The sequence below is a fragment of the Ambystoma mexicanum genome, chromosome 5q (genome assembly GCF_040938575.1).
Source record: "Ambystoma mexicanum isolate Mex_15411 chromosome 5q, UKY_AmexF1_1, whole genome shotgun sequence".
Taxonomy (NCBI): Eukaryota; Metazoa; Chordata; class Amphibia; order Caudata; family Ambystomatidae; genus Ambystoma; species Ambystoma mexicanum.
In genome coordinates, this window is record NC_090933.1 from 1246799377 (window position 1) to 1246943555 (window position 144179).

The window sequence follows — 144179 nt, forward strand, 5'->3', positions numbered from 1 at the left end:
GCGCAACACTAGCATGGATCGTGGAAAAGTATACAAAGTTTCTCGTGCCGCTGCACGAAACTATCATGCATCGCAAAAGACCCGCCTGAAGTTTCTCATGCGGCTGCACGAAACTAGTACGGATGGAAAAAGGACCTGGTCAAAGTTTCTCGTGTGGTGAACCTAGCATGGATCGATAAAAGACTTGCACAAAGTTTCTTGTGTTGCTGCGCGAACCGCTCTGTAAGCAGAAAACCATGCAAATTCTTGTGTCCCTGCACAAAACTAGTATGGAACGAAAAAAAAGACATGTGCGAAGTTTCACATTGCACTACATGAAACTAACAATGGAACGAAAACACCATGCTTGCTCCGTGCGAAATCGCACAAAACTGGTGACATTTCAGTGGCAGCGGAAAAGTAATGCTGATTCACAGATTGGGAGAAAGCGAAATCCAGTTCGTATTCCGCACTATTCACTTTGCAAGCGAAAATGATGCTCACCCCAACGTACTAGGGATCAACATGCATGCACGAGTGCCCAGAGAGAGCATTGATTTGTTTTGTCTTATGTGTCTGTCCCTGCGCTCTTATGCCTACAGGCTTTGTCGATGCGCATTACAAATAAAATAAATAAATAAATACAAAAGGTGATCAGTGGATGTGGGTTTAAATATTATTAGTGAAATCTTTGGGTTTATTGCCCTAATAAAATAGGTATCAGAGTCTGGTCTTGTACTACCATCAGCCTTTTCTGTTGATATCTAAACACCTCAAGGCTGAGGCACCACAATGCACAACCGTGTTGGCTTACCTAGGAAGTGGCCCCATCGGTACACTGCCAGTACATGCATGGTGTGTCAGGTCCCCCCCTCCAGCTGCTTTTCTGTCTTTTGTTGTTGCATGTAAGCAACCCCACGCCCCTAACACTCCAGTTATTGGAAAATAATCTTAAACTCACTCCCTATTTTGGAACCAATCATTCTTTCGCGGCTGTAGTTTCACTTTCAGCCACTTCATCTAGCCCTTAACTAGAAAACCACTGCTGCCACCACCTACCTTTCCGGGACCCCTGGTTCAACCTGCAGCTGCTGCTACACTGGCATACATGCTGGAATCCGGACAGTGCTTGACATGTCCTGTCAAAAACCCTATGCTGTTTTTCACAGTGTCAGTGGTAAACAGCCCAGAATGTCCAGATGACTTTGCAGTCATCTTCATTACTCCAAGCCCTCATCTTCATCGTCACAGTCCTTTTTTCGAAATGAGGACATTATGCTCCTGACGCACTCACTTACTGACACAAATAAACAACATAAAGGAGGGACTAACTGCCTTAAACAGGATTTAGTCACTCTTGGCTGGTTCCCATTTTATTTATACTTCTTGTATCAAAGGGAAGTAGTCAGTACCCTCATTCTTTGATAGTTATACCTCATCATTACAGCAGTGACAGGAGGGTTAGTAGGACTGTGAGGAGGAGAACTCGGACTTTGAGTAATAAGGATTTCTAGTAAGTAATCAGAGTATTACCCCCCCATCCATCTTCCTCCTTACAGTCCTTATGAAATGAGGATGTACCAAGCCAATGCGTCATAACGAATAATGCAACAGACAATGTCAATGAGAGGACACCCAGAGAACCTTTTATCATATTTGGAGACCAAATATCGGATAAGAAGGGTGTGTTCTCTTATTTGGCCCTTGCTACCTTTGCGGTGCTGTTATTCTGGGTTATGCGACTTTTTGTCTGGTGCGCTACACCATCAAGGCTGCCCAGGTGAGTGATCCAGCAACAAAGACCCTCTTGCAACTTTCTTAAACAAAATTTGGGCTCCCCCAGGCCGAGAGCCTTGTAACTCGCCCAGACCCTCCCTAGCACCCAATCCACAAACCCTCCCGCCCTCCCGCTTTCCGGACCACCTTCCTCTTCCCTGATTGGCCCAGCCCTCGTCTGTGTGGGGCTCTGGTGTCCGGCACTGCCTGCGAGCGCCTTCTTCCACCAAGGCTGTCCAGGTGAGTGATCCGGCAACAAGGACGCCCTTGGGCCTGGTTTGCAACTTTTTAAAACAAAATTCGGGCTCCCCCAAGCCCCCAAGCCTTGTAACTCACCCAGACCCTCCCTAGCTCCAAATCCACAAACCCTCCCATCCTCCCACCTTCCGGACCGCTTTCCTCTTCCCTGATTGGCCCAGCCCTCGTCTGTGTGGGGCTCTGGTGTTCGGCACTGCCTGTGAGCACCTTCTTCCACCAAGGCCACCCAGGTGAGTGATTCAGAGTGTTGCCCCTGTCTGCGGCTGCCATCTGGTATATTATTTTGTGTATTTGGCGAAGGCCCAAGGCCCCTAGTAAACCATCTCCCAAGCCCTGTTCCTGCTTCTCCTTCCCTCCCTGCCTCCCGACCCACCCCCCCCTTCTCCCATTGGCACTCTTAGCCCTCAAAACTGCTCCTCCCAGGGCAGACATCTGCCCGTGCAGCCCTGCGGCTAAGGGCCCTAAGGTCAAGGGCAGCTCCAACAGAGGCAGCTCCAAGAGGTGTCATCAGGTGTCCGCAGGGGAAGCAGTGACCAGCCGTCAACTATCAACTACAAGGACCAATAAGGTAGGAGTGGCCGGGGTCAGGAGTAAGGACAACCACCATACGCCAGATTCCGACCCACTTACCAAACCCATAATAAATAAGGTGATTACTTCCCACTGCATCCCTCTCACACTCAACTTAGAGAAAATGTTATCATTACTCAAAACTGTACCAATCTGACCAGCCAGGCACAGACCCCCCCACCTCAATATAGACCTTACAGGTCTCTCAAACCCAACAGGGCCTCTGCGTTCAAATTGCATTGTGTATTAGCTAGATTGCATTGCTAGGCCTCTCTCCCACTATACAGGTCTCTCAAATCTAGTAGGGGTTCTATTTCCAAATTGCATTGGGTGATAGCTAAATTGCATTGATTGACCTCTCTCCCACTATACAGTTCTCTCAAATTTAGCAGGGGTCTCTGTGTCCAAATTGCATTGTGTGACATCTAAATTGCATTGATAGGCCTCTCTCCCACTATACAGGTCTCTCAAATCTAGTAGGGGTTCTATTTCCCAATTGAACTGTATGTTATCTAAATTGTATTGATAGGCCTCTCTCCCACTATACAGTTCTCTCAAATTAAGCAGGGGACTATGTGTCCAAATTGCATTGTGTGATAGCTATCTTGCATTAATAGGCCTCTCTTCCACTATACAGGTCTCTCAAACTTAGCAGGGCTCTCTGTATCCAAATTGCATTGTGCATTGTGTGATATCTAGAACGCATTGACAGGCCTCTCTCTCAAATCCAACACGGCCTCTGTGTCCAAATTTGCACTGTATGATATCTAGTTTGCATTGATAGGCCTCGCTCCCACTATACAGGTCTCTCATATTTAGCAGGGGTCTCTGCATCCAAATTGCATTGTGTGATAGCTAGATTGCACTGATATGCCTCTATCCCACTATACAGGTCTCTCAAATTTAGCAGGGCACTCTGCGTCCAAATTGCATTGTGTGATAGCTAGATTGCACTGATAGGCCTCTCTCCCACTATACAGGTCTCTCATATTTAGCAGGGCACTCTGCGTCCAAATTGCACTGTATGATAGCTAGATTGCATTGATTGACCGCTCTCCCACTATACAGGTCTCTCAAATTTAGTAGGGGTCTCTCAGTCCAAATTTCATTGTGTGACATCTAGATTGCATTGATAGGCCTCTCTCCCACTATACAGGTCTCTCAAATCTAGTAGGGGTTCTATTTCCACATTGCACTGTCTGATAGCTAGATTGCATTGATAGGCCTCTCTCCCACTATACAGGTCTCTCATATTTAGCAGGGGTCTCTGCATCCAAATTGCATTGTGTGATAGCTAGATTGCACTGATAGGCCTCTCTCCCACTATACAGGTCTCTCAAATTTAGCAGGGCACTCTGCGTCCAAATTGCATTGTGTGATATCTAGATTGCATCGATAGGCCTCTCTCCCACTATACAGGTCTCTCAAATTTAGTAAGGGTTCTAGTTACAAATTGCATTGTGTGACATCTAGATTGCATTGATAGGCCTCTCTCCCACTATACAGGTATCTCAAATTTAGCAGGGCTCTCTGTGTCCAAATTGCATTGTGAATTGTGTGATATCTAGAACGCATTGACAGGCCTCTCTCTCAAATCCAACAGGGCCTATGGTCCAAATTTGCACTGTATGATATCTATATTGCATTGATAGGCCTCTCTCCCACTATACAGGTCTCTCAAATTTAGCAGGGGTCTCTGTGTCCAAATTGCATTGTGTGACATCTAGATTGCACTGATAGGCCTCTCTCCCACTATACACGTCTCTCAAATCTAGTAGGGGTTCTATTTCCAAATTGCACTGTATGATAGCTAGATTGCATTGATAGGCCTCTCTCCCACTATACAGGTCTCTAAAATCTAGTAGGGGTTCTATTTCCACATTGCACTGTATGATAGCTAGATTGCATTGATAGGCCTCTCTCCCACTACACAGGTCTCTCCAATTTAGCACAGGTCTCTGTGTCAAAATTGCATTGTGTGACATCTAGATTGCATTGATAGGCCTCTCTCCCACTATACAGATCTCTCAAATTTAGCAGGGGTCTCTGTGTACAAATTGCATTGTGTAATAGCTAGATTGCACTGATAGGCCTCTCTCCCACTATACAGGTCTCTGAAATTTAGCAGGGCATGCTGCGTCCAAATTGCATTGTGTGATAGCTAGATTGCTTTGATAGGCCTCTCTCCCACTATACAGGTCTCTCAAATTTAGCAGGACTCTGTGTCCAAATTCGATTATGTGGTATATAGATAGCATTGATAAGTTTCTCTCCGACTATACAGGTCTCTCAAGCTTAGTAAGGGTTCCAGTTCTAGATTGCATAGTACGATATTCAGATATCATTGACAGATCCTTAGACAGGTCTCCCAAACCCTGTTGATCAACTCACCCCAAAAGGGAAACAGAACCCCCCAGTGAATTACTGTGTTGTGACACCCTGATTAGAGGCTAACACTCATAAGGCATATATCCTAGCTACTCCACTCCAAATAACCCTTCAACTAGTAGAAATGCTCCCGAATCCCTCACTGCTTACTCACTTCAGTGAACCACCTATACGGAGACGGACACTAAAGAGAGCCACTGAGAACACCTAACGATATAAATCCTAATCCACCTCTCCTACCCCTCTCTAGACAGCAACTGAATGAGCCGACAACATCAGCCGGAAATACCACCCACAGACAGAGACCTAACTGTTAGCAGACAGCCCTCCACGCACATTATAACACCATAAAACAACCAGACCAAAGCAGAACCAACTGGACATCAGCAAACAAATAAAGACTAAACAACCTCTTACAATGCCGTGCAAATGACCCATCCTGAGAGAAAGAAAAATAGAAGAAGCAACAAACACTCCAGAACAGCAACAAAGATGCACAACTACAGAACACACCCCCAAAGTCAGGAACAAGAATAGAACCAACATTGAGAGAAGAGACAAATCCCTCTACTTAACTCCTTACCTCAACGACCACAGGTCACCATAGCAAACCTTCCCAACGCTAGAAGCCGCAACATCAAACTACCCCACACAATCGCACAGAAGAAGGATGAATAACACAAGTAACAACAAACATACCTCTGATGCGATAACATCTTTCATCACCAAAGCAAGAAGAACTTCCAATCGACAACCACAACTCATGAAAGACGAACCTGATGAAAACATATACCCAAGACAGAACATAGAAGAACTTTTCAAAGACCCCGACAGCCCAAAACCCACACCTCAGCAAGAGTTTGACGAGGAAGGAAACCCCAACACTGATCAGCAGACAACCACAACAAGAAAGTCCAACCCAAACAACACCCCCAAACTCCACTGCAATCTTATAAACGCAAGATCCATGTCAAAACACTCAACAGAGATCTTCGACCTACTCGATGACAACGGCATTGACATCCTGTTCATCACAGAAACATGGCTGGACAACAATTACAAAATCACACTCCAAAGCTGCCTTCCAACCAACTTCAAACGCCTCCAAATAAACAGGACAATCAAAAAAGGAGGAGGCATTGCAATAGCATTCAAAGGACACCTGAAAATAAAAACAGATGAACTGCTCAACATCCCCAACTGTGAAACCATGGTAATACACCTAACAGCAAGCCCAAAAACCAACGTCAAATTCATCCTGTTTTACAGATCACCGACATATGATGCAACTTTCGTCGACAACTTCATAGAAGCCACCACCAACAAAGCCATCAACCACGAACACCTAATCATCCTGGGGGACTTCAACATCTGGTTTGAAGACAGTCACGCCAACTCCCTAAACTCACTGACTGAACAACTCACTACCATGAAACTACGACAACTAGTCAAAGGGGCAACACACTCAGCAGGACACACCCTTGACACAATTTTCGCAGAGGAAAAATACTATGGAGCGACCATCTCATCATCCCATTCGTGATTACTCTGCCTACCCAAGTCTGCATCCAACCCCCTAAACTCACAACCACCACAAAAAGAAACTGGAAACATGTCAAAGAAAGCAACCTATTCGAACAACTTGAGCTATCCAAACCGTCAACTACAGAACTAGAGCTAACTGACCTAGACAGAAAAGCGGAGCTACTACACAAATGGATCGCAGATGCAATCGAAAAGATCGCCCCAGAAAAACCATTCACCCCATCAAAAAAAAGAGCAATGGCAAAATGGTTCAACCCACTATTAAGCACCATGAAAAAAGAAAACAAAAAAATTGAACTGGAATGGAGAAAAGAGTACAACCCGGACAAAAAAAACACTGTTCCAGAGACAAATCTGCGCATACAAGAAGGAAATTCAAAAGGCGAAGAGAAGGCATTATGATGACAGAATCACCAATGCCGCCAACACACAAAAAGAAATGTTTTACATCATTAAAGAGATGAGAAACCCACCAGGCTGCGACAACACCCCAACCCCCTCAGAGAAACTAGGCAACGACCTGGCAGACCGCTTAAAAAAAAAAAATCAACGACATGCGACAATCCATACCAAACATACCAACCGACCACAACATACTACAAAGCGAACCCATCACAGAACCTCAGCACAAACTCAAAAACCTTCCTGAAATATCAGCAGAGGCATTTGCATTGCTGGTAAAACACAGCGAGAAAGCTGGATCACCCATGGATCCCCGTCCCCCAGACATCTACAAATCAATCCTCGCACAAGGAACGCCAGCAGAATATTACAGAAACTTTATGAACCTTTCTCTAGCAACAGGAACTGTACCAAAGACCTTCAAATCGGCATATATCAAACCACTTCTTAAAAAGTGGTGACACAGAAGACCTCTCCAACTACAGGCCAATTTCAAACATTTCCTACCCGGCTAAACTCCTGGAAACCTACGTATATAAACTAACCCAAGAATACGTAGAAAAACACCACCTGCTGGACCAAACTCAGGTCGGTTTCAGACCCGCAAGAGGAACGGAAACAGCTCTACTATCCATCTGGGATGACCTAAAAACCAACGCAGACTCCAACACAACCTCAGCCCTCATTTTGCTCGACCTCTCCGCAGCCTTCGACATGGTTCGTCATGACACCCTAACCAAAAGACTAGAAGCCATAGGCATAACAGACACAGCACTACTCTGGACTAAATAATTCATAGCAGACAGAACAGAAACCGTATGGAGTAAACCCTTCAAATCCGCTCCAAAAGTTAACAACTGTGGAGTGCCACAAGGATCCTCACTATCACCACTGTACTTCAACATCTACCAAACTCTGGTTATCCAAATCTTCAAAAAGTACAACATTACATGCTACAACTATGCAGATGATACCCAAATCATCTACAAAATCAATGACACCCAAGCTGATCATTCAACCCTAATCAAGTGTCTAAAAGAAGTCTTCAACTGGATGGCTGCCAACAACCTGAAAATCAGTCCAGGAAAGACAGAAATCATGTTCATATCCAAAGACCAAGAGAATGAAATCACCATCCCATGGCCAAGGGAAATGGGAACCGCACCATCACCATCTAAGGTAGTAAAAAATCTGGGAGTCTTGATGGACAACACCCTAACCTTAGAACCACAAGTAAACGCAAAAGTCAAGAATAGTTTTTTCCTCCTCCAAACGGCAAGAAGAATCCTACCTTTCCTCTCCTTCACGCACAAAACCGTCACGATCGTCACCCCCATCATGTCAAGTATTGACTATGCAAACAGCCTCTACCTCGGAATTCCAGAATACCTCCTGAAGAAACTACAACGGATACAAAATGCAGCAGCCAGACTACTCCTCAAACTATCAAGAAGAGAACATATCATCCCTGCCCTAAAAACACTAAACTGGCTCCCAGTAAAATATTGCATCACCTTCAAAACAATGTGCATAACGCACAGGGCAATCAGTGGACAGGGAGCAGAATTCCTACAAAAGAAAATAACAATCTACAAGCCAACAAGACCCCTCAGGTCAAGCAACAAAATCCGCCTGGAACCTAAACCATACCTCAAGATGAGACTGGGAGGCACCTCCTAGCCGCAAAAACCTGGAACAACATCCCAAAAGACATACGAAACACCATAAATCACCTAAAATTTAGAAAATTACTAAAAACCTGGCTCTTCAACACCACAGACTCAAACTGAAAACCAAATCGGAAATGAAAGGGATGAATGAACTGGACTCGGACCATCTCCAGTACAGACTGTTGACATCTCCCTATGTGAAGAGGCTCCCACAGCACCTGGACGAAGGATGCCGGTTAGAGGGGAACACAGGCGACAGCCAAACTGAGACTGAATCAACTCCCCACCCAACAACTGCACTCGTCCGTAAGTTACACCCAGGTACCAAAGTATAGTGGAATTATCGGGATATTAGCAATCACCACAGTATATGAGCTGCAGACTTGGGCTGGTGCGCTAGCCGTATGGATGGGAAGAGAAGACTGGGGGAGGAGGGGGCCAGATGTGAAAGGGACCTCGAAGGCCGGACGGACCAAGATCTAGACAGAGGCGCAGGGGCGCTCCCGAACCCCACCTGGGGAAATTACAGAAGCCCAGAGCCTCAATTCAGGATAAAGATGCCAACTAACCAATTGCACTAACAATTTCCCCCTCTGCATACACCTCTCAAACTCCAAACCAAACACAACCAAAGACCTACAGCACAACAAACCACAAAAACTTCACTACATTGCAACAACAAAACAAAAAACACACACAGATTCGCACAACAGTACACAACGACTACCGGCCACAAAACACCCCAGGCCCAGCCAACAGACCCAGGGGGCTGGGGCCGCCAACAGCACATCACTGCTCTCTTGCACTTTTCCAGCTACTTCCCACTAACCACCCTTCCATTCCTCTTTCAGAGCCGCCAGTGCACCAGGGGACCACTCCGGTGGTGATAGTGCGTGGTACAAATGTCCTTTAACGTTAACATTAACATGCAAGGTGTTTGCTATGCAGCTGTGTGCTAGCCTATGCTTTCTTCTCTACGCTATGCTATGCCTTGAACATGCTGTACTTTCGTGGGCTTGGTATACTATGGCATGTTACGTCATCTTCCGCCATGTGATGTTCAACTGCTGGGACATGTTGTACAAAGTTGGTTCTGTCATGGCCTAAGTGGTTTGTTCCCAAATGCATCTTTGCCGGAAATGTTATCATGAAATAGATTTTAAAAAAGGTGATGTACACCTTCCTTTTGCTTTTGTGTGGTTTTCCCCAATGTAGCCCCTTAGTCTTTCAGAGAGTTTGCTTCAAATACTGCACCTAACTGTTGCAGGTGCCCTTATTCAATCGTTATTGGCCCTTGGTCTATGGTAAAAGTCAGAGGCTGCCTCGTTACTGGTGCCATCAGGTTGGGTCCTATGTCATATATTTCCATAAAGTTGCGCTTGTAGGGGGTGTTTCCCTGATAGGCGAGTCTCCATCTCCCTGCCGTAAGCGTTGCCATACCCAGGACTCCATTGAGCTCCCGGCATGCTTACAGTTTGTTATGGACACAGGCCATTCAGCTTTATTGTGTCTTGTGAGATTGCCGCAATTTTGGAGTCAGATTCTTGCACACTACGAGTGGATTTGCCACACAATCCTCCTCATGACTTAGGAATTGTACTTACCACAACCATGGGAGCCTGCCTCAAAGTTGCTTCCGCTGCCATACAATAAGCAAGAAAAAACCCTGCTTGGTCAAAACCATCCAGGCTTGCCCGGCAATGTTATGTACGCGTCACGACACCGTGCACGCGGGACGTGACATGCTATTAATAGAGAGACCCGGAAGCTCATCAGTTCCAGGCTACCCACCATACAGAGTGGACGTGTCTTACTTGCATGCCCCCCGTCCCCGTGCCTACTCATGGCAAACCGGAGCTACCTCCCCTCAAAGGGAGCACCAGATGAGATCTAACACTGGCGACAAGGGCACGATACGAATCACACGCACACAATCATTTTCTTTCTTTATGTAGAAAAAAAAGAAGAGCAATGTATAAAGCCACGCTGTGTCATGCAGCGTCAAGCAACACAGGAACATCCAGACCCAGGAGGACTCTACATGGGCCCAGTTATGCAGCGCACATCTAACAGAAATCACTGAAAGCTGTTGCTTAGCAGGTAAGAGGGATTTGTCCCAACCACCACCCAGTCGCACTGCAACAGGGAATAGAAATAAAGAGGAACATGCCAGAGGGCACTTGCACACCCAGGCCAGCCACCACAGCAAGAAAGTCGGCTTCTCTCACTTCTCCAGCACTGGGCCCATTCGACCTATATACAGACCCCTCATCAGTTGGGCCTAGATGGATGGTCTGGACAAAACTATTTGAGATGGCAATGGACTGGATGTAACAACACAGAGAAAAATGAGGTGTTACCTGCTACTGAATGTGGGGGATGACGTAATGCATATTTTCAACTCCTTAGTCGTACGAGATGGCACAGATGTATACCATTCTTCAAAGTGCACACTAACAGCACATTTAATGCCACAGTTGAATCCAGACTACGAGACATTTAACTTCTGCACCACAGCCCAAACAAAGGATGAGCCCCTTGATACGTACCACACTAGACTCCGGCGATTGACCCTATCCTTTGAGTTTGAGGACATGGAAAAAGAGATCTGATGCCAGATGGCATGAACTCTGAAAAGTAATGATGGATAGTTCTGAGTGAGAAAGGCATCCCCCTCGCAAGAACACTGGAGTACGGACGCCAGAGGGAACTAGCGCACGTCAGAGCAGCTCACACTGGCACTGCAATGCAAAAGTTACAACTCATCCCAAGGACCACAGTGGAAAAAATCAGAAACCGTCCAGTGGCAACAGAGGAGAACAGCGAACCTCACACAGCCGCAAGGTGGCAACCAAGAACTCCTGGGCTGAATGAATGTGGGTGGTGTGGAGGTGCGTGCCATGGGAAGATAAACTGCCAGCCCAGGGCACCGTATGCAGTGCATGCGGGTGACAGGATTACTACGCACGAGTATGATGTTCATCGGGTCCACCCACAACTAAACCAAATTCAACCGCCAAAAACATGAACCAGGAAGAAAAAACAGGCAGACACACGCCTTGTTGTGACTGGGAACAACTGTTCCAAGGATGAATCCCGGGATGAACACAACCGGGTGGCAGCGGCAGTTGAGTCAGGATGAACCAGGAGAAAGGAAAAAATCCACCTCATCTCGGCCCTGGAACAAGGTAACAGAACACCAAAGAAAATGAGGAGAACCAGGTGTGATACTGGAAATGCATTGGAGGGACAGGGCCTCAGTACCCTTGTACTTTACTGCTTTTTATCGTGTGTTCTGTTGTGTTTTCCGCGCAGGAGTTCATGTGGGACTCCTGGCGGTGCATCTCTCTCTTTTGGTTTTGGTGAACAGACCCATGGGATACTCTTATGGCACCCCGGGTAGGGGTACAACCCTGTGCCCTAGTGTATGTTTTTGGGCACCTGTGTGTGACCCACAGAAAAGGGTACAGGCTGGTGGCAGCTCCGTGCTAAATTGACTGGTGCCCTGAGCGTCCTCCATTTTGGGATGCCCAGGCTCTGTCATTGGAATCAGTAGATTCCTGATGGAGACAAGATGGCCCCAGTGGCCTCTTGCCTTCCATCGCCTGTTACCTTGATCTTCCCGAAGTCCCGGGAAGCCCTGACTCTGTCCCTTCCCCCTGACTGGCTGTTGGGTGGAAGTTCCATATATGGTAGTGTGGGGAAGTGCTGACCAGACTGGCTGGAGCCTTCCCAACGACCGTATGTTGTGGGTACGCCTGTGGGTGGGACCTGGGTGAATGAAGTGTGTGATGAATACGCATTCTGTGTTGTGGGTGTCTAGTATCTGGTGGTTGACACAATGACTGAGACAGCCCTGCCAGAAACCGGTATGGATGCAGTGTGGAGTGTTGAATGGCTGGGTACTTGTCCCAATACACATAACTTGTTGTGAGTGTCTGGAGAGAAGTGAATGGCCTGAATGCACTGGGTGCCTGATTGTCTGCCTACCTGCATGAATGCCCTTCATCGTGATTGGATGCTTGAATATGACCCAGCGGAATGAATGGGAGATCAACAGTATATCTGGGGACCTCTCACTGCTAGAAATCGTGTTCAGAAACTGAAGTCCACTACGACGAGTAACTGGAGTGAATCTTGACCTTGAAGCCCTACTGGACGAGAAGAATTGCTGTTGCTCTCCTTCACAATCTGAAAGCTGCTGTGCCTCCAAGGACTGACCCAGAGAGGACCTGGTAAGGCGCCCTCTTCTCGAGCTATGAGGGTCCATCGTGCACCAGCTGATCTTTGCCAAAGCTCCCTGGTAGACAGACCTTCGACAGGCTGCCGACCCGAGAGGGGGACTGCTGCAGAATCCCAAAGAGAAGTGCCCGGACTGTTGTCCGCCACTGTCAACGACCGCCGTCGCCGACCGGAGCCGCCGTGCTCCTGTTTGCCTAAGAACTTTCAAATCCAAGGACGCTCTCATCCGCATCGTCGCCGCTGTATCCTGCTGGAGAAGGCCTGACCGTCGATGCGCCGAGGAGCATCCGCCAGTAGGTTTCCCGCCACCCAAAGACCACAGAGACGCCGACGACTTGACGCCCTTGCTGGGCGACAGTTCTTCAAACTCTTTGCGATCCAGAACTATGGACCCCGAGGTGCCCCGCATGCCTCTTCCTTTTAGGACGTTTAGGCTTCCCCGTCAACGAGCACCGCTAGGAAAGAAGCTGCCACTTCACCGTCGTAGCTCACCCTGTTCTCCGTCGGACGTTCGACGACCCGTGACTCCTGCCTTAAAGGGAGGGCATTCAAGAAGGGCCGTCGATTCCCCGACGAGGAACGCTACAACGCCAGGTACTTTGGAGTTGCAGATCAATTGGGAAGTCTCTTGTGAACAATATATGGACTGGGCTTGTATCTTTATTCTACAGGTTGCCCAGGTGGGGGGATCTCCACACAGAGCTGTGTTTAATGGTAGTGACCAGTATTTCTGCCAATTGTTCTTATCAACTGCTTTCCTCTTTTCTCTACTGTTGGTTTCCTTTATGACTTTATTTTTGTGCCATGTTAACCGTACAGTTGATGCATTTTTAAGAGATCTAATAGTAATTGTGGTACCACGTAGAACTGTATATTTGCCATTATAGATAACCGAGTACAAAGTGAGTTATCGTGATATTGTATATAACCTTGAATATTAATTATATAAAGACTGTGTTTTAACCAATACAGTGTGCGTACATTCCTTTGTGGGTGCTTGGGGACTCCCCTGTACTTAAGAACCAGCCCTCATCACCTCCTGAGAAGCTAGGCATTGATTGCTCGTCCATTGCTATCACAATAGAGAATCTTGGCTGGGGTCCTCTGTGCCTCTCCTCTACCATATAGAGAGAAGAAGTACAGACACCCCCTTCCAGTCTTTACACCAGGTGCCTCATACACATGCAAGGACAAGAAACTGTTACGATGGTTGACACAGGAGCCTCCGTAAACGTCATGCCAGTCGAAAGATTCAAGCAGATGCAACCCCAGCCAGAACTAAAACACACAGACACCCTGCTGTTGGTGTATGGCTGCAAAACGCCACTACCGGTCATGGGACGGTTCTGGATGACCCTCAGCATGGAAGAGATCAGATCCAAAGTATATGTCGTCAGCGTGGGCATAGAATGCCTACTAAGTTGGGAGTCTGCAGAAGATTTGAGACTGATAAAGTATCTGTTATTTTACAGACTCAAATGAAATCAGTGATCTACTAACGAACCGCCCCTGCCTCCTACAGGGTATGCCGGAAAGGAAAGCTAGTCAAACTACACATTGGCCCAACAGTACAAACCAGAATGGTGCGACACAGAAGGACGCTGTTCCACATGCGGGAGCTAGCCGCTGAGGAGCTACGTGAACTTGAAAAATCAGACAACATAGAACCAGCGTCAGGCCCAACACCATGGGTATCCTCTATGGTTACAAAAAACCAAAACAACCAGGGAAGGTGCGGATCTGCATCGACATGGGCCTGCCGAATGCAGCCATAAGAGAATGGCATATCACCCCGACCCTGGATGAGCTTGTAACAGACCTCACAGGTTCGCGGTTCTTCTCCAAACTGGATCTCAATGCTGGATACCACCAGTTGAAAATGCAGCGTGACTCGAGAAATATCACAACATTCTCAACGCATCTTGGCCTCAGAAGAAATAAAAGGCTGAGCTTCGGAATATCCTCAGCAGTGGAAGCATTTCAGCAAGCAATCCAGCAAGTCACTCAGGGCATATCAGGGGTGCTAAATGTCAGTGACGCCATGCTTGTAAATGCCAGCAGCAATGAAGAACACCTACGCAGACTGGAAATGGTACTAGATAGGTTAGACTCACTGTTCACAGAGAAAAGTGTGCATTCCTGAAGGAGAAAATATCTTTCTTTGGCTACGTGTTCAACAACAAAGGAGTGGCGGCTGACCCTCTCAAAGTCGCAGATGTCAAGGGAGGAACACCACCCACTACGCCCATTGAGGTGCACAGCTTCCTAGGTATGCCGGCCTACTGTGGCATATTTATTCCAAACCTGGCTACCATATCGGAATCCCAGAGGGAGTTGACCAAATCGAGCACCAAGTGGGATTAAAATACCCGCTGCCAAGAAGCCTTCGAACAAATTGAAGGATCACAATCAGTGGATACCACCATGGCATATTAAGACGCCACATTACAGATGGAACTATAGGTGGACGCCAGCCCTGTCAGACTGGGAGGAATCCTAGTACAACCGTTGCACACTGGAGAAGTAAAGCCAATTGCTTATGCGTCACGTGCTATGACAGCTACAGACAGCGATATCCGGACATAGAAAAGGAGACGATCGCAGTCCTATGGGGTTGTAGACATTTCCACCTCTACCTCTATGGGCGGATGTTTAAGGCATACACTGACTACAAGCCACTACTGCCAATATTCACAGGATCATCGCTTCACCCACCAGCCAGAATTGATAAATGACTCCTGAACCTCCAACAGTATTATTTTGACCTGGTATACCGAGCGGGAGCAGACAACAAGGCGTATTTCCTGTCCAGGCACCCGAAAGCTGCAAAACCAGTAGAGGTCAAGAAATCGAGAGAGACAGAAGAACAGATTTGCCAAATTGTCAGCTCAATGAAACCCAAAGCCTTTAGCATCACTGACATTCTGGAAGCAACCCACGCTGACAGGTGCTGTGACATAGTAAAAAATGCAATACTTGCAGGCAAATGGAACTCATTCCTCCGAAACATCCACAATCGCATAGAGGCTGAGAGGAACGTCTTTACAGGGACATTTGCGTTTTGCCAGCACCTCTCCATTACAAGCGAGGGGTTGATTCTAAGAGGCACATGCATCCTCATCCCCACCAGCCTACAGGACTGAATCATTACCTTGGCGGATGAGGGACATCAGGGGATGGTGAAAACCAAGACCATGATACGACACAGGGTGTGGTTTCCCCAAATAGACGCAAAAGTAGAAAGTGTCATATCATTGTGCCACCCCTGCCAAGTGACTTGCGCACCCCAAGGCCGGAGCCAATACAATCCGCAAAAAGGGGTTCAGCACAGTGGGAGGTGATCAGTGTCGACTCCCTGTCAGGTTTCCTTCCCCTATTCAGGCTTCATCTTTTTCCTCATTTAAGTTTCCTTCTCCTTATTTCACCTTAATTATCCTTTTCAGATTGGCCTTGTGTGGGTGGGAAGTTTTCTATTATAGTTGGTTTGGCCTTAACTTGCTGACTCAGAATCCTGGTTCTGACCCAAAGCAAAATGGAGTCTCACAGTGTCAGCTCTGATTGGTTGGAAGACAATGCAGAACAACAATGAACATTCTAAACTGTCACTCTGTGCCTTTCATCATCAAAACCCCATCTGAGAGGACGTGTTTTGTGGCTGCTCCTGCTTTAGACTTGGGCCTGGTGGATTTTATCCTTCAGGTGTTAGCAGTTGAGAGGCTACTTTCTTGGGGGTTCCGGGAGAAGACATCAGTTGACAGGAATTCGTTTTTTAAGACAGGAGACTCAGAAGATCTTTATGAATTCGCTCAGGAGATAAGTGACTTTATTTGTACAGTAACTCTGTTCTTCCCCAATGACATTTTCCTTGAAAACATTTGAGAAAAGTTATTTTTCGTACTAGTACTATTGAACTTTTAAAGTTCGCGTGTGTTTTCCAGCGCGGTAGCGAGAGAATCTGTTTGTCGCGTGCGACTTCAAGTGCACGTGTGTTTCCCAGCGTGGAAGCTCGAAAATCTGTTGGTCGCGTTCGACTTCAAGTGCGCGTGTGTTTCCCAGCGCAGTAGCGTGAGAATCTGTCTGTCGCGTGCGACTTCAAGTGCGCGTGTGTTTTTCCAGCACAGGAGTTCCGTAGCGCGAGGATCTAAGAATCGCGTGCGTATTCAAGTGCGCGTGTGTTTTTCCAGCGCGGGTGTTCTGTAGCGCGTGGATCTGAGAATCGCGTGCGTATTCAAGTGCGCGTGTGTTTTTCCAGCGCGGGTATTCAGTAGCGCATGGATTTGAGAATCGCGTGCGTTTTTATGTGCGCGTGTTTTCTATTGCGCTTGTGCTTCTATGCGAGAAAACTTTTTGTCGCGTGTGAACTAAAGAGCGCGTGTGTTTTCTGACGCGTTAATCTAAGAACCGCGTGAGATTATTGTCGCGCGTGTGGTTTCTAGCGCATGTCCTTTTTTTCCGCGTGTATTCGTTCGTGGGTGAACTTTTTGCGCGCGTTCTTCAATCCAGGAGGATTTCAACGAGAAGCTCATCTGTATGGACATAATTCTCACGTGTATTCTTCAAGGATTAAAAAACTCAACAGAAGTGTAAATAGTTTGAACAGCTTTGAGAGAAAATAAGAAAGAATCTATATAAGACAATCTAACTGGAGATCAGTGCATTTTGGAAAAGAGACAACGAACTAAGCTTTCCAGAATGGCTTCAAGTAAGAAGTTGCTATAAACTTCATGAGTCTCAAGTAAAAGATTTTCAGCTTCTTACAAACTTCTCTAAGAAATTTCCAGAGAAGAACCAGGTATGAGTCTTAATTATTAGTTAAGGATTTAATGTTTTCCCATTCATAAGGTTAGTAAGTAAATAAAGGAATTGTATTTGCTTTTCTTATATCCTCTGCAGGTTCAGCTCTGATTAGCCTTGACGCAGTCTGCCTGGTGTTGTTTTGTTATCCACTTCCCCCTTTCCCTTTGGGGTGTAGTTAACAGAGCTGAATTAAAATCTAGTTCTGGGAATTACATTTCAGGGGGATTGTCGGGGGTTCAGCAGCTTCTGCGGACACAGGACCTCTCAGCCTGACAGAATGAAAGGCCAATAATTTAGTCCGCCCGAGCTGTCATGAACCCCGACGAATCCATGGAGATGTTAGGATCTTTGATCAGGGAGTTACGGGAGGAGTTGAAAATATCTCGGGATGAAAATGCATTACTTAGTCAAAAGGTGGATGACTTGAGTGTTAAAGTTACACAAATTCAACAGAGGGGAGTAAGGAGAGAGGATGAGGTTTCAGGGGGCGCTGGTTCTCCACCAGAGTTAGAAAGGGAAGATGAAGATCATTTACCACCAATACAACGGGCGCCTCCAGTGACAGAAGGGGTAAGGAGTTTAATTATGCCAGTTCCTTTGGCGCCTCCAGAACGTTATCATGGGGATCATAAGAGGTTTAGGGTGTTTTTGACACAATGTGAATTACATTTTATGAGCAGACCAGAATTATTTCCATCGGATGCTTCTAAGATAACTTTTATGTTGTCCTATCTTTCTGGGGAGGCATCTGCTTGGGCTGGGTTGTTGGTGAGTCAAAAGAGTGCGGTTTTAGGAAACTACACTAGTTTTTTAGAGACTTTCCGAAAGATGTTTGATAGAAGACAGTTATCTCTGGAAGTGGATGGTGAACTTTTAGAACTAAAGCAAGGAAATAGAGACTTGGTTGCTTATATAACACAATTTAAGTCCCTTGTGTTAGAAAGCAAGTGGCCAGAGGTTAAACAGGCTTCGTTGTTTTATCGGGGCCTTAGAGATGAGTTAAAAGATGCATTGTCTGGAGTAGTTGAGCGCCCTTCTACTTGTGAAGGTCTGATTGATTTGGTTATTCAATTGGACTTTCGTTTGAGTGAAAGGAAGGCAGAGAGGCGTCATTGTGGGAGTGATGTCAAGTCTCTAGTTAGAGTAGATAAACCTAAAGTAGAGAGTAGATCCAAAGGTAATAATCCATCTTCTAGAATCAGAGGTCCTTTAACAGTGGAAGAAAAGACTAGGAGGAGAGAAAACAATCTGTGTTTATATTGTGGAAGAGGTGGGCACTTTTTAGGAAACTGTCCATACACCCCCAAGAAGACTTCTTCCTCAGCAGTCAAGGTACAACAGATCGCCAATACGGTGCAGACAGCGGTTCCTCATATAACCGTAAATGTATCCTTATTTTTTGAGTTGGAATGTAAGGGAAATGGTCCCGTAATAATTGATTCTGGTGCCACTGGAAATTTTATGGATTGGGGGTTGGCAAAATCTTTGGGAATTCCAATTATTCAGAAGGAGGTTGTAGAGCAGGCTAGGGCTGTTGATGGTACGTATCCATCTTCGGGGCCAATTACTCATAGGACTGGTTCTTTAACTTTGGAGTTATCAGGAGGTCACAAAGAGATAATTTTGTTTGAGTTAATTGATGCTCCTTTGTTGAAGATCATCTTGGGTATGCCTTGGCTTACTCTCCATAATCCCCTGATTGATTGGAGTGCTAGAACAATTGACATGCAGTCAGAGTTTTGTAGGGAGAATTGCTTTGCAGGAAGTCTCTTAGGGGAAGATGTAAAACAAAGTAATTCTGTGTCAAGTTTTCTGGCTGAGACTGGAATTGGATGTCATGATGTGGGAGCTGTAGTGGGTCAACTTCCCCAGTGTTACAAAGATTTTTGGGACGTATTTGATGAGAAAGTGGCAGGAGAATTACCACCTCATAGGCCCTTTGATTGTAAAATTGAACTGGAGCCAGGAACAATTTTGCCTAGTAGTAGGGTATATGCTCTTACTGAGAAAGAGAAAGATTATTTAAAAGAATATTTGTCGGAAAATTTGGCCAAAGGGTTTATTCGTCATTCTAAGTCACCGGCGGCCTCTCCTTTATTTTTCGTACCAAAACCGGATGGCACGCTTCGGACTTGCATAGATTATAGAGCAGTTAACAAAGTCACTATTAAGAACCGGTATCCTCTTCCTCTCATCTCGGAAATGCTTAATCAAATACAAGGAGCAAATATTTTCTCTAAATTAGATTTGAGAGGAGCTTATCATCTTGTACGTGTGCAGGAGGGGGACGAATGGAAAACAGCGTTTAAGACCATGTTTGGGCTGTTTGAATATCAAGTTATGCCATTCGGTCTATGTAATGCTCCAGCGGCTTTCCAATTTTTCATTGATGAAGTTTTTAGAGAATACCTGGATATTTTTGTTGTGGTGTATATCGATGATATTTTGATTTTCTCTTCTGACCTGGATCAACATCAGAAACATGTACGCTTAGTCTTACAAAAGCTGCGAGAAAACCATTTGTTTGCCAAATTGGAAAAAAGTCAATTCCATACAGATTCTGTGGAGTTTTTAGGTTTTATAATTTCACCTAAGGGTTTAGAAATGAATCCTAAAAAGGTGCAAGCAATTCTTGAATGGCCCTCTCCTACTAAGGTTAAAGAAATACAAAGTTTTTTAGGGTTTGCCAATTTTTATAGGAGATTTATAGAAAGTTTTTCTCGGCTGGTTGCTCCTATAACGAGACTTTTGAAAAAAGGAGTGAAATTTGACTGGGACCTTGAAGCAGAAAAAGCTTTTCAAGAGTTAAAACAAAGATTTACTTCTAGTCCAATTCTAATTCATCCAGATCTCTCTAAACCTTTTTTTGTGGAGGCGGACGCTTCAAATTTGGCGTTGGGGGCGGTGCTTTCTCAAAGGAATGAAACTACTGGTCAAATACATCCAGTTGCTTTTTTTTCTAGGAAGTTTTCTGCTGCTGAAGTGAACTACACAATTGCTGATCGTGAACTATTAGCCATAAAGTCCGCTTTTGAAGAATGGAGACATTTTCTAAAAGGAGCAAGACATACAGTAACAGTCCTTACTGATCATCGAAATGTATTGTTTTTAAAATCTGCAAGAACTTTGTCTCCACGACAACTTCGTTGGTCCTTATTCTTTGCCGATTATGATTTCATTGTGACTTTTAAACCCGGAAGTCAGAACAAAAAGGCTGATGCCTTATCCCGCCAATTTCCTGGAAGTGAGGAGAGAGAGATTCTAGAACCAGAACCTATAATTGCTCCAGAACGTTTTTTGTTAGCTGGAGCCATTAAAGAAATGGATTTCTTGAATGAAGTTCGTCAGAATATGTCTTTGCAGAAGATGGAGGAGTGGGTGAGACTGGATCCAGCCAGAAGTTTGAAAGACGATCTACCTTATTTTGATAACAAGCTTTATGTACCTACTGAAAAGTTAAGAGAAAAGGTTTTGAGAAATTGTCATGAATCCATTTTATCTGGACATCCTGGTTTCAGAAAAACTCTGGAATTGGTTCGAAGAAATTTTTGGTGGGAAAAAATTTGCCAAGACACTTTGAACTTTGTAAAAACTTGTGTAGTCTGTGCACAAGCAAAAAGTCAAGTTGGGAAGCCGCATGGTTTATTGGAGCCGTTGCCTGTTCCTCCTCGTCCTTGGCACACTATTTCTATGGATTTCATAGTTGATCTCCCTCAAGATAAAGGTTGTACTACCATTCTTGTTGTGGTCGATCTTCTTACGAAAGAAGCACATTTTTTACCAATGGAGGGAGAGGTTACCGCGGAAAAACTGGCTCATAGTTTTTTGCAAGGTATAGTTAGACTACATGGACTTCCAAGTCAAGTTATCTCTGACAGGGGATCTCAATTTATTTCAAAATTCTGGAGGGCTTTCTGTAAGAAACTTGGAGTGGAAGTTAGTTTGACTTCTGGGTATCATCCGGAGAGTAATGGACAAGTGGAGAGAGTAAATCAAGAATTGGAGAAGTTTTTAAGGTGTTATTTACAAGCTAGAGAGGAATGGGTGGATTTGGTGTGGTTGGCCGAATTCTCTTACAACAATTGTGGTAAAGATGCTACTTCTATGTCCCCTTTCTTTTTGGGTCGGGGGTTTCATCCTCGCTTTCTGAGTTTTGAGGTGTTGGAGGATTCAGGGAATCCTAGAGTGGAAGATCGTTTGTTGTTAATGAAAAATAACTTGGATAGAGCAAAAAAGGTGCTGGGAGAAAACAAGTTGAAATATAAAAGGTGTGCAGATTTGAGAAGGAAGGCTGGTCCTGAATATAAGGTGGGAGACTTAGTTTGGCTTTCTACACGATACATGAAAATTAAGGGAAAGAATAAGTTCAGTCCACGATTTGTAGGCCCTTTTGAAGTAGAGAGAATCATCAACCCTGTGGCAGTACGATTGAAATTACCCAAGCAATTGAAGGTACATCCTACTTTCCATGTTAGTCTTCTTAAACCAGTTTGTTCAGGAACTAGATTTAGAACACCACCTTCCCCTGTGATTTTGGAGGATTCAACTGAGGAATGTGTGGTTAAACAAATTTTGGATTCCAGGAAAGTGAGGGGAAGGTTGCAGTATTTAATTGATTGGGAGGGATATGGACCTGAGGAACGATCATGGGAAGATTCAGTTGATGTACATGCCCCCCGTTTAGTTGCTAAGTTTCACGCAAAAAATCCACATAAGATAGGCCCAGAGACTGGGCATTAGGAGGGGGGTACTGTCAGGTTTCCTTCCCCTATTCAGGCTATCTTTTTCCTCATTTAAGTTTCCTTCTCCTTATTTCACCTTAATTATCCTTTTCAGATTGGCCTTGTGTGGGTGGGAAGTTTTCTATTATAGTTGGTTTGGCCTTAACTTGCTGACTCAGAATCCTGGTTCTGACCCAAAGCAAAATGGAGTCTCACAGTGTCAGCTCTGATTGGTTGGAAGACAATGCAGAACAACAATGAACATTCTAAACTGTCACTCTGTGCCTTTCATCATCAAAACCCCATCTGAGAGGACGTGTTTTGTGGCTGCTCCTGCTTTAGACTTGGGCCTGGTGGATTTTATCCTTCAGGTGTTAGCAGTTGAGCGGCTACTTTCTTGGGGGTTCCGGGAGAAGACATCAGTTGACAGGAATTCGTTTTTGAAGACAGGAGACTCAGAAGATCTTTATGAATTCGCTCAGGAGATTAGTGACTTTATTTGTACAGTAACTCTGTTCTTCCCCAATGACATTTTCCTTGAAAACATTTGAGAAAAGTTATTTTTTGTACTAGTACTATTGAACTTTTAAAGTTCGCGTGTGTTTTCCAGCGCGGTAGCGAGAGAATCTGTTTGTCGCGTGCGACTTCAAGTGCGCGTGTGTTTCCCAGCGCGGAAGCTCGAAAATCTGTTGGTCGCGTTCGACTTCAAGTGCGCGTGTGTTTCCCAGCGCAGTAGCGTGAGAATCTGTCTGTCGTGTGCGACTTCAAGTGCGCGTGTGTTTTTCCAGCGCAGGAGTTCCGTAGCGCGAGGATCTAAGAATCGCGTGCGTATTCAAGTGCGCGTGTGTTTTTCCAGCGCGGGTGTTCTGTAGCGCGTGGATCTGAGAATCGCGTGCGTATTCAAGTGCGCGTGTGTTTTTCCAGCGCGGGTATTCAGTAGCGCATGGATTTGAGAATCGCGTGCGTTTTTATGTGCGCGTGTTTTCTATTGCGCTTGTGCTTCTATGCGAGAAATCTTTTTGTCGCGTGTGAACTAAAGAGCGCGTGTGTTTTCTGACGCGTTAATCTAAGAACCGCGTGAGATTATTGTCGCGCGTGTGGTTTCTAGCGCGTGTCCTTTTTTTCCGCGTGTATTCGTTCGTGGGTGAACTTTTTGCGCGCGTTCTTCAATCCAGGAGGATTTCAACGAGAAGCTCATCTGTATGGACATAATTCTCACGTGTATTCTTCAAGGATTAAAAAACTCAACAGAAGTGTAAATAGTTTGAACAGCTTTGAGAGAAAATAAGAAAGAATCTATATAAGACAATCTAACTGGAGATCAGTGCATTTTGGAAAAGAGACAACGAACTAAGCTTTCCAGAATGGCTTCAAGTAAGAAGTTGCTATAAACTTCATGAGTCTCAAGTAAGAGAGATTTTCAGCTTCTTACAAACTTCTCTAAGAAATTTCCAGAGAAGAACCAGGTATGAGTCTTAATTATTAGTTAAGGATTTAATGTTTTCCCATTCATAAGGTTAGTAAGTAAATAAAGGAATTGTATTTGCTTTTCTTATATCCTCTGCAGGTTCAGCTCTGATTAGCCTTGACGCAGTCTGCCTGGTGTTGTTTTGTTATCCACTTCACCCTTTCCCTTTGGGGTGTAGTTAACAGAGCTGAATTAAAATCTAGTTCTGGGAATTACATTTCAGGGGGATTGTCGGGGGTTCAGCAGCTTCTGCGGACACAGGACCTCTCAGCCTGACACTCCCACACGGTCCAGGATGGAATATACCTTTTGGTTGCCATAGACAATTACTCCCGATACCCCGAAGTGGAATTATACAATCGACAGTGGCAGAAGCTGTGATCCCAGCTTTGGAAAACCACATATGGATTGCCGAAATACATCAAAAGTGAAACAACAGACATGCAGATCTAATGTACGGAACCATTCTCAACTCATCGATACCGCACCAACCGAGCTGCTTGGTGAAGAAACTAAACAAGCAGCGCACTCACTCCAAGCGAGTGACAGCCGATGAGCACCAAGCGACGTGCAAGAGAATCAAAACACAAGGTGGAGGACCAGGTACTGGTGCTGAGAAATGCAACGAAGTCCAAGCTATCAACCCGCTATGACCTTACACCGTGAAGGGTGATCCGGAGAGAAGGGACAATGATAACAGCCAGCCGTGGACAGGAGACCATCATGAGGAGTGCATCGTGGTTCAAGCGTGTCCCAGAAGACATGTGAACGGAAGTACAGAACCAGCCAGATGTGGACATTGAAGATGCACCAACCTCCCTGATGCGACACCGCAAGGGGGGAAGCAGATCGGGGCGCTGAGCCCATTGAGGAGGAGATACCCCCCCAGCCCGGAGGGCGAGCGTGACGATGATGAAAATGCAGATACTGCACCTCGCCAACACCACAGTGGGTACAACCAGAGGGTGGCGCTGCAGCCCCCGGGTAAACTGAGGTCCTATGTGTGCTAATATGAACTAGAGTTTAACAGAGGTGTAAACCTTGTAAGATCTGTGAGTGTTTAAGTATTTTCGTTATTATGGAAAAAGAGGGATGTTCTGTACGCGTCATGTCACCGGGCACGCAGGACGTGACGCACGATTAATAAAGAGCCAGAAGCTCATCAGTTCTGGGCTATCCATGATACAGAGACAACGTGTCTCATATGCATGCGCCCCAGCCCCGCGGCCTACTCATGGTGCACCAGAGCTCCCACCCCTCACGGGAGCTCCAGAGGAGAGCTGACAAGCAGTAGCAGCAGTGATATAACACTTTCATGCACACATAAAAGCAGTGGAGGAATGCTTGCCCATCACGCGCATATACCACAATACTCGCTTTTAAAATCATATAGTTATGTGGTAACAAATAATCATATATACGTTCCGACCTCTGTTGAAGATCAATGGCCAACAAACACATCGATTTCCAGACAGACAAAAAAGAAAGACGAGGGTTATGACGACTTCCCATTTATACAGGAAGTGAAAAGAAAATAACAACCAGCAAAGAAAGACTAAACAATGGTTAAGACTTTGGGACCTGCTTTCATTTTGTTTATGGTTGTCAGTCAGTGCCTGTGTCAGGGACAGATGCTCTTCATCGTGTAAGGAATGTGTCTAATGCACTGCTTCTACTGGCTACATCTGACAGAACCACTATTTTATTATTTTACCAGTTGCTTGTGGGCAGCCTATGTAGCCTGCCTGCTGAAAGCTTAGTGGTCACTTTCGAATCGAGGATCCTGTAATTCTGTATAACAGGTGACCTGACATGCAGTCATTTCGTTAGGGCCAGTTTAGGGTCGCTCAGACGGTGCAGCCACACAAGGGCACCCTCATAGGACAGGGCGCCTTGCCTCCAGCCCAGTGTCATGTAAACAGCGCCTATTAAAGAATCACGGCGTGACTCTTTAAGAGGTGATGTTTGCATGCCACTGAGCGCTAGGCAAGGCGCCCTTAAACACACTTTACAAGAACCACAGGGGGCTCAGTTCTGTTGTTCGGCTGATATTATCAGTCAAACAACAGAACTGAGCCCGCTGCTGTTCTGCTTTTGTGGCAGGCAAGGCAGGGGCGCACATATCTCGCACAGGGTGCTGGCAGGCATGGGGCTGGCACTGCATGGTGTGCACATTTTATTAGCCAGCCTTTGTGCAATAATCCCTCTGAGGTTTGTTGGGTACATGTATGTTATACGTTAGGTACGCTAAAACATTGAAAGCTACACATGCCAACATTATCCATTCTGTGAGGAATCCGCATGGTGGGGGTGGGCTTGCCTGGACTTTTTTGAAATTTTGTAATAAATGGATGATGGTAGACCTATCTCAGGAAAATGTGTGGGGCTAATCCACATACATTTTCATATGCTCACACCAAACGCATAGAGCTGTGTACTCCGGGGTGGACACCGCCTGCAGGGACGGTCTGCCACTGTCACATTTAGTTGGAATGTGACAGCAGAGGAGGGCACAATGTCATTGGCAGGAGGGGGAGCGCACATCTCCCAGTGCCATAGACAGCCTGATTAACTGACAAAGGCTCCATGGAACTGCCCTGCTTTTTCGTTAGGCCCCGAGCTGGTGGCAGCGAATAACATACCAATAGAGGGTTCTTCAAACAGGACCCCAGGAGAACTGGCTGCAGAGGATAACAAAGGGGACAGGAAACCCAGGAACATTTCATATGCACCCTCAGTATCAATGACAGTGAACTGACAGGGGCTGGGTCTATTGTTGCAGTAGGCCACCCTGCTAGGCGGACCCCATTCATAAGATACAAGAATGTGGTTTGCATAAGCCAGGGAGTCTGGTCTTTCAGCATCATCAAGGGAGACCTGCCACTTTAAAAAGAGGGGCCACACAATGAGAACCATTAACCAGAGAGACTCTTTGATTGCAGCAGACAAACGGTGGGTGGAACCTATTATCATAAGGGCGGGAGCCCAGAGCTCTTTCTGTTGAGAGGAGGGTTCCGCCATATTCGTTCTGGGAAAGCCGTTGTTCCTGTTTCACTCCTTTATCTTTTCCTGTTGCAATGCACTCTGGTTATAACCTCACACATCCTGACAATTGTTGGTAGGGACCCCGGGATTGGATTACTATGGTAGGCTCAGCCTACAACAATCACTGTAGCCCACTTGGCTTTAAAAGAGGGCTGGAGCCCCTCTTTAATCTGAACATCTGAAGAATTTCCAAGAAGCAGAAAGATCTCATCTTTACCCCGGCTGAAGGTACAGTCTGCCTTACAGCTTCCACCAGTGAAGGAAGGTCAGGAGCATCCAAAGAGGGAAGCAAGATCCCTCCACTTCACTTCTCCCAGGGAAAAGAGGGAGAAAAGACCTCAGAGGACCATCCAGCCACTACAGAACCAGTACCCAGCCAGCACACAGCATAACCTGCAAGGCTCTGCAGAAAGCTCCCTGAACAGGGAGTGCCAGAAGGTCTCTGAACCTGAAACCAAGGACAAGGCAGCTACCTGCAACATTCTCCCTAGCTCTGGGTAGTCCACCTTAAAGGACAATGCAAGCCTATTGAAGAAGCTGGGGTGAGTGCAACGAAAAGCACCTACTGCTGTTGACCTTAAAGGACATTCTCAAGCCAGTCCAGTTCCTCGATCCACAACCAACTGCAACGCTGAACGCTGTCAATCCTCGAGCTACAGCTGTTAAGCCGCAGTTGCTAAAATAAACCAGAGATGTCTCGATCAGTGCTTCAGAACCACAGATCAGCACTGAGACAAAGATTCTTGACCCTGAGTCGCCCTGAAGGACAGCCTGCAGGCGTTCGTCAAGCTACGCTCAATGAACCGTCTTGCCGCCTGATACCCGCCAAAAGTCTGCAAAGTGCCCTGAAGCTGACCCAACACTGTTGAGCATCAAGAACAACTACAGCAAAAGGTGCATTGTGGTTCTGTCCCCCTGCTCCTTCCCAGAAGGCCCCTATGGACATTTTAAGACCCTTTCTCCTTTTTTGCTGAAGTTAAGAAACTGTTTAAAAACTATTGTGGTTATTAGCCATACCAACTACCCTCCTGTCAATATCCAGAGTGAATCACTTTTCCTTCTTCGAAACTGTCTATCCTCTGCATTCCTTTACAGGTTGGTTTGTATTCTGCAGTGTTATTAGACTGCCTGTTGTGATAATAATAAAGTAGATATTTTCATACAACCATGACTGGACACTCCTTTTATCATTGGGTAATAATTGTATTTTCGCTGTGTTGCAAATATTCAACGGTCCATGACCTTTAGAGGAGATAAGCCTGCTGTTCCGTCCCTGTTACCAAAATTGGACAAGGAGGTTTATAATTTTAATTGTACACTTGTTTAATACAATATTTTCAGATCCATTTTGGTTTATTAGATGTTTGGGTCTGATTGATGGCTTGGAAACTGATATTCATCCCTGGACCACTTGGACCCCGGAATTTGATTTAGCACACATTCCATTCGGGAGACCTAGTCCAGTCCTGGTTTTCACTTCGCAATGTGGGACTTTTAGTACTGGGCTTATAATGCAGACATTCAGGAGTACAAGTCTGAGAAAGCAAAATTAAAACCAGGTCTGCACTAATGTCTCCCAAATGGAATGGATAATGTTGGCACCTAAGGACAAAATCATAGACTGCTAGAATGATTTGCCAAGAACATTCTTTCTTTCCTAGTATGAGAGCCAGAGTTATTATGTACACTTCTTGGCTTGATAGTTGACAACTTAGCTTCAACGCCACTCCATCACTCATTCCTGGATCCAGTTCTGGATCAATCAACTTTCAGAATTCTCTCCATTTCCCTGGAGCTGGGGTACCCGTAAGGCAGGCTTCTGTGTGTCACTATAGCTGCTCAACAATGGGACCTCATTACGAGTTTGGTGGTAAATTTGTGGCAAATCTGCTGATTAGCGGCCAAATAGAGTATCATTACTGCCATTTGGTTGCATGCACTGCAGTGTTAATATCCATTTCCTGGAGTCCATAGGACCCAATGGGGATTTTTGTCAAATGTACCATGAGCGGTAATTTAGCTGGGAATTCAAATGATTTTTAGCGGTAACTTGGGTGATTTACATGCACCGTACTGCCAAAACTCAGAGTGCTGAGCTGCAGTAATGTGGCTGCAAAGCAGCGGAAACAGAATGACCACCACTTTACGACCACTTTTTGCTGCATCGCCAAACTCATAATGAGTCCTCTGTCATGAGGCATATGACGCTAGTACAATACTGCAACCATTTTTTTTCTCGGCATTGGATGCCATGGGTGTCATCTACACAAACTTTGCAGATGACACTCAGATCCTCATACCAATTACAGGAGACTATGTCGAGGATACGCTGACCATCAATAAGATATATGCCAGTCTCTGTCTCAACAATGAGATTCTCATCGTGGGCTCCCAATCCAAAATCAGTGCCCTCCACCTAGATTACATATCTATCAATATAGATGGTAGCTTGATTCCAGTATCAAAACAGGTAAAAATCTTAGGAGTGTACTTAGACGCCAATCTAGCTATGACCGAACAGGTTGGCGCCTTATCGTCTTCCACCTCGTACACGTACAAACTAATTTCCCTTAGTCCCCAGTTCCTTACACCAAATAAATTGCATCACCCTAGCTAGAGCATTCATTTTATCGAAGCTGGATTACTGTAATATACTACTACTAGGGACTTCTAAAACCAATTTAACGAAATTACAACTAATGCAAAACAAAGGGTTACGAGCAGCTCTAGGAATTAAGATGTCTGACCATATCTCCAATATCAGAAGGGAGACCCATTGTCTTTCCATCAAGGCAAGAATCATCTTTAAAGCTTTATGTGTAACACACAAATGCCTCGCCACAAAAGCACGTATCTACCTAAATAATTCCATAAGCAGAAAACAGCCCAGTAGAATGCTTTGATCCAACAAAGACTTGCTCCTTTCGGTCCCACGCTATAAAAGCTCCAGAGCAGGGGTAGTAGCTTTCCAGTCATAGCCCCTAAACACTGGAATGCCCTGCTGCTTAATATCAATAATGAAGACACCTTCTTTCACTTCAAAAACTTACTAAAAACTTGGTTATTTTACCAATTTTAACTAGCTCATTCAGTACTAATCCCTCCTAGCTCTCGCTGACTTAGGTCGAGACTCACCTAAACAGACTTTCATCAGAATGTAATAATCAACCTAATCCTGTAATGTATCAAACTATGTATTCTAAATGTAACTATCAAAATGTAACGTTGTGCTTTAATGCTGTCTATATATATGTGTACTTGTATGCCCAATTTTTAACCAATTATAAGATGTCTGTAACAACGCTGTGGTACCTCAGGGTTTGGGCGTTTAACAAATGTAATAAATAAAAATAAGTAATCGGGATGGTTTGATTTCAAACCATTTGCCACGCGTCCCTGTGGCCTGCTTGGCTTTCACAGAATAAGTGCCCCTCGTTTATTTCTGGACTCCGCGACCCTCTGGACGCGATCGCCAATGGCTCCCTGGGAAAAAATAAAACCTCCACGGTTCAATATGTCTATATTTTCAGTTGAGGGAAGTAATGTAAAGTTGTCTCGCATAGCGCACTTCTGCAATTTAGGAAGCCTCTTGGCGCATAATTCAGCTGGTTTAAGAGTCGGCAGCCGAGTTTATGGATGCAATGCAATCAGACTTATTATGGGAAGAGGAAGCGGGGTCGTGATGTGGGGTTACGCTACTCTCAGGTGCTCCCAATGGGGTTCAATATACATGCACATCAATTCAGTGTCATTGGGCCTCATTACACGGATGGCGGTGGACCAAGGTGCTATTAGGAACTGTCAGGACTCGGGGCTAGCTAGCCTTTTAGTTGTAGCCCATGAGCTTCTATCCGGGGCTACAACCAAAAGACCCAGGGCTATGTCCCCTTCAGCTCCCCCCTAGCAAAGCCTCTGCCCTAAACCCTTTACACAAACCCCACTTTTTCCAAGTCCAGGTGAATAAATACATCTCCTTTTTAGTCTACATCATAAAGGTTGTTAGAATTCCAAAATGTTCAGATCTCTGGGCTGTGAATCAAAGTCACACTCATGCTGGTGAGTGGATATGTGGGAGCAGCTGCACTGATGAGCCTTCCGTGGTGTGTAATGGTTAAACATGATTGAGATGCCTGAGCTCTTTGCCTAGTTCAGTTGTAGGTTCAATTTTCCGGGTGCTGCAAGCCTCATCTACTCCACTGGTTATAGGCATATATGCCAGTAGCATGTGCAAGGAACACCTGCAAGGAGCATGTGGCGCAAATATGTGTAGGATCAGAAAGTTAAGGAAGTTAGTACAGATAAAAGGGTGTCAACATGTAGCCAGGACCATGCGAGATGTATAGCACTTATCTTTAGCTTTGAATGTAGGCTTAGAACAGGATTCTTGGATTTCAAGGTAACGTCTAAAAATGTGACGAGGAACTCCTAGCACTCTCATGTTAAAGCTAGTACACCACTGGGGAGGTGTCCAGTCAAAGGATCGATTACAAAAGGCTTGAATGCAAAAGGTGAGAGTCAATATGGTCGAAAACCAAAGGTTCGAAAAAATAATTGTATTTATGTATTTATTTTTGGGTTTCCGTGTAGGTAAAAAAAAGTGTTTACCACAAAAACAGGGGTTGGGGGGGACCCCCTCCAAAAAAAAAATATTACAAAAAAGAAATGTTTTCGAACCTTTTGTTTTCGAGACTATTGACTCAAACCTTTTGTCATTTGACCTTTTGCAGTCGATCCTTTGACCTATAACCCACTCGGAACCATGGAACAGGTACTCATTACAAACACATGAAGGGATAAGGGTACACTGGAACAGTGAGATGGGCATTTGCCACAGGGTGTGGCACAGGCAGTCTTCAGCCTGAGGGAGGGGCCCATCATGTCTCCCCATGGCCCAGCTTGCCACATCACATGTAGTGGAGTGGCTGAGGGTGGAGGGAGCAGTTGATGCTGTTCATGAGTTTAAAGGACTACTCGTCACAGTGTGCAGTTTAATTGACACAATTGCAAGGGCCATGCACACGGTCTCATGGAAGAGCAGACAGTGCAGTAGGGACATAAACACCCAGAGTCCCATCAGTCCCTTGACTCTCTCTTCAGATCGTTCTCTTCCATTACCATGATCCAACCTGTTTCTGCGCCTTCTCTAGGTGGACACGGAGCATGGATACAGGATTAAACATACATATTGTTAGATAGTATTTGTCTTTTCTGACTGCAAGCAGCTAGAGGTGTGTTCTACAATGTACAGAGCAGAGGCCATCCTCGTTTAAAGCTTTGTCACACATGACACCCTATAAAGGAAAGCACCGGGAGCCTCTGTAGTAAGACCCCGCTGTGTATATAACACAAATAATGGCCAATATTGTCTATGACTATTCCCGCCTCAGGACCAAGCAGGAGGCTCCGATGGGCATCTGTTTTAGGGGCATCAGCAGATTTAATTGGTGATTAATAATTGTTGTGCATAGTATCAAGATACTTGCATTTGTCAAACAATGACTACAGACAGTTGACTATCACAGAGGCACTCCTGAAAGCTATACAACTAGTGCATAGTTTAGTGAGCTCTTTAGTTGTGCCATACCCTAATAATGTCATGCTGGAGTGCTCCACAGAAACAGAGCACCCGAACCTTGTTCAATAGGCCCTGGCTTTTATGTTCACATATTTCATACTGTTACAAGTAGATCTACATGCATGTTATGCACACGAAGAGAGCATGACATGTCCTACAAATGCAATGTCTTGAGGAACATGATTTGAGCGTTCTTTTTAAGCATATGTTTAAAAAATAGGAATGAACCTGAAGTAATTATGATAGGGGAGAAAAGGGGATAGAGTGTTTTTTGCAAACGTTTACTTTTACACGTGTTTAGCTGCAGACCGTTGCCCTTGCGGAACGTGACTGTGCTCTTCTTGTTGGCCCATGTGTTGCCATCCATGCTTAGTCACTGGGGATCCACCAAACAGTGAGATTTTCTCGTTAGATACACAATAATATTTATTTATTTATTTATTTTGAAATGTGTATAGCGCACCTAACCCGGAGGCATCTGGTAATAATAGTGTTATAAAGTCTATTGGTGGGTCCAGCTCGCACATTTTCAAAGTGTTCTTCCAGACCGAATGCGAATGGGCTGTGACTGTACACAACCACCAGTGTCTGCTCTCCATTAGCTTTGCCAACTGTCATGAGCCCGTAAGTGCCCGGAGCGTTTGGGACAGGATTTTACACTGCCCCCGGCACTCGTATATTTGAAGAGTGTAGCGCCTCATGGCCTTTCTAGGGATACGCAAGTGAGTTTTATCCTGAATAACTTTGCTAGCTGAACCCTGAGCGGAGGCCTAGGACTACTTGGAGATTTTCTGAATTGAAAATTGATCTGGCCCACCTGTTGAACACACATGAATTTGCTAACTACGCAAGTCTGTCTGGCACATCCCTGGCCTCAGTCCCCTACCACAGGCGTTTGTTTATTTATTTATTTATTTAGCCATTTGTAGAGGCATCTGGGCGCTGTTCTTAAAAATAAAAAAACACAGTGGTTACATGGTTGCATATATACAAAGGCATACATTGTACAGGAAGCTGGGCAAAGAAGTCATCTTAAATTGCATTGATCCTAATTGAGGATATCGTGCTGATTGCTGATCGTGACTTAGTTTAGTCGTTTCTGTGTGAAGAGCCAGGTTTTCAGGTGTTTATGGTACAGTTGTGGCCACTGTTCTCTACCATGCCTTCAATATCTGACCCCAACATAACCTAAACTTTGCTGGCTATGTGATGTATTATTCCGTTGCCGGATAGAATGTGCGCAGACCCAAACTACAATCGATGCTTAGAATAGCAGTATTTGGTCATTATGTCAGAATCTCGTGAGTTGGTAAACTTGGCCAATTAAGTGAAACGGTGTGATAAATGGACACAAACATCTCCCGTTTGTTGTGAAAAACACATTGGTGAGGCTTAGTCTCTTTTTGAAATGTGATGGGTGTGCTTGGTGATAAAGGTAGCCCGTCGATTACGCTCAAAGAATACCAACATCCTAGATCTTGGTAGCCTGCCTGCCACGCCTTTAGATGTACTAACACATCCTGTCTTCGTGCCTAGAAGACCTGCAGGTAGCCTCTCCATAATGCCTAGAAAAATCTTCGAGGGTAGCTGGCTTCCCCCCCACCCACAGAAAATCCAATGGCACAGCCACATCAAAGATATGCTCCATCCTAGCTCTAGGTTTGTATAAACGCACCACTTTGTGGGACACCTGCCGCAGGCATGGCGATCTGTCCACACACATTAGAATGCAGCAACGACTTACGGCAAAATCCGGTCTAGCTGGACACTTTGCGTCTTTAAGCCTACTTTGGTCAAACCTGACTCAACACCTCTGCCATTGGGATACAGCGACATCCCACGACATCAATCTGGATAGTGTTGACGCATATTGAGTCTGCATTTGTACGCATTCCTGACCTCCCCCAGCACCTTCCCATGTGCCTGACCTCTTGGGTTGCTTACAGGAGCCCAGCCAGCCCACCTAACTCCTTATGTTGGCCAAAATGCACACACACATTCTAAACCTCAGTATGAATTTCCCACACTCTGGACTGCGGTCCCCGAGAGTTTTCCCGCCGCCACAAGCGCATTGAGACTATGATAATGGTCAAAAGCGCTTTACAAATGGCAGCTACAATACAATAAAAAAGAACTGTTAAACCTTTCTCAAGGTTTGTGAATTAAAGTAGTGCACTTTGGCAAAGGTTTGAGGCTAAATTCATGCAGGTGGGAAAACACTCTGAAGTAATTACTCTGCTGCATTTGTAGGTCTCTTGTCGCTGAACCTATAGGTGAGAGAGGTATAGGTGTGGACACGTGTTTCAGCAAAGAGAGGCTTTCTTCAAGGAGTACTATGAAACCTCTGATTTGGGCAGATGTGAGAACAGTCCCCTAGAACGTTTTAATAGACCAAAAACTATTAGTCCTTGATAGTTACACATTATTGGTAGGATGCCATCAAATAACCCTTCTGAAATCAGTAATGTCCCCCAGCTGTCAAAGCAATATTCGTGCGTACTTTTTTCACAGGTGTTCAAACAATATTAATGTGGACAAAAGACAGGAGATCTGCTTCGCAATGTTGTCAGGTGTGTTTTAGTCAAAACTGCCAACAGGTGCTTCACAAGAATGTCCTCTGACAAGTTTACTAATAACTGCAGAGAATATGTGTTTCTGAAATAGTATGCTGTAAAAATGATGCTAGAGCAATTGGCAGTTGAAATGCATTCAAAGTTTTGCATCCATTAATTCTGGTTGCCATTGTTGACAGTTGCCATCTGTCTAAATCTCTTTTAGGCACCTCATTAAATTCTACAGACACCCTACCAAACTCACTTGGTTAATGTTATTCCTCGTTTTGAGTTAGTAATTCAAATGTGCTTTAGGGTTTGGCTACCTACAAACATAGCCATGGTTTGGGTTTAACCTGCATGAGGACTTTGTGGATCCCTGTGTCAGTGTCTTACTAAAGAATGTGTCCCTGGTTGCTGTGGAAGGGATTGTCACACAGTTCCCTAGAGACACCCAAGATCTGTACATACCTACAACGTATGCAGCACCGTTGACTTGGTACAGGCTGCTGCCTTCTCCTGTATGTGCTTCTCCAATGAAATGTGGCAGCAGACACTGAGCAGACACTGACACCCTGCCCTAAGACTTCTCACAAGTATCCTATCTGAGGTGCACCACCACGAGGATATCAGCCAAGCCACACAATATCACTTACTGCTATCCACACTCACATTCTATGCTCCAATACACAATATGCATAACAACTAAGTCAGCCACACATGGCAATTGAGCACCCCTCCCAGCAGATATCAAACATCACGCCAATTTGTATATCCTACCCTCAACCACCCCACCCTCAGACGGGCAGCTTATGAGACTCCACTCTGGGCACAACAACCGGGGTACTGCGGAACTGCATGCATCAACACAACAGCAAAGCGAACTTGCATTTTCTCTTTTTCCCCATTAAGCAAACCCAGCCCCCATCTCTTTCGGAATTCGCTCGAGTGCCAAGCAATCTTGCAAATGGCGGCAGAGGACAGTATACAAATAAATCATGTAACAGCCGGCAAGAAAATGTTTTTGCAGTAGCATGCTGGCATATATTGGGCTCAGCCAGCGTGAAAATGGTTTACAGTGGCACTACTGGCACAGAGTATGGATATCAGCATGAAAGTTGTTACAGATGGGGCACTTCAGTGGCAGTGCTGGCACATATTGTAGGCTTGATATCACAAACATGTTTTATTGTGGAAATGCTGGGCACATTTTGTGGGCACAATGATCATGAAATTGCTATGTAAAATGTTTCTAATGGGAAGATGGCATATATTGGATGTTTTCATGTGTTACCCTACAGAAACATGTGGCCTTTTGCCTAACTTTTCACAGAAATTGTAATGTACAATTTCAACCCATTATGTTCTAAACTGTGTCAAGGAGGAAGTCCCCGAAGTCCCTAGCAAGGTCCCACCTCACTCACTAGGGTAGGTTGTTTGCACTCATTCATGGGTAAATATTCCTGTAGTTCCACAGGTGGGGTAGGGAGGGGTGGTTTGGGAACACAATCCACCACTGATCTTGTGCCATTTCAAATGGAGGTGCTCCCTTATGAGCTCCCCACCCCCTTCGCTCCCCCCACCCTCGGGATCCAAAAACTGCCTCAGCCACTGATGTGCCTATAACTGGTTGAATTGGGATCTATATGATTTTACCAACCATAGTTACTGAGTGGTAAAGCTCATTGATTGTGGACAAAATATCGAAAAACGCAGAATTTCTTCTTTCTTTTTAATTTGGGGGGTCACCCCAAACCCCCTGTTTTTAACCCTTATAGCGCCACCCCAACCCCATCCCGACACCCATGTTAACCCCTTTACCTCACTGCCCTTTATTTTTTTTAATTAATGTTTGCTGGGTTTTTCGGTTTTGGTCCACTCTGAAATGTACCACTCTGTAATCTTTTAGATATATTGACCGCGTGCCGTTGAATTGTATTTTACTGTTTTGTCGAGGTGATATTGCTAACTATTTTAACGGACAGAATTGATTTTATTGAAATATCATCAGTGATGTGATCTTGTAATTTTTTTTTTAGTAAATCATTTTTTGTGAATGACCTTATTGTGTATTTCTGAAAGGTTTGAATCAGAGCCATAACATAATTACAAAAAACTAAACACCCTCTCTTTTGAAACTGTTTAGTTTAGTTCCAAAATGTCTGCCTGTTAGACATGCAAAACTGCTTTGCTTTTCCTAGTGCACTTCAAATGTTTTGCCATTTGGAAAACAATAGAAAGCTGCAAGCTCTTGTCAAATAATGGCTCCAAGCCGGTGCCCTTATCACACAGTTTCCTTTTGTGTGTCTTGGAAATAATAAAATGCATAAAATAATTCTTTGGATTCACACCAGTTTGCATTCTGTTGCAATGGAAAGGGGCATTTAGTTGGAGTATGTCTGTGAACCATATAGTTAAACATTCACAATAGTATATATTCATTTCAATATTGTGATCTAGTAAATTAATGTGCTTGCTTCCGGCAATTATTTGTCAAAGATTGATTAATGTATCTGTGCTATCATGTCCCCGGAAGTGCCTCTTAAACTTAAACTAAACCTAATACAATGTGCTGATGCTCATTTTGATTATTAACAATGTCTTGCAACAAGACTCTCTTGTGATTCATGTAAATATTTACACAAATGAAGTCTAGCTAGAACGTCTCTGCAACAGCGGCGACGCGGCTACCATAGCGCGGAACAAGAACGCAATGGCACGGAACTAAGCATTGCAACTGGACAGGCCAAAGAAGCCTCCACAAAATCCTGCCTTATATCCGATCACTAACAAGGGGACCGAAGACTTAAGATTGAGATCATTCAGAGAAACAGCTTCAAAAGCAAAGGTCTGGAGGACACATCAAGTTATCAGGGGCTACAGCCAATTCAGTTGGAGGTGTGTCTAAACATCTAGTATTTAGAATACATACATGTACATTTAAATCGCGTGTGGCCCTGAAGAAGCACAAGTGTGCGAAAAACATGTTGGCCAATTTTTAGATATTGATGAGATCCGGGGGCCAACAGATCTCTTGGATGAGGGATACATTTTCATAATGTGTGAAAAATGTTTTAAAGGTGTTAAACATATTTTTGCTTTCACATTAATCCAAAAAGAGTCATTTTGAATAAAGTCTGAATAATAATTTGTGAAATGAGGGAAGGATGATATGGTGTGAGAGATACGTGTCTAACATACTTAACCAGTGTTGACAGATGATGCTAAGTGACAAATACAGATGAAGGGGACGGAGGAGAGATCATTGGAAATGCATCAATGAAAGCCTCTTTCCAGAGTGGGCTCTATGACGTCACACAGTGCACCCAGCGTGTTCATGATACCTTCACATAGCAGAACCGGCTTAACAGGAAACTGTGCACGACGCTCTGATTCCTGGGCTTGGACTTCCGAAAACAAGCGTGTTTTATTAGTGTAGTGCTTGCAAAGTTATAGTGGTCTGTCTCCACTGATATAACTTCTAGGTGCTATATCACTCTATCCATTTAGCACAATCCTTCTCTCTTTTACGCAGGGTCCTAGAGAAGCTGCTTCGTCAATGTCCCCTACACCCTAAACCTGGGTTTCACATCCATGCACTCATGACAGGTGGCATCCGGCAGGCATGTGTTCGGCTGTGATCCGTGCATTCCTGAGTATTGTGACAATGTGTGTTTGTGCATGTGTGTAATTCATGTTGGCTTACAAGACGTGTGCCTAATAGAAGTTTGCAACTGTATTTCGCTTGCATGTTGTGCTTTCTGCGCTGGTATTTAGGTTGTTCAGATGCTCGTGTTTGAGATGTGGGTGTTTGTAGCTTTGTGGTCTGTGTTGCATCCTTTAATTTTCTTCTTTTCTCTTGTTTTATACAGTTATATTTGTAATTTAATACATACTGCTATTTTAGTTCTAATTTTGTGAAAAGTCGAGTTCTTTGACTAAAACACAATAAATAAATGAATAAATAAATAAATAAATAAATAAAGCAAAGACCCCAAGATGTCCCCTGTCCCCCCCAGATTTTCTGTGTCTCCTACGCCCCTGGTTCTGTGGGATCTTTCTGCTTTCAAACTTTGGATGCAGTGACTGTAAGTGTGCTTGGGATCTTTTTGTGTGCCCCCATGCCAGAGGAGAAATTTGAAGGAAAAGAGTGGGGCAGGTGAAGAAAGGGGTGGAGTGAAGGAAGGGGGTGGGGGAAAGAAACTCTGGAATAAAGTGGATTTTCAAGTCAACGTTTATGGATGACACTTAAATCCTGGCACACGTCAAATGAAAACAAAGTAGATGTCGAGCCTTGTAAAGCTGCCAGCAAGTTAACTCTCCACCCAGGAGATCTGTGTTTAGCCTGCATGAGGCTAGTTCCAATCTTGACAGGGATGACTCATCCCTTCATCATCCCAGGCTTGATGAACCATTAAAGTGAATAATAATACAAATTGTGAATCCAATGCTTAGAAGCAGGAAGAAACAGGCATGAGGCACTACATACAATTGTTATGTTATAAACCTAGCAGCACAGTCACTCCTTGCAGATGACGACTCGAGGTCTGTTCAGCCAGGCGCTTCCTGTCCCCACATCACTAATCATGTACATGCTTGCAATATTTCGTGCCCTTCCTGCAAAGAAAATACATTTGCTGTAGGGAAAAATGTCCAGCTCTGAATCCATGTTGGTACTGATCTGAAAGAGTGAAACGCTGTTTTATAACTTGCTCTGTCGGGGGGGGAAATTCTGCCAGGGTCGGCCGGGCCGTCCGCAGACCTCTGGGCAGGGAGGCCCCAACTCCTCCCGTATATCCCAAAAGAGATAGAGTATGAGACACACGCAAGAAGCAAGGTGACTCTGCTGTTTATTAGACAAAAACGGCAGGGATGGGTCAAGGAGCGTACGCGTCCGTCCTGACACACACACAATCATAGGGCTTGCAGGCCCTTTTTACCTTGGTATGACGCGCTACTTGCGTCACCTTGGAAAGTTAGCAAAAAACCTATCACCACTCTTAATTGGTTGCTCGAGTGGTAGGGTTAGTATAGCATACGTATAGAGAACAATATTAGTGGACAAGGGTTAGTTAGGTGATATATCTGGGTTGTCCCTACAATTAGATACATGAGAATTGTTACATGAAGACCCCTGATGATTGGTTAATGTTAATGGCGTCAGTGATAGGAGCCCCATGTTCTGATTGGTGCGCCCGCGAGCTTCCCAGCCTGGGACCATCGCTGTTCCCAGCTCTCGGTGTACCTGTCATTTGCAACAATGTTTCACTATGAGTACGTGCAGACAATGTGAGGACTTATTCATAAGCTGGAAGGCCGACTACTCCCACTGTCGCAGATGTCCATTGAGCCTTTTAATTGTATCTGCCTATGGCTTGTAACGAGGGATCCAGACGCCTTCTTCCTCCAGGGCTTGGCATCCTGTCAGGTTCGGCTTGGTCACGTGAGGTGGGACCGTGTTTGAGGCAAAATTCTGCACAATTAATATTGTTTTTCCACTGTGTGCCTGGTTTAATTTGCAGGTGTGACTTTAAAGTTGGTGTGCGGCGTGCGAGGTTGCAACATCGTGCCCTTGATGGTCTGCTTTCGGAATGTGGGTTTGCAACATTGCGACCTTGGCTGTTTGCTTTCGCCGGGCTCATTCTGCAGGATCAGCAACCTGACTCTTGTTCTTTTAACGTCCATGGAAGCTCTTGCTTGCGGCCTACTTAGGCCTGGTGTATAGGTGGAACCGTTTGGTGCACAGGCGCTTTAGGTTATAGTACCATATTGCCTTATGACCAGTATCGTGTCTTCGTTATATTTCTCATTATGGCACCTGGGTTTAGGAGAAGCGTAAGCAAGCTCTTTAGATGAGTTCATGATGCATCTTGCGTTTCTGCATTTTGAGAGCCTATGTGGAAAATAATAAAGATGCACGTCCGTGAGTATGTCTGTCGCCTACGTCATAGCACTGAGTATATTCTTCGTGTAGATTGGTGCAGGAGTGTCCAGTGTGTATATTTGTACAGGTGTGCTGACCGTTGGCTAGGTCGTCATGGCATCTCTAACGACGTGTAGGCTTTAGTCTAGTTGATCCGCGCCACAGGTGTCGGCATGGGCAGGGCGGGCTGCTGGGCAGGCAGATGGACACATCCGTATGTTCCTGTACCAGGGTATTTGGTCGTCTGGTAGGTGGGCAAACTCTTCTCGTGGCGGGTGCCTGGTCCGTGACCCTTTAGGCCAAGCGCGAGAGGTGAAGGACGGGAGCCTGGTCTTCCATTCTCCCACTTCAGCTCCATGACAGACTCGGCCCTCTGAGCGCAGGACAGGAATCGAACCCGTGCTGCTCGAAGTTGTCTTCTTTCCAAGGCAAGCACATCGCCCCTGTGCTATCTTCCCTTCCGTGGCAGAAAAGAGAATCTTATATCTTGAGCAAATGAAACATTTCCCTGTGACAATCGTTGAATCGACCAATCATAATCTCACAGCACCGGTTTATGTACAGCTCTGTTCCACAATGAATACTCCAGATATGGGAGACATTCTGGTGCCAGACATGTTGGCACCGCTCACTGATGAGGGAGGTGTAGCCATCTAACCTAAAGGAAGAACCGACAAGGACCAGACTCTTCGATTGTAACTTCAACAGAGCAGACTCAGGCCTCGCCAAGAGCTCGCGCCAATATCTGTCCTTTACGCCCTCCCTGGGCGGGGGTGTTTGCTACTCGCACCCCGGGGTTAGTCCAGGGTGAGAATAGATGGTTTATTCTTTTTCGCAGACAGGCTCATTGCAGTTTGAAGAAGTGACGATCAAGAAGGGTGACAAAAAGTGGGAAAGATAGCTCGCAATACGAGGAAGGGATGGCTGACAAGAGGGAGAGATGGCTGACAATGAGAGGAAGAGATGACTGACAATGAGAGGGAGAGATGGCTGGCAATTAGAGGAAGATATGACATACAATGAGAGGGAGAGATGGCTGACAATGAGAGGGAGAGATGTCAGACAATGAGAGGAAGATATGACTGACAATGAGAGGGAGAGATGGCTGGCAATTAGAGGACGATATGACTGACAATGAGAGGGAGAGATGGCAGACAATGAGAGGAAGATATGACTGACAATGAGAGGGAGAGATGGCTGGCAATTAGAGGAAGATATGACTGACAATGAGAGAGAGCGAAAGATGGCTGGCAAAGAGAGGAAGAGATGACTGACAATGAGAGGGAGAGATGGCTGGCAATGAGAGGAAGAGATGACTGACAATGAGAGGGAAAGATGGCTGGCACTGAGAGTGAGAGATGACTGACAAGGAGAGGGGCAGATGGCTAGCAATGAGTGGGAGAGATGGCTGGCAATGAATGGAAGAGATTGCTGGCAATGTGTGGGAGAGAATGCTGACAATTAGAGGGAGAGATGACTGAGAATGAGTGGAAGAGATGGCTGGCAATGACGGAGAGATGGCTGGCAATGAGCAGGAGTGATGGCTGAGAGTGAGTGGAAAAGATGGCCGAGAATGAGAGGGAGAGATGGCTGACAATGGGAGTGAGAGATGGCTGACAATGAGAGGGAGAGATGACTGACAATCAGAGGGAGAAATGGATGGCTAGCAATTAATGGGAGAGATTGCTGATGATACGCGGGAGAGATGGCTGAGAATCAGAGGGAGAGATAGCTGACAATGAGAGGGGAGGGATGACTGGCAATGAGAAAAAGAGATGGCTGGCAATGAGTGGGAGAGATTGCTGACGATAAGAGGGAGAAATGGCAGAGAATGAGAGAGAGAGAGATAGCTGACAATGAGAGGGAGGGATGACTGGCAATGAGAAAGAGAGATGGCTGGCAATGAGTGGGAGAGATTGCTGGGAATGAGTGAGAGTGATGGCTGACAATGAGAGGGATGGCTGAGAATGAGAGTGAGAGCTGGCTGACAATGAGAGGGAGATATGGCTGGCAATGAGAAAGACAGATGGCTGGTAATGAGTGGGAGAGATGGCAGGCAATGAGTGGGAGAGATTGCTGACAACAGGAGGAGAATGACGGACAATAAGTGAGAGAGATTGCTGACAACAGGATGGAGTATGTCTGACAATGAGTGGGAGAGATTGCTGACAACAGGAGAATGTCTGACAATGAATGGGAAAGATTGCCGACAGCTGTGACCATTTTGCCTCTACAGCAGAATTTGGTAGTTGGAATGACCCTTTGGGCCCTTTATGATCATCATATTTAACTGAAGTCCCTCATTACTTGAATAACAAGAGATAAACAAGCATTGGCAATGCCAACAGTTTGGGTTTTTGTGCAGGCACGAGAGAGGCATTTGCCAGGCACCGCCGCAGTGATATTAACTGGCCATTGGTGGTAGCTGGTGAGAAAATAGCGGGGGTACCTGGGAATCTAACAGCAGTGTCTGATACTTATACACTAGCTAAAACGGTTGGCTTTGTCAGTGCTTGTTTTTAACATGACTTTAGTAACAGAGTGGCTGAAGGCAGACCTGGTTAAGACATTGTTGTTACACCAGTAGCGGGTTTACAGCTTCAATTAGGTCATTATACTTCAGACGACTGCTTTAAAAAAACACTGGCAGGCACTTCGAGTGCAAAGTTTGATGGTAAGGCTTGATTAAAGCAAACTAAATGGGTTCGTTCCCATGAGGAGGTGCTTTGGGGCAGGCAGGAACTGGGTGGGAATGCCATAGGGATTAGCATGGCCCTGAGCAGTCAATGGGTGGGCAAATAATCAAACAATACCTACAAACTTTGTGTCCCTTCTCATATGCCATTTCGCCCTATCTTTATTCTAATGCAATAGTTTCAGCTTATATGTGACACTAAAGCGCCACACAATGACCTAAACAAATGAGGGTTGACATCCGACTTTGTAAGTGGCTGTCCTCTTGTTAGAACTGATATAATATTGTTTCGTCCTCATTGTATATGTTGGCCTATGCCCAGTCGCTTTGCGAGGAAACCCGTATTACAAGGTCATGACCCCAGGTAAATCGAGCCTCCATTTTAGGTTAGAACCGCCATTTTAGTTTTTGTACAAAGTCACCCTGTAGTCTAAAATGGCCGTCTCTTGTGCTCTTGTTCTTTCCTTAACCTCTTCAACCTCTGTAGGAGGGTTAATGTCCAACCTGCCTTCAGGCTACATGTTAGGGTCATGTAGACCTTGTCCTTTGTTGACCTCGGGATCAGGGAATTACTTGAATTAGCAAATGTTAAACTACAAGTATACAAGAACAGTAATGCTATCCAAATATGATATGCGAAACATTTGTTTGATCTTTATTAAAACAATATGTAAAGAGTGTAACGTTAAATTAAAGAATAATAGAGTGTGTTAGTAAATGTATTCAAAAGTAAACCGCATGCACGAGATATGTAAATTAGGAAAGTGAACCTGGCGCGACCCTAGCCCACTGTATTATTAACTTGTAATAGGCTGGACATCATTATAACAAACTGTATAAATATGCCGATGTCCAGCTAGCAAATTCTGCTCACTGCTCACATTGAACCCTGCTGGTGGTCTCTGTGATGTATTGACAGCCAAATAGCTATTTGTGTACTTTGTTGACTACTGTTAAGTTTTGTAATAAAGATTCTGGGAATCTTTACAAGCACAGGTCGGTGTATTTTCCTTTGCTTGGTGTAACAGCCGTAATATATATTTTTTTTCTGATTCCACAGATGGCGCCCGAATAGGGACCCTCAAGATTGACCTTGTCTCATTGAAGGTTGGCTCGGCTATCGGACCGGGATCGGACGGTGCCAACAGAAACGGCCATTCTAGATGAGAAGCGAATTCCTCGACGAAACTGCACGATCCGATCCCTGAACGGTGAGCTGTAGCCCGAGACGACATCTTGACGAGGGTCCATACATTCGAGGTGGGTAAATTTGCCTAAAATCACCAGACACGTGGGTCCTTAGCATTGTCCTTAGTAACCCGATCGGGCCTCCCAGTCTTTGGTCAGGTGAATCGTGTCCCGATTCTTAATCTAACCCTGACAATTTGAATTTGGAGCATTGTACTCGGGAGCACAATTATTTAACCAGGTAACACCAGAACTTTGATATGCCTGGGAAATTGTCTGCCTGCTTTAGGGCATTATTCTGCAGCGACAGACAATCTTTGGAAGATAGCCGTCCCACACCGCAGGAGGGGTCGCCGGCATGAACTATGTACTGTAAGAAAGGCTTTGGTAGTATAGCATTTAATGACATTTGGCACAGACAGACCAGACATAATTCTAATCTTCGGTGGCCAACCAATGGTAGTTTTGAAATCCCTCGTATAGAATATTTAGGGTCGTATTAGTAAAGAAAAAGGCTAGAGCTGCAGAATTTGATGCGTTACATAGTTGGAAAACAGAAGCTTTGCAGCAACAGAAGAGTAGAGAAAAACATATGCGTAGGCATATGACAAGTGTCGAAAAGGCACGGTTATATGACCAAAATAAACAATTGAAGTCAGTCAGGAACACGGACAGGGCGTTTCAATTAGGCATTCAGAAAATCTACCCTTCAAAAGATTTTCATACGTCAGATGAATTGATTAATAAACTTTTGCATGAACGAAGGCCCGATGCCTCCGCGCCACCTCCGTACGTCCCTCCTCCTGGCGCTTTGCCCCTTCCCATTGTTGTTCCCCCTCCTACAGTTCCTCCGGTCCTCCCTGCTGTTCTTCCTGTTTTTCTTCCAGCCTTCACTCCTTTGCCTGCCCCCTTGCTTCCACCTGTTGATATTCAGAACGTGCCTACTCTTCTTCTTCCAAGTGATTCTGCATCGTTTATAGTAGACCAGGGAGCGAGACCAAGGGTTGTGACTCGTAATACTGTGCCCCCAGAAAAAAAGAATGAATTGATTGCTTGGGCTAAACATTGTATGGAGAAGGGTGAACAAGCTGATGTTTTTTCCACACTCGAAGATTTAAAAGGTATTCCTGAGAAAAATGTTTTTATTGAAGGATTAGGGACTCATTTGAGTATAATGTGGAATAGATTGAATAATGAAGATTTCCCAGAGGGGTTACAGGATTTGAACGCCTTAGCATTGTCCAGAGATACTGCGGAGAAGGTATATGAGCATGTTGAGAGGATTTTTGAGTATAGGAAGGAGTTAGAAGGGTTACAGAATGAGGAAGCAGATGGTGGTAGTTTAGGTATTATGTACTTACAGAAACGGTTTTCTCTGTGCCGTGAATTAAAAGGTGAGGAAGCGCAAATTTGTATAAAGGATACGATAAGATGGATTTCGGATATGTCGATAACTCCAGATGAAGTATATGACACATAGAGTCAGTATACATTAGAAATGCAGAAGAAAGTGATACAGGTGATGGTAGAGTAACTGCAGGATGAGTGTGTAAAAAGAAAGATTTGTTGTCCCGCAGAATTGTTGAGCGTTTATAAAAGAGCTTTTTCGATTGATACTTCTTCGACTGCCCTAGCGCTTGATTTGGCTCTGTTGCTTAGTAAGCGTTCGGAGCTGCCTACTTCTCAAATGCCTATGAGAGAGGTCTCTCCGACATTTGTCCCGAAAGTTGAGATTGCAGCCAATGCTGGGCGAGGAATAGTCGCCGGAGAAATTCCTGCACATTACGTATCACAGTTTGTTCACGTCCCGTTTTCAAGACAGCAAGTGAACACCATAAAACAATCTATTCCCGACATAAGAAAGAATCCAACCGGATTCTATAAAGAAATAGAGTCGGTCTTACAGTCGTCGGTATTCACCTTAAGTGATATTGACCTATTATTTCCCGTACTCCTACCAGTCGATTTGTGGAAACAGATTAGGACTATAGATGACATACCTGGGTTGGGAGAGACATGGGATAATATGGTTAGGCTGGATAGAGAAAGACCAGCTGGCGAACGACCGTCTCAAGTGATATTAACCTTGCCTGATAGAATTATTGTAAAATTGAAAACTATGGTTCCTGAAAAAAGAATTATTTGGGACAAACTTACGGCCTGTGTCCAAGGAAAGTCTGAGGGTGCTACCGATTTTTTCAAACGGTTAGAGCAGGTATTCTCAGATTTCAGTGGACAAGACTTAGGCACAGAGTCAGGGAAAAGGCTGTTTGTCGACAAATTTGTACGTGGATTGCTGCCTGACATCCAGTTACAGATTATGTCTTCTGAAAGCGCTTGGCAGGCGAAGTCTCAATCAGACGTACTGCACATGGCTCAGTACTATGAAAATCGTGTAAATACTGAAAAGGAAAAACTTGAGAAAAAAAAGGGTGACCTGAAAACAAAAGTTTTATTACAACAGATTGCTAGAAGCCCTAGAGGGGGTAATCAATTTAGAGGTCAGTACATTCCACAGGGAAGTGCATCCTTGGCTCCGGTAACCATTAACCAGTGTGCCTATTGCCGGCAGGAAGGCCACTGGCGCGCACAATGTCCGACCTTGCAGCAAAGTTCATTTGGGAACATGGGTAGATGATCCAGAGGTCGCCCAGGTGCAGGGGGCCCTGGTAGAGGTCAGTTTGTACCAGAATCACAGAAACCTCCTTCACAAGATAAGCAAGTTTCGAATGTGGATAATAGAAACATTTTTGGTCACCCTTCTGCCGCGTACCTCTCTGAAGAGCTTCCTTTTGACAATATTCTGTTTCGCTAGGATTGCCCGAAGCAGGATTTGGAATCTATGCCTATTCCGGTTCATCAGAAAGGCCCCTACGTTGAGATGGCAGTGGGAAATAGGAAGGATCTATTTTTAGTAGATACAGGAGCACAGAAATGTTCCATTGATCCTTCACGGGTTCCAAATATTCCCCTGTCAGGGCAGTCCAACGTTTCTGTAGGGTTTTCAAGCACACCTGTAGTTTGTCCGGTCTCTTTGCCGGTACCGATAACTCTGGGTCCCTTCACAGAACAGTCTCCATTTCTAGTTACCACAAAATGTGGGGAGAACTTGCTGGGGCTAAGTTTGTTGAAGGCATTGCATGCAGTAATACATTGTTCTCCGGACGGAGTTCGGTTAACAATTTCACCTCAGCAATCACTCGCTTCTCAGTTTTTGACTCAACCTTTACTGCCAGAATTCAGTAATGTCCCAGAATGCTTATGGGCAATTGATGATAATGATGTGGGCATTCTTCAAATTGAACCTGTTAAAATTATTTTGAAACATGGAGTAAAATTGCCACGCATCCCGCAATATAAGATCTCAGTTGAAGGCGAACAGGCATTGAAATGTATAGTTTCTGATTTTGTACATCATGAGGTAATTGAGGAGATTACGGGTAGCATATGTAACAGCCTCATTTTGCCAGTATACAAAAAAGGTGATAATGCGATTCCCTTTATTTTTATAATTGAACGCGCTATTAACAAAATTGTGGCTCCTCAATTTCCTATTGTACCTGATGTTACAACGATACTAACCATGATTCCGGCTTCTGCCACTCATTTTAGCGTTGTTGATCTTAAAAACGCGTTTGTCAGTATTCCCATACACAAGGATAGCAGGTATTTGTTTGCGTTTACACTAGGTGGACGCTCGTTTACATTCACTCGTGCACCACAAGGGTACACTGAGAGTCCAAGTATTTATAGTAGGGCATTGAAAGAGCAGCTCGATACTCTCGAGTTGCCTACTACTTGCACGTTACTACAGTATGTAGATGACCTCCTCTTGGCTGCTGATTCTGAGAGCACCTGTAAAGAAGGCACCGTGTTGTTGCTTTGTCATCTAGCGAAACATGGACACAAAGCTTCACTTAAAAAATTCCAATATTGTTGTCAGGAGGTCGCCTATTTAGGCTACCTCCTGTCAAAGGAGGGAAGACGGTTGACACATGAACGAATAAAGACTATTTCTGGCATGTCTGTCCCAAATACGCAAAAGGAAGTTAGAGCCCTGATAGGTATGGCTTCCTATTGTAGATTGTGGATCCCTAACTTTTCGTTAACGATTAAACCAATGCTGGCTTTGACAAAGAAGGGCATTTCTTTGCCATTGCCATGGACTTTGGAACACCAGACAGCATTTGATTTGCTCAAATCCGCGCTGTGTTGAGCGCCGGTTTTAGGAACTCTGAATTATGACAAGGCCTTCGTATTGTTTGTGCATGAACGTGATGGATGTGCTTTGGCTGTATTAACGCAGGAGCATGGAGGGAAGAATAGGCCGTGCGGTTACTATTCCTCCGCCCTTGATCCTGTTGCATGCGCTTTGCCAAGATGTTTGTGCGCTGTTGCTGCTGCTGCTGCGTCTATAAAACAGAGTGAGGGAATGGTCCTGGGTCATGCGTTAACTCTAATGGTACCTCACTCTGTAGATATTTTATTGAATAGAACTCAAACGCAACACCTCACTTCTGCATGATTGACAAGATATGAACTAATCTTGTTTGCCCCCCACATTCAAATTCAGAGGTGTTGTGTATTAAATCCGACTGAACTTTTACCTGTTTCACAAGATATTATTGATGGTGACGATAGGTCACACGATTGCCTTTATATGACAGAACAGGAGACTAAAGGCAGAATCGATCTGAAAGACACGCCTTTGAATAGCCCACAACGAGAGCTATTTTGTGATGGCTCTTGTTTTAAACTTCCAGACGGTACATCCAGGGCTGCTTATGCTGTCACTACTTTAAGCACGATTGTGGAAACTAAAAGAATTATGCATAATTCCGCGCAGGCCGCAGAAATTATAGCGTTAACTCGAGCTTGTGAACTTTCTGAAGGGCGTACAGTAAATATATATACCGATAGTCAGTATGCTTTTGGGGTGGCCCACAATTTCGGTAGACTCTAGAAAGAAAGAGGTTTCTTGACCTCGCATGGAACAAAAATCCAGCACGGCACTTTAATAGTGCGATTACTTTCAGCACTCGCACTCCCTGTTCAGTTAGCTATCACAAAATGTTCAGCACACCAAAAGGTTACAGATGATGTAGGAAAAGGGAATGCTTTCGCTGATCAGATAGCTAAACAAACTGCCACTGATTTCAGTTCAGATATGTATGCTGTAAAAGAAATTGTAAACGTTTGCACTTTGGGTGAAAGTATCGACGCTGTAAATGATATTCAAGCAGATGCTACCATAGAGGAAACTAAGAGATGGATCGAGGGTGCAGGGAGATTGGATAACGATGGGTGTTGGGTAGACAATATTGAAGGAAAATGGTTACTCCCTGACGCCTACATTACAATGATAGTTATTATGGCTCATGGTCCGACACATGTTTGTGCGCGTAAATTGAATACAATGTTACACAGTGTATGGGCCAATGATAAGATTTTCAAAACTGCGGAGCGTTTTGTCCAAAGTTGCATGGTCTGCTTGCAGCACAATGTAGGAAAAGGTACCTCGACTCCTAGAGGAAGTTTCGCTCCACCCTCTCTCCCTTTGAGGGGGTAATGGGGAGACCTGCTAATATTTGGGGTTTGCCAAAAAGCCGTTCACTACGGGACATAGAAAATGTGCTTCTTTCAGATTACTGTAACCAGTTGACTAAAAATCTGTTTTCAATTTATCACCATGTGCGAGAAGCATTACCTTTACGCTACGAGGGTCCCGGTCACAGTCTACGACCGGGGGACTGGATCCTCACGCAGGTTTTTGAGAGGTCATCTTGCCTTGCACCTCGGTGGAGGGGTCCCTTCCAAGTCCTGCTAGTCACCCAGACTGCTGAGCGGGTAGTGGGTCGTAAGAACTGGATCCATGCGACGCACACCAAACGGATCCCACAGCCCGTGCCATACGATACAGAAGATACAGAATCCCTTCCCACTGCTGTAACTAGCGTGCCTGAAACAGCAACAACCAACAAGGGAGAATCGGAGACCGCTTCAGAATCTGCAAGGCCGGACAAAACGGCCATCTTGTCTCCGCACTCCCCAACAGGATGCCACGCCTCCATCTTATTCTGTTAATCATAGCCCCGATTCAGTATCCTTCTGCATACAGAGGAATGGAACACGGTCAATGGGTAATTTTAGAAAGTGCGCCAGCGTTGCGAATTTGACTAGTGAAAACAGGCCTCTGTACGTAGGCGAACCTGTCTATTTCGTTGGCGGTAATGTGGCATTTCCATGGTTGCCCAGGGATTGGCAAGGAACCTGCTATTTAGGGATTCTACTACCTGGGGTATTTATTGCTAGTACTGAAGATGTTTCGAAAACTCGTCCACGATGAGGTGTGAAAGGGGATACTCAAGCGCAAACTCTAGGAGATATCATGAAATCCTTTGTGCCATTTTTTGGGCAAATTACGAATTCAGAATATATCAGGGGACTAGCGAGAGTATTGGAGAGAACCATCAATCGGACCACTGACATACTCTATAATATTACGTTAGAACAGAGAGCGATAAGATTAGTGGCTCTTCAGAACCGGATGGTATTAGATGTCATTCGGGCTGAGCGTGGAGGAGTATGTAAATTAGTGGGGTCCGCTTGCTGCGTTTACGCACCAGACTCCTCTCTGACGATCTTTAGGGCTATCCAAAATCTACATGTTTTTAGTTCAGAAGTACATGTTCCTGAGGGAAACTGGGAACTTAGTGCATGGTTTTGGGACCTCCTACGGTCATGGGGATGGAAGTTGTTTTCGGCCCTGCTGATTATCTTGGGAATTTTTCTGTTTCTTTGCTGTTTTATACAGTGTCTCCCTGGTATATGCTCAGTATTATGGGGATGTTGCGCGCAAGCAACAAGTGTGCTAGGGCATAAAATATACGCCCCAGAGAAGGTTTCCAAAGAGTATGTGTTAAAAGAAACTCTGGTGTCAGATCTAATGGCATTAGATATATCAGACAATGATTCGGGGTGTATAGATGTTGAAATGTGTAGTTAGTCGCAAAGTGATTGAAGGTAGTTTAGCGCTTGGCAGAGGCCAAAAGGAGGGTTTGTTAGAACTGATATAATACTGTTTCGTCCTCATTGTATATGTTGGCCTATGCCCAGTCGCTTTGCAAGGAAACCCGTATTACAAGGTCATGACCCCAGGTAAATCGAGCCTCCATTTTAGGTTAGAACCGCCATTTTAGTTTTTGTACAAAGTCACCCTGTAGTCTAAAATGGCCGTCTCGTGTGCTCTTGTTCTTGCCTTAACCTCTTCAACCTCTGAAGGAGGCTTAATGTTCAACCTGCCTTCAGGCTACATGTTAGGGTCATGTAGACCTTGTCCTTTGTTGACCTCGGGATCAGGGAATTACTTGAATTATCAAATGTTAAACTACAAGTATACAAGAACAGTAATGCTATCCAAATACGATATGCGAAACATTTGTTTGATCTGTATTAAAACAATATGTAAAGAGTGTAACGTTAAATTAAAGAATAATAGAGTGTGTTAGTAAATGTATTCAAAAGTAAACCGCATGCACGAGATATGTAAATTAGGAAAGTGACCCTGGCACGACCCTAGCCCACTGTATTATTAACTTGTAAGAGGCTGGACATTATTATAACAAACTGTATAAATACGCCGATGTCCAGCTAGCAAATTCTGCTCACTGCTTACATTGAACCCTGCTGATGGTCTCTGTGATGTATTGACGGCCAAATAGCTATTTGTGTACTTTGTTGACTACTGTTCAGTTTGAATCTGTACAAGCCAGTGTCGGTGTATTTTCCTTTGCTTGGTGTAACAGCCGAAATATTGTATTTTTTCTGATTCCACACTCTGTCTCGCAGAGATACAGTGTTGCTATACTGCCATCCAGCCTTCTGGTAATAGAGGAGAAGATGCAACATATCACTAAAGGGGAGGGGGCGATCCCCCCCATGCCTCCTCTGTAAACATGCCCATGCACATGTAGCTATGATCTGGCATCATAACATAAACCATGCTGTGAGGTGAGCCAAGCCGGGTGGATGTGGGTTTGGGTGTGTTTGGCAATGACAAGATGGGGATGTCTCCCTTTATCATCTCTTGAACAGACGACACTTGTTTGGAAAAAGAACCTGTGGTTGGGTGATTTTCCAGTGTCAAGCTTTGTGGTCAAGACAATTTGGTCCATTTAATAGTAACAAATGAAAGATGATAAGGGAATGAGTTTCACGCAAGGATAAAAAATAAAATTGGAAAAATCATTGGGTCCTCAACTTTGTTCTGCCTAAATGCCCTCCAACAATATTCCTCATTAAGGGTGTGTGACCCTCAACATTAGACTACCACGTGAATGGTCCCCCATGTTAACTGCCTCTCTACCTACAACAGGGTTCCATCCCTCTGTGCCTCAAGGGATGGAATCCTGACGGGTTTTCAGGATATCCCTCATTAATGTGCATGAGGAAAAATGTGCATGCATTTAGAATCATTGTATGAAAATGTATCTCATGAATATTTAATTGGGGTATGCTGAAAACCTGGCATGGATCCGGCTCTCGAGGCATGGACCGTGACAACACAGACATACACCATTATCCTAGGACAGGTGGGCAGCAAGCACCTGAAAACGAAGAAGGGGTTGGATCCTCTTTTACCTCCAGAAGCAACACAATAGTACAAAGGTTCCCAGAGATTGATTGGAAGGCTTTGAGGACGAAGGAGAGATGCTCTTTGTGTGATTTTTCAGGGGTTGGGAAAAGCTTGCCCTTCTCTGCCATCAGACCATTCCCGCTCACGTCAAAGTCTAAGGATACGCTGCGCCCAATCGCATGCTTTGCCAATATTAATGTTTTGGCGTGGCGCGCGCTACTTCTGCTGCGCTGCGGCGTGCCCTATGCATGACTTAAGCTCATCCTTGGACTGCCACTTGATCGTTTTGTGTGCTGCAAATCTGATAAAAACATATTGTCCGAGACAGCAATTAACTCAATTCACAGCCATTCACCAGTCAGCCATTTTTTTTTTGTATTCACATTTTGATTAGTCTCCTTGCTGCCTTATGCTGCCCCCGGCGCACTTCCCCTTTTTGCTCCCGCAGGGAATTCATTCCCAGGCTCCTCGCCCTCCCTTCTTGGGGCTGTCTTGCTTCATTTGCACCATTGCCTTTTAAAAGAAGAGGAGCTTTGTACTTGTACTTTATTACTAGAGATCAGCATTTGTACAGAACAGAGACTGGAGGACCGGGGAGATGAGAAACAGCTGAAGAGGGCTAAAAAAATGTGTGCTGTTTGCATCTTGTGCTGCCATTCCCGAGTGTGTCTGTCTGTCTGACCGAGCAGCAGCTCCATGAGAGGACATGGCAGTGCAGCCACAATGGCCAGGACCTGAGACAGTCTGGAGGAGGTCAGACCTCTCATCTGAGTGTGTCTGTCTGAGCGGGCAGCAGCCCCAGGAGAGGACATGGCAGTGCAGCCACACTGGCCATGACCTGGGACAGCCTGGAGGAGGTCAGACCTCTCATCAGAGTGTGTCTGTCTGAGCGAGCAGCAGCCCCAGGAGAGGACGTGGCAGTGCAGCCACACTGAGCATGACCTGGGACAGCCTGGAGGAGGTCAGACCTCTCATCTGAGTGTGTTTCTGAGCGAGCAGCAGCCCCAGGAGAGGGCGCAGCCACATTGACCATGACCTGGGACAGCCTGGAGGAGGTCAGACCTCTCATCAGAGTGTGTCTGTCTGAGCGAGCAGCAGCCCCAGGAGAGGACGTGGCAGTGCAGCCACACTGAGCATGACCTGGGACAGCCTGGAGGAGGTCAGACCTCTCATCTGAGTGCGTCTTTCTGAGCGAGCAGCATCCCGATGACCATGACCTGGGACAGCCTGGAGGAGGTCAGACCTCTCATCTGAGTGCGTCTTTCTGAGCGAGCAGCAGCCCGAGGAGAGGACGTGGCAGTGCAGCCACACTGGCCATGACCTGGGACAGCCTGGAGGAGGTCAGACCTCTCATCTGAGTGTGTCTGTCTGACCGAGCAGCAGCCCCAGGAGAGGACGTGGCAGTGCAGCCACACTGGCCATGACCTGGGACAGCCTGGATTAGGTCAGACCTCTCATCTGAGTGTGTCTGTCTGACCGAGAAGCAGCCCCTGGAGAGGACGTGGCAGTGCAGCCACACTGGCCATGACCTGGGACTGCCTGGAGGAGGTCAGACCTCTCACCTGAATGTGTCTTTCTGAGCTAGCAGCAGCCCCAGGAGAGGACGTGGCAGTGCAGCCACACTGGCCATGACCTGGGACAGCCTGGAGGAGGTCAGACCTCTCACCTGAGTGTGTCTTTCTGAGCGAGCAGCAGCCCCAGGAGAGGACGTGGCAGTGCAGCCACACTGGCCATGACCTGGGACAGCCTGGAGGAGGTCAGACCTCTCATCTGAGTGTGTCTGTCTGACCGAGAAGCAGCCCCTGGAGAGGACGTGGCAGTGCAGCCACACTGGCCATGACCTGGTACAGCCTGGAGGAGGTCAGACCTCTCATCTGAGTGTGTCTTTCTGAGCGAGCAGCAGCCCCAGGAGAGGACGTGGCAGTGCAGCCACACTGGCCATGACCTGGGACAGCCTGGAGGAGGTCAGACCTCTCATCTGAGTGTGTCTTTCTGAGCGAGCAGCAGCCCCAGGAGAGGACGTGGCAGTGCAGCCACACTGGCCATGACCTGGGACAGCCTGGAGGAGGTCAGACCTCTCATCTGAGTGTGTCTTTCTGAGCGAGCAGCAGCCCCAGGAGAGGACGTGGCAGTGCAGCCACACTGGCCATGACCTGGGACAGCCTGGAGGAGGTCAGACCTCTCATCTGAGTGTGTCTGTCTGACCGAGAAGCAGCCCCTGGAGAGGACGTGGCAGTGCAGCCACACTGGCCATGACCTGGTACAGCCTGGAGGAGGTCAGACCTCTCATTTGAGTGTGTCTTTCTGAGCGAGCAGCAGCCCCAGGAGAGGACGTGGCAGTGCAGCCACACTGGCCATGACCTGGGACAGCCTGGAGGAGGTCAGACCTCTCATCTGAGTGTGTCTTTCCGAGAGAACAGCAGCCCCAGGAGAGGACGTGGCAGTGCAGCCACACTGACCATGCCCTGGGACAGCCTGTAGGAGGTCAGACCTCTCATCTGCCAGTAATGCACGTTTGAAAGGCATTGGTTAGAGGGCGCCAGCCAATCATAGTGACTTACAGATACAACCTCCTGGTTTCACTGGAAGGCGGATATGCCCTGGGAAGTGGCTTGAGCACCGCTGCAGATATCTGTACAGATTTGATAGTGAGATTGCTGCTTGTCATGCTTCTGATGTTGCAGAAATAAGTACAATGGAGTAGGGTAACAAGAACACCAATAATTATTTCCGTAAGGAAAAAAAGCACTTTGTGGTGTGCGGTCAGTATTGAGTACCATGGCACAAAGCAGACAAATTCCCACCATATCAGTGCTTACATGCTGCACTTATGAGAGATTGTCAAAGGCACACCCAAAGCCTCAGCCAATTTGTAGTCCCCACCTCTCATTTGCACCTGGAGCACAAATACTCTATCAACTATATGCCATGTGCTGTAAATGTTGCTGTGTATTTGTAATTGGTCATGTATAACATTCTTAATACCCAGAGGTTTCTAAGCGCAGACTCAGGGATCGGGCCTGTGTTGTTCCGTGTCATCTCGCTTCCAAGGAAAGCGCATTGCCCCTGAGCTATCCTCCCGATTGTGAGATTTACAGAGCGTGAACCTAGCTGTGAAGCAACAGAGTGCTGTACATTGGGGGACCCCCCAGGAAGTTACACGTAGAGGCATGGAGGCGGCAGAGGAGCTGAGATATGTAAGGAGACCTTGGTGGCATCTCCAGAAGGGGGAGCAGTAGGATTGAGTGGAGTGATTAGCCCTTGGCAAGATGTTCTTTGAAAAGTAGGGATTTTCAGGTCTTTCCTGAGGTGTAGATTGGAGGATGGGGGTGGAGGCAAGTCTTATCCGGATCTAAATATTTTGTTCCAGAAACAGGGTGCATAGCAGAACAAGGCCTGTTTCCTGTTTTCCCCTCTTGCAGTTCTGTGTTTCCAGCCTGGTGATGCAGTGTATTCTGGTGGTGCAGGGGTTGTAAAGATGGTACATTTCTCACGAGACATAGTGCTGTTTTGGTTGCAACAGTTTTTCTAGCAGATGCAAACTGTCTTGAACATGATAGATATATGGTTCTTAAATAAAAGATATGTGGGGGGTATAAACCATAGGTAGGTGCGCTAAGGTCGTTCACTCATGATATGTGGCAAGCTGCAGCCACAGCACTCTGAGGTATTTCCCTTACCTCTACTGAGAATATAGGTATGATATGATATGATAGTTTATTTATATAGCGCCTATACACAATGTGTTTCAAAGCGCTTCAAGGCAAGGGAGGGAACAAGGGAAAATACAACCACATTCTTACAGGCCATGAACAGTAAGGATGTGAAATTAACTATCGTACTCGGCCTGACGACATTTCAGATAGTGCAAGAGCTAAGACATAGATAAGGAAGGGAGGGGGAGAGTGGGAAGGAAATGGAAACCGACAGGCGACTACCGCACTAGGCCTGATAACATTTCTGGTAGAGCCAGAGGAAAACAAAAGGTGAGGGAGAGGGGTGCAGAAAGGGAGGGGAGGAACAAAACAAGTGACTATCGTATTAGGCCTGACAACGTTTCAGATAGTGTTGGAGGGAGGGGGGGGGCAACAGTAAGGGGATAGGGGAGCGACAGACGACGTTGCTATCATAGTAGGTCCAGGGACAATTCTGATAGAGTAAGTGCATAGAAGAAACTAAGGGGAGGAGGGGAGGAGATAGGAAAAAGGAGGGGAGTTGGGAGGGGAGGAGAGAACAGAGATTAAGCAGTCAAAAAGAGTGGAGAAGCAAGAGAGGAGAGCTAATACAATTGCAGAAGTCAGTAGTAACACATAATGTTGAAAGCCAGGATACAAGATGAAGATGGGAACAGCATGATTCAGGGCCACCATGAGTACAAGATGCAAAGGAAGTCCAGCATGAGACTTGAGAAAGGGTGACGCACCGTGAATCAATGAAGTCCATAAAAGTAAAATGCAGCATTGGCCACAAGATGGTGATGGTGAAACCAGAATGTATCATACAGACTCCTGTGTGCAGGAAGGGGGAGGAGGGTGCACAAGGGAACAACACTGGGGCACCAGAGAGGGTGGGGATGGCCTGTTGGGACAGAGGGTGTAAACACATGTTGGTGCATGCTTACGTGCTGTCTTAGCAGGGGGTCGGACCCTGGATCCTCCTGGTCTGAACAGGTCCAAACAGCAATAGCCCTTTTCTTTGACTGCCCTTCACTTTGGACTCCCGGGCGAGAAACGCCCTTCATCTAAGAGTTAAGAGCAGAAAGCAAGAGGCAGGGATAAGAAGGTGGGCGGGGCTTAGGCCAGGTGACCTAGATCCACTTACACCTGCTCCCCAGCTGCAAAGGAAAAGAGGCTGGAGGGCTCCTTAAGTAGAGAAAAGAGCCGCAAGCAGGAAGACACCAGGTGGGTGGGGCTTGCTAAGTGGTAAAAAGGAGAGGCAACCAGGAAGGCACCAGGTGGGCGGGGCTTGCTAAATGGTAAAAAGGAGAGGCAACCAGGAAGGCACCAGGTGGGCGGGGCTTAGGCCAGGTGACCTAGATCCACTTACAGCTGCTCCCCAGCTGCAAAGGAAAAGAGGCTGGAGGGCTCCTTAAGTTGGGAATTTGCAATGGTTGTGTTGTCAACTTGCGCTACACCCTAAGAGTAGATAAAGTGTCCATAAATTATTCAAAAGTTTGCCAAAGTCAGTAAAAAAGTGTCATTTAGTCTTGTGTTCGATAACAGCCGACACGTGTTTCGACACTTGGTCGTCCTCAAGGCAACTGATTCTCGTTCAATATTATCGCCAAGACATGATGATCCAACATTCTATATGTGCAGTCTTTGCTTGTATGTTTCAAATCTTATAATGAACTTGCGACCTATTCATCTGCGAAATATGGCATATGAGACCGGTCTGTGTTATGTCTTCATAAGGCCTTCAGCAACTAGTCATAAACCTTGCTAGAAATAATCCTTGGGGAAAGTTCCCAGGCCGCGTGGCCAAACTTTCCCCATTGATTATTCCTCACCTAACAAGGTTCATGTCTCGCAGCTTTGGCCCTACAACCTTCATGGACAAAAGCGCTGATTGATGCAGGAATCTTTCTGTTCTTATTAAATTATTTAAACATTGTCTACAATTATTTAAGATGGATTATTGACTATGATCTTTTCCCATATAACAAGCATTTGGTATATGTATTCACTGTCTGCTCTGAGTTTGCACATACATGTATTGGTTTCTATGTAAGCTTTTAAAAAAAGGAGTCCTTAATGGATTTTGTATTTCTAACTATATGTTTATAGGATTTATTATTGTTTCACTATGATGTACATGTTGTTGTTATGTGGGTCTTGCCAAAGTATTGTTAATGAATATCTAAGAAATTAAGATAAAAAAAGTTTTTTGAAAAACTGGTACTTTGTTGTCTCCATTGATCTGTCGTCAGTTCCGAGCCTGATGGAGGGACCATACATGGTGTATGATGCATGAATGGGTGACCTGTGAAGCTCACTGAGGGTGGCAGTGATGCGGTTATGTGTGCAATTAGTGTCTATATGTGTCATTGGAGGAGTCAAGCAGAGGAGACACAGGATATGGATGTGGAGATCCCTTCACACTGCGATTATGATTCAGGCCTCATATATAGGTACTTTTGCACCTCCTCCATTCACAGGGGCCACACATGACAACGTAGATGTCCCCGTACACGCAGCATACGACACTGAATGTGGAAAGCTCCATGAGACCAGACAAACCACGCAACACACCAACTCCAGCAGTAACAAGCAGCCCTGCAGGCACCGGGTCTACCAGCTGGGACACACTGAGCGCACTTAGGCATTCAAGTTGTACACTCCTAAACATTCCTGCATGCACAAGTGTTCTATATGACAGTGCTGAGATTCCAAAAACACTAATTGTCCTCAGCAGTGCAAGTTAGATATTGATATGATAAGTCATTTACATGTACAAATCGGTCAGTTAATCTCTAATAAATGTCCAAGTGCATATTACGTGTTCATTCATAGGACTGGAGGAATCAATCAGAAAATCTATTGAAACCAGAGTACCCAGCACACCTCTACTGCAAGAAAATATATGAACATCTAATTTTATTGAGAACAGAAGGTTAAGCATGCAAAACCTTAAAAAAACCTTTTTGATAATCATCTACGTTGTGATACAAATATATGCGTCACCATGCTCTTATTTAGAATACTGTAATTCTTCACACCAATATCCACAACAGCCCTATGTGGTGTGATTTCTAAAGCAACCATGGTTGTCAAAATCAATCTGACATTGGCGTATGGTGGCATTGTCGACACATTCTGTTTCGGTTCACACTGCACCAATTCTTATGTAGTTCTGTTAGTTGGGGACCTTCATCAGGACGCAACTATTTTGCCCAATTAATGGTCTCTTATATCATTTATCAATCACATATTCTAAAGGTGATCCCATCTTGTACGTATGCTTTCTCGTAGAGGCTTTTGTGTGATTGAATACAAAACCTAGGTCAATCAGACTCCCATACTGCTGTAAGATTGAAGCCTCCACTGAATTGTAAAATCTAAAATCAAAACATGGGAAAGCACCTCTGTGCCTAGTGATTGCAGCAGGATAAGGCATATGAATATCTAATTCACCTTGCTGAGGGCGATTAGTGTTTTTGAGTCTTCATACTATCATATATTACTGTTGGTCCTGGGCAGTCAAGACAGTCAATCAGATACCTCATATTCTGCCCATGCCACCTATTACACACATATGTAAGCACTGCACTGCGTGCAGCCTTAAGGCCTGCTGCAAATACCTGAGATGGGAACCTCTCCCCCTGGACTTCAGAGCAGCAGATCACATGGTATTCTCCCATTCAGAAAGGACACAGACATGCAGAGGACACTCTGAGTGATCACGTGTGCCTCTTCCTTCGCACATAGGTTTGCTATACCCTCCTCTGCGCCTCCTTTGCCACCTGGTCGCGTAGCTCTTGTGTAGGGACTATTTTTTGATTTGTTTGGGAGTTTTAGAAAGTGCAAGGATACTTGGTGACCCGGTGTTGCTCATCAGCCTGATGACTGATGAAGGGTGCACATCTGTAGCTTCTCCCCAGTGGTGCTCAACATGCAAAGTTCATCTCTGGGATGTTCTGCCAGTTGTGTCTGTCCCGAAGCCTGGCCCATCTCACCTTCTGGCAATGACGTCCACTGGGTGGGTCTGGGGACACTCGATTGAATGGGAGTGGCAGTGGTAGAGCTTGGCCTGTCTGGCCTGATCCTTACAGGAGGGTTGAAGAAGTCTTACTACACCATTTTAGCCACTGAAAGATTGCCCCATTTTCTCCGAGTAGTCGGACCGCAGCTCGTGCTCTCAAGGACACCTCTGGAGTGTTCCAGAGTGTGTGCCCCAATTCTCTGAGGGTCCTTTGTTCGCGTTTGTCCCACTAGGACCATCGTGTAAGAGTTGCATGGATAGCCTGAAGCATACGTTTCTGGTGGTTACGCATTGCAAGGGCACTTCTGGATTAACTTCCCAAAATGTTGTGTGCAAGGCGGACAGAGCTTTGAATATTAGCCGCTGTCCCACTGGGAGCTAGTCAAGGTTTTTACAAGTCAGGGATATGTACTTGTGTTCCTTTAGACTAAAGCACACAGTTCTCTGTATGGCTCACTCACCTAGCCTTGGGGTATTGGTTCGGCCCACGTCAGCTCCAGGTTACTTTCTCACACCCAAAGGTACCATAGGTTTGCAAACTCTTCTGCAAAGTGGGGGCGGGAGGGGGTGGGGTCCTTTCATCACGGCTGCCTTAGTTGAGACGCTTTCTGGCTGTTTCTCTTTGCAGTATGCAAATCACCTCTTTGAAGTTCATCAGTTGCATTGTATGCCTGCCAGTAAGCAGGGAACTGCAGCTACCCCACTGTACGTCCCAGACAAAGCAAAGAGGCTGCACAACAAGTGTCATTATCATTGACTTGTGCTTCAGCTTGAGGAGTGGTACAAAGTCAGCTTCTTAAGTTTCACTGGGCTCTGGGGGTGCTGTTGTGCACTGTAAAGATGGCTGCCTGAACTGTGAGCTCCCACACCGTCTCAAAATCCTGCAATTATTAATCCTCTATAGAGCCGCCGCAAGATGCAAGAATCGAGGTACAGATGCATGAAAGACCCGTCCCTGGTTCCTGAAAATCCTGGAGCGCTGCGGTGGGGAACCGGGAGTTTTGCTGGCCCCTGAAGCAGGCGCGATTCGCCTGAGGGCTCCGTGAGGAAACAACTGGAGTCCGAGGTCGCAGTCTAACGCTGGGCCGGGAGAGGGCAGGGCTTGTGGATGCGGCCCACGCCCTGCGGCCAGACACAGAGATCCGTGAGGCGCCCCGGCCATAAGGAGGAAACGGAGTCGATACCATAACGGCACTGCCGGTTCGGAGCCTCAGAACTCTACAAGCCCTGCGACGCTCCGTTTGTAAGCGGCGGAACAACTATCCCGCTGAAGGCACTGAGACTGGGCAGTTCAGAGACGCGGCCCGCTGCGGCCCGCTGCTCGCCTAGGAAAGGAGAACTGCGGAGACGGCTGCTGGTAAGGAGACCCAGCGGTTTGCCGCTCGATAACACAAAATCACCCGAACTGCCGCAGGATAACGCTGCAGTGATCCTGGTGGGGGGTGAGGCCCTCGCCCGCCCTGGGATTCTGGCGTGTCGTTCCTGCCGACACCCTTGATTCCCCGAGGCGACACATACTGGGACAGACATCCGTTAGCACTCGAGACCCTGCTGACAATCCTGTGGCCCGGAACATCAAGCACTTGTGCACACTTTGGCGGAGACTGAGCAAGTGCTGGGCCAATATATAAAATGTGGCCCTCAACCCACACCCGACCTGCGCACGCCAGGAGAAAGAGGTTCGTGTTGTAGATAGTGGGAAGGAAAGAGGTTGTAACCCCCCCTTAATCAGGTTTCTGCCCTCTAACCTGGACCGCGGTAGCGGTGCTGGCTGTACCGGTCTGCCCTGTGGTACACACCCGACCCTTATCCTCCATTGACTTATCAAGAGGTGGTCACTGGTCAGGACACAGCACTAACAACAGGAGCAAGACAGACGAACACCCCTTCCCGGCGGATTAGCTAAACTAGACACTGGAGATCCTGGGATGCCCCTCAGAGCCATACTATTGATCATTTATGGAGTAATACGTGGGAGGGCACAGTCCACCAGAGCTGCTACACCGGGAGCCAGGTGAGCCAGGTGACACGGCGGAACGTTATACTGAATTCATAAGAGGCAGTCACGGGCTATGGCCAGGGGAAAGATATTATAACACAAGCATACTGCGGCCAGAGACATGGGCGAACCCCAAAAACCAGGAAAAGGGGGCAAGACCCCCAGCAACAAGAAGAAAGGCCCTATGGACGTATACACTGCCAGCCAAACACAATCTACTGCTGCAGATATATCCATCAACAACAATGAAGCCCTGAACCCGGAGAATGGTGATAAAGAGGACAGATTAACAACAATTGTGCAAGATGGATTTCGGGCAGTCAATACGAAGTTGGATGACATAGTGTCCACTATTGGCTCCTTAAAGGCCAAGGTTGACAAAGAGAGTGCACGTGTAACTGAAGCAGAACAGAGAATAGGTACCAACGAAGATACGATTGCACACCATAGTCATGAGATCACCCAACTCAAAGAGGCTATTTCGAAAATGCAAAATAAATGTGAAGACCTCAAATCCAGATAGAGACGTAACAACATTCGAGTGGTGGGCATTGCGGAAACATTCGGAAAGGGCCAAATGTAAAAACAACTTGAACTGCTTCTTAAAACGATATTCGGCCAGGAAGCGTTTCCGAGCATTTTTTGATTGAGAGGGTGCATCGCACGCTGGCCCCGGTCCCCACACCAGGGGCACCTCCACGTACAATAATTCACAAGGCTCCTTAATTATAGAGACAGAGACTTAATTCTGCATATGGCTAGAGAGGCTGGAACACTACACTACGAAGGAAACCGGATACACATATACCCAGACTTTTCGGCCGGTGTTCAAGCAAGTAGAAGATCCTACGAACCGGTCAAAAGACTCCTAAGAGAACGACAAATACCATATGCTCTAATGTTCCCCGCCAAGATCAGGATTCAGCATGCGGGCAGGACGCACTTTTTCGAATCCACAGCTGAGGCCACGCAATACATTGAGGCATCTATACACCTCCCTCCCAGGGGAGGTAGACCGGCTCAAAACAACAGACCCAGACCAGAAGATTAAGGTACATTTGTTAGTCGGAACGCTGTCTACAATGCTATGCCTTCGGGGCCATAGTCCTCGTTGTTCCTCGATCATGGCGGCTCAACTCAACTCCATATAGTTTACAGTGTTGTGGAAACGATTAGGCGGTCATGTGATGCAACATGGCTACCCCTGGAATGATCCAAGAGTTTATTTGGGTACATCGTCGAGTTGGGGTTGATGATGAGGGTGGGTGGGCAAGGGGAGGTAGGGGGAGTTGGTCGATCTTTGGTGGAAAAGATTTCACCGAAGGGAGAAGTTCTGGTCACCTGGAGAAGGGTGACCAAGGTTACAGTTGGACCATGGTTGACAGTTTGTTTTATGTTGAAAAAGTGGCTGCACTGGGAATGGCACTGACCGACTGGTCATGGATTCGGAAAGATTTTTATTTCATAATACTGGTGATGGGATGAGAATAAAACTGCTTACTTGGAATGTAAGGGGGTGAATAACTAGGTGAAATTCCAAAGAATTTCCAATTATGTTACTAGACATGGCCCTTTGATACTAATGCTGCAGGAAACACACACAATGGGAAGCAGTAACCTGCACATAATGCCCAAATGGGGAACTCAGCATATCTACACAGATTATTCTACACAGTCCAGAGGGGTAATTACTCTTCTCCATCCAAGCTTGGGGTTCGGACTGGAGGGACATAAGGCGGACCAACAGGGTAGATATGTGGTCGTATGGGGCAGACTCGCTGGACAACAAATGCTTCTGGTTAATACATATGGGCCTAATATAGACGACCCTTCCTTCTATGTGACTATATACCAGTTGATCACTGCCTATGGTTTGTCTAATGTGATATGGGGTGGGGACTTCAACGTGGCACTCGACCCTGTGTTGGATAGGTCCTCCAAGGTCACTAGAGTTCCCAGCAAAACTGCCTCCACCCTGAGTAGCATTCTTTCACAGTTGTCAATGGTGGACGCCTGGCGTATGACACACCCCAGAGACAGCAGATATACTTATTACTCCTCGGTTCATGACTCTGAGTCCAGGATTGATTACTTGTTTGTTGCATCAGCCATGTTCTCTGTGCTGCAGAATTGTGAAATTTTGCCCCGTACGTACTCGGATCACTCCCCGGTGATGATAGAATTGAAGATTCAGGACACCCCCTGCCCCGCTAAAAGATGGAGAATGCTGTGTGGAATGTTGGGTGACCCTGGGGTGGTGGAACCACTACATGCTGAGATAGCAAAATTCTTCACTAATAATGTGGGAACGGTTAACGAATACTCTACTGTGTGGGAATCATTTAAAGTTTGGGTCAGGGGGATACTGCTGTCCAAGACAGTTGGCATGTTAAAGAGCGTGCGCACTGAACTGGCGAACATTGAAAGTAAACTGGAGGTATTGGAGGGAAGCTATACTCGAACACGGAACAGGGAACTACTAGCGGATATTGTAAGAGGATTCAATTCAACACTACAGCTAAGTCAATGCCTAGTCTGGGATACTGAATGGAAACCCTTATTGATATATCTTCATGTCCAGTTCATGCGTTCTGGATGACTACCCCTATATAACACCCCTCTCTTGGAATCCCCCTGACCCCACTGAGCCAAGAAGTAGTTCTGTTTGCAAGTTTAAAGGTTTATTTGATAATTTAAACAATATGTATATATATATATATATCACGCTTTATAATAAATTAATAATTGAATATCACACTTAATCTGAGCAGTAATCAATAATGGATAGTCTGGCACTAGCACACTTCTTTATAATCAATGATGAGTGGTTATAGGATGGATAAGATAGCAACACTGGTAAATAGGGACAGAAGAATAATGTGGTAGAGAATGCTTTATAGGGTTCAAGGAAATGCAAGGTTGAATGAATGAAATGCAGTATAGAAATACTCAATATGATTTCAACAAAACAATGTAATCACTTTTCTCTGGCAATCCCCTCCCCCCTTTATGCAATGCAAGGAAATGGACGGAAAGCACACAGTTCTCAGAAATGCAATCAAATGTAATTCAGTTCACCCCAGCAAGCTTAGACTACAGAAGTTGGAAACACAGGCCCAAAATGCTTTTATATGTGCTGGCAATGAAGTGAAAAATATGCTAAAATGCTTTTAATTCCCTCTAGAGGTTCCGGGTGAGTGGTATCTAGTTAATATTAGTCCCGGCTCACTCTAGCAATGATTCAGGGATGGTTCTTAAGAGGCAAACGAATTTTTAGCAAGGAAACTGCTGTTTTCACACGTGGAGAAATTTGCAAATCGCGGTAAATTCGCGAGTGCATTTTTCGCGATTCCGGCAAAAGTATCGTGGGTAGGAATACGGTTCTAGGTTCATAGGAAAGGTAAGATTCTAAGCTTTCAGAGGAAAGTTACTGCAAGTCTCTAAGACAAACGGTCACGGAGATATGAGCGATATGGTAAAGGTCGTTTTTCAGATTTGAAATTTTAAAGTTCAAAAAGACAAGTGACAGCTAGCAACTAGAAATGACAAGTGACAGCTTTGCAAAATGACAGGTGACAGTTAGGAGGCAGTTCTACTTAGATTAAAATAGCTTGGATTAGATTATTTTAACTAAGAGATGGGTTCTGCACCGTTCTGCTAGGTACTCACACTATATTTTTGAAATAAATGGGCTTCGCCACGGATCTGGTCAGGTTTTAGACTGGACTCTGGTCTGGTCTCTGCACTTCACAGTGATCTGGGTCAGCTCTCTGGTTCTGCTAACAGTGGTCTGGGTCAGCTCTGCTCTCTCTGGATCTTTCTGCACAGCTTTCCCTGGAGATTGATGGATTTGGATGTGGTATGGTCCGGCAGAGCGCGTTGCAGCAAATGGAATTGAATGTCCCTATCTGTCCTGACTGTCTGCTTTTATGTGTTTTGAAAATGGGTGTGTGTGCAGCATCACTAGGCTCTACCGCTCTCCACTTGCCATTGGCCACTTCATCCTCTTCCCCTTGATTGGGGGAATGAAATGAAGTGTCATCATGATGAGGTCTGTTTATGGTACAGAGAACCCACCCCTGTCAAATTACACACAATCTATATTTTGACCCAAAAGACATATTTGCACAGGTACACATTTGTTTAAAATTACATTCACCCATCACATATCACAGGAGGTATACCCTGTCCAAATCTGCTTTTCCTGGTAGCTTGCATTCAGAAATGGCAACATATTTCACTTTTTGGTCAGGTTACCAATATCAGATTCTTACTCAAATTTATACACATGTGCGCAAGGAGTATGGACATTACTTGATGAAGTGTCAGATTTTTAACATGCATACATTTTAAGTCATACCCTCTTAACTGCTAGCTTGCCCCCAGATCATGCCACCGGTTCTAAAAACCTCTTAAAATGTGGGCAGAAAAATCACAAGAATTATGGTATCATTTAAATAATTATGACAAGTCCGTACTATGAGTTATTCATCTTTTTCTAAAACCATATTCTGGCTACAGGGGTGTGGTTTCCCCCCAGCACAAGGTTGAATTTCTGGTTTTTCCAGTTCTACCAAGCCAGCTTGCTCTCACAGGCAGTGCTCCGCCCCTTTCCTTCCAGGAGGAAGCCACTTTTTACGGCCCCCATAATAAAACATTTGCCTGAGTCAGGATAGGGCTTTGTTCAATTTCCTGCAGAGCCCAGGTAATTCAATCAGGGAAGTGTCATATCCCTTTTGGTGGGAGCAGCAAAAGGGCAGCTAGGCCTGGGAACACAGCTGTTGTGCAAGTCTCATCTCCTGTCGGGGGTAGCTGGTGGGCAGAATTCAGTTCCTTAAACCAGGTTTCAGATAAAATGTCACTTTTGTTCCCCAGTTTAAGTCAAGACAATTTTTTACATATGCAGCTAGGATGCTGATTCTAAATTTAAACTATGACATTTAAACAATTGAAACCTATGTGACACTCAAAGTAGGTCACTCATTTCTTTTAAACATTTAGATTTTTAGTGTCTTACAGTCCAAATTTACTTAAACTGCTGAAATCCACAGCTCAGCCAGTCTTGTTATAAACCTTCAAGTCACTTCAGAATATAACTTTAGATTGTATCCACCTCTCAGTAAGTCTTTCTTTGGCCTGCCTTGGGTTCATTTATTCAGTTTTACACAAAAAAGAAAAAAGTCTGGTGTTGTTTTAAACCGCCGGCTTTCTGATAGTGGTGAGTACTGGTAATGCAACCATTTTTGGGATTTAAGAAAATGAATTCCCCACAATTCTAGGTTGCTTTTGGCAATCAGCATTGCCATTCCCAATGGTTTCAGGCTACTGTGTGGGTAGTCCAATGGTGGTTTTAGGCAGTGCCCTTCTGTGCCCATAACATCGGCAAAAATGAGTGGCAGCCTATTCTTCATGCATTTCCCTGTGCATTTTCTGGGAATCTCTGGCCATCATGATGTTTTCCATGTCAGTACTGTACAGTTTTTGAGGTAGGGCTCGGATGCATGGGTAAGAACATCCCACAAGCCCCCCTCTTGCGATGGCCATTCTGTTTCACTGATGGGACTCGCAAGACCTGGGATGTTTCCTCATCTTCTTCCAATAGATGGCACAGTTCAGCATCTTTTTCTCCATCCGGTCGGATCGATCGGTTCTCCTCGACGGTCCTGATGGGAAGATTGGGCGGTACCCCGGGCCCCTTGCGTCTCTGCTCCCGGTCTCCGGATCGTCCTCCTTGGCCCGTCTCCAGGTTTTCTTTCTCCTAGGACGACAAAGGAAGAGCGGCAATACCTATTCATAGACATTTTTCCCCCACCATTGATATAGTGGGGTGGCATATAAATTTATAGTCAAAACATATGGACATGCACATTTCTTTTTGCATTCAAAAACCAAAACACCCACATTGAGAAACTCAGAATTTGATAGGCTATATGTAGGATCTTTTAAGTTAGAACTGAATTAATCTAAGACAGTACCCTCTAGGATTCCAGAGGATTCCTCCAGTTGTTGCAGAGTGTGCCTGGGATGGCAACACTTCAACTGGTTAATGTGGACCCACTTGTCTTCCCCCTCTGCCAAACCGCCTTTGGGGATGGGGGTCTTGTAGGCCACAGGGGAGATTTTGTCTATAATCTCAAAGGGTCCCTTCCATGTAGGCAAACATTTTCGCTGTTTGGCCTGGTTCCTTTGGAAATTGTATAGATAGACCCAGTCCCCCACCTGATATTCCTTCCTGGAAGTTTTCAGGTCATAGTGGGTCTTCATGCTTTCAGCTGATCTTTCTAGATTCCGCTGAGCATAAGCAAAAGCATGTTGAAGGTGTTTCCTTAAATTCTCCACATACTCATGAGTTGTGGAGGCATTTATCAGTGTCTGCTCTTGGGTCCTGTAGAGCAAATGCTGAGGAAGCACCATCTTGCGCCCAGTCATCAACTCAAATGATGACATTTTGGTTGCAGATGAAGGGGTAGATCTGATGGCCATTAGGACCAGAGGTAATCGGATATCCCAACTTGGCCCAGAATCTGCCACAAACTTTTTTAGTATGCTCACAATGGTTCGGATATATCTCTCTACTGCCCCAGAAGAAGCTGGCCGGTAAGCAATATGCAACTTCCTTTTGACCCCAAGTATCTCCCACATCGTTGTCATTACTTCACTGGTGAAGTGGCTACCCCGGTCTGACTCAATCCTTTGAGGTAGACCGAAACGGGAAAAGATGTGGTTAATCATCAGGGCAGCTGCAGTTTCTGCCTTGCAATTTGGGGCTGAGAGACATTCCACCCACTTGGTAAACAAGCATGTCACAGTCAACATGTACTTATTCCCCCTAGCAGAGCGAATCACGGGGCCTACAAAGTTGATTTGTAAATCTGACCATGGCAGTGTCATCCCCCTCTTTTGGAGAGGCGCACGGTGCGTGAGGGATGATGGCTGAAATTGTGCACACACAAGACACCCCTTCAAGTATTGGTCGAGGTCCTGCCCCATGTGTGGCCAGTATGCAACCTCTCTTAAGATTTCCAGTGTTGTGTGAAACCCCCTATGACCGGCGGTGGCCGCATCATGGGCGTGACTTAACATCAGGCTTCAGAATGAGATAGGAACCACCCACTTATCGTGGCCAGCTTTGGATTTCCTTACCAACAAACAGTCTTGGATCCGGAACATTTTTGGACATTTCATCAACACTCTTAGGTCCTCTTTCCCAGTGTAATCGGTATCCGTCAGGGGAAAGTTCTCAGGGTCCTCAAGGTGCTGGTAAAATTTACCAATTATTGGATCCCCCTTCTGAGCTGTAATCAAATCAGCATCAGGGGTCTCCTTGCTCCATTGTGCAATTGAAAGGTCGTTGTGAGCATTTGTCTGGGACCTAGTGATAGCAGTGACCTGGATTTCCCCCAACAGGGTCTCAATCTCAATTAGATCCCCATGGATGGCCCCGGTTTTGGCCAGCTGATCAGCTAAGTCATTTCCAGTTTTGTCTGGTCCCTCTACTTTGGAATGACCCTTGATCTTTTTCCAATAGATGGTCATCTCATTCGAGGTGACCAGATCATCAATGTTTTGGATCAACTTCCCATGTTTCAAGGGTTTGTTGTTAGCACATAACATGCCTCTGGTTTTCCAATTAACCAGGTGCTCCACGAACCCGTTCCGTACATAATCCGAATCTGTGATTATGACCAGTTCGTGGAGTTGATGCTGGACAGCAGTGAGGATGGCCTGATGCACCGCCATCAATTCTGCCACCTGACTACTTCGGGGACCAATTTTGTATCCAGCGGAGGGTTCTGGGGACTCATTCACCCATGCATTCCCTACGCCAGCCACCAGTTCTTTCTCCCCGTCGTTGTCAACATGGTAAGAGCATCCATCCATATAGACAGTGGGCATTCCCTCACACTTGTCCTCTTCAAAGACTTTGTGTGGGGAATTAAGGTATGCCTCCATGTTGTCCTTTATTTTTAGACTTTCGTCCTCGAGACAGTTTTCTCTGGCACACTCATGCAAGTCAGCCAGACCTTGCGCGAGGGGACTCTTCTTGTTTTGGCCATATCTGACCTCCACAGGAAAGCCTTGCATTGACAGAATCCAGGAAGTAATTCGGGAATTACTCACATTTCCGGCCCGGATTCTGTCACTTTGGAGATATTGCAGAGGCTGGTGTGGAGTCTCCACTATGATGTGTTCCCCCTGGATAAACTGGCGGTAATTCTTCAATGCCAACACCGTTGCCAAGAGTGCCTTCTCACAATCGTTGAATTTTTCCTCCACAGAGGATAAAGTTTTGCTCGCATAGGAGATTACTTTATTGACCTTGTCATGCTTTTGGTATAATACTGCTGTCAAGCACGTATTAGAGAACCCCGTCTCCAGGAAGAACTCCTTGTTTCTGACAGGGTAAGCTAGGCAAGGCGCTTGTGAGAGGCTTCTTTTGAGTTGTTTTACTGCCTCGGCTTGTTCTGGACCCCATTCCCACTTGACCCCCCCCTTCAGGAGATGAATCAGGGGTCTGGTGATCTCTGCGTAGCCCTCAATGAACTTTCTGCTGTAATTAGTCAGTCCAAGGAGGCTCCTTAGTTCCCGCAGAGTTGTGGGGTCTTTCGGTTTCTGAAGTGCTTCCACTTTCTTTTCCTGGGGACAGAGACCCTGAGGAGTAATCTCATGCCCTAAGAAATTAACACGGGTTCTACACCACTGTGCTTTCTGAAAGGAAAGTTTTGCTCCGGCGGCCCTCAACTGCGTCAGAACATAACGGATCTCCGCTATGTGTTCCTCCACAGATGAACTTTTGATGAGGACATCATCTACATAAGCCAGGTTACCCCTCGCACCCAGGTCGGGCATGGCCTTATGTAGGAAAATATTGAACTCATTACCGGCGTTAAGGTATCCGAAGGGAGTCCGGGTCCATGTGTACTGCTGGCCCCCAAAGGTAAAAGCCAGTTTGTATTGGTCCTCCCTGCTGACCGGCACAGTCCAATATCCATTGGTCAGGTCTATTGCAGTGAATACCTGTGACCCCTAGATCTGGGCCAGCCCTTGGTCAATGTAGGGCAGAGGCCATCGGGAAGTATGGACCCGTTTGTTGAGCTCCCTGAGGTCGGCGCAGAGTCTCCACTGGCCGTTTGGCTTCAATATTCCCAGCACCAGATTATTGAAAGTGCTGTGGACTGGACGGATTATTCCCCGGGACTCAAGGTTCTTAATTATTTCAGTAAGGGACTCCATTGATGCGAGAGGCAAGCGATATTGCTTCACAAACACAGGAGTCATGCCAGGGTCCGTGGGGATTGTTGTTGTGTGGATGTCAGTGCGACCACAGTCATATGAGTCTACCGCAAAGAGATCTTGGAAATCCAAGAAAACTTGTTTCAACTTTTGCTTTTGTTCCAGAGTCACACAGGCATCAGCTAGGTTGACTCTCTCTTCCACCATCTGCCTGAAGCCTGGAAAGACTTCTGGTTTGGCTATCTCAGCGGCCTCCTCCAGCTGGGTGGAGAAGTCCCTGGTCAGAGTGCTGATTTGGACCGGAGGCTTCAGGTGGGAAAGGCAGCCCTCATGGACCTGGAAAATCACCTCATCCCTCCTGAAGTCACAAGTCACATCTTCCTTACCATAGGGGCAGGAAGTGTACACCAGGAAGTTCCCCCCATGCCGGGTAGAAATCCTGTCTGGTGTTGTATTGTCCTCACTGTCACTGTCAAAACAGTCCTTGGGGATTGGTCCTAACAGTTCATTACCTAAATTGATGGAAAAATGTCGGTCATCAACCGCCATTCCAATAATGGTGCCTGCGGCTAGAGTAATACTCTTTAAGTCGCTGTTATCCACCTCTATTAGAATGGTGTCATGTTCTATGTTGACTAATGGTGTTGGGTTTACCCCCAACCCTTGCTGTTGGAGAGAAGCGTTTAGATGTATGTAAGCATCAGGGTTTTGCAAATATTGTCCTCTTTTAACTTTCATTTCCAGGGATAATTGTCGGGTCCTTTCTGGGATGGTGATTTCCTCTTTGATCTGAATTTCAACTGCATAAGGTAGCAATTGAGCTGACCTAAATGCTTTTTCTGGATCATCAAAGCCCATGGGATTATCCGCTAATCGGGACCAAGCTTTGAAGTTTATTAGGTCCAAACTAATGGCAAAGCGATTGAGAATGTCACTGCCTAAGTAAAAGGCGGCAGGGACGTCTCGCACGACCCAACAATTGTGGACTATGCTCTTGTTGCCAATGGAGATTTTGAGCATACACCTGCTTGGCAGGAGATGTTGGAATTAGGCGCTTCCCGGTCCATTTCCCATTTGTCTATCAGTTTGAATGTGGGAATGGCTGGATCTTTTGGGAGTTGGCGAAACATGGCTTCGCTGATGAAGCTCTTACCATTGTTCACGCACACTCGAGCGAGAACAGAGTCCTTCCCATCATTTAACTGAACAGGGATGAACAACTGCTCTCCAATTTGCTGAATATCAGCCAGGCTCTGAGCTGATTTCACATCTTTCTGGACTATAGGAGTGGGAGTTTCTGATTGTGGATTGGTTTTACAAAGGTAGCGGGCGCCCCTCTCTCGCAAGAACAGACATGATAACCTGTTCAGTGGTTATTAACCACTTGAGAGTTCGCAGCCACTGCTTTTACTCACTGTGCCTTTCACAGATGGGAAATATCCATTTGCATATCAGTCTTTGTCCTGCCCAGGGGCAGTCCAGCACCGAAATACAATGGCAATTCCAATCTGAACGAGAGTACCACCAGCAACCCCATACACGTGTTTCACCCTTGTTGGGGATCATCAGTGAGGTGAAGCTGATGCCTCTCTAAGCACAGTGAGAGGGAGACCACGTCTGGTTGCCCCCAGGAGACCTAGGGTTACCAATCCCAGGTTCCTTAATAAATAGTTTTACAAAGGTAGCGGGCGCCCCTCTCTCGCAAGAACAGACATGATAACCTGTTCAGTGGTTATTAACCACTTGAGAGTTCGCAGCCACTGCTTTTACTCACTGTGCCTTTCACAGATGGGAAATATCCATTTGCATATCAGTCTTTGTCCTGCCCAGGGGCAGTCCAGCACCGAAATACAATGGCAATTCCAATCTGAACGAGAGTACCACCAGCAACCCCATACACGTGTTTCACCCTTGTTGGGGATCATCAGTGAGGTGAAGCTGATGCCTCTCTAAGCACAGTGAGAGGGAGACCACGTCTGGTTGCCCCCAGGAGACCTAGGGTTACCAATCCCAGGTTCCTTAATAAATAGTTTTACAAAGGTAGCGGGCGCCCCTCTCTCGCAAGAACAGACATGATAACCTGTTCAGTGGTTATTAATCACTTGAGAGTTCGCAGCCACTGCTTTTACTCACTGTGCCTTTCACAGATGGGAAATATCCATTTGCATATCAGTCTTTGTCCTGCCCAGGGGCAGTCCAGCACCGAAATACAATGGCAATTCCAATCTGAACGAGAGTACCACCAGCAACCCCATACACGTGTTTCACCCTTGTTGGGGATCATCAGTGAGGTGAAGCTGATGCCTCTCTAAGCACAGTGAGAGGGAGACCACGTCTGGTTGCCCCCAGGAGACCTAGGGTTACCAATCCCAGGTTCCTTAATAAATAGTTTTACAAAGGTAGCGGGCGCCCCTCTCTCGCAAGAACAGACATGATAACCTGTTCAGTGGTTATTAACCACTTGAGAGTTCGCAGCCACTGCTTTTACTCACTGTGCCTTTCACAGATGGGAAATATCCATTTGCATATCAGTCTTTGTCCTGCCCAGGGGCAGTCCAGCACCGAAATACAATGGCAATTCCAATCTGAACGAGAGTACCACCAGCAACCCCATACACGTGTTTCACCCTTGTTGGGGATCATCAGTGAGGTGAAGCTGATGCCTCTCTAAGCACAGTGAGAGGGAGACCACGTCTGGTTGCCCCCAGGAGACCTAGGGTTACCAATCCCAGGTTCCTTAATAAATAGTTTTACAAAGGTAGCGGGCGCCCCTCTCTCGCAAGAACAGACATGATAACCTGTTCAGTGGTTATTAACCACTTGAGAGTTCGCAGCCACTGCTTTTACTCACTGTGCCTTTCACAGATGGGAAATATCCATTTGCATATCAGTCTTTGTCCTGCCCAGGGGCAGTCCAGCACCGAAATACAATGGCAATTCCAATCTGAACGAGAGTACCACCAGCAACCCCATACACGTGTTTCACCCTTGTTGGGGATCATCAGTGAGGTGAAGCTGATGCCTCTCTAAGCACAGTGAGAGGGAGACCACGTCTGGTTGCCCCCAGGAGACCTAGGGTTACCAATCCCAGGTTCCTTAATAAATAGTTTTACAAAGGTAGCGGGCGCCCCTCTCTCGCAAGAACAGACATGATAACCTGTTCAGTGGTTATTAATCACTTGAGAGTTCGCAGCCACTGCTTTTACTCACTGTGCCTTTCACAGATGGGAAATATCCATTTGCATATCAGTCTTTGTCCTGCCCAGGGGCAGTCCAGCACCGAAATACAATGGCAATTCCAATCTGAACGAGAGTACCACCAGCAACCCCATACACGTGTTTCACCCTTGTTGGGGATCATCAGTGAGGTGAAGCTGATGCCTCTCTAAGCACAGTGAGAGGGAGACCACGTCTGGTTGCCCCCAGGAGACCTAGGGTTACCAATCCCAGGTTCCTTAATAAATAGTTTTACAAAGGTAGCGGGCGCCCCTCTCTCGCAAGAACAGACATGATAACCTGTTCAGTGGTTATTAACCACTTGAGAGTTCGCAGCCACTGCTTTTACTCACTGTGCCTTTCACAGATGGGAAATATCCATTTGCATATCAGTCTTTGTCCTGCCCAGGGGCAGTCCAGCACCGAAATACAATGGCAATTCCAATCTGAACGAGAGTACCACCAGCAACCCCATACACGTGTTTCACCCTTGTTGGGGATCATCAGTGAGGTGAAGCTGATGCCTCTCTAAGCACAGTGAGAGGGAGACCACGTCTGGTTGCCCCCAGGAGACCTAGGGTTACCAATCCCAGGTTCCTTAATAAATAGTTTTACAAAGGTAGCGGGCGCCCCTCTCTCGCAAGAACAGACATGATAACCTGTTCAGTGGTTATTAACCACTTGAGAGTTCGCAGCCACTGCTTTTACTCACTGTGCCTTTCACAGATGGGAAATATCCATTTGCATATCAATCTTTGTCCTGCCCAGGGGCAGTCCAGCACCGAAATACAATGGCAATTCCAATCTGAACGAGAGTACCACCAGCAACCCCATACACGTGTTTCACCCTTGTTGGGGATCATCAGTGAGGTGAAGCTGATGCCTCTCTAAGCACAGTGAGAGGGAGACCACGTCTGGTTGCCCCCAGGAGACCTAGGGTTACCAATCCCAGGTTCCTTAATAAATAGTTTTACAAAGGTAGCGGGCGCCCCTCTCTCGCAAGAACAGACATGATAACCTGTTCAGTGGTTATTAACCACTTGAGAGTTCGCAGCCACTGCTTTTACTCACTGTGCCTTTCACAGATGGGAAATATCCATTTGCATATCAGTCTTTGTCCTGCCCAGGGGCAGTCCAGCACCGAAATACAATGGCAATTCCAATCTGAACGAGAGTACCACCAGCAACCCCATACACGTGTTTCACCCTTGTTGGGGATCATCAGTGAGGTGAAGCTGATGCCTCTCTAAGCACAGTGAGAGGGAGACCACGTCTGGTTGCCCCCAGGAGACCTAGGGTTACCAATCCCAGGTTCCTTAATAAATAGTTTTACAAAGGTAGCGGGCGCCCCTCTCTCGCAAGAACAGACATGATAACCTGTTCAGTGGTTATTAACCACTTGAGAGTTCGCAGCCACTGCTTTTACTCACTGTGCCTTTCACAGATGGGAAATATCCATTTGCATATCAGTCTTTGTCCTGCCCAGGGGCAGTCCAGCACCGAAATACAATGGCAATTCCAATCTGAACGAGAGTACCACCAGCAACCCCATACACGTGTTTCACCCTTGTTGGGGATCATCAGTGAGGTGAAGCTGATGCCTCTCTAAGCACAGTGAGAGGGAGACCACGTCTGGTTGCCCCCAGGAGACCTAGGGTTACCAATCCCAGGTTCCTTAATAAATAGTTTTACAAAGGTAGCGGGCGCCCCTCTCTCGCAAGAACAGACATGATAACCTGTTCAGTGGTTATTAACCACTTGAGAGTTCGCAGCCACTGCTTTTACTCACTGTGCCTTTCACAGATGGGAAATATCCATTTGCATATCAGTCTTTGTCCTGCCCAGGGGCAGTCCAGCACCGAAATACAATGGCAATTCCAATCTGAACGAGAGTACCACCAGCAACCCCATACACGTGTTTCACCCTTGTTGGGGATCATCAGTGAGGTGAAGCTGATGCCTCTCTAAGCACAGTGAGAGGGAGACCACGTCTGGTTGCCCCCAGGAGACCTAGGGTTACCAATCCCAGGTTCCTTAATAAATAGTTTTACAAAGGTAGCGGGCGCCCCTCTCTCGCAAGAACAGACATGATAACCTGTTCAGTGGTTATTAACCACTTGAGAGTTCGCAGCCACTGCTTTTACTCACTGTGCCTTTCACAGATGGGAAATATCCATTTGCATATCAGTCTTTGTCCTGCCCAGGGGCAGTCCAGCACCGAAATACAATGGCAATTCCAATCTGAACGAGAGTACCACCAGCAACCCCATACACGTGTTTCACCCTTGTTGGGGATCATCAGTGAGGTGAAGCTGATGCCTCTCTAAGCACAGTGAGAGGGAGACCACGTCTGGTTGCCCCCAGGAGACCTAGGGTTACCAATCCCAGGTTCCTTAATAAATAGTTTTACAAAGGTAGCGGGCGCCCCTCTCTCGCAAGAACAGACATGATAACCTGTTCAGTGGTTATTAACCACTTGAGAGTTCGCAGCCACTGCTTTTACTCACTGTGCCTTTCACAGATGGGAAATATCCATTTGCATATCAGTCTTTGTCCTGCCCAGGGGCAGTCCAGCACCGAAATACAATGGCAATTCCAATCTGAACGAGAGTACCACCAGCAACCCCATACACGTGTTTCACCCTTGTTGGGGATCATCAGTGAGGTGAAGCTGATGCCTCTCTAAGCACAGTGAGAGGGAGACCACGTCTGGTTGCCCCCAGGAGACCTAGGGTTACCAATCCCAGGTTCCTTAATAAATAGTTTTACAAAGGTAGCGGGCGCCCCTCTCTCGCAAGAACAGACATGATAACCTGTTCAGTGGTTATTAACCACTTGAGAGTTCGCAGCCACTGCTTTTACTCACTGTGCCTTTCACAGATGGGAAATATCCATTTGCATATCAGTCTTTGTCCTGCCCAGGGGCAGTCCAGCACCGAAATACAATGGCAATTCCAATCTGAACGAGAGTACCACCAGCAACCCCATACACGTGTTTCACCCTTGTTGGGGATCATCAGTGAGGTGAAGCTGATGCCTCTCTAAGCACAGTGAGAGGGAGACCACGTCTGGTTGCCCCCAGGAGACCTAGGGTTACCAATCCCAGGTTCCTTAATAAATAGTTTTACAAAGGTAGCGGGCGCCCCTCTCTCGCAAGAACAGACATGATAACCTGTTCAGTGGTTATTAACCACTTGAGAGTTCGCAGCCACTGCTTTTACTCACTGTGCCTTTCACAGATGGGAAATATCCATTTGCATATCAGTCTTTGTACTGCCCAGGATTGATTGTGGATTGGTAAAGAATTTCAGGGTGTTTCCTTCCAGTGTGGAGTACAACTTTAGACTGGAAGGAAGGTTGATTTTCAGAAATAGAGAGGGCCCTCCATCACCAGTCTGTTGTCCTACTGCTATTACTGTCATGTCTGGAATTTGGCTATTCTGGAAGTGGAATTCTACTTGGTCAGATTTTTGTTCAACCATGTGGCAGGTGCCGTTTAAACTAACATGGTTGACACTCTGTTTTAATTTTATTGGTCGGCTAGTCTGGGTCCAGAGGACCTTGTTTACGCAATCTATTAGGGGTGACAACCTTCTCAGGAGGTCATTCCCTAGTAAACAAGGGGTGCCCTCTGGAGTCACAACTATGACCGGGTGTTTCAACTTGTGTCGCCCAATTTTAATGTCCAAATCTGCCGTCCCCTCGACGGGAATTTCCTTCCCGTCAAAGTTCTGGAGTTGTCCAGGAAGTGAGGTGAGAGGAATTTGGTAATTCCCTCCCCTTCCTGCATTCAGTTCATCAAAGGCCCTTCTGGACAGAAGGGTAGCTTGAGATCCAGTGTCCACCAGTGCCAAAATTGTACCCTGCCCCTGTACTTGTACCGGGGCATAGTATCTTCCCTCCTTCTCCTCAAGGGGGCACAGATAATGCACATTTTTGGACAACTGGTGGGCTAACTTTCTGGTTTTGGACATCGCTAGCGAAGAGATTTGGGCAGAATTCTGTGGAGAGCCTTGGGAATCTGAAAGAAAAAGTTGGCAACTGGAGATCAGAGCCATTGTGGGTTCCCCTGGCTCCGGTTCCGGGCCACCCCCCCCTTTTTGGAGGCAGTCACCAGGATGGGTTTGAACCAGGGGATTTTCTTGCTGTTGGTTCTGGGATGAGATGGTGGGCGGCGGTAGCTCAGTCTCCACATCTCCCCAGTCTGGATTTGCATCCCTAGGGACCCATTTTTCTTTGGGAGGAGTTCCCCCCTCTCTGAAGGAGAAGATCCTTTTCCCAGGATCTTCTTAGGATCCCTCTCCCTCAAATTGGAAGATCTGTACCTCCTCCTCAAACTGAGTCTGTTTGGGTCTTTTGTTTCTCCTACCCCCCCTCTGCTCCTTAGGAGGCAGACTTTCAGGGGCAAGAGATTTTGTTTCCGGTTCCTGGGTTTCCAGGGGCTGTTTACAAGTGAGGAAGGAAGCTTCCTCCCAGGATTTACACCCCCCTTCCCTTTGTGCCTCCTCCCTGGGAACCGGTGAGTTATCGGGGTGCTGCCCCCGTCATTGTTCTGGAGCACCAGGTCCAGAGTTGGGTGCGTTCTGCGCTGGCATGCCGATCTGAGGGTTCTGCTGAGCCCTCAGTATGTGACCCAGATCCTGCGCCATGTTTTGAACCTGGCGCTCTAACTGGTAAACCCGCTCAGGCTGATACGGGGCCCTGTTTTCTCCCCTGGGCTGATCCCGGGAAGGGTAGCTATCCCTTCTTTGGTAGTACCCCTGGTTGGGAAGATTTGGATACCCCTCCACCCTTGGCCTCCCCTCTCCCGGATTCGGTTGTCTGGGCTCAGGGAATTGGGGAAAGAAGGATGGATGATTTTGGGGCTGGAAATTGGGTGGATACCTGGGGAAGAAGTTCTGCCCAGGATTTGGAGAATTTCTGCCCTCCCGTGGGAAGTTAGGAGGGAAGTTCCCTGGGTTAGGTGCTTGGCTGGATCCCCCCCCCCTGGGCTGGAGGAGTCCACACATAACCCAGGATGGGTCGATTACCCTTGTAACAGGGACTTACATAGTCAGGAGAGCGAGGGACCCCATTTGTGGGACTACCTCCTTGACTCCCTGTTTGTGACTGGCCCGAGGACCTTCTGGGCCTAGCATTATTAGGTGCAGGTAGGTTTTTAGGCCCCCCCATCTCCAAATCCAAAACGGGGGTGACCTTTACCTCTGCCACCTTGGCAGCAGCAAGGGTTCTGTTGGTTTTGGGATTTTTTGGCTGGTTTTTGTTTTCCACCGGTTTCTGCACCTCATAGATCCGGGTCGCCTGTTCAATGACCCAGTCTAAAGATCTTTTCTCGTGAAAATCCCTCACGAGCTGGGTCATTATATATTTGGGCAAGGCATGGAAAAATGTATTGACAAATTCTCTGCTGTCTGTGCGCACCCTTCTGGTGGTCTGCGCAAAGGCCCGTTTCAGTTCTTGCACGAATTCTTGTGGGGCCTGATCCTCCCCACATTGCAAATTGTAGGCTGCCTTGCGAGCCTCTTGAGGATTTCGGTGCACAGAGAAATGTTTCAAGATGGCCGCCTTATAGGTGGACCATCTTAAATGATTTTGGTCCTCCAGCCCCGCAAAGAAACTGGAGTATTCTGGGGAGAATGTCCATTTGACGTACTGGATGCAGCTACTGCTGTCCTTCAAATGGAAAGTCTCCATCATTTGCTCATAGAGCTCCAAGTGTTCCCAAACAGAGTACTTGGCGTTCTTATGATAAGGCGTGATGACACTCCTGATTGCCTTAATCTGCTTCAATGGGTCCTTAAGCAAGGCCCTTTTTGCCTTATTGGCCTTTTTGGTCCGGGTAACCCTGGTCCATTCATCCTCTGACTCAGAGGCACTGCTCCCAGAGGTTCCCGTCTGATCTTCCAGGTTTTCCCGGATTCTGCGAGCCTGGGAATGGCTGGCAGAATGTGGGGACCTGGTCTCCTGTGTCCTGTACCGTTCAGAGGAGTCTTCAGATTCCTCTTTGCTGCCAGGATTTGATGGGTACCCCCCCCCCCACTGACCTAACTGGTCAGAGGTTTTCAGGATGCCCTTAATGGGCCTACTCTCCTGGGGTTCACCACTAAATTGCACTGTGCTTGGGTGCCCATACCCGGATGCCCGCCCCTCCATTCCTGGGTGGTACTGGCCTATGAGCCCCATGCTTCTGGCTGGATAGTAATCTGACATCCCTGTGGCCCTGTGCTCATGTGCGCCAGGGGACATGGGGGTGGCAGAGTCCAGGGACTGAGAGAAATAAAGGCCTCTGGTACTAGGGCTCCTGGGGTTATGCTCAGGAGTTTCTCTTTCCCAGCGAACCTCATCTCTATCCGCCCCTGCTCCCTGTTGCAATGCAAGAGCCTGCGCCTTCAGTTCCTCAGTTAAGGCCTTACTAGACTCTATCAGTCTCTCCTGCATCACTACCTGTTGTTGGAGCCTATCATTGTGCTGGCAGAGAGCCTCATTCTCTCTCTGCGTTTCCTGATTGGTCCTGGAGCACTGGGCCAGTCTTTGCTGCAGGAGGGTTACCTCCTGAGCTGTGTCCCTATTGGCCTGCTCCTTTCTTGCCAGAGCATCCTCCACCTTCCTGGTGTGCTCTAACAAGATATGGTGTTCTTTTTGGAGGTCACCCAGTCCCTGGAGGGCCAGGTGATTTTCTTCCATTTTCCTTTTTAAGTGGCAGACTTCCTGGCCTAAGGTATCCCTTTCCTGACCAAGAGCTTGAATTTGTGACGCCAGGTCGTCCCTTTGCCTTTGGAAGGCACCAGCCTTCTGGCGCTCCTGATCAAACTCGGCCTGGGTATCCAGGTCTTTCAGAATCAGTTTATTGCTCTCTGCCTTCTCCCTATCTAGGTGGCTTTGCAGGGTGACTACCTGCTCAGCACATGCCCTATTGAAGTCTAACTGTTGCTCCAGCTTTTTCTGGCTCTGCAGTAGGGAGTCCAAACCTTCTTGGTACTCCTTCTGCAAGGCCAGAAATCTGATATCCTGGTCAGCCTTTTCCTGTTGCAGGATGTCCATATCCCTCTTTATTTTAATGATGTGCTGTCTACTCTCATTTTCTGACTCCTGGCTCCCCTGCAGCCTCTGCTCAGAAGAGACCAGGTCAGATTGGACCTTCTCTAACGCCATCTGTCGCTTATTCGCCAGATCTTGGCCTTCAGCACATTTGTCCTGCATGGCTCCCATATGTAAATATAAATATGCCGCTACCCTGGCAATCTTGTTGTGCTCATCCTTGGCCTTAGAGGACATATATAGTTCACTCAGGGCCACATGTAAGGGACCCTAGTCTCTCCATATATCTGACCCTGTTTCCGTGATCTGGGGTGCGATTGCTTGCAACCAGACCGTCTGGTCCTGATGGGTCCACTCACCTCTCACAAATAGCTTATGTAAGAAGTGCTCTCTGGCTATTTTCATGTCTACTAAGGTCGTCATTCTTGAATTTGAGTTCCTTCCTGACTTACAGAAGTTTGTGTTTTATTTTTGCAAAACAGACCTTTTCCTTAGAGCGTTCCTTTGAGGAGTGCTTTACAGCGTAACACAGCATGGTGATCTGACCGGATATGTGTATCTGGTCAGCTGGCACGCTGTATTAATCTGCACAAGTGATAGATCTAATCCAAACGTCCGGCACGAGCCCCCAATTTGTTAGAGGATTCAATTCAACACTACAGCTAAGTCAATGCCTAGTCTGGGATACTAAATGGAAACCCTTATTGATATATCTTCATGTCCAGTTCATGCGTTCTGGATGACTACCCCTATATAACACCCCTCTCTTGGAATCCCCCTGGCCCCACTGAGCCAAGAAGTAGTTCTGTTTGCAAGTTTAAAGGTTTATTTGATAATTTAAACAATATATATATATATATCACGCTTTATAATAAATTAATAATTGAATATCACACTTAATCTGAGCAGTAATCAATAATGGATAGTCTGGCACTAGCACACTTCTTTATAATCAATGATGAGTGGTTATAGGATGGATAAGATAGCAACACTGGTAAATAGGGACAGAAGAATAATGTGGTAGAGAATGCTTTATAGGGTTCAAGGAAATGCAAGGTTGAATGAATGAAATCTAGTATAGAAATACTCAATATGATTTCAACAAAACAATGTAATCACTTTTCTCTGGCAATCCCCTCCCCCCTTTATGCAATGCAAGGAAATGGAAGGAAAGCACACAGTTCTCAGAAATGCAATCAAATGGAATTCAGTTCACCCCAGCAAGCTTAGACTACAGAAGTTGGAAACACAGGCCCAAAATGCTTTTATATGTGCTGGCAATGAAGTGAAAAATATGCTAAAATGCTTTTAATTCCCTCTAGAGGTTCCGGGTGAGTGGTATCTAGTTAATATTAGTCCCGGCTCACTCTAGCAATGATTCAGGGATGGTTCTTAAGAGGCAAACGAATTTTTAGCAAGGAAACTGCTGTTTTCACACGTGGAGAAATTTGCAAATCGCGGTAAATTCGCAAGTGCGTTTTTCACGTTTCGGCAAAAGTATCGGGGGTAGGAATGCGGTTCTAGGTTCGTAGGAAAGCTAAGATTCTAAGCTTTCAGAGGAAAGTTACTGCAAGTCTCTAAGACAAACGGTCACGGAGATATGAGCGATATGGTAAAGGTCGTTTTTCAGATTTTAAATTTTAAAGTTCAAAAAGACAAGTGACAGCTAGCAACTAGAAATGACAAGTGACTCCTTTGCAAAATGACAGGTGACAGTTAGGAGGCAGTTCTACTTAGATTAAAATAGCTTGGATTAGATTATTTTAACTAAGAGATTGGTTCTGCACCGTTCTGCTAGGTACTCACACTATATTTTTGAAATAAATGGGCCTCGCCACGGATCTGGTCAGGTTTTAGACTGTACTCTGGTCTGGTCTCTGCACTTCACAGTGATCTGGGTCAGCTCTCTGGTTCTGCTAACAGTGGTCTGGGTCAGCTCTGCTCTCTCTGGATCTTTCTTCACAGCTTTCCCTGGAGATTGATGGATTTGAAGTCTGGATCTCTGGTTGTGGTATGGTCCGGCAGAGCGCGTTGCAGCAAATGGAATTGAATGTCCCTATCTGTCCTGACTGTCTGCTTTTATGTGTTTTGAAAATGGGTGTGTGTGCAGCATCACTAGGCTCTACCCCTCTCCACTTGTCATTGGTCACTTCATCCTCTTCCCCTTGATTGGGGGAATGAAATGAAGTGTCATCAAGATGAGGTCTGTTTATGGTACAGAGAACCCACCCCTGTCAAATTAGACACAATCTATATTTTGACCCAAAAGACATATTTGCACAGGTACACATTTGTTTAAAATTACATGCACCCATCACATATCACAGGAGGTATACCCTGTCCAAATCTGTGCTTCCTGGGAGCTTGCATTCAGAAATGGCAACATATTTCACTTTTTGGTCAGGTTACCAATATCAGATTCTTACTCACATTTATACACATGTGCGCAAGGAGTATGGACATTACTTGATGAAGTGTCAGATTTTTAACATGCATACATTTTAAGTAATACCCTCTTAACTGCTAGCTTGCCCCCAGATCATGCCACCGGTTCTAAAAACCTCTTAAAATGTGGGCAGAAAAATCACAAGAATTATGGTATCATTTAAATAATTATGACAAGTCCGTACTATGAGTTATTCATCTTTTTCTAAAACCATATTCTGGCTACAGGGGTGTGGTTTCCCCCCAGCACAAGGTTGAATTTCTGGTTTTTCCAGTTCTGCCAAGCCAGCTTGCTCTCACAGGCAGTGCTCCTCCCCTTTCCTTCCAGGAGGAAGACACTTTTTACGGCCCCCATAATAAAACATTTGCCTGAGTCAGGACAGGGCTTTGTTCAATTTCCTGCAGAGCCCAGGTAATTCAATCAGGGAAGTGTCATATCCCTTTTGGTGGGAGCAGCAAAAGGGCAGCTAGGCCTGGGAACACAGCTGTTGTGCAAGTCTCATCTCCTGTCGGGGGTAGCTGGTGGGCAGAATTCAGTTCCTTAAACCAGGTTTCAGATAAAATGTCACTTTTGTTCCCCAGTTTAAGTCAAGACAATTTTTTACATATGCAGCTAGGATGCTGATTCTAAATTGAAACTATGACAGTTAAACAATTGCAACCTATGTGACACTCAAAGTAGGTCACTCATTTCTTTTAAACATTTAGATTTTTAGTGTCTTTCAGTCCAAATTTACTTAAACTGCTGAAATCCACAGCTCAGCCAGTCTTGTTATAAACCTTCAAGTCACTTCAGAATATAACTTTAGATTGTATCCACCTCTCAGTAAGTCTTTCTTTGGCCTGCCTTGGGTTCATTTATTCAGTTTTACACAAAAAAGAAAAAAGTCTGGTGTTGTTTTAAACCGCCGGCTTTCTGATAGTGGTGAGTACTGGTAATGCAACCATTTTTGGGATTTAAGAAAATGAATTCCCCACAATTCTAGGTTGCTTTTGGCAATCAGCATTGCCATTCCCAATGGTTTCAGGCTACTGTGTGGGTAGTCCAATGGTGGTTTTAGGCAGTGCCCTTCTGTGCCCATAACATCGGCAAAAATGAGTGGCAGCCTATTCTTCATGCATTTCCCTGTGCATTTTCTGGGAATCTCTGGCCATCATGATGTTTTCCATGTCAGTACTGTACAGTTTTTGAGGTAGGGCTCGGATGCATGGGTAAGAACATCCCACAATATACATACACACTTACAAAAATGTGATAAATTGGCCGCTAGAGAAGTGCATTACATGGCAGCCACCATTTGCGCACATAGGTACGGAGAAGGTAACAAGGCCGGCAGGACACTCTCTAACCTGCTGAAATATGATAAAAAACCACACCAAATAACTAGTATACAAACAACACAGGGGAGGTACTCCTAAGGGAAGAGGAGGTAAATAAAGAATTCGTAAAATTTTATACCAAGCTATACTCGAACCAAGATAAAAAATCGCCTGTAGAAATAAAAATAATTCTTGCAGCCCTCAACCTTCCCCAACTCTCAGAGGCTGATCGTTTAGCGCTGAATCAGCCGATATCGGCAGAAGAGGTCACAGAAGCTATCAAAACATTATCTTCGGGTAAGGCCCCAGGGTCTGATGGGGTAGGGGCAGAATTCTATAAAGAATTCTGTGAAGAACTTGTCCCGATACTCCTCCAGGTGTGGGAAGAATCATTTGAATGTAATATACTACCCCCAACTATGAGGGAGGCGGTGATCACAGTACTTTCCAAGCCGAGACGACCACCACAAGATGTGTCCTCCTACAGGCCCCTATCACTCATAAACACAGATGCTAAAATATTTGCAAAAGTGATGGCTAATAGATTTTAACCGGCGGTCCCCGGGCTAGTCCACCCAGATCAAAATGGATTTATTCCCGCCAGGTCCACAGCCCTGAATCTTCGCAAGCTCTTCAGGCTAATGGCGCAGATTGACCCCCAATAGAAGCGCTGCTGCTATATCCTTAGATGCTGAGAAAGCTTTCAAATCGATTTCCTGGGTCTATCTCCTCGAGGTGCTGGAGGCATTTGGGATGGGGCCTGGCTTTATTAGATATGTTAAGCTTCTATACACTGAATCGGGGGCTCGAGTTCTGACCAATAGGTCCATCTCTGAACTCTTATTATTGGGCAGAGGCACCAGGCAGGGCTGTCCGTTTTCGCCCCAGCTGTTTGCATTAACTATAGAGCCTATGGCAGCGGCGGTGAGACTGAAGCACGCTGATAAAGGCATAAACATCAAGGGGTCCGTCCAATTGATTTCACTATATGCCAATGACACCTTACTATATATTCGGGAACCTAAGACAAATATAGCACACATTATGGCAGAAATACAACATTTTGCTGCCTTCCCGGGGTACACGGTTAACAGCCAAGTCTGAAATATTTCCACTCACACCATCTACTGAGTGCTCTGAGGCGCTACACAGTCTTAAATGGTCGGATCAACATATCAGGTATCTGGGGATCCTGGTGTCTAGAGATAGGACCACACTATACCTGGACCATCATGAGGCTACACTGCAGTCCATCACCACAAAGCTACAGATATGGGGGCGCTTGCCGATATCTCTACATGGCAGAGTAGTGGTCCTTAAAATGATAATCCTACCCAAGCTGCTCTATCTGTTTGTCAATATTCCCATATGGCCGGGTAGAACCTTCTTTGCCAAGCTCTGTTCCATGGTAGTGACGTTCCTTTGGAATGGGAAAACCGCTAGGATTAGTTGGGAAAAGATGACTGAGGCATAGTCCACGGGCGGTATAGTGGCTCCTGACTTTGAGGTATATTACCATGTGGCTCAAGCACAATTTGCAAAGCATTGGTATGATACCGCGCAGGAGGCACCCCATGCACTTATAGAGGAATATTCCACGCACCCCACGAATATTCAATCAGTCATATCTGATACACAATACAAGGACACATGCGAATATAACCCAGTTAGCTGTACGGTTAAAGTATGGGAAGCCATATATAGAAGATTGCAGATAGACACACCATATAATCCAGAGATACCTCTTTGGAACTACCCAGGTATACCCCCCACGCATGATAGCGCAATACAAGAATCCTGGGACCCCAATATGGAAATGAAAATTGGAGATATGTTCATAAATGGCAAATTTGCGACCCTGGGGGAAATATTGAGAGCGCTTGGAGGAGGGCCACTTAGGACACTTCAATATCACGGCATGCGGTCTGCATTTTAAAAAAAATTGCTGCTATTTCCGGGCGAACCCCAGCCACACCTATGTGTACAGATGGTGACCACTGCGGGAGGCCTGGGAATATCTAGACTCTATGTGGAGGTACAAGTCCAAACCCCCACTGTAAACCAGGTAAAAGAAAAATGGGAAAGAGACTTACAGGTACCCATTGAGGACGAGAAATGGCATAGATACTGTTCGTTGACTAAAAAGGTCTCCCTAAATGCTGGCCTCCGGTTAATCGAATTCAAGAAACTGAACAGGCTGTATTACACCCCAATTAAAATAGCAAAATTTACTCCAAGTGCATCGGATGCATGCCCCAAATGCAATATGCAACAGGCAGGAGACTTTCATATGTATTGGGAGTGTCGGGTGGTGATGAGGTTTTGGGAAAAGGTTGCTGAAATGCTCGAAGATATCACACAGATCCCCCCAGACCTGAAGCCCCAAAAATACTTATTTGGGGACATAGGCAAATGCTCCGAGAAAACTAGACGATTGTTTAATGTTGCATGTGCAATTGCTAAAAAGTGTATCCTACTGCAGTGGACAAATGCGAGCCCGCCCAATATGAACCAAATTCTTTGTGAACTGACGTATGTAAATGAATCAAAAGAACAATATGTAATGACCCGACCCACAGCCTGCAGACCCAAAGATATATGGGGCCCTTTCAGAACCTATTTATGTAACCTGTCCTCTGACGATGACAAATCAATTTAATTCTATGTAAATGTCATAACCATGATGCCTATAATTTGTTTTGAAAATGTATGATGTAAGCGGTGAGGAGCTATGTATCCCTATGTTGCCACTAATAAAAAGAGTTTGAAAAAAAAAACAATGAAGTTGGATTCCAGTCATGGACTTTAAGCATTTATCTGAAGATCGGTACACTATGTGCAAAGTACTGTAAATGCAAAACAAGGCACCCTGCTTTAAAATCGTGGCTTTTTAAAGCTTACATTTCAAGTTTGCGGTACAATGCATGCATGTTTTTAACAAACCTACTGGATCCCACTTGGCGAATCCTTGGAAAGAAGTCTGTGAACGCAATACCTGCAACAGTATTCTGGGAGTAAATACTACCTTCCTGACCGGTCCTTCCCCGATAAGGAGCATTCAGAGCTCTCAAATGTCCCCTAGCCATGCGCGAGAATGCCATGGGGATCTCAGCTCGCTGCTGAAATCTGTGAGCAAGCAGCAGGTTGCAGGTTCGAATCCTGGCAAGTGCAACTCCGCCTTTCATCCTTCTGATGTTGGTAAATGGGTTTCAATTTTGGATGGGTAAAAATAATTGTACATTGATTTGAGGAAGTGCTATAGAAATAGCAAATTATTAGGCAGTCCTGTGTTTTTCCTTTTAATTCTCGGACTTGTGGATTTCCTTCCCATTTATAATTTAGGAAAACTGCAAGACCCAAAGTTCCAAGAGAAAACAGGACTGGGTGACATGATCATGTATGGCCTGGGCACCCTTGAGAGACCTGGCTATTATATGCCTTTTCTAGCCTCAGATACATTGCTCTGCAAATGAGGTGGCCTGCATTCCATGTACACTCCTCGTGCATCCAGTGGAGTCACAAGTGAGGATTCTCTTTTTTTGCTTTTCCTTTGTGAGAGCAGGGATTTAAGTGGGCCGGGGCTAGCCAGGGACCTGCCCCAAACGCTGCTTCCACGCCAGGGTGCTGCTGGTGCTCCCTCATTCCCTAACTCATACGCGTCTGACACATTTTCTTCAGTGCACACATTCAACATCTGAAAACCTGCTCGAGAAGACAAGCACAACAGAATTGCAAGTGCCCGACATGCATTTAGGGAAATGAGAAGCTATCCTCTGCAGAAGCAGGCCAGCTCAAGCCTAACCTGCTCTGGATGTTTAAATGAGTCTATAGTGATGGGACAAATGGAATGAGCACCAATCCCATTGCACATTATTGGCTGAGAAGCATTGCATGTTTGAATCACTATCACAGGTATAGTTGTAAAATATGAAGATCTGTTGTCATTCTTATGTTCCCAAAATGCTCTTAGATCTTTATGCAAAGCAGCCATCAACCTACATTGGTGCTGTTTTCCTGTGATGAAGCCACACAGTGTAGACTATGGACTCTTTGCCTCCTCATCTGCAATCTCAGAATGGAATGGAGACAAAGGTATCTGGATGTATGTTAAGGCTTTTTATGTATACAGATGCTCAATAAACCATAGGTGTCAGGAAGCTTGCCAAGGTATCACTAAGGATGTCGGGTTGGCCAAGCAAAAAGTATCTGTGTCTAAAGTGAGGGTGAATGTCATTGAGATCCAAGAAAGGCTTGAAAGGAACGGGGATTGTCTCTCTTGAGCCAAAGGGAATCCTTGATGAAAGTGTTCAGGTTTCAGTGTTCAATGCAAACCAAAATCCATGACAGCAAAAGTTCAAAAGTGCCCCCAATGGTGCAAACAAACATATTCATACCAGTTTCATCTCCTCAATGACGGTGGTTTTCCTTCACGACGTGTCTTTGAGAGGAGCATGGTCTGATCTCTCAATTCATTTTTCGGGTCCTCAGGATGCTTTCTGGAAGCACTCATGGGTCACAGGCCCACTGATGTTTCGCGGGTCTGCCAGAGCCTTTCTCCTAGCCTGGAGCTCTGGGTTTTGGTTGCCAGGAGGTCTTGCTGGTCCTGGTGGGGCTGAACTGATAATCAGGGCCTGCCCTAGCTGTCAACTCCTTCTCTTGTATCTTTTCCCTGAACCTGCTTTCTTTCTCTTTTTTTCTTCTTTCCTTCCTGCTCCCCAACACAGCATAGCTGTCTCAAACCTTCTCCCCCTTCCTTGTTCTCTTCTGGACCATTATGGCCCTCTGTAACCTCCCTGTTCTTAGACCTGTCACTTTCTCTACTTCCCTGATTGTCGGCCTCTGTGCCCCTCGCTAGGCTTTCAAATTCTTTTTCACTCTTGCACCAATGCGTCTTACTTCTCTTGTCTTGAATTCCTTTTCTTTCCTGATAGTCTCTCTAGGGCTTCTCGTGCCCACTATTCTCTCCCTCTGTCTGGCCTCCCCCTCTAGCTCTCGCTCCAGTAACCCTTTCCTACTCCATCTACTCCATCATCCTCACTCTGTTTTCATCTTTCACGTTCACATTATCACTGCCTCTTTCTTCCCACATGGTACCCCTGATCCTTCTCGAAAGGTGGTACCTATTCTTTCACTAACACCACCTTTCTTTATCTCTTGTTCCTTAGGCCATTAGTCTATTGTACGCTCTATTTTACTTCCGCAAGGGTACTTCTCTATTCTCTCTCTGGCCCTGTACCTTTCTTCTCTACAGACTCGTCCTCTTGCAATCCCAAATCTCCTATGCTTTCTCATGCTGGGCCTGTTGTCAAGGGAACAGGATGCGCTTCATAATGGGGGTGGTGCTATCCTCAGATTGGGTCATGTGGGTGTTTAGGGGGATTACCTAAAGATTTATATGGTCCTTATGCCATTTTACAATCTATACTGGCCGCTGCTGCATGTGTGCTTTCACCCCCCTCCCTTGAGGTGTTCTGCCAGGCTGCCTGCTTCCCTCTGTGAGTACCTGGAAAGGCCAATATTTGTTTTATTCCATTTGTAAACTCTTCTGCAAGGCTGGGGAAGTGTCTGCTACAGTTGTTTTGGAGCTCCCAACAGTAACATTCTTTCTCGCATGACGCTGGATAATGAGGGAGCAAAATGCTGAATACATTTCAGCTGTGCTTGTAGGTTTTCCCTCAGCAGGAATGTCCCTGAGTGCATAAAGCCCTTCAAGTTGTGGAAAGTCTTTCCACTGATTAGTTAAAAAGTGCCCAGTCTCTTTTCTATAACCAGAGACTGTGTCTGCATAGAGGCAGCTTTTCTCCCTTTTATATCTACAGTTATGACTTTGAATGGAGATTGCTGGCTCCTGAAGCTCTGGGGGTCCCTAGTTGAAGCTTGTTGCGGTGCACTGTGACAGGCACCCACCCTCAGAAGGACTGCATCTTCACAGTCCCCTTCCCCTTACCTACGGGTGATTTGCTTATAGAATGTGTTGAATAGTTTATATACTGCGTGAGACAGTAAAGCATTTATTACCAGCTATTTATTTACAAACCGAGCCAGAGAGATGTATTTACAATGTGCAGACTGGGTGCCAACATGATCACATTCAGTAATAAAATGTACTGTTTGGGGCAGGTGGTCCTCGCCCAGGCGACCTGCTGCTCTCTGTAGATTATGCCCAGTACTGTTTAGGCCTTGCACCCTTGTTAGTGCCCCCCTCGATTTCTTTTCCAGCTTAAAGCACTGTGAGAAAGTAATGTTCAGCTTACTTTTTATTACACCTTTTCCACTGTAGCTACCATCTGATGAAGGCGTCTCTGGGTCTTTGAAAGTAAATGCATTGTACCATCTCAGCATATTTTCAGTTAGTCCAATAAAAGATATCAAAACATGGATCTTGTGTAAAACCTTTAATCCAAAATTCCTGAACATCTAATTGATTCTATGTCTTCTTTATAAACAATGTTCTTTACAGCCACTACTGCCCAGTCAATATGGGTGTTAGGAACTATATACTATTAGTCCCCGGTGTGGGCGTGGCCTAGTCCTCCCAGCCAATGAGGAGGCTCGGAGTGGGGGCATTACCATACGGTAATCCTGACGCTCCAAGCCTCCTCGGTTCTGGAGTCTGCCATCTTCCCCTGCCAGGTGCTCAGGCAAGTGCACCCCTGTGCCCATCGTCCTCTTCCACCCCACCCCCACAAATTTTTACACATATTCCCCCCCTTCAGCCCCCACTCCACTTACTTTTTACTGCCTGATCCCTCTCTGGCACAGGGAACAGCAGTGTTCCCGGAGCAGCCCCGAAGCTGTGCGAATGGCCGCCATGTAAACGGGGAAGGGACTACATGTAGTCGCTTCTCCCTGTTCCATGTCGGCCATCTTGTTTGTTTAGTTTTTTTTCCAGTTGAGAAACGCTGAAAGCGTTTCTCAACTTCCCAAAAGAATCTATTACTACCCCGGTCTAATTGGCCGTGGTACTAATATCAATAAATCTCTCGCTGGAGGGGCATTACCGACTTCAGGTAATGCCCCTGGTCCTCGATCATTACCTGAAACTGTGTCCTGAAGCCCCAAAAATGAAGTGAAACATAAGTATTTATTTGAGAGGGTCTGGCTGCAATCGGCATCTCAATGGCCTCTAACTTCACAACGACCACCAGTGCAAGTGCAGGAGGCATCACAACACTAGTAACCATTACGCATAAAAGCAGAAACCAGTGGTTCTAGCCTATTCTTCTAATAAAAAATGGCAAACAGCAGCTACATAACTGAGAACAGGGCTGAAACTTGGCTAAACACAGACATCTAGTAACCGGCTTTGGTGTTCTGCATGATGGTCCTTCCACTGTGCATGTCTGACTCTGCAAGGGCCTCTGTACAGAGCAAACTGCTGTAACTTTTCTGCTGAAGCCTGAACAGGTTCTGTGATCCTGTGATCAAAAGATGGACGTCAGGCAGCAAGCACCACTTCCACAGGGTGACCAGGTTTTTTTTTTAAAACTCAACAGGCATTAGACATAGAAGCTGAACTACAGTTTTAGCGGACATAAACATAAAAGAAGGACTAAAACACAAGTAGGACTGATAAAACGATAGTCCTACTTCTATGTCAGTAGCCTGTTACTGCGCAAAGTACAGGGGTTTGTTAGGCACAGACTCTCATTGGAGGAGAGAAGCCAGGGATGAAGGAGGAGGAAGAAAAGCGAGCAGGGACAGTGGCGCTGGCCCTATTTCGGAATTTGTCAATCATTTGCTGGCAAAAACCTAGACCGTAGCCCCCCGTCCCTCCAATCCCGGGACTGGGATTTAAAGCATGAAAAACTTTTGTGACGTCGAGACCAAGGGGCAAATACCGGGACAGTCCCGGACGTCTGGTCACCTTACACTCATTTGCAGCTGAATAATGTGATGATGTGCAACCCTGTGCGATGCAATTCGGAAGCCGTAATCTCAATGGGCCTCATTACGACCCTGGCGGAAAGTGACTGACCGGACCGCAACAGCGTAAATAGCGTTTCCGCCATTGCACGAAGGAGCAAAGTGCGGCCAATCACGACCCATCGGGCACGAGCATTACGCCATGGCGGAATCCGAAAGGCTGCGATGGCGGAAATGACCCCAAAACGGCCCTTACCGCCGCCGTACGCTGCACCAGGTGCAATACCGCCACCCATCTTAGCGGTCACCGTAATGAGCGGTAACCGTAACGAGCGTGCACCGCAAATTACGGCCACCGTAAATATACGGAAACGGAAGTAAAAGCATGTGGCCGGAACGGGAAACAGCACGCCGCACAACTATAAAATCCGAATCCCAACACAACCATAAAAAATCCGACCCTGACACACATCCCAACCCGTTAGCAACCCCAGCTAAAAAAATAAATATGGGAAAGGTAGCCAAGAAAGCGTGTGACCGCAAGCGGCAGGTACACTTCTCCCGAGAGGAACTGACCGTGCTCACCGAGACCCTCCAGGAAAATTCCGCCGTCGTCTTCTCCAGTCAAATGACCAGGACGGCCCTTGCCAACAAGAAGGCCATATGGGCCCTGGTGGCACAGCGCGTAAGTGCGGTGGGGACAACACCCCGCACGCCACAGCAATGTCGCAAGCGGTGGGACGACCTGCGGATCCGCGTACGCAGCATACTTTCTGCGAACAGGAACATCGCCACAGCTACCGGGGGGGGTTCAGAGTCGCCCATCAAGTTGACCCCCTGGGAGGAAATCTGCGCCTCCACCATAGGAATGGAGAGCATAGAGGGAGTCGGAGGGATGGAGAAAGGAGTGCCGACATCCGGAGAATCAGGTAGGTTGGCCAAGAGAAACAATGCGAAATCCACAAACCACGAACATGTGCAGTACCATGTGACCCCATAGTGCAATACATACTTTGCCCTGACAGCGCCCTCTAAAAGTCAGAATGAACAAACGAATCAATCAAGAAGCCATAAACAACCCCTACATGTGCAGCATGCACCCCCTAACTGCAGGCAGCCAAATGAATGCATCCTCAATCCACACGAAAATGAGACCACCTCCAAGGCCCAGTCCCAAATCAGCCACATGTACCACCCCAATGCATTTGATACGTTGCCATTCCAAATCCGACAGACCCATAACTAACGCTCGCCCCTCTTTACTCCACCACAGGGTCCGATACCAACGACGAGCTGCAGGACACCCCTACCAGCACGCCTGCAAAGAGGGCCAGGACCAACGTCCCAAGAGCCTCCACCTCAGGTGCAAGGATCAAGACACGGCAGCAGCAGGAATCAAGTGGCAGCACACTGGAGGGGACTGCAACAGGCACCCCAGCAGCCAGCAAGTCCACAACCCCAGCACCACAGGTCCCCCCAAAGAACGTATCTGATGGCACTGCCTCTGGTGGTAGCAGCACCATAGGTGACACAGCTGTCATGCCAGCATGCTCCGACACGGAAAACAGTGCTGGCGACGTAGGTACCATCCATGACCTTTCCCAATCCCCCTGCATGTTCCATCCCCTACACCATGACGAAACCACGCAGGGGCACCCTGAAGACGACGACTGGCCAACCCCCACAAGTCCTGTGCCAAGGCAACATGTGTTGAGCAGCCCCCCTGTCACACCACCGCAAATGTCCATGGCCCAGCAGAGGCAACAGTCCCTCGACCTGCTGATCGAGCAACAGCAGGAAGCGTCCACGCTACTCAAGGACCATGCAAATGAATGCGGGGGTTCCAGGGCAGCCATGGAAACATCCACCGAGACACTCAGGGCACAGATAGAGAAAAGTAGTGAGAGCCTCAGGGGAGAAATGGAGAGAAGCACCGAGAGCCTGAGAGCACAAATGGAGAAAAGCACCGAGAGCCTGAGGGGGGAACTGCATGCGACGTCCAAAGACGTTTGTGCTGAACTTGCTGCTGTGCGCCGTGTGCTCTCGGAGCTCTCACAAACCCTCAGAGACATGCATGGACGCGAGCAGGCAGAGACATCATCCGTGGCAAGTTCCGTCCAGGGCAGCCCCCAACGCAGATCTGGCAGGAACCTGCGCTCCACGGGCAGGGGTGCCCCTGATACCCGTAGAGGGGGCTTGCAATAGCGTCTACCCACGGACAGCATGCATATTTGGACACTGGTGTTGGGGGGGGGGGTAGTAGGGTGGAGTGGGTGTGTTGGGCTTCACTGGGTGGCGGGTCCATAGGGTGTATAAATCAAATCACATCAACAATACAGCACCTCATTATCATCCAATGACATGTGTGGACATTGATATTTGCGTACGAGGCCTTCATAGGCGTACAGTCCACAATGTGCCTGTACTACACACACACAGTGCCACAGGTCCCCTTTCCGTGTAATAGGCACCATGCGTGGTTGCTAGAAGCATGCATCTATGATGCTCTGTCGGATTGCACGTACATCCTGTGCCTCATGGACTCCTTGAGGTGCCTCCACATCCCCACCCTCATCACCATCATCATCTTCAGGTGCATGCAGTACAGCGTCAGGGGGCATGGGCACATTCCTACGTATGCACATGTTGTGCAGCATGACACATGCCATGACCATCTTAGAAACCTTCTCATGGCTGTACATGAGTGCCCCGCCAGACCTGCTGAGGCTGCGGAAACGAGCCTTCAGTAGGCCGAATGCCTGTTCAATGACCACACGGGTACGTGAGTGGGCATGGTTGTAGTCCTCCTCATGCTCGTTCTGTGGGTTCCGGATTGGTGTAAGCAGCCATCTCTTCAGTGGATACCCGGCATCACCTGTATGAGACGAATTAAGGGTGTCAGTGGAATGATAGTGCTAAGTAGCCCCCCCCCCCCCCCTGCAAGGTCATTGACGCATCAAATGGGCCACGATGTCATGCATGGAATGAGACTCACCGAGTAGCCAGGATCTGTGCCCTGCGTGTCGCTCCATGTAGCGTGGTATTCTTGTGTTCCTCAGGACCATAGAATCATGGGTAGATCCTGGAAATCTGGCACAACAATGCGTAAAGATCTTGTTGGAGTCACACACCATTTGCACATTGATTGAATGAAATTGTTTCCGGTTGCGGTACTGGACCTCCATGGCATGTGGGACAACCAATTCTACATGGGTGCAGTCGATGGCACCAATGCAACCCGGGATGCCGCCAAGTGCATGGAATCCCACTTTAGCGTTGGTAATCTCCTGGTACGTGCGTGGTAGTGTGATGTGGTCGTCGGCGTGCTTCAGGAGGGCATCGTGCACTTGGAAGAGTGTCCGTGAGAACAGTGGCTGTGAAATGCCATGCAACTGTCCCACTGTGTGCTGGTAGGTGCCTGTGGCCAGGAAGTGGAGTGCAGACACCACCTTCAGTAGGGGTGGGATGGCGGTTGGGCTATCTATCATGCTCACGAGGTCAGCATGTGTCATGTCCACAATGGCGATTATGGTGTCCCGGTCCAAACGGTAGAGGGTGTGGATCTGCTCAGCAGTGAGGTTGAACGGATCGGCTCGGAGGCGTGGGATTGCGGGCCGCCTGCGTGGTGGTAGTGGCAGTGCTTGTGGGCCTTGCTGACCCTGCCTTGCCCTCCTCCTCCTCCTTCTCCTCCGTCTCCCCTGTGCGCCCGGTTGTTGTACCTGTTGTTGTTCGTCGTCTTCTTGTAGTTGTAGCACTTGCAGTGCTATCTGGTACCCCAGGCCCAACATCGCTAGTCCTGCCGGTAGCATTTTGGAGTGGGAGTGGTTGTGGGAGGGGTTTGGGTCTGCAATATATGTGCTGTTGGCCTGTATGGCCTCCACCTGTGCTGATTGAATGAATCTGTGGCAGATGCAATCCCTTCTGGCCGAGCACGTCCCGCACGTAAGGCTGAATTTGGCCGCATGGCATCTTGGGATTTGAATCATGTATCAAATCCCGATGGCAGTGTGATGTACTTTGACTGATTTTCATGCTATGCTCCCATTGTTACACATGCTATGATTGCAGCCGCTTCCATACCTGTGAAGAGTCAGTGGTATGTAGGGCTCGATCGATGGCCGACCCTCATGCAGCACAGTAACGTACTTCACCGACGGGCGTGGCGTGCCATTTGTGATTGCAGCCAGTTAGCATCATGACACACAGCCGCACTACATTGATGTAATTGTGAATGCAAGCGTTCACAGAAGCCTTTTCGACGTAATGTTGCAAGTGAGGAATTCGAAGGCCAGCATTTTGGGTTTTGAAGTAGCGGCGAGGATACGCCCACAGGTCTGGCTGGAAATGTAACGTTCTATTGTAGTATGTCCTTGGGACATGGCCCATAACGAGCAGGCAATGAATGATATGAATTGAATGGGATGCGCAACAGCGTAGTGGACGATAAGGCAGGACGTTCCCAAATCCATCTTGCCTCACAACACTACAGATCCGGCCAGGGGCACAGTGGTTTTTGCGGACTGCATTACGCACAGACGCGATGGAAGTTTCACATATTATGTGAGTGAATATTCATGCGTTTTCATTGCGGGATGAGGGAATGATGTGTGGATGCATGGACTGATGATTCCGTTTAGGGTCTGCCATGTACATGGGTTTTTTGATTCACTCCCCTTCCCCTGCGTTATGTGATGCAAGGCTGCCATAGCGGGACATACGTCTATCTGCCCTTGTCGGATCCTCCCTGTCTCGACGCGCCTTCATACACTTGTGTCTAGGCACGTTACTAATCCCATGTCATGGGTTCTATCTTGACGGACGCATGCACAGTAACCGACGTTGACAATGGTGTATTTAGCTCGATTGGTTTCGTTATGATTCGATACTGATTTAGGGGTGTGTATATTCCTTTGGAGTGGGCTAGCATGCATATGGGTGTGGATTTGGTGTGTTGAATGAAGATTGTAATGCATCATGAGTCCCGTAATGCAATCGGTTGATTTGTGTTTCTTTTGGGTGACAGGTATCTCCTGCCCTATTGCAGATGCCATCTCTACGCCACTCCTCCAGATGGTTTTTACTCTCGACTCCTGCAGCTTCGGGTGAATCAGTGGAGCACCATTTCGATCTTATGGGACGATCGCCAATGGGCCACATGCCCTTACGCTGTACTGGTGGCTAGGTGCAACATTTCGGCCTTTCAGCTCGACTAGTGCCTGCCTCATGGGACGGACCTGCGGTTCTTGCCGCTTCCATGGTGCCTTTTGGAACGTTGATGTAGGCCCTGTGTGCCATGATGGTACAGGGCGTCACACAAGTGGAAGCCGGTCAATTATTGCAGATGCAGCCCTCGGTGATGATGGTTGTTTTGGTGGTATTTTGCAAATTGCTGTGGGGCCTTTGTCATTTGGATGTGCATTTAAATTGTATTCCGATATTTGTCGTGTTGCGTTGTTCTTTGCAGGTGATGTGGCGAATTTCGCTTGGTGGCGGTATGTATTGCGTGATGATCTGCATTGTGTTCCGCCTTCTGAGTTGAGTTGCGTGGTACAGTACTGGCCGCGTTTGCCTACGTAGCACAGTATGGTCACGGATAGGGGCTGCCATTGTGACTGTTTACATGATGTGCTGTTCAGGGGCGGGGGATTGGCTTTTGGCCGACTGGTGCCTGTCAGCCAGGTCGATTGGTGGAATGATGGGTTGTTCAGAATGTGGCTGGTCACAGGTGACTGTGTTTGCGTGCGTTTGTTGGAGGGGGACTGGGGTCATGTCCATTGGAATAGCTTCTGTATTGATGCCATCTGTGCCCTGCAGCTCCCATCGGCCCCTCTTGGGATGTGCCTGGCTGCTCAGTCACTCTGCCGACTTGTGTGGTACATGCTTCTGCTGATGGTTGGTTTGTTTACTGGCATGAGTACAGGGCTGGTGCAATCCCCCTCAGGATGCTGTTTTGGATGTTGCCTTGCGCTGGTGGCAAGCGATGGGGGACTACTGTTGTTTTGTGTCATGTGTTCTTGATTTTCATTTTGATGTATTGTACCTTCACATGCCTGTGCTGCGTCAGTACGGCTATGGTGACATGCCGTACATGGATGCCCACTCACGGGGCGCTTTGAGCCCCTGCATGCTTTTCTACGTTGGCATGCATGGGTGAATTGTGGATTTCACTGGTTGCATAGTGTGAGTACATTGCGCCTGCCAGGAGTTGTGCAATGAGGCCAGGGAGTGGAGTACAGGCACTCAGTGGGCCATTTACGGTTGGTTCGCGTTGCCGTATTTCTCGCCATGGCGGAATGGTACTTTACGACGTGCTTGATGGCGTTCAGTACATGTCCGCTAGGGTCAGAATTCGCGTACCGTTGCGCCATGGCGGTGATTCCGGTTTTGCAAGGCGCGCGTGCGCGTACTTGGTGCAGTTAGCGTTGCCGTTCACTGCGGTGTCGCTAATGGCATCGTACTTTACGGTGACGGGTCATGATCGCAACGAGCGGTGTTCGATGGCGGTATTGCATTTCCGCCATCATTTTTCCATTTCCGCAAGGGTCGTAATGAGGCCCAATGGGCCTCATTACGACCCTGGCGGAAAGTGACTGACCGGACCGCAACAGCGTAAATAGCGTTTCCGCCATTGCACGAAGGAGCAAAGTGCGGCCAATCACGACCCATCGGGCACGAGCATTACGCCATGGCGGAATCCGAAAGGCTGCGATGGCGGAAATGACCCCAAAACGGCCCTTACCGCCGCCGTACGCTGCACCAGGTGCAATACCGCCACCCATCTTAGCGGTCACCGTAATGAGCGGTCACCGTAACGAGCGTGCACCGCAAATTACGGCCACCGTAAATATACGGAAACGGAAGTAAAAGCATGTGGCCGGAACGGGAAACAGCACGCCGCACAACTATAAAATCCGAATCCCAACACAACCATAAAAAATCCGACCCTGACACACATCCCAACCCGTTAGCAACCCCAGTTAAAAAATAAATATGGGAAAGGTAGCCAAGAAAGCGTGTGACCGCAAGCGGCAGGTACACTTCTCCCGAGAGGAACTGACCGTGCTCACCGAGACCCTCCAGGAAAATTCCGCCGTCGTCTTCTCCAGTCAAATGACCAGGACGGCCCTTGCCAACAAGAAGGCCATATGGGCCCTGGTGGCACAGCGCGTAAGTGCGGTGGGGACAACACCCCGCACGCCACAGCAATGTCGCAAGCGGTGGGACGACCTGCGGATCCGCGTACGCAGCATACTTTCTGCGAACAGGAACATCGCCACAGCTACCGGGGGGGGTTCAGAGTCGCCCATCAAGTTGACCCCCTGGGAGGAAATCTGCGCCTCCACCATAGGAATGGAGAGCATAGAGGGAGTCGGAGGGATGGAGAAAGGAGTGCCGACATCCGGAGAATCAGGTAGGTTGGCCAAGAGAAACAATGCGAAATCCACAAACCACGAACATGTGCAGTACCATGTGACCCCATAGTGCAATACATACTTTGCCCTGACAGCGCCCTCTAAAAGTCAGAATGAACAAACGAATCAATCAAGAAGCCATAAACAACCCCTACATGTGCAGCATGCACCCCCTAACTGCAGGCAGCCAAATGAATGCATCCTCAATCCACACGAAAATGAGACCACCTCCAAGGCCCAGTCCCAAATCAGCCACATGTACCACCCCAATGCATTTGATACGTTGCCATTCCAAATCCGACAGACCCATAACTAACGCTCGCCCCTCTTTACTCCACCACAGGGTCCGATACCAACGACGAGCTGCAGGACACCCCTACCAGCACGCCTGCAAAGAGGGCCAGGACCAACGTCCCAAGAGCCTCCACCTCAGGTGCAAGGATCAAGACACGGCAGCAGCAGGAATCAAGTGGCAGCACACTGGAGGGGACTGCAACAGGCACCCCAGCAGCCAGCAAGTCCACAACCCCAGCACCACAGGTCCCCCCAAAGAACGTATCTGATGGCACTGCCTCTGGTGGTAGCAGCACCATAGGTGACACAGCTGTCATGCCAGCATGCTCCGACACGGAAAACAGTGCTGGCGACGTAGGTACCATCCATGACCTTTCCCAATCCCCCTGCATGTTCCATCCCCTACACCATGACGAAACCACGCAGGGGCACCCTGAAGACGACGACTGGCCAACCCCCACAAGTCCTGTGCCAAGGCAACATGTGTTGAGCAGCCCCCCTGTCACACCACCGCAAATGTCCATGGCCCAGCAGAGGCAACAGTCCCTCGACCTGCTGATCGAGCAACAGCAGGAAGCGTCCACGCTACTCAAGGACCATGCAAATGAATGCGGGGGTTCCAGGGCAGCCATGGAAACATCCACCGAGACACTCAGGGCACAAATAGGGAAAAGTAGTGAGAGCCTCAGGGGAGAAATGGAGAGAAGCACCGAGAGCCTGAGAGCACAAATGGAGAAAAGCACCGAGAGCCTGAGGGGGGAACTGCATGCGACGTCCAAAGACGTTTGTGCTGAACTTGCTGCTGTGCGCCGTGTGCTCTCGGAGCTCTCACAAACCCTCAGAGACATGCATGGACGCGAGCAGGCAGAGACATCATCCGTGGCAAGTTCCGTCCAGGGCAGCCCCCAACGCAGATCTGGCAGGAACCTGCGCTCCACGGGCAGGGGTGCCCCTGATACCCGTAGAGGGGGCTTGCAATAGCGTCTACCCACGGACAGCATGCATATTTGGACACTGGTGTTGGGGGGGGAGGTAGTAGGGTGGAGGGGGTGTGTTGGGCTTCACTGGGTGGCGGGTCCATAGGGTGTATAAATCAAATCACATTAACAATACAGCACCTCATTATCATCCAATGACATGTGTGGACATTGATATTTGCGTACGAGGCCTTCATAGGCGTACAGTCCACAATGTGCCTGTACTACACACACACAGTGCCACAGGTCCCCTTTCCGTGTAATAGGCACCATGCGTGGTTGCTAGAAGCATGCATCTATGATGCTCTGTCGGATTGCACGTACATCCTGTGCCTCATGGACTCCTTGAGGTGCCTCCACATCCCCACCCTCATCACCATCATCATCCTCAGGTGCATGCAGTACAGCGTCAGGGGGCATGGGCACATTCCTACGTATGCACATGTTGTGCAGCATGACACATGCCATGACCATCTTAGAAACCTTCTCATGGCTGTACATGAGTGCCCCGCCAGACCTGCTGAGGCTGCGGAAACGAGCCTTCAGTAGGCCGAATGCCTGTTCAATGACCACACGGGTACGTGAGTGGGCATGGTTGTAGTCCTCCTCATGCTCGTTCTGTGGGTTCCGGATTGGTGTAAGGAGCCATCTCTTCAGTGGATACCCGGCATCACCTGTATGAGACGAATTAAGGGTGTCAGTGGAATGATAGTGCTAAGTAGCCCCCCCCCCCCTGCAAGGTCATTGACGCATCAAATGGGCCACGATGTCATGCATGGAATGAGACTCACCGAGTAGCCAGGATCTGTGCCCTGCGTGTCGCTCCATGTAGCGTGGTATTCTTGTGTTCCTCAGGACCATAGAATCATGGGTAGATCCTGGAAATCTGGCACAACAATGCGTAAAGATCTTGTTGGAGTCACACACCATTTGCACATTGATTGAATGAAATTGTTTCCGGTTGCGGTACTGGACCTCCATGGCATGTGGGACAACCAATTCTACATGGGTGCAGTCGATGGCACCAATGCAACCCGGGATGCCGCCAAGTGCATGGAATCCCACTTTAGCGTTGGTAATCTCCTGGTACGTGCGTGGTAGTGTGATGTGGTCGTCGGCGTGCTTCAGGAGGGCATCGTGCACTTGGAAGAGTGTCCGTGAGAACAGTGGCTGTGAAATGCCATGCAACTGTCCCACTGTGTGCTGGTAGGTGCCTGTGGCCAGGAAGTGGAGTGCAGACACCACCTTCAGTAGGGGTGGGATGGCGGTTGGGCTATCTATCATGCTCACGAGGTCAGCATGTGTCATGTCCACAATGGCGATTATGGTGTCCCGGTCCAAACGGTAGAGGGTGTGGATCTGCTCAGCAGTGAGGTTGAACGGATCGGCTCGGAGGCGTGGGATTGCGGGCCGCCTGCGTGGTGGTAGTGGCAGTGCTTGTGGGCCTTGCTGACCCTGCCTTGCCCTCCTCCTCCTCCTTCTCCTCCGTCTCCCCTGTGCGCCCGGTTGTTGTACCTGTTGTTGTTCGTCGTCTTCTTGTAGTTGTAGCACTTGCAGTGCTATCTGGTACCCCAGGCCCAACATCGCTAGTCCTGCCGGTAGCATTTTGGAGTGGGAGTGGTTGTGGGAGGGGTTTGGGTCTGCAATATATGTGCTGTCGGCCTGTATGGCCTCCACCTGTGCTGATTGAATGAATCTGTGGCAGATGCAATCCCTTCTGGCCGAGCACGTCCCGCACGTAAGGCTGAATTTGGCCGCATGGCATCTTGGGATTTGAATCATGTATCAAATCCCGATGGCAGTGTGATGTACTTTGACTGATTTTCATGCTATGCTCCCATTGTTACACATGCTATGATTACAGCCGCTTCCATACCTGTGAAGAGTCAGTGGTATGTAGGGCTCGATCGATGGCCGACCCTCATGCAGCACAGTAACGTACTTCACCGACGGGCGTGGCGTGCCATTTGTGATTGCAGCCAGTTAGCATCATGACACACAGCCGCACTACATTGATGTAATTGTGAATGCAAGCGTTCACAGAAGCCTTTTCGACGTAATGTTGCAAGTGAGGAATTCGAAGGCCAGCATTTTGGGTTTTGAAGTAGCGGCGAGGATACGCCCACAGGTCTGGCTGGAAATGTAACGTTCTATTGTAGTATGTCCTTGGGACATGGCCCATAACGAGCAGGCAATGAATGATATGAATTGAATGGGATGCGCAACAGCGTAGTGGACGATAAGGCAGGACGTTCCCAAATCCATCTTGCTTCACAACACTACAGATCCGGCCAGGGGCACAGTGGTTTTTGCGGACTGCATTACGCACAGACGCGATGGAAGTTTCACATATTATGTGAGTGAATATTCATGCATTTTCATTGCGGGATGAGGGAATGATGTGTGGATGCATGGACTGATGATTCCGTTTAGGGTCTGCCATGTACATGGGTTTTTTGATTCACTCCCCTTCCCCTGCGTTATGTGATGCAAGGCTGCCATAGTGGGACATACGTCTATCTGCCCTTGTCGGATCCTCCCTGTCTCGACGCGCCTTCATACACTTGTGTCTAGGCACGTTACTAATCCCATGTCATGGGTTCTATCTTGACGGACGCATGCACAGTAACCGACGTTGACAATGGTGTATTTAGCTCGATTGGTTTCGTTGTGATTCGATACTGATTTAGGGGTGTGTATATTCCTTTGGAGTGGGCTAGCATGCATATGGGTGTGGATTTGGTGTGTTGAATGAAGATTGTAATGCATCATGAGTCCCGTAATGCAATCGGTTGATTTGTGTTTCTTTTGGGTGACAGGTATCTCCTGCCCTATTGCAGATGCCATCTCTACGCCACTCCTCCAGATGGTTTTTACTCTCGACTCCTGCAGCTTCGGGTGAATCAGTGGAGCACCATTTCGATCATATGGGACGATCGCCAATGGGCCACATGCCCTTACGCTGTACTGGTGGCTAGGTGCAACATTTCGGCCTTTCAGCTCGACTAGTGCCTGCCTCATGGGACGGACCTGCGGTTCTTGCCGCTTCCATGGTGCCTTTTGGAACGTTGATGTAGGCCCTGTGTGCCATGATGGTACAGGGCGTCACACAAGTGGAAGCCGGTCAATTATTGCAGATGCAGCCCTCGGTGATGATGGTTGTTTTGGTGGTATTTTGCAAATTGCTGTGGGGCCTTTGTCATTTGGATGTGCATTTAAATTGTATTCCGATATCTGACGTGTTGCGTTGTTCTTTGCAGGTGATGTGGCGATTTTCGCTTTGTGGCGGTATGTATTGCGTGATGATCTGCATTGTGTTCCGCCTTCTGAGTTGAGTTGCGTGGTACAGTACTGGCCGCGTTTGCCTACGTAGCACAGTATGGTCACGGATAGGGGCTGCCATTGTGACTGTTTACATGATGTGCTGTTCAGGGGCGGGGGATTGGCTTTTGGCCGACTGGTGCCTGTCAGCCAGGTCGATTGGTGGAATGATGGGTTGTTCAGAATGTGGCTGGTCACAGGTGACTGTGTTTGCGTGCGTTTGTTGGAGGGGGACTGGGGTCATGTCCATTGGAATAGCTTCTGTATTGATGCCATCTGTGCCCTGCAGCTCCCATCGGCCCCTCTTGGGATGAGCCTGGCTGCTCAGTCACTCTGCCGACTTGTGTGGTACATGCTTCTGCTGATGGTTAGTTTGTTTACTGGCATGAGTACAGGGCTGGTGCAATCCCCCTCAGGATGCTGTTTTGGATGTTGCCTTGCGCTGGTGGCAAGCGATGGGGGACTACTGTTGTTTTGTGTCATGTGTTCTTGATTTTCATTTTGATGTATTGTACCTTCACATGCCTGTGCTGCGTCAGTACGGCTATGGTGACATGCCGTACATGGATGCCCACTCACGGGGCGCTTTGAGCCCCTGCATGCTTTTCTACGTTGGCATGCATGGGTGAATTGTGGATTTCACTGGTTGCATAGTGTGAGTACATTGCGCCTGCCAGGAGTTGTGCAATGAGGCCAGGGAGTGGAGTACAGGCACTCAGTGGGCCATTTACGGTTGGTTCGCGTTGCCGTATTTCTCGCCATGGCGGAATGGTACTTTACGACGTGCTTGATGGCGTTCAGTGCATGTCCGCTAGGGTCAGAATTCGCGTACCGTTGCGCCATGGCGGTGATTCCGGTTTTGCAAGGCGCGCGTGCGCGTACTTGGTGCAGTTAGCGTTGCCGTTCACTGCGGTGTCGCTAATGGCATCGTACTTTACGGTGACGGGTCATGATCGCAACGAGCGGTGTTCGATGGCGGTATTGCATTTCCGCCATCATTTTTCCATTTCCGCAAGGGTCGTAATGAGGCCCAATGTGTTTTAAGAAGTTGCACTCACTTGCAAAAAAGAGCGGCATACTGTGAATTTAGCCAAATGGATGTGCTCACGTGGTAAATACAGATCGCCTGAGTTAAACCCGACTGCTTTTATTGTTATGGTCTGGCTGTGGTTACTTTGTAAGAGTATAGTTCTTATAAAGAGATTCTTGTGTGTTTTCTGACTTTATTTATTTTAAAAAATGGAAAAAAAGAAAATGAGCTGTTTATGCTGGATGGCAGGCTGCCAGCCATGCAAAGCAGGCTGTTGGAATTACAGACTGGCAGCGCTGCGAGTGTGGAAACGGGTGAAAAGAGTTGCAAAGTTATTTAAATTGATGATAACACATGTCTTTGGTCAGTAACCACAACAAGAGCAGCCATTTGCTGTTAAGGTAAAAAAGGAGCGGAAACTGACGTGGACGAACCCTGCATTTTGTTTTTATTTAAAAAAAAAAACAGAAAAATATTAGTGGCAAAAGCTTTTTTTACAGGACAAACAATAAAGATGGATTTAAACAGATAAAATACAATTATAAATGAAAATGGATAAATACAAACGTAAATGTCAGAAAAATAAATGCCATGATAGCGGCCGCTTTAATTACAATGTGTTCTTCTAGCCTGAAGAGTGGGAAGAAGAAAGTTCACGGGCTACCCTAAAGCTGAAAGGGGGGGGGGGCAGGTGACGCGCATGCCTTTTCTGGGACTTGTGGATGAGCACGAACATGCAGAACATCAGAGGAGGTGGGAGTGGGGGGCTATAGCCCCCAGTCTCTTGGTGGTAGCCCCGGATAGAAGCTCAAGGGCTATAACCAAAGGGTTAGCTAGCCCTGAGTCCTGACAGTCCCGCCATTATCTTAGCCCCGGATCTTTTGCAGACCTAGCAACACCCCTGCAGAACATGTTTCTAAACCCAGGTCACTGAAGTTCTCTAGGAGGCCGAAATGTGCCGTTTGCTCTTTGTACGGGTCCGCACTGATCTTGCGGGCTGCCCGAGCCCCCCAAAAAACACTAATTCCACAACTGTATACATTTGCTTAAACCTGTTTTGACTGGTTCATAGTGATAATCTCGAATGGCAAAATCTCGAAAGTCAAAATGTCGGAAAAAAAATCTCGAAAAAAATAATGTCGAATTTTTTTTAATTACTTTTTTTGTTTGAAAATGGTGGGGTTCCCCCAACCCCCCTTTTTTTAGTTTTTTTTGTTTTTACCTATTTTTTATATATATACTAGAGCCCAAAAAAAATATAGAAAAAAAAAATAATTCGAAATTTTTTTTTTGACATTTTTTTTTCAACATTTTTGTCTTTCGACATTTTATTTTCGAGATTATCACTGACCACTGTTTTGACTACCACAGCACCTCTAACCATGCAACGGTGTCAGCTGTATGTTGTACAAACCTCTATCATAGCTAATCCTCTGTGGGCAGTATTCATGTAACCCAGAATCAAGCCTATCTGAGTATGTTGTAACTAACCTTTACCATGTCTAAGAATTTTACCATGGGCGGCATTCGTGTAACCCAGAATCAAGCCTTCCTTAGCTCATCTTAGCGCCTCGATGCCCATGGGCTGCAGTGCGCTTTACAAATATAAATAAATAAATCAAATAAAAATAGTGGTTGTGCCAAGTCCAATCCAAAACCGGTAAATGAACACTGTCCCCATGATATCTCTCTCTCCCTCTATCCCTGTAGATAGGCAGCAGACCACCACTCGGTAGGGTTATTTTGTCTCCCAGAGAGAGTTTAGTTCTTCGTTTTTAGGGACAGTTTTAGTTTGGCTGTTTTGGATTGAATCAAAGCTAAAAGGGTGTTTGTTTCCTTGTGTCACCCGTGTGTGTTACAATATAGGTATTTGGTGACGAAAATGCTAGTTCATGTGTTCAACAGATTTTCCTGGTTGAGTTTGTTGGTTCCAAGACCAAAACATCAGTTTGTTCTCTTAAAACCACATTCACGAGCAAGCAATTGTGATATAACTTGAAAGGATTTAATTATCAAATCTTTAGGGGTTTGGTGGTTGTAGCCGAGGAATATCGCTTGCCGTGTGAGCCAATCAGTGCATTGTAAAAAGTAACATTATGAATAGATGAGAGGATGAAAGTTCAATGTGTTGCACGGTTAATGATTGCGAAAGAGAACCTCTGGCAAAGTGTACAGCACTTTGAAAAAGTAGAACTGTCTAAAAGCATTATGGGATTTAAAAAATAAGGAAAATCACAGGTATTTTAGAAAGTATTGTTATACCCTACATTTTAGGCAAGTTGGGTCCTAATTATGCCATACCTCTGCGTTTTTCACTGCTGTCGGGTTGTATGACTGCGGCATTTGAGGCTCTGCTTTGCATGTGATGGTAACATAGGCATGTGTGAGGTTATATCATATTGCATGCCTGCTAAGTATTGAGCTGTCGCTTCTCATATTTATTGTACACTTGTTAGGTGCCTACATAGCAAGTAAATACTGTTTCAAAGCGCTCACAGGGCAAAGGGAGGGAAATAGAGGGTGAAACACATTAGTAAACACACAAAATTGAATAACAGTGGGGGGGAGGAAAAAAGGACAAACCTACTATGCCTTGTGAGTATTCAGAACGTGTGAGTACAACAAGAAAGAGGGAAGGGGGAAGTGCTGAAGTGTCCGTGCTCGTGGGTGAGCCACAGATAAGTACATACTAGAAGTGAATGTTGAGGAGAGTGCTACAAGGCCAGGGGCCGCAATGGCTAAGTGTGAGTCTCCAAGGCGGAGGGAGTGCAAGTGCTGAGGGTAGACAGGAACTGGGACGATTGGGTGTGGGAGGTCAGGGGACCTGAGGATGCATGAGGGCCCAGGACGCCAATCACAGCAGCTGTGCAAATTAGCAGAGGAGAGAAGAAGGGACGGAGGGAGTAACAAGGAAAGTATTGAGGAGTTTCCTGAATTTAAGGAAGTTCTGCTCAAGGCGCAGAGAGAGGGGGAGGCTGTTCCATAGGCGGGAGCCAGTGGAGGAGAGTAATCGACCACCTACTCTCTGTTTAGCAAAACGCTTTACACACAGAGAGTTGGTGCCAGAGGAACGTAGCAGTCTAGAAGGAGAATATTTAGTGAGATCAAGTTGAACATAGTGTGGTCCCCGGGCCCAGACAGCCTTGTGGATGATACAGAGGGATTTGAATTTAATCCGTTCAGCAACCGGGAGGCAGTGAAGACTATTTAGGGCAAGGGAGATGCGATCCCTGGGCTTAAGGCCACAGATAAATCTTGCTGCCCTATTCTGGATTAACAGGGGTCGCAGAGTGGAAGAAGATAGATTCAGGAGGAGGCTATTGCAATAGTCATTCCTAGAACCAGGGCTCAGGTAACATTGAGCCTCTGGGAAAAGTGAGAAAAGGAAGCATACCTTTGAGAAGGAAGAGCTGAAATTGGGACTTCTTGTCAATGTCCTGAGTGTGAGGGAGGAAGGAGAGAGAGGAGTTGAAGAGGACTCCAAGGTTCCTGGTTTCAGAGGAAGGAGCAGGGGGTTACTCCATGGAGGAAGGCCAGAGTCAGGGTAAGAAGGAGGGAACAGGCGTCCCAATTTTACAGGCATTGAGGCAGAGATCGTTGGCTGTGCAGCAGGACTGGATGGCAGATAGGTAGTCGGGGATGATGGAAGGTGTAAAAGGGTCAGCAGGCAGTTTGAAAAAGAGTTGTGTGTCATCAGCATAACACTGGAAGTTGGGGGAGAAAGAGGAGATGAGTGGAGCAAGCAGAGCAAGGTAGATTCTAAAGAGCCAAGGGGAGAGGATAGAGCCCTGGCGGACACCAGAGGCGGAGAAGGAAATACGAGAGGAGAAGGAGCCCAGGATGGCCTGGGTCAGTTAGGTAGGCTGTCAGCCCTTCCAGTGCCCGGTCCGAGTTACCAAGGGTATCGGGGAGCCTTTGTATGAGGATGGAATGTTTGACTGGGTCAAAGGCAAGGCCAGCTTCTCCAACAGTTTCCCCAGGACAGGGTGTGATGGAAATAGGGCAGTGATTGGCTGGCCAGGTGGGGCCTCGTGAAGGTTTTTTTCAGGAGGGGGCACACAAGGAGTGCTTGACGGAGAGGGGAAAGATCCAGTGGCAAAAGAATGATTACAGAAATCAGCGAGTGCAGGGGCAAGAGAGCCAATGTTGTCCTTGATGGTTCTGGATGGGTAAGGGGAAACCTGTTTAGAAGAGACCTTCATGGAGCGGACCACTCAGGTAACTTCTTCAGGTTTGACAGGGGAGAGACGAAGGAGAGGGAGGGAGGAGGAAGGTGAGGAGCCAAGGGAGGCGAGGGGGAGTGGGAAGGGTTGGGAGGGTGAGCAGCAAGGGTGTTCAGGATGTCTTGAGTTTTTGTGGAGAAGTGAGAGGCCAGTGCATTGCAGAGAGCCTGGGAAGGGGAAGGGTTGGCTAGTTCCCTGTATCTCTGGAAAAGTTCAGTTGTGTTGCTAGATGCACTGGAAATCTGTGCCTGTATGTGGGCTCTTTTCTTGGCACAGATGGGGAGTCTGTATTGCCTTTGGAGCAGGCGACAGGCCAGTTTGTCAGAGGATGCACCAGAGGTTTGCCACATATGTTCGGTCACTCTGCACTTTTGTTTCAGGGCCGAAAGTTCAGTCGTACCAGGTGTTATGCTTAGAGGCGGGTCTCAGGTGGATCCTCATGACTGGGGCAAGAATGTTAGGGTATTGGTAATGGACAAATGGGGGTTGCTGAGAGCAGAGTCAGGGGTAGAGTCAGAGGTAGAGGGGTGAGGTGCGATGAATGTGGAGGTGAAGGCAATGGCGGACACACATTTCATCAAGCGAATGTTAGTGTGTGAAGTTGGCAGGGCTTTTGGGGGTGTGATCAGAGACCCAAATGGGAGGAGAGGAGAGAATGGTTTGACCAAGAGAGAGGGGTGAAAAGTGGGGAGGAGAGAGAGAGGTCAGAGTGAATGAGAGCATCAAGAGTGTGTCCAGACAAGTGGGTTGGACCAGAAGTGACAATGGTGAGGGATAGAGAGGAGCAGAGGTCAATGAAACAAGTAAATGCTGTGGCCGAGGAGTCCAACTGGATGTTGAAAACCCCAAGGAGGAGGAGATTGGAGGTGGAAGAAAATAAGGAAGAACAGAAATCAGCCCATTCAGAGAGGAACACGGTGGTAGTGCCAGGAGGCCGGTAAATGGTGGCAATATTCAAGATGGAGGAGGGAGAGATGACCAATTTGCACACCAAAATCTCAAAGGAAGAGTGGAGCTGGGTGGGTAAGATGCTGGAAGGAACCCACTCAGGGAAAATTAAGGCAACCCCACCACCAGCATGGTGAGGTTGAGGCTCAGAAATTACTTTGTAGCCATCAGGGAGGATGGAGTCAAAAGCAGTGACTGAGCTGGCATTGAACCAAATCTCGGTAAGACCGAGAATGTTGAGGTCTATGTTTCCAGGGAGGAGGCAGATGTCAGCGGAGTATTTGTTGGCTAAGCAGGCGTTAAGAGTTGCCAGGTGAAGGAGGTATTTGTCTTTGAAAGTTTTCTGAGGAGGGTTACAAGGGCGTGGAACACTGGTAGGAAGGGCAGGGGTAGAGAGAGTAGTGGGAGGAGAAGGTAGGATGTTAATGAGAGACGGCAGGGTCTGGTCAAAGAGAATGAGGTTGGGTTGAGGACCCTTAACCAAGATAGTGCCTGTGTGGTAGACATTAACGAAGCAATGTGAAGATGAGAAGCCGGTCATCAGGACTTCCCACTTGGAACCACCATTAATGGGAGAGGATGAGTAAGGAGTGAGAGTAGAGATGAGATGAGGAGTCCATAGGTCTGGAGAGGGGACAGAGAAGATGGTATCAGTGAAAACCTCTCTGGAGGAAGCACTGACATAGGTTTCTGTGGTGGGAAGCCCACAATGTGCACTCAAAATGTCTTTTTTGTGCTTTTTCCTTCCTGATTTCGAGAGAGAGAGGGGGGACAGGTGATAATGTAGCAGTTAGAGAAGATGGGTGACATGGTGAGAGCCATGGGGGTGAAAGAGGATAGTAGAGGAATGAGGAAGAGTGGCTGCACTGCACAGTTCTAGCTAAACTCACCAGGTGGCCTAGTAGACACAAAAGGCAAAAATGCAATTCAAAAGGAAAGCGACTTTTCAATGCAAGCCAAAAAGGTGCACAGATGAAAAAGCACAGCTAAATTCGATTTTCAAACATAGGCCATAAATGTAAACAAAAATGCTAAATTCGATTTTCAAACATAGGTCTTAAATGCAATCAAAATGGTGCACAGATAAAAAAGCACAGCTAATGGCCAAGCCTGTCCTTTGCAGGTTAATATCCAGTGACCAGGCCAACTTAACCTTCCATCCTTTTGAGTTTGAGAAAATGAGCACCATAACATGGGATAGTAATAACATGTGTTTTACAGCACTTAGAAGCAGGAGAAATCTGGAATGAAGTGCTATAGGAATAGAAGTTATGCCATCCATATGCGCCTTTAGCTGGAATTGGATAATATTACTGAGGCATTTGAGGCTGCACTTGATGGCAGCAACTTAACCCGTGAGTACTCTACTTTACATATGTGACCATAACATGCTAAAGACATTAAATGCTAATACTGTGGTATTTGAGGCTGTGCATGACATATATTGGCAGACAGTAGACATGTGAGGCAGCATATTACATTGGGTGACTAAATGATGCATGTGAGAGAAGACATTAACTAGTATTGGATGGCATTTACTATGCCTGTACTTCTATATGATGACAGCACCTGCACAAGTAAGGCTGCACCTTTTAAAACCATAAGGGCTACCTACCTGACAACAAAAACAAATGCATCTCAAAAGCCATGCCATATTATTTGACAACCCTTACTGTTTCATTATTGATCTTGCTTAAATATATTTAATGTTAGTTAACCGCTCTGACTTGCCACACTGTCTGCGGCAGACTGGCCTTCTTCCTTGACCCGGAAGTCGAAGACGATGGTAAAACTAATAACACTTCAAATGTTCAGCATAGAAGCTCCAAACTCGTCAAAAAGCTTCATTACTGTCCTAGCTTTCCCTAAGAGGCATAGGAGAGTGAGGCCGGGTGGGACACGACAAATGGTCTTCAAGTAACCCAGGCTATATAATGAGTATCGTTCTTCTAAGCTATGTGCATGCTACCATGATATCAAATAGAGGTGTATAGAAACTATGCTGTGACCTCCATGGGTGCACATAGGCTGCCTTCAAAACCTGTAAGTAAGTAGAGGTCCATCAATACGGCTGGCATTACACACAGCAGTTGGAAATGAGGGAAGTGTCATGCAAATGTGGTAGACCCTGTGATTTGTTTAAGGTTATTGGTCCTGGCACCAGGGATAGCTCCAATACTGGTGGCATCTGGGATGGGAGTTCTTTTTTTTCAGTTAAGGAGCATTAAGACCAGACTGGCACCATTGACGCATGGTGCTGTAGATCTTTGAAGTCCCACGCATGGTGGCTGCGGTCATGTTCAAGGTTACACATTACCAGAGTTTAGGAGGACTTTTCCATTCCAAAATGCCTGCAATGATTTTGCTCCCAAATAAGAATGGAAATGTGTCTCCTGCTCCAGTCTGGCCATTGTTGCAAGGCCCCCGACTCTCATAACTGGCTGGCGCGTATTACTTAAACTCCCGGTGACAGGAAGGAGCTACATCACAGCTCGCTTGTCTTCCTTGTCATGCCAATACGCTGTCTGAGGATACTTGCCTGTGGACTTTACATATTCCAGACCTTCCATGACGGGTGACTATGTCAGATGACACGTTCTCCCCCTTTTGACAACTGTGCCCTGTGTGTGCTCGGCCCAACGCTGTAGGTCTACCAGGGTGGAATAGCAGATTACAAGGGTCATCTTTGCCTTCAGCAATCTTAGTAAACGCCTAAGTCAGAGCATGCTACGCCTGACAGGAGGGCATGCACTTGTGCCTTTTTGTCGGAAAAAAAGCTGAAAAAAATAAACGGGCGGTTGGGGGGGGGATCCCCTCATTAAAAAAAAAAAAATAAATGAACATTTGAAAAAAAAAATCTGCCATTTTTAATTCGAGAAAAAGGCATTCGAAAATGTGACATTCGAAAATGGCACTATAAACCGTGCCCAATGGTGTTTGAGGCCAACAAGGTAATGAAAGTGGTGTGGAGGAAGTACAGCGATCTCCCAGCAAGATAGAGGACATGTATTTCCAAGAGGATCAGCATGTCCAAAAGACACAACAACATGGGCTGAGTGTAGCTCAACTCCCTACACATGTGTGGCACTGATCCATGACACATCTTCTGAACCAGAGCTTGCATGGCAGAAACCTAACAGATGAGATGATCCTGTTATCAGCAGGGAATGGCTGCTGTGTTTCTCTAGCTGCTAGCTGCAGTCTCCAGATGTATCAGCAGATGTGTAGCAGGAGCTACTTTTCAAGTGTAGGCCCAGCTCAGAGAATTGATCAGCAAATGACAACCAGCAAATGGCATCCTGTATCCCAGAGTCATATCCTAGGTTCAGTGCATATTCTAGTGACAATACATCTGGTTTCTCTCTAGATCAAAATTGTAATGAGTTTTATATAGCTGGGGTAACCTGCTTTACCCGTGCCCTGATCAAGTGGTGTCTCATGTGCCCTGAAGGATGTTGCTTTTGTCCTCTTGTCTGCAAGTCTTGCTTCAGTTTGCTCCAGTGTCTCATGTGCCCCAGAGGATGTAGCTCTTATCCTCATGTCAGCAAGTCTTGCTTCAGTTTCCTCTGGTGTCTCATGTGCCCTGGAAGATGTTTCTCTTGTATGTCAGCAAGTCTTGCTTCAGTTTCTTCTGGTGTCTCATGTGCCCTGGAAGATATTGCTCTTGTCCTCATGTCAGCAAGTCTTGCTTCAGTTTCCTCTGGTGTCTCATGTGCCCTGGAAGATGTAGCTCTTGTCCTCATGTCAGCAAGTCTTGCTTCAGTTTCTTCTGGTGTCTCATGTGCCCTGGAAGATATTGCTCTTGTCCACATGTCAGCAAGTCTTGCTTCAGTTTCCTCTGGTGTCTCATGTGCCCTGGAAGATGTAGCACTTGTCCTCATGTCAGCAAGTCTTGCTTCAGTTTCCTCTGGTGTCTCATGTGCCCTGGAAGATGTTTCTCTTGTCCTCATGTCAGCAAGTCTTGCTTCAGTTTCCTCTGGTGTCTCATGTGCCCTGGAAGGTGTAGCACTTGTCCTCATGTCAGCAAGTCTTGCTTCAGTTTCCTCTGGTGTCTCATGTGCCCTGGAAGATGTTTCTCTTGTCCTCATGTCAGCAAGTCTTGCTTCAGTTTCTTCTGGTGTCTCATGTGCCCTGGAAGATATTGCTCTTGTCCTCATGTCAGCATGTCTCGTTTCAGTTTGCTCTGGCATCTCATTTGCCCTGGAGAAAGTTACTCTTGTCTTCTGGTCAGCAAGTAATGATGCTGTTTGTTGTGTTTCAGAAGCTCTTGATATTGATTTTCGCTTTACATCAGATGGAGCTTTTCCAACTGATGTTCTTTTTTTGTGCGGCATGTTTCAGTCACTCAATGGCTTAAGCAAATTTGAGAAAATGTCCAAGAAAGATTGATTGATTATGCTCTCTTCTCGTGAATGAACTTAAGTAAGTTGTAACCTTGCCATTTCCCATATTTGGAGTGGAGTGCTAAAAAACAATTTAGAATTTCTTTTTTCAATTCCCTTAAAAAATGCTTTAAATAACACCCTCGAACTGTATTCAGTAGTAATACTACATTTCAAAGGAATAACCAACACATCGAACATTTTGCTTCAGGCACTTTTCCAAATGCTGCCTCCTTCTAGTACCTACTGTAGTGAATTGGGGGTGAGAATGAGTAAATGAGGGTGTCTACGGAGAGATTTATTTTGCATCCAAACATAGATAACTCTTGCCCCAGACAAATGAGGACTCCTTGCAAAATTGGTAGCAGTGGGTTCAACGGTGTGGGTTTGTATAGCCGGACAAACATACACACACACATCCAAAAAATGTTTTGTATATAAGATGTTTGCATCCAAACATAGACTATGATCTTGCCCCAGGCAAAAGAGGAATCCATGCAAAATTTGGTAGACGTGGGTTCAGTGGTGTGGACTTGTATAGCCGGACGAACAAATATACACACATACATACATTCAGCTTAATATATAATAAAATAGGTGCAAGGATGTACACAAAGGATGGTTACTGTGAATTCCTGTCTTTGTAACTGCCCTGAAGACAGATATAGGTGCAATATCCCAGAACAGCACCAGAGTGTCAGCAAATGTAATTAATGAAATCTGGGCGTTATTAGGTGTCAATGTAACGCATAACAGCAATAGAATCCGAGAAGGAGGGGCATTACTGGTCTAGTAATGCTCCTGGGGCGATAGTTACAAGCCTGAACGACCCATGGTGGCTGGGAGAGAAAGGAAAAGAACTCAGCGGCACTCAGCGCTCAGAAGGGAGCGCCCCAGGTGAGTCTTACCTGGCCAGGTAATGACCCTGCAAGGGACAATCAGATTGTTTCAAACAATCTGATTGTTCCTCGCTGGGTACTAATAAATATTAACCACACTTGCATACTGTTGATTTCTAGAGTTCGATACTACGACTATTATTTTTGAATACACATACGGGTACATTCAGACCCATTTATTCATTATGTGGTTTCAGTTGGGGGAGGGGGATATTAGAGAGGCCTAGCTTTTTACTCCGTGCCATGTATAGCTCATTCTAGCAACGTTGTGCTAGATTCTACGGCAGCACTTGGGCTTCCCGCCAGTAGAGAATAAATGGCAGAAATAATTTTGACACCATTTTAAAAACCTTTATGTACACCTCTCATGTAAAGGTAAAATCCGCCTAAGAATTCCTCCGGGCGGATGGTAAAAACAACAATTGCCCCTTCACCTGGTACTCTTATTGACGCCCTTTGATGTTTAGGCAATATTCCTCAATCATCGAAATAAATTGCACACCTAATTGCTAGGGTTGATCCTCAAGGCAACATCTATGGAGATTAACCCCACTCTGGCATCTTCTGTCAAAGAAGAGATTTACAGGACCCATGGACATGGGGCTGATGTTGATCAAGAAAAGGCAGAGGGTGCTAGCTGGTACTATAGAAAATCTAAGCAAGACAGAGTCTGAGTGTCAGGTTCCAAGGCAGGGCTCTGCAACCTGCGTCTCTCCAGATGTTTTGGACTACAACTCCCGTGATCTCTCACCATTGACTATGCTATGAAGGGCTGATAGGGTTTGTAATCCACAACATGTGCAGAGCCACAGGCTGCAGACTGGTGTACCTAAGGCAGTAGTCTTCAAACTGTGGGGCTGCCTCCCCAAGACGGGTGACAAGGATGTCAGGGGATTGGGGGTACAAAACTCTTTAAAAAAGGATTACAGTGACTGCTTTTAATAGAAAATATAAACATTTATGAGGAAATATTAGCAGTGATATCTTGCATGGGAGCCAGAAGTAGTATTCTTACTCAGGGGTGGGGTCCAGTATAACATTTTTTGAATACCATTAGCAATATAAAGCTACACATATGACTGATCCGTAGTTTACACCCAATTTGAATTTTAACTATGTATATTTTTTTAAATAAATACTTTTGGCTTTGGATCCGCCCTTGCAGGGTGATGGAGTTTAGATTTTTGTGTTTGAGCCTTTTAGTTTCCATGCTTTGTAGAAGTTGCCGTGAATCTGTTCCTTAGGGCGTCCTATTTAGGACCAGCAGCAGACTACCGTATGTTTCTTTGCAAAAAGGATAGGAAGCAGGTGCCCTGAAAACGGTATAACGTCGTATCATCGCCAGTCATTTTTACGAATGGCTTTTAAACGTGTACAAAATTAGGAAAAAGGTAAACAACATTTTTAGGGGGGGCTGGGAAAGAGCAGATAAGGGGTTGGGGGGTAGGGAATAGGTAAACATAGGTGGGGGAGGAAGGGTTTGTTGTGGGGGTAACCCTCCCCAAAAAGTCATTAGTAATAATGCCTGACGATCATAGAATATAGAACCATGAAAAGCGTTTAGCCCATCGATACAATCAGCGATGTCTATCATCTTATGCACCAGACTGACTCCAGCCCACTACAAAATTGAAGCACTTTCATTTTTAACTCAGTGTTACTGCAGAGCCCATCTCCATTATCACACATCACACTTTCGTATCTGGGGAAAAAAATCTCTTATTTGGATTAAATTCATTGCTATTTTGCCTGAAAAGGAGCAGCTTTGAGAGGCGACCTGTATCCAGAGAGAGGCTATATATCTATTTCCAGTAAACATATGAAAGCTATCCCATCAAAGAGTGGCCTCTGGCGCTATATATCTCCCTCTGACAGTCTTCATGCCTCCGCGGTCATTTTAAGATGAGGCTATTAGGTGGCGCTTTAGTGCCACCTATAAGCCAAAACTATAGCAATATAGTACAAATAGAGAGACATTGAGACTGAAGAGGGACACAAAGCTTGTAGGTAATTTGGCCACACATTAACTGCCCGTGGCCATGCTAATCCTTATGGCACGTCCCACCCAGTTCCTGCCCATCCCCAACCAAAACACCTCCTCATGGGAACTCATTGAGCTTGCTTTAATCAAGCATTACCATCAAACATTGCACTCGTAGTACCTGCCAGTTTTTTCTCAAAGCAGTCTGAATGGTAATGACTTAATTGGAGCTGTACATCAGCTGGCTACTTTTGTAATAAAAATGTCCTAACCAGGTCTGCCTTCAGAACCTCGATTTATAGGCGCTCTGCGTGTCCTTCTCTGAAGGCCTGTTAAAAACAAGCATTGGCAAAGCAAGCAGTTTTGGCTTATATAAGTGTTAAGCATTTTCCAGGTGTTGCTATTAGATGACAAGGTACTTGCACCATTTTGCACCTGCTACCATCAATGGGCAGTTAATACCTCTACGGCAGTGCCTGACAAGTGCCTTTCTCATGCCTACACAAAAGCCCATACTGTTGGCATTGACAATGCTTGTTGTTAAGGGCAAGTGGAAGTGCATGCGTTCCTCTCTCATTTCTTTGGGTGCATATATCACTTCCTTGCATGTCTGAAACATCTCAGCCAGGATGTGGGTATCCACCCACGCGGTCATCCCAACATCTGGATACGCCTGTTTTTGGTCCAGTTACCTATTTACTTCACACACATATAGACATTTCTGTTTTGGCACACAACAAAAAACAAAAAAAGTATAGCAGATATTGGTATTTAGTAAAAACAAAAAAAGAAGCTTCTCTGGTGTGTGTTTAGGGGTGCAAGGTGACCCCATGTCATGAGGTGCAACCTACACAATTACAAGGCTTTTCATTTACCTCGTTTTACCTAAGACTGTTTTATTCTGTTGAAGTGACCCAACACTACAACTCCCAGGAGGCTATTGATGTAGCCGTGGAAACCTGGTACTGAAACAGGGTGTCCTGCCTGACATAGAGTCATCCCTATGGCAACCTTATGTGTCTTGTGCTCAAGCTAGTCTGCAAATACAGAGAATAAAAGTCTTTCCAAACCTATGCAGAGTTAGACTTTGAAGTATATGCTCAAAGGTAATCGTATTTGCATTTGTGCCTCAGCTAATACGTGTTTCGCACAGTCAGCACTTTTTCAAGGCTAAGCAGGTCCAAGTTTGCACATTTACGTTTCACCAGCCTGAAGACCTGGATAACTGGATTGTCAAACTGCATTGCTGTCCCGCATGCCAGTAACAGCACACACACGAAACACACTGAAGAGCCTGGCATTCACTTTGCATTAACAGTCATTGGCTGTTGTGCATTGCCATCTGTTAATGCTCAACGGTGCGGTCTTTCCTTACTACAACCTATAATTCGAGAAAGTATTACTCAGGATCCAAGTAACTCACCTTAGCACGGTGAATCCCAATCACTTTAGATTTGATATTCCAGCTTTAGTCTTGACATCTGTGCTAAGTCTGTCGTATTTGACATTAAAACATAGAATTGAAGCTAGTGTTGACATTGGTGGTGTTTCACTAGATAGTAGTATAGTACAAAATAGCGTATTAGTCTCTGACAGAATTAAATAGATTGGTATGGATACTTATCGACACAGAGATATATTTTGTTGTGACAGTCCCAAAGGTGCCCAGATGCCCTTGGGCCTGGCGTGCTATATAAGCTATATAGGCAACAAAATAAAGGTCCCAGAAAGGCCCAGAGCAACTAGAGTCAATCCAAATCAGACTCAATGACGGAGCAGACAAAGTGTAAGGCAAAACCCAGCTTAATTATCATCCAAATAAAAGTGGGGCAGCATACACGCATTCAAATGTTGTGTCTCTCAGTGTGCAAATAAAAAACAATCATGTTAGTACTACCAACACTTCATCTATGATGCCATAACATTATCACAGTGTGCAAAACCTACGGGGATCGAGGATTGGTTAGTGGGTTTGGCCACATGTAGACATTTCATTGGGTTACATATATCTGGTGGTCCAACCTGGACCCACCCCTATATTGATAAAAGTAAGAATACATCATTTCTACAGTAAATAATTGGTTGGCGTAATATTTGATTGGTGGCATAACACAAAGGGTTTTGAAAGGTTGGTTTCTTGCTAATCAACCATGGACACTTGACAGGTCATGAAGATATGAGCCAGAAGGAGAGTAGGGGGAGAGAGGCCCATGTACTGTCCATTGTTCAGTTAAAAGTTACCATCCCTCATTCTCAGGCCATGATATTGGGCAATCTCTTTGTACTTGGCATTGCTTGGCATCTCATGTCTGTGTGTGCTTTGGGAAGTGTGGCAGGTGTCCTATCTATGTTGGCTCCTAATTAATAATCAGTCTCCTCCAATTATGGATCATGTGTTGGAAAACAGTGTATGAAATGGAATTACCTTCTATTTATGGAGATTCTAACTAATAGTAATGTCTCTGTCATGTTTTCTGTTTCCACCAGGGACACTCTTGAGTTTTGTTCTTGGAGTCTTTTGGCTTGCTGTTTTACTACACCCGGCTAACAAAGACTGGTTGTATTCTGATAAAACTTTCATTAATCTGGGAGTATCCTGCTTGCGTCTTGCAAACTGCTATCCTGTGCCTTTGTTCCTCTGTTCCCATCCTCACTTATTTCACTTTAACCATGCCACTAATTGTCAGCTACCATCTGAGCTCTGCTCGTATCTGTATTACTGTGAATTCAGCTGTATTTTGTTTTCCTCAGGTTCTGAGGAACCTGCTAATTTAAAAGTATGCTGCAGCTTCCATTTTTAAGATGATGGCTGCCCAATTATCGCTCATCTCTATGTTAGTGAGCTATATTCATACATAGTTCATGTGGAATTCAATGTACAGATCAATCATGCTAGTGGTCTTCAGGTTTTATGGATGCTATGTTAATATTCTTTGTGTACAAATGCATATATTAACTAGTGTACATGTTCTTCATGTGGAGTGCATGTCTTCTTGTGCCTAATGCATGCATTTGTTACTGTTACAATGTTAGTTAGAATGCTTTTACCAGCTTCAGCCTAAATCATCTCTATGTCCTGCTATACCTTCCTGGGATAAGGGCGAAAGGGTTGTCTCAGTGCGGTATTGTGCTGGAGCAGGGCAGATGCTATGGATGACATAATCATCTGCCTCCAAACATTACCCCCTCTGGTCGAGTCCTCAACCACATTGATTCTTCTGCCCTCCCCCAGATAGGGTTCTTTGGGTACACATACTTTACTCACCCCCTTCAAGTTGCTCCCACATCTTAAGTGTTCATCAATACTCCACGGCATGTCATTACATACAACAGTGATGTCACAATTTACCCAATGCTCTATGTAATTATGGGGATCTAGAGGATATTTGAATTTTGGCCCTGAAGGGTCTATAGGACTTTCTACTGCTTTGGAACGGAGGAAGACATCAATTTGTTTATACTCATGCAGTTGAGTATCCAGGCCTATCGCCATTTTTATTCTTACTGCTTATTTGGCAGTCTTTTTGCATTGGCTTATTGCTATTCTTAGAACACAGGAGGCTAGTAGTACTAGTACCAGTATGGCCATTAGTGTTTTGAATGTGTTAGCCAAGCAGGTGGGTATCCATGAGAACAGATAGTTAAACCAGTCATCATCTGCACATCTTCCACTGTTTTTGCGTGAAATTCTGTCAACGTGGTTATGGCTGCTGTGAGGGTCTGTTTTTCTTCATCGTGGGAGGGTGTTTATGTGCAGCAAGAGTGGCCAACTTTTGTGCAAATGCCCCTCTCCATGGCTGTTATCAGATTGAGGACATATCTGTTTTGGAGGATCATGATCCTGATTGCTCTCAGCTCTTCCCTTATGGCATTAAAGCCTTTTACAGTTTTATTTATGGTCTGCAACAGCTCCCATCAGGTTATTTACAACCATTTGGCATCGTATTGACCTACAACCCAGATGTAAAGAAGGATGTAAAGAACATTTCTGTTCTACTGAACAATTTATGCTCATCTGGTATGTTGTCATTCGCTGTTGCCATCTTTGCTGAGTCATAGTTACCCCTTTTTGTGCGTTTAAGGGAGAGGGACCTTTTATTTCTTAGACAAATGTTAGAAGAAAAATGTTCTCATGCTGAAAATGTAGTTATGTGCCTCTTATTCTTGCTGTTGCTCCTGCTGCTGACTGGCTCTGGTCATCGCTCGTGTCTGTGGTCGCCTAACTTCCCATTCACCTACGGGTTCAGTATTTGCAGGTGGGTAGTCTCACCTCAATACAGACTGATATCACTGATATGAATCCTTGCTCGTCTACCTTAAACCTTGACTGCAGATGGAGTGACAGCTTCCACGATATAACCTTGTGCCACTTCTGAACAAAATGACAGCGTAACACTTTATCACCAGAGTAAAGGATCTTTCAACAAATCGTCCAGGTGAGTTTGTTCATCATGTTCATCTTTGTTTTTTATCCCCCTGCCTTGTCTGCACCTGTCAAGATATATATTTAAGAGATTCCATCATAGCTGTCAAATAATCATGCATTTCCTTCCCTAACACAGTAGCAGCGTTGTTGGCATCAGTGTGAACCTGTGTGAGAGGAGCAATGGGAGTATGCATTCTGCATCCCGTCACCAGCTCATGTGGAGTCAGGTGATGGTCAGAGCCTGGCTGATTACATAAGGCAAATAGGGCTAAAGGAAGGCAATGTAACCAGCTCCTTTTTAGAGTGCCTTTTAGCTTGGAAATGTGTTCTTTTAAGAGGCCATTTAGGTACTCCAAACGCCGTTTGCTTGTGGGTTATCCCCAATAGGATAGTGATGTGTTTGAATATTTCATTAACAAAGTGCGGTCCATTATCAGAATGTAGCTCATCGCATACTCCCCACCTTGGAAATACCTCACATACATGGAACTTCACTGCACATGTGCCATCTGGATGTGTGCATGGACCAGCTTTGATCCAACAGGAAAAGGGCCATACTACTACTATCATATACGTGTAGCCATTACAAATTTGGAGCATATCTACATAGTCCACATCCAAATGCTGAAATGGTCCCATAGCACGGTGTATTGCACCTCTCACAGTTCTCAGGGTATGGCCAGAAGTAAATGTCTAACAAATCAAGCCGTTAATAATGAAATTTGCAACATGCTCATTCAAGTTAGGGACAAACCATTTTTCTGACATCATTACTGCAAGACATTCTTTTGTTATGTATGCTGGGTAGTGTAGCTGTTGCAATGCTACTATAAGTAGCCCTAGGGGCATAACTGTTTTCCCGGTGCTGTCCTGACACCATATTGCATCTGTGGAGGACAATGAGTACCCCCTACTTTTGCACAAATCATGTTCTTCTGGTGGTGCCCTCCCCTTTAACTCAATAATCTGAGCTATGGGTAGCGTAATAAAGCCCTCCTTCAACACCATGTTGCTCGCACAAGTATACCTGTTGGGTGCAGTCGCAATGTCAGTTACTTCTGGGAAATATGCTGCTCTTTTTGCTTCTAGGTCAGTGGCCTCATTGCCGTGAGAAATCCAGTCTGCACCTCTGGTGTGCGCTGCACATTTCACCACAGCGATAGCCAATGGGAGTTCAAGTACATCTATGAGCCAGTTTAATAATGGCGCATGCTGTACTGGTGTGCCATATGTGTGCAAGAAGCCCCTCCTTTTCAAACGTGGTAGTCTTGCCTGTATTGTTGAGGTCACATAGGTAGAGTCAGAATACACCGTTACTGCATCGACCCCATGACCTTCAAGCAGCCAGATCGATGCAAATAATTCTGCTGCTTGTGCTGAAAAATGCACTTGCAATCTTGTACTTGTCACTATCTCAAAGATGTTATTCTTCCATGTCTTCATCACTGCTGTTCCACTATGCCTCTCACCAGTGCTCTGGTCGATCGACAATGACCCATCAATAAAGAGAATCATCCCCCCTCATAGGGCATTTTCCTTGGTGTAGGGTACATCATGATGATATTCAGAGTAGTTGGTGCAATCATGCACATAATCTCCTTCTTCCACTGTCTCTGCTATATATCTGGTTGGCTGTACCACTCTACACTGACACATATTTATTGATGGATTTGATATAATCACCTCGCAGCCTGATGCTCTCTGTTTGGTCAATGTACTCTTTGGTTTTTCAAGGATGGCAAAAACAGCATGTTCAACATATAATGTAACTGAACAACCTATAGTTATGCTGGCTGACTTCTAAATTGCAAAAGCTGTTGCAGCCAATGCTTGATCATATGGGTAATGGCCTCATTACTGGATCTAAGATCCCACTGTAGAATGCTAATGGTTTGTGTCCCATGGTAGTTTTCTGTGTGAGAACAGCCATCGTTACTACTCCATTTGAATGGGAAAACTGAAAAAAGCCTTCATTGTAATTTGGGACCCCTACCACTGGAGCTGTGCTGATTGCTAGTTTCAACTAATCAAAGGCATCTATCATCTCACCTGTCCAGATGATGTCTCTTTCTATGCTTCTTTTAGTCCTTTTAAAAGTGGTCTGACATATGTGCTGTAGTCGAAGACCCATGATCTACAGAAATTGCGAAGGCCTAGACATTGCTGTAATTCTTTCACTGTCTCTGGCCTCCATGTTTTCATGATTGCTTCTGCTCTTTCAGGTGTCACCTTCCTCCCTTCTTTTGATATGAGCTGACCTATTATGGAACCTCCCCCTGACAATATTGTTTGTTTGTTTGTTTGTTTGTTTATTTATTTATATTGCGCACCAGACCCTTAGGTTACCGGGCGCAGCAACAAGTATATGCGAAGCTTACAATGTTACAATGTTATATAAATGAATTTACAATATTACACCATATTGCACAAATTACAAGAATGTACAGATAAAGATTTGCCGTATTTACATGAATGTACAGTTAGCAACATACAGGATTTGCGGTAATAAGCATAAAGGTTGATGTCACGTCAGGGTGCATTGGGTCGGACTACACTTGTGAGTGTTCGGGTGTTAAGTCGTTGTTGGCGATAATGTGTTTGATAAGGTTCCTTCTGAAATGGGGGAAGGGTTGGTCAGCTCTTAGGTTAGGTGGCAGGGCGTTCCACAGGTTAGCAGCTTTCACAGGGAAGCAGGCGCCACCAATTTTGGCGAGTCTGAATCTAGGTACTGCCAAACAATTGGAATTGGCGATTCTCATGGGTCTATTAGAAGTTTTTCTTTTTATTTTGTCCATTAAGTAGCTGGGAGCTGCATTATTTAAGGCCTTATGGGTTAATGAGATCATTTTTAGCTGGATTTTATTCTCCGTAGAGAGCCATTTATGTTGCCGCCTAGTCGAGGAGATATGCTCCCTCTTTTTTATTCCTAATGCAGCTCTGAGAGCATTATTTTGTAGAATTTGAAGTCTTAGGGTAGTGGCTTTATTGGCGCTACTGTATAGGGCATTACAGTAGTCTAGTCGGGAAAGAATTAAGGCTCTAGCCAGGATTAGGCAGCTGGTATTGGACAGGAAGGGCTTGCCTGCTCTGATCAATTTACAAGTGTAGGCAGTAGTGGAGGCTAGGGAGTTTACCTGTTTAGTGAAGGACAGGGTAGAGTCGAGATAGAAACCAAGTGTTTTTACTTCCCTCGAGACTTTAATGGCATTTCCGTCTATGCTGAAGGCTGAGTAATCCGGGCCCAATTTGTTAATATTAGCTTGTGTGCCCAGAATGATCAACTCTGTCTTATCATCATTCAGGCAAAGACCGTGAGTGGCCATCCATGCCTGAATGATGAGATACACTCTATTCACCAACTCCCCATCCCTGCTGTGATCCCCAGAAAGTGGGAAGAGAATCTGTGTATCATCTGCATAGTTAGTGTAGGTGATACCGAGATTGTCCAGATCGTCGAACAGAGGTTTGGTGAATATATTGTAGAGGGTCGGAGAGACGCAGGATCCCTGAGGGACTCCACAAGTAATAGGTATAGGGTCAGCTGCTGCCGAAGGGGAAAAGACTCTCATAGTTCTCTCACTTAGAAAGGATTCTATCCAACTGATGGCTTGGGTGGAGAAGTGAGCGGCAACGTCCAGGTGTTTGCAGAGGACTTTGTGGTCCACAAGATCAAACGCAGCTGAGAGATCTAGTAGGAGGAGGAGGGCTGTCTTGCCCTGATCTCTCAGTTCGTCTATTTGGGCCTTTAAGTCAATCAGGGCTGTTTCCGTTCCGTGTAGTGGGCGGAAGCCAGATTGTCTAGTTCCTAGTAGTTTGTGCAGTTCAAGGTAGTTTTGAATCTGTATATAGGCCACTTTGTCCAGGATCTTTAGCAGAAACGGAACTGTAGTGATTGGGCGGTAATTGGTGGGGATAAGAGGATCTAGAGTTTGCTTTTTAAGCAACGGGAGCACCCAGGATTGTTTTAGATTAGCTGGGATGATGCCTGTAGAGAAGGATGCATTGACCAGTTTGGAGATAAATGGTGATAGGTCTCTGGCAGCGTCTTTTATTAGCTGTGCTGGGCAGATGTCACCTTTGCAGTTGGATGGTTTGAGGGTGAGGATAATTTTTTCAATCTCAAGTGTGGAAGTTTTGGTGAAGGAAAATTTGGTATGTTGAGGCATGTGGATCGCCTTAGGTGGTGACAGTGTAGGGAGTTTAAGCGAGTCTTTTTTCAGTTGAATTTTGTTTTGGAGGGTAGTGATTTTATTAGATAGAGCATATTGGATGTCAGAACACCAGGTCTGATCTTTAGTGCAAGTGTCTGGTATGGCAATAGGTGACTCAAGTTCCTTTAGGATGGAGAAGAGTTCCTTCATGCTTGATTTAGAATTGGCGATACGATCGTTGTATGAGTTTTTCTTAGCCAGACAGACTGCGTTTTTGTATTGACGGGAGATAGATATTAGGTTAGCCTTGTTCTCAGCAGTTGCACATATTTTCCAGTTGGATTCATATTTTCTCTTGGTGAGGCGTAAGGCCTTGAGTTCGGGCGTGAACCATTTATTTAGATGGGCTTTGGGTTTGCTTGTGCGCATTTTAAGTGGGGCAATTTTGTCCAAGGTATCAGTCATAATTTTGTTATACTCGTGAACTAAAGTGCCGGGGTCTAGATTGTCAGGCAAGGCGTTTAAGGTTGGAAGAATAGCAGGTATGACATTATCTATTGTCATAATCTTTTTGTTTCTTGTGGGGCATGAAGGTGCCATGGGGACGACTGTAGCGGATGGTTGGGAGGTTAGGAGGTCAAAGGACACTAATGAGTGGTCAGACCATGATAAAGCCGAGATAGAGGAGATGACTGTAGTACAGTTAGAGTCAGCGATCCAGTCTAATATTCTACCTTTCGTATGGGTAGGGTTGTTGACTTTTTGGGAGAAGCCTAGGGAATTAATAGCTTGGGCGATGGTCGCGGCATGCACATCTGTTTTGTCGTTAAATCCTAAGTTAAAATCCCCTAATACCAGCAATTGAGAGGTGGTTTTAGCATTGAGGGTTAGTAACTTGTGTAGATCCTCTTCGAAGGTCCCAAGCGGGCCTGGAGGTCTATAGATTAGGTGAATAGTTAGGGATTGATTATTATTTATAAGGAGTTTAGCAGTGAGGGCTTCACAGGATTGTAGCGTTAGTGCAGGGGCTAGTCTTAGTGAGAGGCTTGATTTAGAGATAATGGCAATTCCGCCTCCGCGGGTGCCCTCTCGGTCTTGTCTGCATATAGTGTAGCCGTCAGGTATGGCTAACATAAGTGATGGGCCTGCTGCCTGGTGTAGCCAGGTTTCAGTTATAGCAATGAAGTCCAGGTTATTCTCAGTGATTAGATCAGCTATCTCAAGGGCATGTGCAACTAGTGACCTGGCATTGAGAAGTGCTCCTTTATAGGAATGGTCCTTAGTTTCCTCTTTGGTAAGTGTAGGATTAGGAGTGTTTTTAGCACTGGATTTAGTCTTGGGCACAGGTATTTGGGTGAGCGTTGAAGCTCGGGTGCGGTTGGAGGCGTAGCCTGTATTGCCAATTTGGTGTTTCATATCAGAATTTGTAAGAAGGAGGAGTCGTCTGGGTGTATCATGGAGTTTGTTAAGTCTAGCGCGTAGTTTGCTATTTCTATCGCGGGTGGAGCTAGGCTTGGAAGTGTAAGCTAGAGGTTCTGGCAGAGCTTGGTGTTTGGAGTCAGTATATGCATACGTGTTAGTCATAATATCTGGTGATATATGTAATAGAGGTGCATGTGAGTGTAGTGGGGTCTCTGTGTAGCTGCCCAGCTTGCTGGTAGCAGGAAGTGTAGCAATAGCCATGATGCAGTAGAAGCTTAGTAGGCTGGACATTGTGCGTAGCTAGTACTTGGTTTGGTGGGTAGGTGGTTTACAAGACAATGGTCTCTGGGCGACCATAAGGCACTACACAGTATCACAGTGGTCGCTGGGTGACCATAAGGCACTACACAGTAATACAATGGTCTCTGGGCGACCATAAGGCGCTACATAATATCACAAAGGTCTCTGGGCGACCATAAGGCACTACACAGTATCACAGTGGTCGCTGGGTGACCATAAGGCACTACACAGTAATACAATGGTCTCTGGGCGACCATAAGGCACTACACAAAATTACGATAGTCTCTGGGTGACCATAAGGCACTACACAGTATTACAGGGGTCTCTAGGCGACCATAAGGCACTACACAGTATCACAGTGGTCGCTATTTTAATTTGTCTTTGTCCACATTGTACCCCTTGTCTACCAATACTGTCATCCGTTTCACTGAGTCTCTCCTGCATTCTTCCTCTACATTTTGGATGACCGCACTGTCAAGTTGTACATTTCCTAAGTCCATCTGCAACATTCGGTTGAAGACCGGGGGTGATTTACAGTACCCGTGCGGTAAATGGGTATGTTGTAGTTGAATCCCGCGGTAAGTGAACATGGTCAAGTATTGTGATTCTGGGTTTAAGGAAATTAAAAAGAAGGCATTCTTTAGATCAATCACTGTAAAATATTTAGCTTTAGATGGGATGGTGCAGAAAAGATTGTGGCTGGATTTGGCACTAATGGGAATTCTGCCTCAACAATATTATTTGGCGAGTGTAGATCCTGTATAAATCTCCACAACGCTCCTGTTGCCTTTTAAATCAGGTATACAGCCATGTTGCGTTTGGATTTTAAAGGCACAAATATCCACTGTAGTACTAATGCAGCAATAGTTTCATAGATTCCCTCATCAGCTTCTTTTGACATGGGATACTGTTTTATTCATGGTAAAATAGCCCCCATTGTTAGTTTAATTATGACTGACCCAGCTCTTTTTAGTAGTCCTACATCATATGGACTGCTGGCCCATAGTGAGCTTGGACGTATGGCAAATCTTCTTCAAGAAAAGATGGCACTTTCCTCACTAATGACATTCTCTGGGGAATGTCCCTGGCTGCAATTTGTAACTGATATTTGAGATTGATGCTAAATATCACTTCATCATCTGAGTCCTTGTCTGTAAACAATTCTTCATCTGTCAATTCAGTCAGTCCATGTACCTCGTCAAGAGCTACAAGTACCGACTGCGCATGCGCAGCTAATCATAGCAGCTCCCGCGGCCGCTACACTTATCCTCCAATATATTCCCTTCTACTAAACAATATCACCCCGAAGGCACACGGGTGGAGGCGGACACAGCAGGGAAGCCTTCGCCGCATCCCCGAGAGAAATCGAATCGGGGGGAAGCTGGAATCCACCTGAATCCTGCAGGCGGGCGAACCGCAGCCATAGTGGCACGGGCGGTGCGACCGCCCACCCCTCCCCCTCCGTGGCACGGTGAACGCGAGGGATCCAGTGCGAGAAGCCGCACTGAAACTCACTGCCGGGCTGCCTACAAGACCCGGAGGTGCCCCGCCGACACTGACGGATACCTAACTACGGTCCCCTTCGTCTGCCCGACCCTGGGGATTTTGCAGGGGACGAGACTGGAAGCAGCTGCGACCGGTGCCATCCATAACGGCACCCCTCCTGGCCCTGACAACGCAGCAGAGCAGCGGAGCCCTGACACGATGGAAGGTACCGAGTGAAACACTCCGCCATACCCCCCTACACGAAGACGCCAATCTGCATACGGGCCCACATTGCCTGCTCTCCCCCTGGAAACCCACTCCCCTCCCCATCAGCAAGACTGCATTGACCGGGGTCGAACTGCAGCACAACAAATAGAGCTGTGTGCTGCGCACCCCTGCTGGTGGATGATACACAGCAAGCGGACCCCACAATAACAAGGGGTATACCAGTGCACGAAATAGAGGCGCATACTTTAACCTATAATTACTGCCTCCTCTATTTATTACACTGTCCTCCCCACGAGGCTTGGGCATGATCGAACTGAACTGGGAGTGTGGTGGCAGGAAGTGCCTCTCCTTATGACCAACAGAGCCACCCCCTGTCCACTGTGGACCCCCAGACTTCCTTCTCTCTGCCCCCTGCTGCGCAGCGACCGCAACTCGAGGGGACACACAACAGAACGACCCCCACGGGGCACCATTACCACAGGGGCGAGTTTTCCCCCACTCATGCTGCACCTTCCCCATACGCCTGGCGGCCCTGGAGGAGAAGCCCATACCCATAGAGATTACGCTCTGCTATTTTCGTGCAGCACTCGCACGGACAAACAGCGGGCACCTTGTGCTACCTCTACACAGCCATCGGACCCACGCAAGGTCCCTCCCAATTCCACAAAGCGAAATACCCGGACCTGCCGCTATACCTAGTGGATCAACCACGACATGGGAAACGAAAAGTCCAAAAGGCAGACTCTTCAAAGTAAGATGGACCTCTACACGATGGGACTCTAGAAGAGGAAGGGACCAGTGAAGAACCCCACGACCCACCAATCTCGCTGACAGACCTCACGAAATCGATTGGGGACTCGAGAACGTTATTGGAACTCAAAATAGGAGGCCTATCCACTGAGGTGTCCCTCATACGCCAGGATATCCGCAACCTGTCTGCTAGGGTAGGTGAGACAGAGCAGAGGGTGTCTGCCAAAGAAGACACTGTCCACCGGCTGGAACAACAACTCACCGCAATCACCCAAAAAGTCACCCAGCTGGAATATCGCGCTGAGGACAGCGAGGGGAGGGCGCAACGTAATAATGTTAGGATCCTTGGTATACCGGAGAAGGAGGAAGGCCCCAGCACTGAACTGTTCCTTGAGGATTGGCTCGCTCATGTCTTCGCCCCTAAAAAATTCTTCTCCATAGAAAGTGCACACAGGGAGCCCACCGGCCAACCTACCCCGGTGCCCAGCCTAGAACAATAATTGTACGCCTATTGAATTATCGCAACCGCGATGCGATCCTACAAATGGCAAGGGCCTCTGGCCCGATCACATACAACGGCTACAGGGTCGGGTTCTACCCTGACTACACTAAGGAAGTTCAAAAGGCCCACCAGTCGTTCGACTCAGTCAAGAAGAAACTTCAGTCACTATCAGTCAAATATGCCCTGTTCTTCCCGGCACTGCTTAAAGTCCACTACGAGGGCACCACTCATCTATTCTACAACCCCAAAAATGCATGGGACTGGCTCGAAACACGAGTCCTCACTGACTCCAGAGCATGGCGCACACCTCCTGGCCCGCCTATGTAGAAGCCTTGGACTGGGCATCCCTCGCCCTCTCGATCTCCGACCAATGCGATGGTGACAATACGCAGGACTCGGCCATGAGCCCCACGGATAAGGGATAAGGCCTCTGCAATATGGGGTTTAACCTTCAGTACAGCAACATGGGAACGTTCATCTAGCGGCTGCCGCCCCTCCTGCAGTGCGGGTGCTACCCCAGTCCGGGCCATCCCGAGGAAGTTCTCTAAGTTATAAGTTTAATGTTTGGGCGACAGGTGCTCCCAGTTGGGGGGGTAGTACAGGGTGGGGGGAGTTTTAGGGGTGTAAGTAATCAGATTCACAGGATGAGAAGGCATGACACCGACGTATGCTGGCAAGAGAATCAAGCACCATCTGCGGGCGAGGCCAAGGATACCCGAGCTACCCAGTCATCAACCACACCACTACGGGGCAACCCCCGGATGTCTCCCTCTGGTGTATACCTCTGCACACCTCGGAAACACATGGGACCGCCATAATCCTTCCAGATGCCCCGTCAAGAGACCCACGCAGTTAAAGCAAACACCAACATGCTATCCTTACTGTCCTGGAATGTTAACGGCCTTGGCTCCAGCGTAAAATGAAGATTGGTGCTCCAGTATCTCAACCGGTATTCACCCGACATAGTCCTCCTAAATGAAACACATCTGATTGGCACGAACACTAACTTTTTCAAAAGATCCAATTACCCGCATACCTACCATGCCGGATTCCCAAAAGGTGCCGGGGGTACGATGATACTCGTCCATAAACGAGTTCCCCTACAGGTCAGGAAAGTCAGAACCGACCCTCGGGGCCGCTATGTGATGCTGCTTGCTGACATCTGGGGTGAGAAATGGGGTCTCGTCGCAATCTATGCCCCCCCCCCACGCTCACGGAACTGTTGACTGAATTACGGACCTTGCTCCTGGAAGAGGAGGCCGACCTGTGGGTGATAGGAGGAGATTTCAACAAAGTGATGGACGTTACAGTCGATAGATCTTACAGGAGACCTGGGACCCGCCCTGTCCCGACATCGCTCGCTACGTTCGACGATGCACAGGGGCTAACAGACACATGGCGCTCACTCCATAGTGATGAGCCTGGCTTCTCCTTTTTCTCTGGCGTCCATAAATCACTCTCACAGATCGATTATGCCTTCATCCCCTGTAACACCAACCACAGGCTTCTATCTGCTGAATTCCTCGCAAAGGGAATTTCGGACCACTCTCCGCTCCTTCTAACCATGAAGAATGCCTGGCAATGCCCGGATCGCAACTGGCGCTTGAACACATACCACTTGCAGCTCCCTGAAATAGCGGAAGAACTTGAAAAAAAGACAGCAGAATACTTCGAAATAAATGAAGGCTCGGTGGAATGCCCGATCTCGATTTGGGAGACATATAAGACAGTCCTCCGAGGTGAAGCTATCTCAGCGGTTTCCGCCCACCGGAAACGACACACCCAAAAGATCAGGGAAGCAGAAACACTGGAATGCAAACGGCAAATCCTAGCACACAGCACCCAGGCAACAAAGGATGCCCTCAGCAACCTGGCCCTGGACAACGCACGAACAGCCCATCAGCTCGTCAGGAGCCAAATTTATGAACGAGGTGATAAAGCAAATAAAACCCTGGCCTGGTTGGAGAAACGTGAAAAAAACAGAGGACAGGTGCGTGCTATCAGATCTCCAGAGGGAGCATTGCTGACAGAGGACTCTGACATCGTGGAAGCATTCGCTGCCTACTTCAAGAAACTCTACACCCCACCCACCGGAAGCCCTGCGATCGAGCCCTCTTGCTATCTTGACCGGATAGAGATCCCGAAACTCCCACAACACCAATCAGACCTCCTGAATGCTCAAATCACAGAGCTGGAAATACAAGAGGCACTTGTACAGCTCCAAACCGGGAAAACTCTGGGCCCCAACAGCTTCCCCACAGAGACCTGGAAATGTCTTGGTGGCACATTATCGACTCATATGCACCGTATGTTCCTACATAGTAAAGAATAAGGGGCACTCCCCCCTGGACCTCAGGAAGGCGTGCATAGTGGTCATACATAAACCCGGAAAACCCCCAGAGGACTGCGCTTCCTACCGCCCCATCTCACTGATCAACGGAGAAGCCAAGGTCCTTGCCAGAACGCTCGCTAATAGACTATTGAAGGTGATTGGGACTCTCGTCCACCCTGATCAGTGTGGATTCATGCCCAACAAATCCACCTGCATGAACCTACGCAGAATTCAACTCGCGCTGAGTAGATGGCAGTGGATTTTGAGAAGGCATTTGATTCCGTGGGGTGGGACGCTTTGTGGGCAATCATGGCTAGAATGAACCTCGGGCAAACGTTCATATCATGGGTCAAACTCCTCTACGCATCCCCAGAGGCCACGGTGAGGGTGAACGGTAGGTTCTCCAAACCATTCCCTCTGGGGCGAGGCACTAGGCAGGGGTGCCCATTGTCCCCACTCCTCTTTCTCCTTGCTATTGAAACACTTGCAATAGAGCTCAGAGCGAACAAGAATTGGTCCGGATTTGCCTGGCCGGGGGGAGGAGAGGACCGACTCACGCTATATGCGGATGACCTCCTTATATACCTTAGCAACCCGTGCACCTCATGCACGACTGTCTCCCTTATCCTCAAGGAGAATCAAAACTTTGCGGGTGTAAAGGTAAATTAGGCCAAAACCATTTACTTCCCGATCCAAGGCGGCGAGTCCGTGATCCCTGAGGCCTGCCCATACCATGTCTGTATCAGGGAATTTAAATATCTGGGCATACGGCTTGACCCGACACTAGAAGGGTTCCTCCAACTCAACCTTCAGCCGGTAATAGAACGGTTTAATGGGGATGTCTCCCACTGGCAATCACTCCCCCTATCGCTAATATTTAGAGCCGCACTATTCAAAATGATGACCCTCCCCACACTCTTGTATGTTCTCCAAAACGCCCCGCTCACCATCCCCCGGGAAACTTTTACGCTTATTGACAAGAACATTCGGACACTGCTATGGGGAGATCAGTATGGGAGGGGGGCATCGGTCTACCCTGTATACGTACGTACTACCTTGCGACACAGATCGGGGTGGTAAACGACTGGGGACACGCAGACCCCACACTGCCACATATCCGTATTGAAATAGAGACCATGTCCCCAATAACCCCTCTGCAGATCCTGTATGCCACCAACAACCAACTCCCGACGTTACCAAAAATAACGCACCATATCCGCCGCGCTTGGCGGGACGCACACAAACTGGTCGGCTGGAAAGGGAAACCAACACTATCCCAACCGATATGGCAGAACGCGCACCTTCCGGAGATAGTGAAAACCGTCTCTTTTGAACACTGGGGAGCAAAAGGGATAAATACACTAGCACATGTGATCCAGGGGAGTCACCTCCTAGACTTCGATACCCTGCAAGAGCAATTCGGCTTAGCACCTATGGACCGCTTTCAGCATGCGCAGCTGGCCCACGCCATCCGCGCTCAGTTCCCTGACACAACAAACATACCCGCCTGCGTTCCCATTGAGACCAACGTCCTCCCGCAGCGTAATCCCTCCAAGGTCACCTCTACCCTCTATCAGGCCCTCAACTCCTTCGGCCCACACAACTCAATGGGCTCAAAGAAAGGTGGGAAAGAGACTTAGGTGAGCTGGAACCTGAAGACTGGATAGAGGCATTAATGTCCCCTAGAGAAATCGGGATAGAAACCAAGCTCAGACTAATACAACTGAGAATCCTTCATCGCTCTTATTATTCGCGCACTGCCATGGCCAGATGGGGGGGATCTGAGGATGGGACATGTATTAGATGCAAAACTGAGCCGGCCACCTTCTACCATATGATCTGGGACTGTCAAGTGCTACAAGTCTTCTGGGGGGACTGTATCAATACGATCTCTACTGTCCTGGTGACGCCAATTCCTAAAGATCCCAAAATGGCACTTCTGGGCATCTGGGGAGAAGTGGACTTGACAAAATATGGGAAAATGTTCTTGGCGGTTGCGCTGGGGTCGGGCAAGAGACTTATCGCGGCTAACTGGGGCTCTGCAGACCCACTGTGTCTGAACTGTTGGAGCAATGAACTGGACAGATCTGCAGCTTCAGAATGCCGGATCTATAACGCGTGGGGTTGCCCCCGTAAATTTGAAAGGATATGGGGTAAATGGCCCGATGCTCAATGAAATCCGTCTCATGGCCCCAGGCCCTGCAGTGCCTCTGCCGCTGTTGATATTGCCATGTTTCTTTTTCTGATGTATGTCTATGCTTAACATCTGCTTTTTCGTTGTGCTGTTTAAATTCAATAAACAGAGTTATAAAAAAAAAAAGAGCTACAAGCACCAATGTATTCCTTCCTTGTCTATCGCATGTAAAATGACTCTGTTCTCTCTTACTATTGCTGCTTCTAGCTCAATTATCATGATCTGCCCTTCCGCCATGTCCGTGGGTACTTCTGGATGAAACAAAAACCCTGCAGGTCATCTCAATATTTTGTCCTGTATTCTTTGAAGCCATGCTAACAAAATGTGTACTCCATGAAGGAACACTTCTGGGTTTAGTGGCACCCTTCGCAGTGCTTTCTGACCATAGAATGCTGTTATGAATTCTTGTTCATTCACATAGTGAATCCCTGGGGTAGAACATATTATCCTCTCCCCAGTATATGATACTGTCATGTTTAATTTACTCATCAAACTCTCCCTGATATCTTGACTGGTGTCTGGCAGGAATATAGCAATGGCATAGTGTGAGAAGCCTGAGGTTATTCTCCCTGGTAGACTTCAAGAATCCCTTATTCTGGTGGCCAGGGACGGGCTGGTGCTCCCAGATCCCAACCCTGAGGATGGACGAATGAGAGAGGATCACCTGGGTAAGGGAGCCCAGGGTTTTGCTTGGGGGAATATCCAAGGTGAGGCCCAGTATTATGCAGAAGAAAGGGACAAGGAAGACGAGCTTCTCGAAGCTTTTATAGGCTGCACCAACTCAACCTCCACTCCACCTGAAAAATCTCCCTTATTCAAATCCAATGACCCCTCCATATCTGGTAAATTCCCTAGGAACCCAAACCCTGATACATTCGAAAACCATAATTCCCAGAATCCCTGTTTTCCTGTTTTGGCCTGAATGCTATGCTCTCAATCATTCTTCTCCATGTCACTTTGATTATTCTTTTCCGAACACCCAGTCTACTTTGAATCAACCCTATCATTCCCAAAACCCCACCTGTTCCGTTAACGATAATAATCCCAGTCATTCCAGTCTGTCTCACAAACCCTATCAATCTCACACTTCTCAGTTTATCAAACCCTCTGGTATGAGGGTTGGAATTCCATATAGCAGCTTTTCCCCATCCTACCATGTAGGACAATCAGACACACTAACCCCTCCTCTTTCCAACACAAAAACTGTCTTACCCCACGAAAGACAACAGACTAATAAAACTGTTTACCTGACATGTCCCAACAAAAGGGTCAGGCAAAGTCAGGCGATTGACCAGAACCTCACACACCTGGACATCCCTTTCTTTTCCCCAGAGGGATAAAAGGTGGAGCATAAGAGCACAATATGAGCAAGGCAGACCGCACGACAAGAGAGCTATCCAAGCATGGCAGTTCAAGAGGAGGAGAAAGGCGGCGGGAACTGAAGAGGCGACAAGGAGGGAAGCGACCTGGCCCTTTGCGACCCAGACCTGCGAAGCCTCCGCAGAAGGAAACATAAGAGTGCGAACATTGCAGCAGATGTCCACGGTACACAGAGCATGTCTAAGCTGATAAGGACAGAGGAAGATGCCTGCTACTATGGTACCGTCCTTGACTCCAGATACAAATAAAGCCAAGCAGTTCATCACAGACGGTGAGTCGAGGGAAGAACCGATAAGAAACCGAACTGTGTTGAATGAAAGTCACAAAGTGGAAAATTAAAGAACTGTGACCATTGAGAGAAAACCAGCTGCAGAGGCATCCGGCACCATGGGGGTGCACAGGCAAGAGACTCTGGTTGATCCTGTGTTTGTTGAACTGCCGATACAAGAAGGCCCTAGGAGAGCCACAAGGAAAAGTTCAAAGTGGTCATACAGGGGTCTAGCAAAACGTCCTGTACAGTTGAAAGTCTTTGACCTGCACGTAATTTGAAAGCTAAGGGAGGTGAATCCTGCATAGTGAACTCAAGAGAAAGAATTGTGTGAAAGGAAACAATTTGAAAGAGTGAACCCGACGGAGGGATGCTGATAGCACAGAGCAAAGCATGAAGTCCAAATAAACAGTGTGTTGACAAAAATGAACCCGGCAGAGGGGTGTCCACAATAAACTGTTCTAAAAGACATTAAGACTTGTGAATGTCACCATTAAAATTGTTCTGAAAACCCGTAGTGAACCCGACATAGGGAGGCTTTCTCAAAAGCAGTAGTGAACCCGACGGAGGAAGGCTAAGATTTGAGAAGGGCCTGAACTCGGAAAAGAGAGGGATCCAAGGGTGAAGAGCTGTCACCCAAAGAACTGTGAAAGCAAAAGGGGAAAGCATGCAAATGAGAACCATAGTGCACCCGACGGAGGAAGGCAAAACATTAGAGAAGGGTCTGAGCCCGGAAGAGGGGGAGTCAGGGGGTGGAAAACCATCAAAACACCAACACATGAATGCAACAAAGAAATCTTTGGAATACAAGCCAGAGTGAACCTGATAGAGGGAGGCTAATATTCGAGAGGAGTCCAAGCCTGGAAGAGGGGGACCCATGGTGAAGAATCATAACCCCAAGAGCAATCTGAAAGGAACTTTTTGTTTATTATTTGAACCTATCAGGTCCTCGGAAGCAGAAGAGACAACCTCCGAAGGTCCTGATATTGATAAGAACTGTTTGTGGGTTTAAAACCGGAAGAGAGGGATCCAGGGGTGAAGTCATCACCCAACGTATATTGGAAAATAACTTTTTGTTTGTTATTTTTGGGAAACCCATCAGGTTCTTGGAGGCAAGAGACGTTTTGTAGAAAAGAGACTTAACCACCGAAGGTCCTGATACCTAAAGCGGAACTGTTGTCTCGTGCTGGGAAAGCGCGAGAGTGGGCTGTGCTCAGGAGTCCCACCTTGTCCCATCCTCAAAACATGGGGAAGGGAGAACCCCGGCTACCACATCCATACTTATTATTTGTGAACACTACTTACTTTCTAGCGAACCTTATCCCACACTCTTTTTGTATTTAGCGTAAGGAGTGTCAATAGATTTTTCTTAGTATAGGCCCTTTTATTTGACAAGACGCCACTAGGACAGCCTTATTATTTTTTGATAGTTGTAGCTTGCTCGCATCTTAGATTTAGGTTTAGATTAGGTGTTTCTCCAACCTTCCTGTACAGTTTAATAAACACCCTTGAATAGTGATCACTTCAGTCTGTCTATTCTTGATACCATGCCTTCCTTACATAGTCGTGTTGTGTTCTCCTATGGTTATGGGCTATGTGTAAGCTGTCTGTAAAAGAAACCTTTGAAATGTCCCCAGAAAATGTGTGCGCATCCATGGAAATACCTGACACTGGGAAGTTTCCTTCTCTTGCACAGGATCGAGTAGCCCCCATATCTACTAAAAAGGAATAAATGTTTGGATTGCTTTTGGTTTTTTCCTTTTGGATTTGGCGCCTTATCTTGGACTGATTACCCGAACTGCTATCACTTTTGGCTTACGTACTTATGGACTGCTTTGCTACTCCATATTTGGCTTTGGTATTACGATCCTGTGGAATACCTTGGACTTGCCCCTGGATCATTGAACTCAGCATCACATTGTTCCTTGGTCAAAGAACATAGTATCCACAAAAAAGGAATGGACAGCTTCCATCCCTGGATGAGCTGTCCATTCCTTTTTTGTGGATGTTTTGGTAACCCGGTGCCTAGGGTAGAGGGTGAGCTCCCATATATAATTGCAAAAAGACGAGTGATATCATTGAATTATTATAAGGACAGAGCGGTGCCCACCCTAGCTCTCAATTTCCAAAGAACATACTATACCACGGTGGCCCCTGCAAGTGTCATATCTACTGAACAGCTTCTTTGACCTTTCTTGCTAACCACACCACAACACTTATATCAGGGGGAACAGACAGGGAATTCAAGCTTCACCGATCTTCCCAACGGGTAGTTGTCCTTGCATGTTTCTTGCTGTTAGTACCCCTGAGTCCATATGACTTCGTGTTTTTAACATACCTGTTTTCCCTTGCAGCCATCTGGGACCCAGTGTTTTCTGTTCCTGCCACCTGTGGCCTCAATAACCGGTCAGTGAGTTATTATTAGCTTTCTCTGACTGGTACTTGGGGACGGAGATATTCTAATCCACGTGGACCTCTGTTCTTGACATCACCTATGATTACTGTGACCCTTGGTTCCTTTTGTGGGTCTGGTGTAATCGATAGGAAGGGACACATCAAGTCTTTCTGTGGGCTGCCCTAATATTGATACATATTCAGTCCTGTACCCGTTAAAGGATTCCCTCCCACTACTGTCACACCCACTATTCTAGGTGTAGTAGCCTGCGGCAATAGGGTTGTGTTCCACGGTGTCAATGCATTCTATTGTGCTGGTACCTGAGCCTGCATCAGTGCTTGCTGTGTCTGCATTGGTGCTTGCTGTGTTTGCATTGGTGCTGGCTTTATTTGGGGTAGCATCCCCTATTACATCTGCAGTATTTGTGTTGCTGTTGCCTGATAATGTGTGAATGTGTGGGATCTTGGGAATAATATGCTGGTGGTTCTGCAATATATGGTTGGGGGAATGATGCCTCCCTCTTGTGTCACTGTTTGCCAATTCTGTTGCATTCCTTTCCTACTTCTACATACACATGAAATATGTCAATGTTTCCACATATCCAACACTGCTGTGGTGATTCTCCAAATCGTGGGTGCCCTCCATTATATTATCCATCAAGCCCTCCTTGCAGAGCTTGCAATCCAAACCCTCCTCCCCGGAGGTAATAATTATATTCCCCTCGTCCTGCAAAATGTCCATTTGGCCTTGGCTATACCTGCACCTCCTACATGTCATTATTTTCCCCCATGGTCATTAACATAGCTCCTTCCATTGTCAATTTAGATAATTTATTTTGCACTAACTTAGCTTCCTCTATCTTTCTTTCCTCAACTTTCTTTCTGTCCTTCTCTTGTTTGAATCTACAATGATGAACAATATTCAATTGCATCTCGGGCCATGGTTTGGCCTCAATTCTGACAATTTTCTTTAATTGACTCTGTACTTCCTCAGGGAGGCTGTGACTCAAAATGTGATACAAAATGGTGATACTTTTGTTCCATGGTTCCCTAGTCTCTAGTCTCCATTTCTCTTGAATGTCTTGTATGTATGCAGTGTTGTCTTCGCCTGGCCCCATTTTATGTGCCGTGATTGCACCTATAGCTGATGTGTCTGGGTGTTGTATCCTAAGCGCCCGCCAAACGTCTGCCCTGCAATTATTAATAAAAAGTTGTCAATCATGTTTGTGCATTGGGCTGTCATCTCAAGATACACTGCTCATTTTCAAATGTCCTCTGATTGTTTGCCCAATATGGCAGCAAGCAGGCTTTTTATGTCATCTACAGCCAACGTCATACCCCCTGTCATTCTCTCTAACTCATAAATCCACTTCTCTGCCCCTGCTGTAAGCGATTGTAGTTTATTAATCATCTTATTTGTATCTGTCTGTGGCCATGGTATATATTGTGCTAGCCTTCCTCCTTTCTCTAATAAGGGTAATTGTGCTTCTCCTGTGGCCCATCCAACCATGGCCGAACCTGTTGTCTTTGTCACTGCATCTGTCATGCTAACCTTCTTCCTCCCATGACAATTTCTCAGTCTATTCACGTATGGCGACCTTCCTTCCAAACTGTTTGTAAGTACCTTCAGGTGTCTTTGATAGGCCAGTTCCTCTAAGTATGACCAAGCTACCTCTCTTCCTACATACGTGTCTGTAGACGGTCTTGTGTACCCTCCTCTTCCCCACTTCTTCATAATTTTCCTCTTCTGTCAATATAAGGTAATCTTCCTCATCCTCTCTGTCCTCAAAATCTTGTCTCCTAAAAGGATCCATTCTGTATGTTTCCCTCATCACTTCTTACATTATGTCCCTGCCTTCCTATTGCTGGTCTATTCTCCAACTTCCACTTCCATCAATGCCATTGCTTCTCTTCCTGTCCGGACTGTAACTTCTCCTTCGCACAACACATGCTTCCCCTTTATTTGACATTGCATGCCTGCTCATGTTGTCATAAACTTGCAGCGTCTTTCTAAGTTTTTCTCTCGTTCCTTTTCCTCACCTCAGCCTTTCTCTCTCTCCTTCTCTTCCTACATGTCCTTGCCCTTTTTTTCTCCTCTCATTTCTTTTGTATCTCTCTGTCTTCCTCCCATCTGTCCTCACCTTCCTTCATTTACCGTTTCCTTTGGCTTTCTCTTTCTGCCTTCTCGTCCCTTTGTCTCTCCCTCTCCCTTTTTTCCCTCCTTCTCTCTCTTTCTCTCTATTCCTCCACTATTTTCTCTTCCTCTTTCTGCTTCCTTTCCGTAACTTCCCTTGCCTTCTCTTTAGACTCATCAACGCCCTTTCCATCCAAGTATAATTTGTCCTCCTATCCATTCATTTTGTACATTGCTGTCTCGCCATTGTCATCTTGTGTGTCCCTCTATCTCAGAACCTCTTCCTCGGCTTCTGTTTACCTCGCTTGCAAGTTGTGGTGCTCATCATATTCTACCTGTTTGGACTCTGGTCTCTGTTTACTTATTTTCTCTCCACTTGTAATGCCTTCAATGCTGTATGCAGGAAGTATATATGTGGGGTTAGTGTACCATGCCACTGCTTTTAATATGTGTAATGGGTATAATCCCTGTACAGTCAAGGACTGCTCCTCGCTCTAG